Below are 131,960 nucleotides of genomic sequence, written 5' to 3'. Positions count from 1 at the left end.
TTGACAATGACTTTCTTCTAGAGCTGCTGTACAGCCAAAATAATCTTTGTTGCGTTCATTTCCTATTATGACTTTAAAGCTGCTTTGAAACAATCTGTAATGTAAAAAGCGATATATAAATGAAGGTGACTCGACTTGACTTGCATAACCTGCTTTCTGGAATACCCCCCTATAGTGCTCTCTGAACACATACGTTTTGAAAGAGATGATGGTGTAAAAAGAGTTTTACTACAGTAATTTAACTTTTTCTTGTGGAACTCCACTCTTTAAAGCATAAAAGGTAGTTCCTCCACCATGGTACTTAAAAGCAACAATCACAGTCAGCAATCAGTGACTTCTTCTTCTTCTTCTTCTTCTTCGTTACGTTTTATGGCGGGTGGTACCATAGATATCATATAAAGGCTAGATGTCTCGTCCGCGCTGCTGGCCAATGGAGCTCGACATCCGCACACGGCGGCCATCTTAAGACAGGGTGCTCGCTCACTCATAACATGGTGCATGTACTTTTAAATAACCATAACTTGCTCAATTTTCTACCGATTTTCAAACGGTTTGGTTTGTTATAAACGTCAGAGATGTAGCTATTATACTGCATACATATGAATAATTATGTTCAAAATGTTTAAGCATTCAGAATTATAGCCACGTTAATAACGTTTGTAAGAAACCAAACCGTTTGTAAATCCGTCCAGATTTCAGCGAGATAAGAGGATTTGTGTGCGTGCTGCTCACTCACCTTAATTCACAGAGCCCTGTCCTAAGATGGCCGCCGGTGATGCCGGAAGTGACTCCGCCTTAAGACATCTAGCCTTTATATGATATCTATGGGTGGTACCAGCATTATGGTGCATTACCGCCACGGCGCCACCTACTATGTTGGAGTGTGAGCCAGAGTTTCCTACCCTTGAAAAAAGAAAAAAAAATTTATTTATTTATATATATATATATATATATATATATATATATATATATATATTTATATATATATGTATATATATATATATATTCCCTGCTCCCTAAACTCTATTGATCAATCCAGTTTCTTTCTTATAATGGAATAGTTTCCCTACCTCAATATCAAATACATTTTTTAGACTTAATTCTTCCTGTCCAAGCTTTCTGCTTTCCCTCATTAATGTTTCTCGCTCTCGAGAGTATTTTTGACAGTGAAGAATTACATGTTCTACTGATTCCTCTATTTGACAGTGTTCACATAATCCTGAAGGGTGCTTATTTATTAAGTGCAATGTTTTATTAAGTCTAGTACTATGCCCTACCCTCAGCCTTGTCAAGATATTCTCCTCTTTATTGTTTCTTCTAGCTGTCCTTCCCGTGCCCACAACCTTCTGTAGTATATAGAGATGTCGCCCTGTATTTCCTACTGTGAGATGTAAATGACTGCAGTGACATTAATGCAGAGCATGAGTCTGTAAAAAGAATAACTTTTTTAATTTGTAATTCTTCTATCTGCTGTAATGCTGTTACAATTGCCAACATCTCGACTGTATATACGGATAAATGATCTGAAGTCCTTCTTTTAACAGAAACATGTAAGGCAGGAATACTGTAAGCAAAACCTGTTTTCCCTGTATTAGGATCCTTGGATCCATCTGTATATACTTGAACAAATGATTGATATAGTGTTTGTAACCTATCTTCAACCCATACTGCAATATTTCCACAATCTTTTTGTCCCTGCATTTTTTCCAGGAAATATAAGTCAACTGACACTGAAGGAAACAACCAAGGTGGTGTTACTGATAATGGCACTGTCGGAATATATCTTCCTTGCCTTAATCCCATATCTCCCGCTATTTCCTCACATTTCCATGCAAAGCATCCCCGTTTGGCCCTTTCACTCTCCCAACATGGGAGAAGTATATCTTTGTTGTAAGATGTTGATCCTCAGAATGCCCTTGTAGATTTATCCAATACTGATCTAATCAGTGCTGTATAACATTTTTTACTAGCAACCCTACTTGCCCCCCATTCTGACCCTGTTAAGCATCTCATCACATTCAGTATCTTTTTACACTTAGTATTTATCTTACTGATATGTTCATTCCATGTCAACTTTCCATCAAACCACATACCCAAAAACCTAAAGACTTTCACTTGCTCGGTCTTTTGCCCATACATCTTTACCTGAACATCGACCCCTCTCTTTTTAGTGAAGACTACTGTCTTAGTTTTTTCAATTGCAAACTTGAAACCTCATGCAAATGACCATCTTTCCACCACATTAATTGCCTCTTGTATTTTACCCTTAATATGATTGATGTTCCTTCCCCTTTTCCATAAGGCTCCATCATCAGCAAACAATGACTGTCCGATATCCCCCTGAACTTGAGAAAAAACACCATTAATCATGATGGAAAAGAGTATAGGGCTAATGACACTGCCCTGCGGAGTACCATTTTCTACCATATATCTTCCTGATACAGCTGTCCCAATTCTGACTTGTATACTTCTCTCAAACAAGAATTCCTTAATCCAATTATATGTCCTACCAGCTATTCCGATCATTTTTAATTTTATCATTAATCCGTCCTTCCAAACCATATCATATGCCTTTTCTACATCAAAGAACACTGTCAGTACAGATTCTTTATTAACTTGCGCTTTCCTTATCTGTTTCTAAACACATAACAGGATCCAATAAATCCACTCTGATGAGATGATAAAATTCCTCTGCTTTCCATGTAATAAGATAGTCTTTCTGTAATGATCCTTTCCATTATCTTTGCTACATGTGACGTAAGTGCTATTGGCCTATAGTTCATTGGACTTGACGAATCTTTCCCTGGTTTCCTGTTAGGAATAATTACTGCTTCTTTCCACCCAGCTGGCAATTTCCCTAATTCCCATACTTTATTATAAAAACCTAGCAACTTAGTAGATGCTAAAACACCTAAATGGTCTATCATTACATAACAAATATTATCCTTCCCTGGAGATGCTAATCCAGCTCTTGCTATTGCCCTCCTCATTTCTTCCATAGTAATTGGAGCATCCATTGTACTGTTAGTATCAACCCTTCTTTTAAATAAGTCACCATGTGCTGATCTTGTCTTTGCCCTGCCTCTCTTGCCCTCCTCCGTTAAGTTAGATCTATTTTATCCATTTCTATCTCACATATATATTTAAATCTCTCCCATTTTGCACTACTAAATACCCACTTCCCCACTAATTCCCCTTGCTTCTTATTTTTCCCCCCCAAAAACACTACACCATACTGGAAAATGATCACTACCTACCGATGTTTCTTCTGATCGATCCCATTCACATATTCCCGCTAAATTCCTAGAAACTAAAGTTAAATCTAATACCGACATGTTCCCTGTATGCACATCTATTCTAGTCCCTCTTCCATCATTTAAGCAGACCATGTTCCTCTCTTCTAGCAATTCTTCTATTACTTCACCATTTGCATCTGTTCTTACTCCTCCCCATAACGTGCTATGTGCGTTAAAATCCCCACACACCACCACCCATCCAGCCCTGCCATTTGTGTTAGCCGCCCCAACTCTAATTTCCTACAAGGATTATAATAGTTTATAATTACAAACTCTCCCTCATTTGTCCATATCTCTACACTAACATATTCTTGCTCTTTCCCTCTTACACTCACTTCTCTGAATGAAATATCACTCCCAATAAATGTAGCACATCCTCCCCCTACTCCTTCCCCCCATCACACCTAACAGAGGCATATCCGACTAACCTGAAATCTAAATTTGGTCTCAACCATGTTTCCTGTACACAAATTATATCTGGTTTATTGGGAAGATCATCAATGTACTTTTTAAATTCCTGTCCATTAGCCAACAAACTTCTAGCATTCCATTGTAGCAAGAGAACTATTATTAATATTATCCAACCCACGCTTGCTCCTGGCTTGCTTGACTGCTAAGCTTCCTCACCTCCTCCCATGTCAACCCGCTGAAATCTAGGTGATGCCCCACATCACCCATAGCTGCCTTTACGATTATTTGTATTCTCTCTGTTTTGTAGCATTTATCATCCCTGCTATGAAAGTGACTATCTTCTTTAAATCAACCGGCACTTTTGGAATGCGGATCTGGCCCACATGCAGCGTGGAATGACGGCCCTTGGGTGGCCCACTCCTATTTGCCAGATCTGGGCCACAAGCAGGCCATAGCAATGCCACATGTCAGCCAAGAGCAAAGAAATAAACCAGAACTGGACCTTATCTGAGCCACAAAGTCTGTGTATATTACATATAGAGTCATCTCATCCTTAATAAGTCTGTTAACAAGCAGAATCACTGAAGGAAAGAAGAGAACAGAAAAAGAGACGAGCAGAAACACAAGAACTACAACTGACTTCAGACACAGCCTTAGATGAAATCCACTGAAGAGAAAAGAAGACATTAAATCTGTGAAGATCTCAGCAGAGGAGGATTAAACAACTCCACAAACAGCATTACCAGCTTCACTTATTACTAACCAGACTGACTTTATTTCTGTCAGACGTCTACAGAAGTTTTATTGAGAATTAACAGAGGTTTAACTCTAATGTGTTTAATTTAAAGTCACCATAACAGTGATTAGTGTTTCCATTAGTTGGGCTCTTAACTCTTATTATAGCTTTTGTCTTTTCTGGCAGTTGTGACAAAGTGTGTTTGTTAAACACATTTGCAGTAGCAAAGAAAGCTAAAGTGAAACGAGATCAGGTGATGATGGTTACCTGTTGATGGTTTTATAATCATCATGAAATAACCTTTCACTGATGTCTTTGCAATCTAACAATTGTGTTGATCATTAATATTTTCACATCACAAACCCTGTGTTAATGCATAATGAGATCTAGCAATATTATAACAATCGGTTTAAATCTTTAAACAAACATGAAATAATAAAAAAAAGTGACTTACATTGACACACACAGACATCAACAATCAGCGTATGAATCTCAACAATGGTGACAATCACAAATATTCAGATAAACATTAATTCAGAACATCACTGAAAAGCTACTAATTCACAACAAAAACAACAGCAAAAAATAAAAGCAAATATTTAGAATCAAACAAAATTATAGGACAATTCAGCAGCATCATTTATTCATGTTGCAATGCATGCTGGGAGTTTTGTACTATGCTGGTACACAGCATGCATTGCAGCAAGGTACTTTTGATTGTCACCATTGTTGAGATTCATACGCTGATTGTTGATGTTTGTGTTTGTCATCATAGACTGACTTTTTCGTGCTCATGTTTGTTAAAGTCTTCTAACTTATTGTTATTATATTGCTGGATCTCATGCTGCAGTAAGACAGGGTTTGTGATGTGACAATATTAATGGATCAACACAATTGTTAGATTCCAAATACATCAGTGAAACAGGTTATTTCATGATGATTGTAAAACAGTCACCAAGTAACCATCATCACCTGATCTCATTTCACTTTAGCTTTCTTTGCCGCTGTAAATGTGTTTGACAAACACACTGTCAGCCAAAAAACAGCCAAAAAAGACATAAGATATAATAAGAGCTAAGAGCCCAACTAATGGAAACACTAATCACTGTTATGGTGACTTCAAATGAAACACATTAGAGTTAAACCTCTGTTAATTCTCAATAAAACACTTTTGTAGACGTCTGACAGAAATAAAGTCAGTCTGGTTAGTAATAAGTGAAGCTGGTAATGCTGTTTGTGGAGTTGTTTAATCCTCCTCTGCTGAGATCTTCACAGATTTAATGTCTTCTTTTCTCTTCAGTTGATTTCATCTAAGGCTGTGTCTGAAGTCAGTTGTAGTTCTTGTGTTTCTGCTCGACTCTTTATCTGTTCTCTTCTTTCCTTCAGTGATTCTGCTTGTTAACAGACTTATTAAGAATGAGATGACTATATGTAATATACACAGACTTTGTGGCCCAGATAAGGTCCAGTTCTGGTTCATTTCTTTGCTCTTGGCTGACATGTGGCATTGCTATGGCCTGCTTGTGGCCCAGATCTGGCAAACAGGAGCGGTCCGCCCAAGTGCCATCATTCTCTGCTGCATGTGGGCCGAAACAATGTTGCTATGTGGGATTCTTTTTAGTTCTCCTCTTTTTCGACCTCCAACTGCCAAACGTTCCTTTCTCCCAGAATCATCTGTCAGATTTTGTTTAAACGTTTTTCGGCGTGAGATGCCCTGTACCGCAGCTGAACTCGCGCCTTTACTTTTACGGAAGTCCCGAGGAAGCAGAACCTTAAAATAACTTATCATATAAAATCTATATATCATATATTTTGCGTTTTTAGACGTTCAAAACAAACCGCCAGCAATCCAACAGATATCTGAAGTTCCTTCCGTGCCACGTCCTTGTATCTGCATCTTTCAGTCAGCAATCAGTGACTTCACAGGCAGCGTTTTGTAAAGTTCCCTCTTAATTGGTTTCAGACGGGCTTCCAAGGCACCATAACAACATGCTTAATGATCTAGAGCAGTCACTGGTTCACAGTGTTCTTCAACCTTGCTCCTGAAGGGAGCACTGCACGTTTTCTTTGTCTCCCTAATCAAACACACCTGATTCAACTCATCAGCTCATTAACCCATGTGATAATGAGCTGATGAATTGAATCAGGTGTGTTTGATTAGGGAGACAAAGAAAACGTGCAGTGTTGGGGGTCCTTCAGGAGCAGGGTTGAAGAACACTGAAATAGAAGGTTAAGCCTGGACAAAAAATGTTAAATGTAAATAATAAAATGCAACTCCCATTTGATAGAAAAAACAATATTGAGAGAGAACATTGATTATCGAAATCCATAAAAGGAGATAGATCTCTGAGTCTAGATTAAAGACACATCTCGTTAGCCAAGCTTTCATAAAATGCACCTCTTAATAATCTCTGATGAAAATGTTATATGACATTATTTTGTTGCTACTGTATATAGGATGGGCCCCAGATTTGTCTAACACCTCACCACACAAATTTTTTCCTGGACACAGTCACCTGTAGCTGCTCATTGGGGCTCAAAGAGAAATTTCTTGATTTAACCCATAAGAGCCCGGACCAATTTCTCCTTATAGGAAAATTATGGGGCATATAAAAATGGACCACTTATAACATGTTTCTGCAGTTGTTTTTGAAATATAACCCCTCCTTGTGAAAGATCTGTAATGTTACATATATGTGACATTGGGCTTTTATGATACATTTTAAATGTTACATACTGTATGTCACTTTGGGCGTTTATTTCTCAGTTGAAAAAAATATTTTTTCAGTTTTTTCAGTTTTTTTGCTTAATAATAACAGTTTGTTTTCTATTTATTTTATTTTCCACAACATATATCAAAATGATTACTTTTCTGGGAAGATAGCGAAACATAAAGCCATGGAAGGATCTTATCCCCTGCTTGCCGATTTGACGAATCATTGTTGTCAGTGAAAGGTAGACTTGCTAGCAGGGTCTGAAAACGGTTGCTTGACATGTTGTCAGCCACCATGGGACCTTGTGTCATTTTCCTAGTATGCACGATTTCCTGGCATTTGGTGCAGACCCATGCGCAGATGGATACCAATCAGTATTTCCATTTCTTTAACAGTGGTGTTAACATTCTTCTGAGTTCCAGATTTTTGCACACTGTACAAATGAGTTTGTCCCACTAGTCTAGGAGCTCAAGCATTTCTGGTGTTATGAACTTTCTGAAATACTCCAGGGGCGTTAGAAGATTTACTGGAGGTGTACTTGGCCCTTTGAATGTGCACTCATGGATTTCAAAATGTTTCTTTCTCCAAGATTTTTATTTTTATAGGCTGGTTGTATTTTGCTTCCCAGAGTTTATGTTTGGTTGTGCAGCTTCTAAATCTAAATCACTTGATGCTAATGTCTGAATCAGACACACTTGATTCATCTTCCTCCATTGCTGCGTTCCAGTCCAAAATTGTCATGCCCTTCACTCGCAAACTTCCCTCCGTCTCGTTCACTCGGATGTACGTCATTGCGAGTGCTCACTACTGGCGGAAACTGCAATGGGCTGAATTGGAACGTCCAACGTCCCTTGATCACTTGGAATCAGCTGTTTGGAGTTGATTTATTATTTACATTTTTTTTCCCTTTAAGAATTTGTTTAATGCAGCATCCAAATGTTTATAGGTGTGTTTGGGTTGTTTTAAATTAAAAGTATATATTATTAATATATCATAGAGTTGTCTGTTGTGGTGGTGATTAGATGAGATATGTGGTGACGTCACAATCGTCCTGCATTGTGGGATATAGGTGCCTGAATGTACATTTGAAGTAGACTCGCTCCCTGTGTCAAAATCGAGGGAACGAGGATCTGTCCATATAAACTTCCCTCGTCCACTTCACGAAGTGGAACGCACTTCAAAATGGCGGCAGGGATTCCCCCAAGGGGAAGTGCTTAGGGAAGTTCGCAAGTGCGTGTCTAAAAGTGGACTGGAACACAGCACTGGTCTTTCTTGTTAAGGGTGTAATTAGAGTCATCAATGTCTTTTTCCTATGTCACTGTCACATCCCTCATACTCACTGTCATCTCCCTGGATAATTTTCAGCTCATTCTGAACATCAAGTTGTTTCCTGAATCTATTCATGTTATTCTTACTACAAAAAAGTTAAAATAACCTAAAATAGGACCAACATATGATATCAACATCTTGTTTTAGTTACAAGTATGCAAAATAGTTTCAAAATACATTTAATTAACAATGTAATTAATTTTGACATTATTTTTATGTTTACATTTGTTAAAATATGCTTGGAAATGAGCAGCAGAAAATATATAACAATAACATAATTGAATCAGATAAATTAATTGAGCAGCTCATTACCATTTTTCTTAATGTGACATTTACATGAAAATTCCACCTACTGTTAACAGTAGGTGCCATATGTGCCATATGTAGGCTAACAGCCCGATGTGACATATATGTCACCACAATATTTTCACGACTGGTTTTATATCAATTTGTTCAAAAAATGTATTAAAATCAGGTTAAGTGTAATCTAGGATATGTTATTAAAACATTATAATTGTTGCATGGGTTAACAAGATAACAAGGGGGCGTGGCTAATAAGAAAAACCTGGGGAGACTAATCAACATTAAACCTACAAAGAACTGCAAAACATGGAGCAAGACAGGAAATAACATAAAAGTCCAGGAACACAGGTTGGAATCATAACAAACACATTCAAGTGAGCATCAGATATAAAAAAAGGAAAACTAATATTTAGTGACTACATGTGTATTAGAGTAAATGTTGCCTTTCTCTGTCTAATTTTCAGATTTTGGAACAAGCTATTATCCATCAAGTTTAATTACTGTTCATTCAGTTCACGTGCTACATGCCTCACATGTAGACCTACATTTAAGTCCCACACATCTTAAATCCAGACAAACATAACTTGCATAAGAGATAATAAAAAATTATTCTCTACGAAACTTCCAAATCCTGGATCTCTTCGCACAGACAAATCCACATTGCAAAATGAACAGCATACAACATCTGTGGTCTACAGAGAAATCGCTTTAGCTGGTCCTTATGACAAAAGTTGATATTGTTTAAACGGGACCAGCTTTGAAGAAGAAAGACCTCAGTATCTTAGGCCAAGGAACATGGTTGCGGAAATAGTTATTGCTGATGTAGGATCTACTGTGCTGTAAAAGTACAGTAAATAACAGCACAATCTAGGCCAAGAATGTTTGAAAGGAGTGTTATATCCTTCAGCTGCAAGCAACTTTTGGCAGCAGACTCCAAGAGGGGAGAAGTGCTGCACATGCCAGACTTTGAATGATTAACAATCTCATGTCTCCAATAAGACACGTTTAGAGTATTAAGTCATTCAGTTGGCTTGAAGATAATCTAAACTAAAGCCAAAAGGACAAACAAGAAATTCAATGCACTGAGACAAATTTTGGGCTTTGTCTGGGTTAGGACCTTGGAATTTAAAAAAGGGAGTTCAAGAGTACATTTCCACTGCTCAGCAAGAAGTGACAGAGAAAGAAAGCAGTCCATTAATAACAATGAACAACAAAACTATAATTGCAGAGAAAATGCATATAGGTCAAAAACAAAAAATACTGTAAGATAAAGTAGCATTGTGCACTGCATTATTTTTCATAATATTTCATTATTATGACATCTTATTAATTCTGGCCCTTTACAGCCTTGCAAGGCATCATGCCAGACAGAGAAACTCTTCTCTGGAAGACACAAGTCATTTAATTTGAGTGATGTGTTTAGCATTATGGCAGCTGGTGGAGCGTGAGATTAAACAGACTTGTTGGGCAAGTAATTAAAGTGACATTTACTGCTAAATCAGAAACATACTTCTAGCCTAGGATCTTGTTCCTTCCACCTCTGTGTGAGAGCTACAGAACAATTCCCATTTTATTAAAGAGGAAATCTGCTGTCTAGTACGGAAGCCCTGAACTACGGAAGCCCTGAACCGCAACGTAAAAAAAAAAAAAATTACGTAAAAATTTTTTTTTACGAGATTAAAGTCGAAATGTTTCGAGATTAAAGTCGAAATGTTTCGAGATTAAAGTCGAAATGTTTCGAGATTAAAGTCGAAATGTTTCGAGATTAAAGTCGAAATGTTTCGAGATTAAAGTCGAAATCTTTCGAGATTAAAGTCGAAATCTTTCGAGAATAAAGTCTTCCGTAGAAGTTGTGTGTGTGCTTGCCGTTATTTCACATTGCCGCACAGGCATTCATGCGTGTGTGTAAATACATGCGCTTGTGAAGTCGAACTGCCGTCTATAATAGACACCGTACGTTCTGGATACATTTTAAGTGCATCGTTCTGTATCCAATCATTTGGCCGGATCCCGTGATTTCCTCAAATATAATAACCACTGGTGGTTGAGGAAAGATTCCCTGAAATGATTGTAAAGCGCTTTTAAGTGTAGGCCTACAGTAGACATATGAAAGCGCTATATAAATGCCTCATTCATGCATTCATTCATTCATTCATAAAGCTGGATATCTTGATCCAGTCTGACAGTATATTTTATAAAGTCCTATAGCCTATAATGTCATGTTGGTAGACCTGTAGAATATCCCTTTGTTGAAAGCCCAGATAAAAGTAAAAAGCTATTATTTTGTGTAGATCCAGTTTACACACACACACACACACACACACACACACACACACACGCACGCACACGCATGAATGCCTGTGCGGCAATGTGAAATAACGGCAAGCACACACACAACTTCTACGGAAGACTTTAATCTCGAAAGATTTCGACTTTAATTTTGAAAGATTTCGACTTTAATCTCGAAAGATTTCGACTTTAATCTCGAAAGATTTCGACTTTAATCTCGAAACATTTCGACTTTAATCTCGAAACATTTCGACTTTAATCTCGAAACATTTCGACTTTAATCTCGAAATGCTAGCATTTTTTTTTTTTTACGTAATTTTTATTTTTTTTTGGATTTTTTTTTTATTTTTACGTTGCGGTTCAGGGCTTCCGTAGTAGTCAGCAGTGTTGGGAAAGTTCACTTTCTACATGAACTAGTTCAAAGTTCAGTTCACAAATTTTAAAATGAACTAGTTCAGTTCATAGTTCAAACTTCAAAATTTTGAAGTTCACAGTTCCAAAAAGTGAACTAGTTCAGTTCTTTTTTTCCATATGTTGCTGCGAGCTATTATTTTTCAAAATTATTGCCACAGCCCATATAAAACCACAGACAGCAATTATGTTATCAGTTTTAACACTGAAACTATGTGTCAGATTTCATCTTCATATCCAATTTTAAAATCCTTATCCAACCAGGGTTTACATAGCATTGAGGGTAGGGTTGCCAACTAAACAAATGCGGGACAATCGTGCATGGTTCTTTACAGGAAAATGAGGGACACTCAAAATATTTGTAGGCTATAGGCTAGGCCAACATAACAGTAGGCCTATATGTCATTTCAGGTTCGTATGCGTTTAAAAGGTTTTCAGACAACACATTTGTTTTGATTAAAGTCATATTACACACAAACCATAGTTCAAAATAATAGCATTTAAATCTGAAATAGAAAGCTTTTGTAATTATACACTACTTTTAAAGAAATTAAAGAAATGAATAGCCTACTTTTATTCAGCAAGTAGGCTACATTTATAATGTTACGTTTTTTTTTATTTCGGATAAATTTACTTTGAACCTTTTATTCATCAAAGAATTCTGATTTTTTATTTTTTTATTAATAATAATCAGAAATGTTTCTTGGCCAGCAAATCACAGTATATTATTCCCTCAGGACGATTTAATGCTTTCTTGCGTGGCTGGATGTTGGACTCACAATAATCACGTTGTTTGAATTCGTCAAAACTGATTTGCCGAAATCAAAACCCAGTCGGACAGTGTAAGGGATTTGCCGGTAGCGCGAGTCCGGATCAAAGCGACCAGACAGCGGAGGATTCTGTGCGCAAATCAAACAATGATTTGTCCCAAAATAATAATTAATTCTCAATTTAGAGTTTGTTATTCGTATGGTCTGGTGCGCGTGAGTGTGGACTGTGATTGGATGATGACCGATGTCGTGATCAAGTGCCGTGTTGCTATCAGATTCAGTCAGAAATCAGTGGTTAGATCAGCGTCAATAAACGGGACAACGGAGGTTCCGAACGGGACAAATACATTTCTATCGAAATCTTGCACCCTTATGAATGAAGTTAAACTGAGAGAGCGTGCCGTTCACAGCCACCAGAATGAACGAGTTCACAGTAACGTTCATCAGGCAGAAATAGAGTAGCCTACGTTCAGTTCACGTTCGCCCAAAATATGAACGAGTTCATGAACTATCGTTCAATGAACGCGTTCAGGCACAACACTGGTAGTCAGACATTTGGGTGTATTTTAAAACTTCTACAGCCATAAAGTAATAAATTATATAAAGTCTTCTATGACAATGGTTAAGATCTGGCATAAAGGAAACTACATACAAGCAATCTTAAAATAGATGTATGTTGTATCATGTGAAAACTGTCCACTAATAGTTTCTTAGTTTGTCCAGATGGTTTTTCCATGCCACAAAAGCAACAAAATAAAACTATAAATCTGGGAAACAATGGTTAAGTCAGACAAAGATGGAGAGACTCAAGAAGTGATGACAACATGTAGACAACATTTCTGAATGGTTAGTTGATGAATTTATGAAGCTTATGTGTAGTTATCTTCTAGTCATTATTAGGATATTCTGTCTTGATGATATATAAATAGTGTTCAGGGGGCAGGGTTTATGTACATTTTAGGGTTGGTGATGTCACTAACCCGCGGGTTATATTTTTGAAGCAGGGATCATATTTTTCATCTGTTTTGAAATAATAGCAATAAAACAGATGCCTTGCTAGTTTCAAGGAATTTCTGAGGAACTTAGAGTTCCTTAGAATTTCCCCTCATCTTTGAGAAACATCTGCTTGTCATGGCAACCCTCTAAGAATGGATTCATGCAAGACACATCCCAGGTTCAACAATCAATTATATCAATTATAATTATATCATTTGGGTTATTTAACTGAAACAACAACAAACAGGAAATGGCATTTCCAAACAGGAAAGCATGCACTTTCAAAGATAAATGTAAATGTTAAATATTCTTGTTTTAAGAAACAAAAATAGTGGCAAGATGCAATTCACCTTTTAAGCTTCACCTTCAAGTTATATGATTGCATAAGAACTTTTCATATTGGCTTTAATTAATAATACGACTAAACCCATAGACTAAACCACAAACAATATATTCGCATATATGCATAGCTAAACCAAATCTGATCAACCTGCTTGCCTGGTCAATTCTGCATAATATCCCTCATCCTGTTTAGCTTTGTGTGACAGATCTATTGGGATATTTTGCAGAACATAAATCTTGACGCTGGCGAGTCATGTCGATGGTACATACATACCAATCAGCAGTATTTTTTTTATTGTCTACAAAACTTACTCCCATATAAAGATACAGCTGAAGCTGATCACATTCTGTACTTGCATTATGACAGAAGAAAAATCCAAGAATATGCCAGAGGCTATGAGCAAATTTTCCTATAAACAGGAACCCTGCTAGTTTTAAAGAATTTCTGAAGAACGTATACTATTGTATTGAATACAGAGCATGTGAGAAATCACTCCTTGCGCTTGCTAATGTTTAATCTCAAAAAAGTTCAAAGCTGTCTGAAACAGCATGCTATATGGTATGTTAACTATGTGTAGGAGATGTCTGTTCTTAAAGAGCTCATGTTCTGAGTAAAGACAGGTATGCAATTTCTTTCTTTTTTCTTTTTTTTGTGTGTTTTTAGCTTATTTACTTCAACTGCTCATACAGTCAAATTCAGGTGTGCCCAAAATTGTCAATGATGGCTATAAAATACATCTTTACACAATATTTACAATTACTCTAAGTTTTAATATTATGAGCTACTCTGACCCTTTCTGACTTCTTTAAGGGGGACCCGAGAACCTTTTTTTTTTTTAATCAGTCACACAAGTGTTTGACTCTACATTGCTCCAAGATAATTATATTAAATTATAATTATATATGTCACCAGATATTATATTCATTCCTGTGTACATCTGTGTGATTTATATTGGGGTAGCATGTTACATGCAAGACAAGATTTCAAGATGCCATAGGATCATTATACTGACAATGAAGTATTCTTAATAGATTGCTGTTATAGTTTTTCATTGCAAACTCAAATGCAGCTCAAAGCAATGGCACAGTACAGAATGGTAAAACTTTTCTAATACATGGATTACAAGGTACAAAACTCCAATTCTGATGTCATTGGGTCTATAATAAATGTTGATACTATATCATTAAATAATATTGTTTCCTATAAAGTACAATTACAAATGTATTTTAATATTTATTTTCTTGAATTGTTTGGTCAGTTGCATTTTCACAGCTCATAAAATGAAATGTGAATATTAAAAGGTTATAACAGTTGTAGGCTAATGCTCTGTTTTGTGCTCTATAAAAACGAATAAAAAACGTTGATGCATGGGAGATGTTTTGTTCTGTATAGTTTGGAAATATCGTTACACTTGAAATATGATTTAGAACTTCATCTCAGTGTAGAAATGAAATAATGCATGAAAAAAATGAAGATATGGCGGGGGAAGGCGGTTCACTGAGGAGTGGTCGCACATCGATGCACAGATGTGCGCGTGCAGTGGGGTTGTTGTCTCGTGCTGCGACAGATGCACAGTGAGTACACGCGCTTCTTTCTTTTTTGCAGAGGTATTAGGATACATCATTGTGTTGTTAAAACTCTTTGGAAACGTGTTAGGTTATATCAGTGAAAAATTATGTTTAAAAACGTGTCAATGTTTATTTTTCGGGAGTTAGGGTTATAGCCTACTCGTATAAAAAATTACAGTCTTTTCAGCAGTTAGGCTAAATTCTTCTTTGTAAAGGTTACGACCCATAACCAGTTTTATAATCCTTGTCCGTTTTTTTCTTAAAATATGATTTATGACGTGAAAGGCAGCAGACAAGGAAAAAAATAGTCAAAAAAGATGGGAAATGGTAAAAAATAAACTATAATGTAATGAAACATTTAATGTAATGAAACATTTGCGTTCAATTATAGGAGATATACTGGTTCAAATCAAATGTTATGATGAATTGGGGAAAATACTAGGCTACTGGAAATGGTTTAGCTCTGTTGAATGTGGTTAATAAAATTGAAATCACTCTCTCACACACACACACACACACACACACACACACACACACACACACACACACACACACACACACACACACACACACACACACACACACATATTATGTAGATTCTTTTTCTCCATGCTTGCATGAATATGATGTATTTGCTTGTTCAGGAATGCTCTTAAGTAAGATATTCCATTAGGAATTTCCTCAAGTTTCGAAAGCTTGCAATCAGATAGGGGCCTGGTCTGATTTGGAAATTAGGGGGGAAATGAAATGTTGTTGCAGCAGTTCCTGAGGCAAAGGACTGAAGCTCCTCGCATATGAAATATGCTTAAAGGCATGCCGTAAAACCGTATGTAAGAAATGTATTTCAATTAATCATAAAATGGCCCTGATATGTCACTGACTAGACATTAAGAAATCATGTTCATTTCAAATACTTATATCACTGACAACAGTAGTCCGGCCAGGATATTGTCATTTAAAAGTGAAGTTGCAGCCCTCAACTGATGTTGATGTTGTCATGTTGTGTTTTGGCCTTATGCTCCACCCTCCGGCTATCTACCAATCACGAAGTCAGTAGTGTTTTGGCATCCGGGTTCCCAGCTTTGCTCTAGTTACCACAGCTGCAGCTACAAACGTGTCGGATAAAAAATGTCTAACGTTGCGAAACCTAAAAGACCTTGATATGAATTTGAAATACATCGTGACAAAGTCCAAAAAAAATAAATAAAACGTACTGTGTAGGACTCGTCACTTGCCATTGGAAGCTCCTTGTAGCAGCCTACGTTCCTGCTGGATCCTGCAGCCTAACTGGCAACCTCGAGTCAGGGGGGAGGGGGAGGGGATACACTGCTCTACAGTAATTTGAAAGTGATTGCAGTACCAGTTTTGGCCACAATCTTACATACGGTTCCTTTAATTTGTTAGGCTTGTTATTCATCTGAGTGGTGACTAGAATTATTCTAATGAGTAACTAAGGTGTTCAGAGGGGCTTCTAATGTGTCTGTTAGTTAGTTAGTTAATTTGGTGTATGTATGCCAAAAAATTGCTCTTGGGTTCAAGGATTTTGAGAACCCAACATAATTGCACATCTGCAGATTTAGTTAGAGATGATCATATCCATATGCTCTATTCTGTCATCATGCTTGATCTTACAAAAAAAAAAAAAAAACACAGCACCATGGATTGTTTATATGTAACATATGTGGCTGTGTTACATTCACATGGGTCGTTAGTAATTTGAAGAGAATCAAAGCCATATGTTAACCATTTAAGGTGTGTTGTGCATTGCCACATGTGTGTCAGTAATTGAACGTTTGCCTTTGGGGAATACAATCCTGGTCGATGTCCAGATTGCACCATTACCAAGGTAACTGGTTGGATCAGAGTCAGATCTAGTGCATGGAGTTTGCAAGTTTGGTTTTGACATACATTTTTCTTGGTATTCACATGTACCTTCATCCATATTGTTTATATTATACAACTGTAGCGTATTGGCACAATATTCCTGTCTCTCCCTTACTTGTGTGCCAGTGTTTATTTTCCTTGTTCCAGTGGTGGCTTGCATAGTGGTTTTTGATGCCTGATCTAGTGGCATCTCCAAAATAAATGTAGGACTTAAAATCAATCAATAAATAATACGTAATACATTATAACATCATGATGAGGGACTTTCTAACAGTACTTTACAAAAAAAAAACAACCAAACAAATTATAATCTAAAAGAGCTGTCAATGCTTTCAGTTGCTCAGATTAGTGAAATGCTGTAATGGGATGATCTACAGAGTATTTTATCCATTTGATACTGTATGTTGTCCTTGTAATATTTGTGTCAAACATGGCATGACTGCTGAGATCATACGGCAGGAAACAAGCTTGAAATAGATGTGCACTCAAAGATTTGCCTCAATGAAGTGTCCTGCGTGGCCTTTGGCTTTGGTTTTCTCAATTTATCAACTCCTTCTGCACAGTTTAAGTACTTCCATGTGCACATTATTTGATCCCCCTTTCCTGTTAAAACAAATGGGCCTTACAAACTCAATGTTTTTCACTCAATGTATTTGTTCTTGCTTAAGGGTTTAAAACTCAGCATGAAAAGTTTAGATACATTTATTTTTCTTTCTAAATCTTTTTATCAAAACTATTGACTTGGCATAAAACACCCATAAAAAATGTCATTTTCTTTTGATCACTGTGCCATATTTGTTCCTGAACTAGGGTGTGGTTTAGTGTGGTTACCAGAGTTTGTGAATTCGAGCAACTCTATAAGACAAAATGATAAAAGAAGAATTTGGAATCTACTTGCTGCAGACCTTATTTTGCATATTTCATTACAATAAAAGTAAAATAAGTACGTTTATATCTAAGTTAAGTTACTAAAATAATTAAGATAAATTTTTTTTGCTTTGTGATAAAAAAAACAACTTTTTTTTTTATCGAAAAAACGAAATCTGTAGAAAGTGTTCTTAATACTTTATACTTTATCTTTATATAAAATATATACTTTTTATTTATACTTGGTGCTAAGTTCCCTTTCAAGGGAACTCCCGTTGCGTCGAGAAATGACGCTGTGGGAACGCTTTGCGTGATGACGTCTTGAAGCACATGTAAAATCAGTCCAATGGTGTGGCGGAACGTCAGAGGCGGGTGACGTCACGTACCAGGAAGCTATAAAAGCCGGCCCGAAACAGAAAACGAAAGCTTTCTGAGTCTTCAGTTGCGCTCTGTGTTGAAATCTGTCCTTGTTATTTGGTGTTGTCTGTCTCTATATATATATATATTGATTCAGTTATGGCGAGCAAGCAGCAGTATCGAGTGTGTGTCCATCCCTGCCCGCGTTATTTAACGGGAGGTGACACACACACTCTTTGTGTTGTTTGTTTGGGAGAGGAGCATGCCCAGTCAGCACTCGAGGGTGGTGACTGTGAGCATTGCTGTGCGCTTCCATTGCGTACGCTCCGATCCCGTTTGGCTCGGTTCAATCCCGACCACGTTCCCCAGGGCTCGGGTCCCGCCGCGGCTGAGGCTCGGCGGCGATCTCAGACCTGGGGTTCGCAAATGGATCTGTCAGTGGATGTTGAGACGGGCTCTGCCTTATCTCAGCATCAATCTGACAGATCCAGTGCCTCTCATCAGGGTGCGGAAGCACGCGCTGCGGTTTCTTCCCCCCTGATAGAGGCACCAATGCTGCAATTGTCCAGCTCTGAGGAGTTGGATGTTGTGAGTGTTGAAGCTGAGTCTGAGGATTCGCCACCTCAGTCTCACGCGTTTGAGGAACTGCTCGATGTTATTACTAGAGCAGTTGACAGACTTTCCATTGAGTGGCCAGAGGATAGGCAGGACGTTCGCTCAAAAAGCAAGCTTGACGAACGCTTCCTGCCATCTCGTGCGCAGCCCCAGCGCAGGAGTCTTCCGTTTTTCCCCGATCTCCACACCGAGGTGTCGAGATCGTGGGAAAAACCAGTGTCGTACAGAGTATTTTCACCACACACATCCCACTACTCTTCCATTTATAAATATAAAGAGCATGGTTATGGGGAGATGCCGAAGGTGGAAGAGACGCTTGCGAGCTATCTCTCTCCAGCAACGGCATCTTCCCTGAAGACTCCTACACTTCCATCTAAGCCAGTAAAAATAACATCTTCCCTGGTTCATAAATCGTATGCAGCCGCTGGTCAAGCAGCAGCGTGTCTGCATACGATGTCTATTATGCAAGCCTATCAGGCTGAACTGCTGGGTGATTTAGAGGAGGGCGGGGGTATTGGTCCCGACACTGTGGCTGAACTACGCAGAGCCACAGATCTGTCTCTCAGGGCCACCAAGGAGACCGCCAGATCAATTGGGCGGTCTATGGCAGCCCTGGTGGCCACTGAGAGGCATCTGTGGCTCAATCTGAGCGACATTAAAGATAAAGAAAAAAATGTTCTCTTAGATGCTCCGGTCTCCACGGTTGGTCTATTTGGCGATGCAGTTAATAGTGCAGTAGCAAAATCACAGGAAGCTGCCAAACAAGCAGCTGCTCTCCAAAGACTTCTCCCCCGCCGTTCTTTCTATGAGGCTGCTGAGCGGGAGCAGCCTCACTCCTCTAAAAAGAGCGCTGAGCACCGTGCCACTCAGAAACAGAGCGTTTCCTCCCGTGCTCCCCCACAAAAACCTCGGGGACACGGAGGGCGCGCTCAAACCCAGCAGTCTTCGAGGGGTAGAACGGATCTGCGGACCGTTCTTACCGCCAAGAAGGCTGCTGGGAAAAAGTCCTGACGTCCGAGGACCCAGGACAAATGAGGGTAGTCCCCCCCGAAGCAGAGCGGTTAACACCTCATTTTACGGTGCCCGTCTCTCTTCGGTGCCCTCAGGGGACCGTTCTGCCAACCCTGCCGCCTCCGGTGTTACAGGGCGCAGCGGTCTCCGGCGAGCACATATCTCAAGGTCCACCCGGAAACGTAGTGGCCTCGGGATGCCCGCCCCCTCCGAGGAGGGTGCTAGAGCAGTCTGTTCGGTCGTTCCCTGCCGGTTCGCCGTTACAGGGCGTCGAACAGGCTACTCAACAGCAACAAAATCCAGAAACCAGTCTCGAGAGGCTGGTACCTCTAGTAGAATCTTTGACAGCGTGGAAGCTACTGTCAAATGTTTCTCGTTGGGTCCTGCAGACCGTGGAAAAAGGGTATCAGATACAATTCAAGAAACGCCCACCTCGGTTTATGGGGGTCCTGCCCACAGTGGTGGGCCCCGAGCAGGTTCTGGTTATGGAACAGGAAGTAAACACTCTGTTAGAGAAAGGGGCCATAGAATATGTACCTCCCTCCAGCAGGGAAACCGGGTTTTACAGCCGGTACTTCATAGTTCCAAAAAAGGACGGGGGATTGCGTCCCATTTTAGATCTTCGAGTTCTGAACGAGTCAGTCATGCAGCTCAAGTTCAAAATGTTAACATTGAGGCAGATCGTGCCACAGATCAGGTCCGAGGACTGGTTTGTCACGATAGACCTCAAGGACGCATATTTCCATATATCCATCCGTCCGTGTCATTGGAAGTTCCTGAGGTTTGCTTTCGGGGGCAAAGCATACCAATATCGAGTTCTTCCATTCGGCCTAGCTTTATCACCCCGCACTTTCACCAAATGCATGGATGCAGCTCTGGCGCCACTGCGCCTCCAGGGTATTCGCATTATGAACTACATCGACGATTGGTTGATTTTAGCTCATTCGCATCAGATGGCGGTTCAACATCGAGATGTTGTTCTCGCCCACATGAAAGAGTTGGGGTTACGGCTGAACGCCAAGAAGAGTGTGCTTTCTCCACTACAGAGGACCACTTTTCTAGGCGTGGTTTGGGATTCTGTGTCGATGCAGGCGCGCCTGTCACCGCCACGGATAGATTCCATCCTTGCAGCTGTGAAAAGTGTAAAGCTAGGTCAGCTACTCACTGTCAAACAGTTCCAGAGACTGTTGGGTCTCATGGCAGCAGCTTCCAACGTGATACCTTTTGGACTGCTACACATGAGGCCCCTGCAGTGGTGGCTCAGGACCAGGGGGTTTTCCCCGAGGGGCAACCCATTTCGCACAATCAAGGTCACGCGGCGATGCCTACGTGCCTTGGTTATGTGGAAGAAGCCTTGGTTCCTGTCCCAGGGCCCAGTGTTGGGAGCTCCTTGTCGTCGCAAATTGCTAACGACGGATGCTTCCCTCACGGGCTGGGGAGCGATCCTGGAGGGTCGCTCGGCTCAAGGTCTGTGGGAAGACCATCATCGTTCCTGGCATATCAATCGCCTAGAGATGTTAGCTGTCTTCCGGGCTCTGAGGAGCTTTATCACAGATCTCAGGGGGCACCATGTGCTAGTACATACGGACAACACATCGGTAGTCGCCTATATCAACCACCAAGGGGGTTTGCGCTCGCGCCCGTTATCCAACTTGGCACGCCATATCCTCTTGTGGTCCCAGGGGAAGTTACTGTCACTCAGGGCAGCTTACATCCCCGGGGTACAGAATATAGGAGCAGACACTCTGTCGAGGCAGGGGCCGAGGCCCGGGGAATGGAGGCTCCACCCCGAGGTGGTGGAGCTGATATGGAGGGAGTTTGGCCAAGCACAAGTGGATCTGTTTGCGTCTCAAGAGACGTCTCACTGTCCACTTTGGTTCTCCCTCACGCATCCAGCTCCTCTGGGACTGGATGCTATGGTACAGACGTGGCCGAGGCTACGTCTGTACGCCTTTCCCCCAGTTGCTCTGCTCCCGGGAGTTCTGGAAAGAGTTCGCAGGGACCGGGTCCATCTACTTCTTATAGCCCCGCGCTGGCCGGGCAGAGTATGGTTTCCCGATCTTGTGTCCCTCCTCGACGGGCATCCTCTGGAGTTACCCGTCAGGAGGGACCTTCTGTCCCAGGCAGAGGGCTCGATATTTCACCCTCGGCCAGAACTGTGGAACCTGTGGGCTTGGCCTCTGAGGGGGCCCAGCTCATAGAGTCAGGTCTCTCAACCGAGGTTGTTGAGACCATTCTACAGTCCAGAGTTCCCTCCACGAGGAAACTTTATGCCCTGAAGTGGAGAGTATTCACTTCTTGGTGTAGTGACCGTCGGTTGGACCCAGTCCACTGCCCAATTGGTACAGTGCTGGAGTTCCTGCAGGAACGGTTCACTGCAGGTCGGACCCCATCCACTTTAAAGGTCTATGTGGCGGCCATAGGTGCTTACCACATTCCTTTGGGTGGAATGTCTGTGGGGAAAGACCCCTTGGTATCTCGTTTCCTTCGTGGCACTTGGAGGCTGAGGCCTGCAGTTCGCTCTAGGGTGCCACCTTGGGATTTGTCCTTTGTGCTTCAAGGCTTATCCCAGGCCCCCTTTGAGCCCATTGAGGAGGTTCCTGAGAAGTTTCTTACTCTGAAAGCTCTTTTCCTTCTGGCTATTTCTTCTCTCAAGAGAATAGGGGATCTTCAAGCATTGTCGGTGGCTCCGTCATGCTTAGAGTTTGCTCCGGGTATGGTTAAAGCGTTCCTTCATCCGAGACCGGGTTATATCCCCAAGGTCCCCACTAATGTGGTCAGACCTATTGTTCTGCAGGCCTTCTGTCCTCCTCCCTTTCAAAATGCTGACCAGGAGGCTAATAATTTGCTTTGCCCTGTGCGGGCGTTAGACGCTTACGTCCACAGAGCTGCCTTGTGGCGTAAAAGTGATCAATTATTTGTGTGCTTTGGGTCCCCTAACAAAGGGGGCCCGGTGTCTAAGCAAAGGATGAGCAAGTGGGTGGTCGAGGCTATCTCACTTGCTTATGAGGCGGCTGGGCAGCCTTCTCCTTTGGCTGTCCGGTCGCACTCGACGAGGAGTATGGCGGCCTCTAAGGCCCTTATTTCAGGAGTTTCTTTACAGGACGTCTGTGATGCGGCAGGCTGGTCCTCACCGCACACTTTCGTCAGGTTTTACTCTCTGGATCTAGACTCTGCTCCAGGGTCTCATGTTTTGTCTTCCTAGTGCTGCTCTACGGATTTCACACAGGACAGACATTTGTAGCTATGGAGGCGTTGGTATAGACGTTCCCACAGCGTCATTTCTCGACGCAACGGGAGTTCCCTTGAAAGGGAACGCCTCGGTTACGACTGTAACCTCGGTTCCCTGAAGAGGGAACGAGCGTTGCGTCGCCCTGCCATATCTCCTTCATGCCTGTCAGCTCGACTTCAGACTTTTACGAAGCTTTCGTTTTCTGTTTCGGGCCGGCTTTTATAGCTTCCTGGTACGTGACGTCACCCGCCTCTGACGTTCCGCCACACCATTGGACTGATTTTACATGTGCTTCAAGACGTCATCACGCAAAGCGTTCCCACAGCGTCATTTCTCGACGCAACGCTCGTTCCCTCTTCAGGGAACCGAGGTTACAGTCGTAACCGAGGCGTTTTCCAAAAACAGCAGCACATAAAAGCAACTGCACCATCCGGCTCAACTGTGCAGCTCATAAAGGAATTAAAACATGATGCTGAAGGATTATTGAAAGAAGTTGTTTGGCAGGCAAACAAACAACCAAACAACTAAATAAAATACATATACCCCCAGTGTTTTTTTCTAAGACACATTTATAAAAGCTACTTAAATGTCCTAATTAAACTAAAGCATGATCCTGGCTTAATCTAAGCCTTGTCTGTGAAACCAGGCCCTTACATAAAATATGAATCTTTCTTAAAGGGATAGTTCACTTTGAAATAAATTTTTGGTAGATGTTTTAGCTTATCTCAAGGGCATCCAAGATGTAGGTGTCTTTTTTTCCGCAGTAGTTTCAATTTTGATATTTTTAGGTCAAACCGTTCTTGTCTGTCAGTCATATAATGCAGGTCTATGGTCACTGTCTCAAAGAGCATGCACAGAGTCCAAATTAAAACAATTCCCCGTCGTCCAAATTAAACAATTCCCCATCGTAAGTACACGTTGATGGCCTAAGACACGAAACGAGCGGTTTGTGTGAGAAAACGAACAGTATTTATATAGTTTTTACCACTTATACACAGCCATGTCGAAGTGATCTGATCTGACGTGTACGCAGACTGGTGCATAGATATATACACTAGATGTCGCCTTAAAGACATTCGTTCCAATGAACTGCCGTAGACAAGGCGACATCTAGTATTTATATATCTATGCACCAGTCTGCGTACACGTCAGATCAGATCACTCGGACATGTCTGCGTATAAGTCATGGGCGTAGGTTTAGGGGGGGACGCTAGGTACTAGTCCCAATCAATATTTTGAGATGACAAATTTGTCCCCACCAATATTTAGCAAGCTCCTTTGAACTGCTATTTGGATCTTTGCGCTGCTATTTGGATCGATTCCAACGGCCAAAACAACGACAGTACAAGAAACGCCGTAATTTGATTGGCGGCGGTGTATCTGACAGGCTACACGCGCGGGCCGGGACTACTTTTGTGCTTGCACTGGCAGCGAGCGGGTGGTGTGTGTGTGTGTGTGTGTGTGTGTGTGTGTGTGTGTGTGTGTGTGTGTGTGCGCGCGCGCGTCGACGACGCCGACGGTAAGTTACCAGGGCTGTCTCTCTGCCACATACAAAGGCCAGAGTAAAACATTTTAATATTCCGTTTTTTGCCACTTTTTGTACTTTGTAGATAGATCAGCTATGCCACCCAAGAAGAAGAAAGGGGACATACGAAGCTTTTTCATTAAGCAGAGTGTAAGTAGGCAAAATAACTAGCCACACAAATAAACTAGCAGTAGTAGTGACTGACCAGGCTTTCAAATGCAGATTCTACTGTGGAAAATAGTATTGATTGGTGATAGTATGTGTTACCATGTTGTTACAGTTAAACCTAGCAGCAGCAATCTTTCAACTAAGGTTAAGAGTATTGATTAGGCTGTGCAGCACTGATAGACTCATAGAAGTCACGCTATCATGATAGAATGCTACGTTAGCAAGTCACTGAATGTTAATTAGCTGACCTTAACTTAGAATCTTGCAGTCAACATAAACAGTGGATCTGAGACATTTTTCGTTTCTACATTCTATTTATGTCATGCATTTGTGAGTGAGTGTAGCCTAAGAATTTAATATTTAAGAATAGAATATATCAATAGAATTTGATATATAATAGTAGATACAATTTTAGTATTAATGGAATACTGTAATCATGGATAATAATAATAATAATAGATAATAATAATGGATTTGTTGTGTTGAATGCATACTATGATACGTGTGTATTTTATTCATTTGTTCATGTTCATTATTTAATTACATATAGAAAACTCATTCCAGGGGGAGGGGGAGGGGGATGTCCCCACCAAAGCTGAGGCCAAACCTACGCCCTTGGTATAAGTGGTAAAAACTACATAAATACTGTTCGTTTTCTCACACAAACCGCTCGTTTCGTGTCTTAGGCCATCAATGTGTACTTACGATGGGGAATTGTTTAATTTGGACGACGGGGAATTGTTTTAATTTGGACTCTGTGCATGCTCTTTGAGACAGTGACCATAGACCTGCATTATATGACTGACAGACAAGAACGGTTTGACCTAAAAATATCAAAATTGAAACTACTGCGGAAAAAAAGACACCTACATCTTGGATGCACTTGAGGTAAGCTAAAACATACCAAAAATTAATTTCAAAGTGAACTATCCCTTTAATCTCAATGCTCCACTTGCCTAGGTTCCTGGTAAAGGAAGTAATAACGCTGGGAAACAATAGATATAAAAACTTGTCAAGGGCTGTATTTGGAAACACTGGAGGAAATTCTTAATGAAAGACTTTTGTTAGAAAGAATTTATTAAGCAAGTTGCTCTGTTAGAGTGACTGGAACTGATATGGGGACCATGTGTCTCTCATGTGTGATTTTATTATATAGAAGACTGTTTTATTTAGTATGAGAAAAGGAGCAGAATACAGATTAGACGTGATTTCCTTTGAGTTCCTGCTTTGGGATGGCTTGCAGGCACATTTGTGGTTTTGTCTGCACAGGACGTATTGCACAGGGAAGTCTGACATTTATGTGGTTGTTGGGTCTTTTTAGGTTTGAGGTTGTGTTCTTCATGCCATGAAATTATTGCTATTCCTTTCTTCTCACCACATGAAAGAGTTTGGGTCTTGGGCTATGAGAGCTTGATGGTCTAGACATGCCCTTAAGTTGACCTTAAATTCCACAGCTGGTTCTTGAAACATGCTCTGTCAGTCCAACACAAACATTTATTAACAGGAAAAAATAAACACATTTGTTTACCTAGTAGATTATTTAAATTGTGACATTTTTATGTTTTCGGTTCATTTGGGTTGCATTCAAACTGACAGACATTTCATTTCAACACAGTTGTTATGCTTTTCTTCATTTTTAAATTTTTATCTGAATATCTCCATTTGCGCCATGTATTCTATCAGAAGAATTTGGGATTAGTGGATCAAATTTTTTAAAGTAAGTTGACTTCTTCAGGGGACTTCTTGCACAAGTCATCAGGTATTACTGAATTTTTACTGCCATTATTATGCTAAATTTATTGCTGTTTTTTTGTTTTGTTTTTTTGTTAAGGCTTTCGGGACGCACTTAGACGATGGGGAAGACACTGACTTTCCTTTCTGTTTTATTCATTACATCATGTTTCCTACACAGCACTACACAGCAAACAGGTAAACACTTTCCAGAAAATTAATGCTATGATTTACAGAAATATATGAGGCAAACTATGTTGTTATAATTAAATATATAACAAATAGGCTTGTTTATGTCCAAAAGTCCACATGCTATACTAATGCTGCATGTTTTGTGCTTTTAGTGTTTTTTACCGGTTAGAGAATAATTTATGTAATAATTTGTATTATGATTTTTGATCATATTTATTCTACCGTCAAAAGTTTGGGGTCAATAATATTTTTCTTTTTGGATGAAACTAATTATTTTATTCAGCAAGGCTGCAATTAATTTATTAAAAGTGACAGTAAGTTGTTTCATCAATTTTACAAAACAAATTCTATTCAGAATAAATTCTATAAAGAATAAATGCTGTTCTTTGCTGATCAAAAAATCCTAATAAAATGTATCATGGTTCCCAAAAATATTAAGCTGCACAACTGTTTTCAACATTGACAATATATAATATTTAATAATAATATTTCAGAATATTACTGTATTTACAGCATTTTTCATCAAATAAATGCAGTCTTGGTGAGGATAAACTTCTTTCAAAAGCATTAAAATCTTACTGACCCCCAGAATTATATTTGTTGTCATTTATGACCATTATATATGTTTAGATGGTCATGTGTTGTATATTGTACTCTCATTGATAGATTGCCTGGATGAAAAACCGGCATATGACATCGTATTCCTCGTGGATAGTTCTAGCAGCATCGGTACTCGAGACTTCCGGGAGGTTAAGACGTTCATGCACACTTTTGTGGATGGTTTGGATATTGACACAAAAAAAGTACAAGTTGGCCTTGTTCAATTCAACACCGATCCCCACAAAGAGTTTCTGCTGGGGGAATATGCAGACAAAGCAGATCTGATTAAGAAAATAGATAACCTTCCATACCGAACAGGAGGCACGTTTATGGGAAAAGCCATGAATTTCCTAAAGGACAGTTATTTCACGAGTGCAGGTGGAAGCCGTATCAATGAAAAAGTGCCTCAGATTGTTGTGCTGATCACAGATGGAGACTCAGCCGATGATATAAACGCACCTGCCAGAGATCTGCGACAGAAGGGTATTATTATCTTCGCTATTGCTGTTGGTCCCACCAATATGACTGAGCTGAAGGCAATTGCCAACAGCCCACCTGAGCGTTTTGTGGTTAATATCGACAAATACCAAGCACTGCAAGGACTGACGACCACCATGAAAGAGACAGTCTGTATCTTGATGAGGGATCAGGGGAAAGGTAAGTTAAGTTTTGAAGCTCTGTTCATAAAAGTCAACAAGCCTGTTTACACCTGATATCGAAATCTGTCTGGTGATACAATCACTAGTGGTCATGTGAGATCCTTGTATCAATTATATCATATTATAGTATTTATTAATATTTTGAATTTCAGTATTTTTGTTTATTAATTTAGTTTTAGTTTTTTTATATTCCTATATAGCTTTAATTAAAAAATTTTTTTTTAATTTTTTTTGGGTTTTAGTAACTTCAGTATTTCAAACTTAAAGGGGACCTATTATGCCTCCTTTTACAAGATGTAATATAAGTCTTAGGTGTCCCAAGAAGGTGAATGTGAAGTTTCAGCTCAAAATACTACAATGATAATTTATTATACAATGCCCTAAATGCCCCCTTTTTCGGTGGAAGCAAAAACTGTGTATATAATATATTGCAAATGAGCTGCTGCTCCCCGCCCCACTTTCCAGAAGAGGGCTGTACCTTTACAGCTCATGCCTCTGATACTCCGGCAGCAACAACAAAACAGGAGAAACAGCATGGGCCTGTTTCCACAAGACACGTTTTTGCATTCCACTGCGCTGCTTTTACGTTAATTTCCATGTAAACATGCGCTAGACGGACCTTGCGTTTTTTCTTCCCATTCGGGACCATTCACCTGTTTTTTAAAAGTTAAACTTCCTTTAACTTGAGCGCTAAATTTTTAGAACGCCGTTTCCTGCATGAAACACTGTAAAAGTTCATCTAGCTCGTTTACATAGAAAAGCAATAAAAAAGTATTGCAGTGAAATGGAATGATTCTGTGATCGTCGATACAGCCAACAACAGAACATTTAGATTGTCTTTCACATCTTGCATTTCCATTAGCTGCTCTAGCGAGGAGATAAACACATGGCGGACTGTGTACAGCTCACTCATGGGAGGATCTAAGCTAACATTGCAGTTACCAAAAACAAATAGATTTTAATAGATTTAGTTTTTAGTTAACACTGAAAATGTGTCTGCTGTGACCACATGTGACAGATTTGCATGCAGGGAGAGGGTCTCTGATATTATGACTACATACATCAAATGTCTAACTGATATCAGCAGTTCACTTACTGTATGTTGAAAATACACACCCACAAAAGTAAAAAATAAATAATGAAAAATAAGATTTTAAGTTTACATCAAGCATGCCGAAGAATCTTAATTAAGTTTTTTTTTTAAAGCTTTTTTTATTATTATCTGAGCTGTGGCATAGGCTCAGTACATAAAAAGCCCCAAAATAAACTTCTATTGAATTTTTTTTTTATTCCGGTATGATTGATAGGTGAGTGGGCTTTTGCATGTTCTATGCACTAGACTAGACAGACTTGTTTGACTTTTGTGCTCACGTCCCATGTCTGCGACATCTTGTGCATGACCGCAGAGTTCTTAAATGTGTCTTGTGTTTTTAAAAGCATTCTGTGTGAATGGCCCCTTATTGACTTATATCTTTTTCCTGAGGAAATAATTACTGCTGATGATGGTTGATTTGTAATAATTTACTGTGTAATATATTTAATATTCAGGTATTTACTGTATATGTGCAAATACATAAAATAATTGTCCATTCATCATTGTGTTTCTGTTTCAGCTCTTGCCCCAAAGTTTGCTGATGTATTTGTTCTGGTGGATAGTATGGCCCAGGCGGAAACACAGCAGATAAGAGAACTTCTCACCGAACTGGCTGTGCAGCTCAATGTGGGCGATGCATCTTATAAGATCGCTCTGGCTCAGTTTGGCGAGAACGTTGTCAAAGAGTTTCTGTTCAGTGACTACCAAGCCAGGAAAGAAGCCATTGAGTACATAAATCGGTTTGAGCCCAGGCCTAACGGAGAGCGAAAATTAGGAAAAGCCATAGATTATGTTCACACTCACTTTCTTAACACGGCGTCCGGCAGCAGAATTGCTAAAGGCAACAAGCAGTATCTGCTGGTGCTGAGAACAGGGAACTCAAATGACTCCGTTGGGAGGGCCGTAGAAACAATGAAGAATGAGGATGTGACCATAATTGATATCAGATTGGAAGCAAATTTACGCTACCTGTCACCTACTCTACTTAGTTTCCAGATTGACCAGAATATTTTTGATGTTGCTTCAGACATCACAAAAAGGATTCAGGAAAAAGAAACTTTCAATGTCACAGGAGGTTAGTTTGCATTTATTTTAATTATGTATATGCTTAAAGGTGCATTAAGTAAGTTTGGCATAAGAAATAGTGACACATAAGAATAGTTATTTTATTTACTACAGATATATCAGTGACATAGAAGCTGTTTTAGTCTACATAAAGTGGGTCCCCTCATGGTGGCCACCATGTTAAGATCATGACAAGCCATGTTTTGCAGAAAATTTTAAAGGGATAGTTCACCCAAAAATGAAAATTCTGTCATAATTTACTCACCCTCTTGTTCCAAACCTGTATGAATTTCTTTCTTCTGCTGAACACAAAAGATATTTTGAAAAATATGGGTAACCAAACAGTTCAGGGGTCCCACTGACTTCATAGTACGGAGGGGAAAAAATACTATGGAATTCAATGGGGCCCATCAACTGTTTGGTTACTGACATTCTTCAAAATATATTATTTTGTGTTCAGCAGAAGACAGAAACTCCTACAGGTTTGGAACAACTTGAGGGTGAGTAAAGGATAACAGAATAATTTTTGGGTTAACTATTCCTTTAACTTATGTTGCATACCAGTCAATCTGTGGTAACATCTCATAAACGTCATGGGTACTCCAGAGCTGATGGCTGCATCCGCAATCGCAAACTTCCCTTCTATATAGTAATTGAAAAACAGTACTGTATGTGATAAGAGAATGTCCGAATTCACAGTACTCATAAAAGAGTTGGCAAAAAGTACCCAGATGACTAACTACTTCCAGCGAAATTCTGAAATGTGCATATGATGGACACTTTATTATCCCATGATGCCACGGAAGAGAATTTGTGAATGGTAGTGAAGCGACATAACTGATGCTGGGAGGTCACATGATAATGACACCATGGCGGATGTAGTACGGATTTTAAGTACCCATTCAAGAGAGTATGCGATTTTGGACGCAGCCAGTGAAAAGTAATTGAAATCCAATAGTAGCATATTTTCTTAAACTGAAAACCTTGTTTACCGAAAACAGTGCAGTGTACACAGAATACACAGCATTATTAAGAATACTATGGTATTCTGAACATAGCCTTAAAAACGTTATTACTTGGTGCACCTCTGAATTTTCTTCATTACTGTTACATTTTTATCACAATATTTTTCCACCATTTAACATTATATTAATGCATTGTTATTGTCTTCGAACAGACTGCAGATCAGCCCAAGTGGCGGATATTGTGTTTATTGTGGATGAATCGGGTAGTATCACCAGAAGCAACTTTGAACTGATGAAACGCTTCCTCCACCGCACAATTAGCGGTCTAGAGATGAACTCTGACAGTGTGAGGGTGGGATTGATACTTTACAATGACAGGCCCAGTGCTGAATTCTACTTGGACACATTTGTAAACAAGATTGATATTCTGAACTATATTAACATCATACCATACAGAGGTGGAGGAACCGCAACTGGTGCAGCCCTGAAGTTTGCCAAGGACAATCTGTTTACTAAGAACAGGGGCAGCAGGAAAGCTCTTGGTGTTAAGCAGATTGCTGTTGTCGTCACTGATGGCAAGTCACAAGATGATGTCACCGCCACAGCTGCTGAGCTGAGGCGCTCAGGAGTCACTGTTTATGCCCTTGGGGTGAAGGATGCTAGTGTGGACGAACTCAACAAAATTGCATCCTACCCTAAAAGGCAGTTTGTGTTCAATGTGGAAAATTTTCTGATGCTTAGTTCGTTGGAGAAAAGCCTCAGAAAGAGCCTTTGTAAGGTTGTGGTCAATCGAGGTTTTGACAAGAACAATAGATTCCTCCTAAAACAAGGTAAACATAAGTAAGTGTGTGAAAATGAGTTAAATGTGTAATGAGTTAAAAGTTCTTCATGCATATTACTCTTTAACTTCATACATTGCTGAAGCATGACATACCAATGTGTTTGTTTGATGTAAGTGGTTGATGAATTAGTTTAGAGGATGAAAATTTACACTATCCAAAATCATTTTCCAAATCTATGTTATCTGTCTTATTTTGAATGATTCATCCATGCGTATATTACATTTTTTATAAATTAGTGTTTACCTCATATTTTTTAATAAAAATGTCATAACTTGATCTTCCAATGAAGCGCCAGACTTCTCTCTGGTGATGTATGCCAGACTTCTTTATATTTTGTGTATTTTACACCCGTTTTATGGAATGATTAGGGGAGACTCTTGAAAAGGATACCGATAACATTTTTCATAATTTTGTATTTTTTTCAACTTATTTTATTGTATTATTATTTGTAATATTACAATACACTTAACTTTACAGAACTTGTGCTGAATGTTATGCTTTAGTTCAAAAATAAATTTTGAATGTTGCAACAGCCTTTGTCTTCCCCTACTCATAATTCCATGTAATTTAACCCTCACTTTTAGGATGTGTGAACACAGAGGAAGCAGACATTTATTTCCTGTTGGACAACTCTGGCAGCACTCGTGCCGACTTCGAAGATGTGAAGAAATTTATCCTTGGCTTTCTGCAATTATTCAACATTGGACCAGATCGAGTTCGCGTGGGAGTTGCTAAAGCCGACCGTGATCCAACTCTACAATTCAGCCTGACAGAGCACAAAAACAGGGCCTCTTTAGAAGCAGCTGTGAGGGACATCATTCGACCCAGTGGAGGCACAGAGACAGGCAAAGCACTAACTTTTGTGGCCGATCTCTTTAATAGGGCTAAAGCGTCCCGTCCGGCTAAGGTGCAGGAGATTCTCATTGTCATAACTGATAAGGAATCCCAAGATGACGTGAGTGAACCAGTGGCAGAGCTGAGGACTCAAGGTGTTTCAGTTTATGCCATTGGAGTTAAGGATGCCAACCAGGATGAGCTCTTGAAGATGACGACTGATGAAACTAAGAAGTTCTATGTGGCCAACTATGATGCCCTGAATTCCCTCAAAGGCGAAATTGTCACAGATATTTGCTCACAAGAGGGTAAGACTAACCAGTCGTAGATATGCTGCAAAAACATATTTTTTTTAATCTATTTTTGACTGGTTTAAAACAAGCTACATTTTCACAAACATATTAAAAGATTAATTAAAGATACACTACCTTTCAAAAGTTTGAGGTCTTTTTAAAAATAAATAAATAATTTTATTCAACAAGGATGCATTAAATTGATTAAAAGTGACAGTAAAGATATTTGCAAATGTTCCAACTCAACCTGAGCAATTTTCAAGAAACGGCTGAAGACGCATCTTTTTCCGCAACGCTTGATCCATTTATACTAACACTTTCTTTTCTCTTCTATTCTATATCTTTTTTTCTTTTCTTTTTTAAAAATACATATAGGGCCTACTGCATTAGACTAAACTGGGAAGGGTCATGTCACTTACATATTGTTGTTATATTGTTAGTTTAACTGCTTCTATTGTTCTCCTTACTTGTAAGTCACTTTGGATAAAAGCGTCTGCTAAATGATTAAATGTAAATGTACAAAAGATTTCTATTTCAAATAATGCTGTTCTTTTGAACAGAAGAATTCAGTTAAATCAGCTTTTAATTTGCCATCACAGGGATAAATTACATTTTAAAATATATTAAAATAAAATTAGAAATTAGTTTTAAATTAGAAAATGTATTTTAAATTGCAATTATATTTCAGAATAATACTATTTTCATAGTATTTTTGATAAAATAAATGCAGCCTTGCAAGAGATTCCAATTACTGTAAAAACATTTTAAAATCCTACCGACCCCAACATTTTGAATAGTAGTGTATATTCTTTGACAACCAGTCTTATCTCACACAATTTCTATTCTCAATGATTTAATTTTTAATTCTAAGTATGTCATACAGTATATATTTACTGGAAAGCAAGATGAAAAAACTGGTGAAGTAAATAATTTTGTCTTTTTTCTTTTCTACTTTCTTTAGCCTGCAAGAACAGGGTGGCCGATATCATGTTTTTGATTGATGGTTCTTCTAGCATTTACGGCCCAGATTTTACATCAATGAAGACTTTTATTACCAAAGTTGTTAATGGTACTATCATCGGAGAAGATAATGTGCGCATTGGTGTGGTCCAGTTTAGCACTACACCACGGCACCAATTTGGCCTGAATGTGTTCTATAACAAAGATGACGTAGAGGAAGCGATTAACGGCATTACACAGTTAACAGGGGACACATACACAGGAGATGCACTCTTGTTTATTTCAAAGTATTTTGACGCATCCTATGGTGGTCGACCTGATGTCCCACAGTTCCTCATAGTTATCACAGATGGGGAAGCTCATGATGCTGTCGCCTTACCTGCCAAGGCCATCAGAGACAAGGGTGTCACCATCTTCTCAATAGGTGTGGGTAAGAGCATAAACGCCACACAGTTGTGGGAAATCAGTGGAACTCGAGATAAAGTGTACCTGGAGGATGATTTTGCTGCACTTCAGTCCATTGAGAAAAACCTCCAATTCAAGCTCTGCAGCCCTGACACAGGTGAATCATAAAATGTTACTGTATGCCACATTTACCGCACATCCCTGTTGAAAAGAGTTTTGTACGCTGTTTATTCAGGGTTTGGTCAAATTTAGAATTGCTCTCTTTCATTACATGAGTTGGAATGTGCATTCCACAGGAAGTTGAATTAGAATTTTAATTGGATTGAGATGAAGTGGAAATTGCTGATTTATAATTTCAAGAAATGCAACAGGTAATAGTATTTTGGGTTTTCACATTGTTGAATTGAAAGTTCATTAAACGTACATGTTTGTATATAAATTAAGTTTTAAACTTTCAGACAAGACTTTGCCAATCCAATATATTCAAAGTTTATCTTGATGAACCTTCCTTTTCTAGTTGAAAATTATATATTTCTTTTAATTATATGAATTCTAGTTCCTTAAATTCACATTTGAATTGCAGTTCTTCATCACGTTACCCGTTTTCACTCAAATTCAACAATGTTGGTTGACTAAAACTTTTTGCTGTTGAACAACAAAGCTATGACCAGCATCAAGCAAGCACTAGAATAAACCAACTTGGACCAGATTACATGATTTTTTCCTTTTTTCCCTCATTTTTCCATTAGGTTGTCAGAGTGCACAGTTGGCAGATGTGATCTTCTTGGTGCAATGCACCAGACGGATTAATTTTCTAGATTTTGAAAACATTAAAAAGTTTTTAATTTCCGTGGTGAACAGCACACAGATTGGGGACAGTCTAGTTCGCATGGGCATTATTGTCTACTCCGACACTCCGTATCAATTCTCTTTAAACCAGCACACAAGTAAACGTCAGGTACTGGAGGCTATAACATCCTTTCAGTCCCCACCTGCAAACGGCTACACAGCAAAAGCTCTTGGACACTCGCTCGCTTACTTCAGTGAAGCAAATGGTGGGCGCCAGAAGCGAGGCATCCCTCAGATGCTATTCGTGATCACAGACGGTAATGCTAGAGACCGGGAAGACCTCCGTGCACGGGCTGATGAGTTTACAGCCAAACGTATAAATGTGTATGGAATTGGAGTGGCCCGAGCTCAAGATAGTGAGCTGGAGATGATTACCAAGAACAAAGACAAAATCTTCCATGTTAATAATTATCTGGACCTTCAAGATCTGCGGAAGGACATCTCAGGTGTCATCTGCAATGCAAGCAAACCAGGTGAAAGCTTTTTCTTCAGACCTTAAGAACGTGAATGACTTAGTTAGATCTCAGATTTATCAACATGATCAGTATTGGCTCATCTCATTTGATTGTTCTGTCTTGCAGAATGCCAGAACGTGGTCGCTGACGTGGTGTTTCTGATTGATGGATCTGAAAGCATCAGTGAGGAGTCATGGAAAACTATGATTGAATTCTTGCTAAATGTTGTGGACAAGCTCCGTATTGCTCCAGAACTTTTCAGAATCGGTGTAGCCCAGTTCAGCAACTTATATAAGAAAGAGTTCTACTTGAATGAGTATAAAGATGCAGATGGGGTGAAATCAGCAATTCAACAAATCACGCAAATTAAAGAAGGGACATACATTGGAAACGCTCTGCGTAACGTTGTGGAATTCTTCGAGGAAAGCAAAGGGAGTCGCAGACTGAACAACGTACCACAGAATCTCGTACTCATCACTGATGGCGTTTCATCAGACAGCGTGAACGAAGCAGCCGATGATCTCCGACGCCAGCAAATTAATGTTTTTGTGATTGGAATTGGGGCTGTTTCAACGCCACAGCTCAGCTATATTGCCGGGTCACCGGATAGGTTATTCAAAGTGCAGAACTTCAACTACCTTAATCTGACAACAGCAACATTTGTTGATACCCTTTGTTTTCCTGGACCTGTACCCATACAAGCAAGTGAGTAGAGGTGCCAATGTGTGTGATATTAAATTGATAATCTGGAATATCAAGAGAAACATCAAACTAGAATGCACAGTATATTTGTACCATATTGGTTACTAAGCAATTTTTTTTAATTGATCCACAAAATTGTAGTACAATGAAAATAACCTGGAGTATACCTTGAAGAGAAATACCAAACTAGGAATGCACAGTATATTTGTCCCATACAGGTTATAGGTTATGCATGTTTGTGTCTTCAATTTTTACATTTAGATTACCTTTGCTATTATCTTTGCTATTTGCTATATACTTGTAGCATTTAGAATGATTGATAAAAGTTTTTTAGGTTTTAAAGTAGACAAAACAGGATATAGGCTAACTTTATTATCAGCCATTTACAAGCCATGGCATGAAAATTATTATTGGTTTATGAATTTTTGATTAGCATTCAACTTATCCTCCTTATCACACATGAATTCTATTTCTCTTTGTTTAGGTTGTACTGTTGACATTGGCATCGGATTTGATAACTCTCGCACCAGTTCAAGTTCTCGCTCAATCTTTAGAGACCAGAAAAAGCTGCAGGCCTACCTGCCTGAGATCATCCGTTATATTTCAGTTGTGCACAACTTGTGCTGCATCACCCAACCAACCCTCAATAACAACGTAGGCTTCCGATTGGTTGATGCTGATGGAAGGAAGCTGGATGATTTTTCTTTCGAAGAGTACAATGAAGGTGTGGTACAAAAAGTGATGACACTGCAGACTTCCCAATCTCTCAAATTTAATACCCAGCTTCTACGCTCTTTTGAGGAGAAGTTCAGAGCTTCCAATTCTTATGTAAAGGTGAGAACAGCAGTAACCAAATCAACCATATCTAATTGAACAGGCTGTGATTATATAAGGATATAGGCCTATCTGGAATTGAAAGTGTTACGCCATTGATTGATTATGATTGATAGATAGATAGATAGATAGATAGATAGGTAGATAGATAGATAGATAGATAGATAGATAGATAGATAGATAGATAGATAGATAGATAGACCAGCTTGAACCAACAAGGATATTCATATTCAAAAAGTTGGTATTTTCAAGGAAGAAAGTTTTTCTTTGATTTCTCTTCTTAGGTGCTGATCATCTTTACAGATGGGTTGGATGAGCCTGTTGAGGATCTTCTGCTTGCCGTGAGCAACCTCAAGACAAGTGGTACAGTGATTAAACAACTTTTAATTTCTTTAGAAACTCTGTACTTAGAGATTAAAGTTCTCCGTCGCTACGACGGATTTCCGTTAATTGGTACGAGTCTACAACGGATTTCCGTCAATTGCAGGGTTCCCGTCTGTCCTTATGTCTTAAATTCACTTTTCATAATTTTAAGGCCGTAAATATACTTTCATTTCTCAAATAGTGTAATAAATGTCTTAATTTTAGTTTGAATAGGTCTTAAATTAAGGATGAGGTGTAGCTATTCACCCTGTTGAGGGGGGTGTGATCAAAGCCTGGAGTGGATTCGACATGTTGAATCGGCGTCGGGCCGTCGGTGAAAGAGGGAACTCTGATTGGCTGTTCAGCTTAGTGAACGAGTCAGCGCACAAGAATAATAGCAAAATAGCGAGCAAAGTCAAAACGGTACAGATAGAAGGCTGTTCTAATGTTACATCATCTTACAATCGAGCAATCGAACTCGGGTTCGGAACAGGCAATCGAACCAAGTGTGAAAGCGCCAATTATTCTAATATGTTTATTTTTTCATATCATGAACGTCTGATATTTGCTCACTTTTCGGCAAAAGCTCTGTTGGCTTTTATTATTTGAGAAATAAAAACGTGTGTTAAAGTTATGCAAATGGTTATTTATTTGTACTCCATCACAAAGAGTCAAGTCTTGTAAAAGCAGTATATTGACTGCTCTCAAACTGGGTGTGTGACAGGCTGTGGAATGGGGTTTGGCCGAGGAACATTTTTCAGTCAAAAGATTTTTTTTGCTTTAACCAATAGCTTTTCAACAAAAACAATTTCATACTGTGCAGTTACAGTCTGTTAAACTTTTCCAGAAGAGCCTGGTTCAAATCAAAGGCTAATTATGTTTGCTAAAATTCCCTTTGTTACATACACAGGTGTAAAAGCACTGCTGACTGTGGCGCTGGATGGATTCAAAAACACTGTTGACCTGCAGAGACTGGAGTTTGGTCGAGGGATGCGCTACAAGCAGCTTCTCTCTATTGGCATGCAGAATGTGGCCAGTGTCATGCAGAAGGAGATTGTAAGTCAATTTAAATGGCATTAAACCAAATCATTGACCAAAGGATGACACTTTGAGTGAATTAAGTAACGTCAAGTAGAGATTATGCCATATTTTTACTGCTATGAGACATTTTTGGGCCTTATTTGTTACATGAAATATACAGTATTGAAGTACATTAGCTGCCTTGTGGTCTGCCTTAGAGATCAAAACAGTGTTTTGACTGCAGAGTAAATAAATGGCCTCCTGTGGGTGGGCGTGTGAGGCTCTCTAAGAAGAAAGGGAAACAGCTGTGAGTTTTAAAGAGTGCTGAAGAAAGATGTCAGGATGTCAAGTGCCTTTGTTTAACATATCATCAGTCACAGTTTCTCTCTTACTTACAACTTACGCAGGACACAGTTCTCTCAAGGGAGTGCTGTAACGTGTTGTGTAAATGCACTGGTCACGAGGGAGCACGTGGAAATCAGGGTCGTCCAGGGTTGAAGGTGATTAGCTGAAGATCTATAACTGAAGATTTACTGAACAATATTTGAAAATGGAGATAAGTGTTTAATTTGTCTTACTGTACTGCTGATCAGGGGTCACCTGGACTGAATGGGCTTCCTGGTTACCCTGGAGAAGAAGGAGGGCCTGTAAGTTCTTCAATTTATATTTATAATTTTTTCATTGACTTTCATGAGACAAAAAAAGATACTTTCCAATGCCCTTTGAACTGTTGCTGGTGTTTGTGTCCATAAAGTGGGTACACAATTTGTTACACAAAGTGTATGTTTACACTCACTGTAAAAAAAAAGTTGCTGCCTTGAATTTTTAAATACAATCAGCTTGGATGTTTATGTCATTTCAACTTATATTACAATAAACTGACTTGATAAAAATGAAAAATGAGTTGAATCTTGTATAACTTATAAGAAAGTTAAATTGCTTAACTTATTTTGATGAGTTAAAGCAATGTAAAACATATGTTGTCATAACATACGTATGTTATAATTTTTTACAGTTTCAAATAAATGCTGTTCTTTTGAACTTTCTATTCATCGAAGAATCATAATTAAATTTTAAAAAAAATCATGGTTTTAACAAAAATATTAAGCAGCACAACTGTTTGATTGATTTTAAGAAATGTTTCTTGAGCACCAATCAGCATATTATAATTATTTCTGAAGGATCATAACACTGAAGACTGCAGTAATGATGCAGAAAATTCAGCTTTGTCACAGAAATAAATTACTTTTTAAAATATATTAAAATATAGTGTATTTGTGAGAAGTACTATTCATTTAGTATAAAATTATTTTTTAAAGAAAAAATAACTTAGTGCACCTTTAAACTATGTAAATAAATATTGAATATAAAAAAAAAAACCTGATATCCTATGACTTTCATGTGCAATGTATATGTGTTTCAGGGTGAAAGAGGGAGTCGTGGTTTGAATGGAACTCGAGGAAATCAGGGATGCGTGGGAAGAAGAGGCGTAAAGGTAATGCAATGCGTTCTCTTATTGAGACCTTTTAGAGTTTTAAATGTGACTTTTTTTGCTGAAACAATGCAACATTTATCTTTTGCTGTTCATTTCTTCAGGGTGGCAGAGGCTACAGAGGCGACAATGTGAGTACTTTCATAAGGCTATGGACACTGAGGTTTGCATTAACATTTAAGCTTTAAGGGGGAGAGTGAGATAACTTGAAGAGCTATATACATTAAGTGTCTACCTAATTATTACCAGACATCAGTTACTAGCCAGCATCTGTGTTTGGATTACTGTCTTTGATTGTCATCTGGAAAAGGTTTGTTTTAGCCTGTGGTTTTTGCTATTTTTTTGAGGTTGAAAATAAATTGTGTTCCTGTCTTCTTTCTTAGTTGCTTTCATTTGTCTTGTTAATGTAAGTAATGTAACCGCTATTTTCTTTTTAATGACTTGAGTTTCTTTAATCTTCTTACTCAGGGAGATGAGGGAGAAGATGGTTTAAATGGCGTAGATGGTGAACAGGTAAGAAAATGATGGTGCACTTCTAACATCCAGTGAGTAATCAAAGGTCAATACATATATATAATGCAAACAAAAATTAAAATAAGTATTGTGGCGGCAAGCACATCTCACATTTTGTTTGGAAAATGTTAATATTTTGCCTTTATTTTTACATTGTGGAAGTGATGCATTTTTGCTTCATTGTTTGTATTTCTCAGGGTTTAACTGGAGCAGCGGGAAGCCCAGGAGAGCGAGGAGATCATGGAAGCCCAGTAAAATCCGTTACACATATTCTTCCCTAAATGTCTCAAGCCATGATCCAGTCTCTCTTTAGTGCTCTGATTTCATTGATTCACTCATATGTATTGTCTTCATTGTGCCCAAACCACAGGGTCCAAGAGGTATCACAGGAAGCCCTGGAACCCCAGGACAACGAGGCCTAAGAGGAGATCCGGTTAGTAGGCTTTAGCTGCACATAAAAATCTTAATAGATTACTCATTCAGGTGACAAAACACTGTTCATACTGTCTTTGAAGAATTCATTAAAATGGTGAGTTTTCATTTTTATTGATTTCAAATGCAAATCATTCAGTTCAGGTCAGATTGTTCAAATTTGGTTCAAGTATGCATAATTCAGAATTGTTGGCAGCTAACTCTCTTGTTGTTACCAAATTTGACAAAGAATGTCTCTAGTGTCTTAAAGCAAAATAGTGAATCGAATCACAATAGGACATTGATGAGTAATAACAGCCAGGTGTTCAAGATAAGCCACTGATGAATTTTATACAGCAGATGTTCCAGTAGAGTTTGGCTGAATTTTGACCCCTGTTAATCCATTTTATTATAATCAGGGAAGTTCAGGATTGGACAACAACGTCCGGGGTCCTAAAGGTGACAACGGCGGTCCAGGCATACAGGTATGGGACATTATTTACTTTCAGTACAAACTGACACTTAACAGTAACATCTTCAGATTTTTAAGTTTACATGTCTAGAAGTATTGATAGCTGCAACCTGATAAACAGACATCACTGAACAAAGACCTGACTAATTGATAGTGAAGTTGATAGTTGAAGTTGTATTTTACTGCATACCTGTTGTTATCAGTTATATCTATTCCATTGTTCTGGTTAATTTTCTCTATCTATGGGCTCTTTTAACAGGGTGATCCAGGTCCAGATGGTCTTCCAGGCCAAATTGGTGATAATGGCAGACCAGTAAGTTTATACGTTATTATAGTACAGAAGGCAGAAGCATTAACTTAAGAATCCTGTTTTCTATGTTGATATTTCTATCTTTATTTTCAGGGTTCTGGTAGCAGAAGAGGCGTAGCGGGTGCACCGGTACAGTACTGTAGAAATAATAATTAAACAACTTCAGAAGTTATACCAATTGACTTGGTTTGCTTGTGCGTTTAGGGGCCCAGAGGGCTTCCAGGAGAGCCAGGACAACAAGGACTCCCTGGGGCCTCAGGTCCACTGGTAATGTACAAATTATCCTATTTTTAAATCCATCAATAACTACCATTTATTTCCTCAGCTATCAACTTTTTGAGCTTGTGCTACCTATAATTTGAGTCTTTCTGTCTCTGTTCAGGGTGTTTTCGGTCCACCTGGTCCGGTTGGGCAGAAAGGTTTTCTTGGTCTACCTGGACCTCAGGTACATGTAGAAACAGAATGAATTGACCACTTTGTTTGATTATTATTGGTATTAATATCTAATAAACCACATCTGGCCATCAATGGTATTTTGTTGGTATCTTTTACACAGGGATCTCCTGGCTCTCCAGGAAGGCCAGGAATTAAAGGAAGCATTGGCTCCAGGGGACAGAAGGTGAGTGACCTCTTTTAAAACCTCTTCATTTATAAATCTCTGCTTTTTTTAAAGGGATAATTCAGCCAAAAATGAAAATTATCTCATAATTTACTCACCCTTATGCCATCCCTGTTGTGACTTTCTTCTTCAGATAAACACAAACGAAGATTTTTAGGAAATGAATCCATCTCTTGAGTCCATATAATGCCATTGAATGCATGCCGCTCGGCTGACCAAACAGCGTATGACAGTACGAGTTAAAAAAACTAAAAATATTAGTATTTTTATTACACACACCTATTGTTTTGCTTTAGAAGACAAGGATTCATCCACTGGGGTCATATTGATTACCGTCACAATCGCACATTACATGGATTCAAGAGATCGATTATTTTACAAAAAATTCACGATCGTTGTGTAAGGTTTTTCAGGCATCAACCTAGCGGCATCCGTCCACTTGAATTATTTGAAATCTTTCTTTCTGTTTATCTAAACAAAGAATGTCATATAAAGGCCAATTCACATCGCACAGACAAACGCCAAACAAACAAGTTGGCCGTTGGATTAGAATTTTATGCAAAATAACTGTCATGTTCATACTGCCCCAACAGACACCAACAAACACTGATTGAACATGTTCAGTCGGTTGAAAACAAAGCCCGACCAACGCCGACAGGGGTAACACACTGATCCAACAAAACCCAACAAACATGTTTGTTGGCGTTTGTCTGTGTGGTGTGAATTGGCCTAAAGAGATTTTTATTTTTGAGTAAATTTAGTTTCATGCTAAACCTACGCATCATGCTTTTGCATCACAGGGCCAGCCAGGTGATCCTGGAATTAAGGGATCTTTCGGACCTCCAGGCCCCAGAGGACTGCCGGTTACTTCTTTTCTTACTTTTTTAAAAAGCTACTAAAATTCTGCATTGTCAGGCCTGATCCATAATCATTCAGTAAAGCTATTTTGTTCTTAAATGTAACAATTCAACAGTTTGTCTAATAATCAGTTTATTTGACGTTAGACACAAATTAACCAACTGATCGCTGCTTTTAATTATTACTAACAGGGAAAAGATGGTGCAGATGGCTATGGACTCCCCGGACTCAAAGGACAGAAGGTTTATGTAGAATTATACTGCAATAATTTGCTCTCAATTAGCACATTTGGGCTATGTATAATCATAATCATATAAAAAACATATAATCTTTGAGTTTTTAGACATAGCTCTTTTGAAACTTATTTAGCCATTTATCAGGTAAAGAAAACTGCATAAAGTGCATATGTATATATGTTTGTTTATTTATTTATTTGTTACTTTTCTTTAAGGGAGATTCTGGTTTCCCAGGTTATCCTGGACTTCAGGTGACTTCACATCCATAACTTGCCAGTGCAGTAACTATAATGCGGTTGGTTCATAAAATAATGTCTCAATTGTGCAACTATTAATGAGTGAACAATGTTTCTTCTTTGAAAATCAGGGCGAACGGGGCTTTAAAGGAGTAAATGGAGGTGGTGGTCCTAAAGGCAACAGGGGAAGAGGGGTATGTAATAACATTTTACAAGCTTTATTTTCTTACTCATCCTGTGAACCTTAAGCAGACTTAATTAGATGTCTGATAACAGGGCAATGCTGGCAGGGCAGGAACACCTGGAGATCCTGGCAGCGAGGGGGTGACTGGACACAGGGTATGTGAAAATGATTCGCATCATATGATCATGGGAATTTGAAGAGATACAGAATGTCATCTTCTTCACATAGGGCCCAAAAGGACCACGAGGAGATAGACAGATGTCTGTAAGTTTCTGTTTTTCTTTACTACTGCTGTATTCAACATGTAAAAAATGTTATATATACTTGTACCTGGAAAGAAATTGTAGGATTTTGAAAATCAAACTTTAGTTAACACAATGTGCCAAAAATCCAAACATTTAAATGATTATAAAACATACAAAATATTATAATATAATTTAAAATATTAATGTAAAGTAACTGTTTTCTATTTTAATATATATAGATGTGATGTCAAAGTTGAATTTTCTATTTTTTTTTATGTCAAAGTTGATGTCAAAGTTGTAAGATGATCAGTATGTTATTCTAATGTTGATCTAGCTTACTACTAGTCTCATACAGCCAACAAACTAACACATAGAATAACATTATAACTTTCACTCAAATGCAGTTTAGTGTGATAGTGTAGACCATGTGAAACAGCGCTGCGTTACCTCACAAGTTTCATTCGTCTAATAAACTGACCTGTGTGAGTAGTAATTCTGCACTTGCAGGTAGTTCGGTAGAATGAAATATCCTTATTCCTTTATATCCGCGGGACTCGTGTGTGGCGCTGATATCTGTCTCTCATTAGCAATCACGACCTGCTTCATACCACAGTCATGTTAAAAACATCAATGTATTTACTCATTCATAAACATTATTAGATCCCTTTACTTCTCTGCTGGCAAGGTGCTTAATTTTGATGAATTGGAAACAGTCCTTCCCCCCTTCTTTTAAACAGTTGGCCAGAGATGTGTTACAATTCCTGAGTTTGGAAAAAATAAGACTTAATTTAAGGCGCTCCGGGCCTAAGTTCACTGTCATGTGGCGTCCTTTCATAAACCAATTATAACTGTAACTGGAGGAATGGATGCTGTCGTCAGGTTTTGCCTTTGATCTACTGATGTTATTCTTTCTCTTTATTGTTTTCTTTGTATACACGATGTAAAAACACAACGTATGTCTGTATGCATGTTGTGTTGTTGGTTGTGTTGTTATGTGAATATGTATGTTGATTGTTGTTTAAATGAAAATGAAAAAAAAAACTAAACATTATTAGATCCATCAGCATGACGACAAATTCCATAATTCCGCTTATGCGTCATCAACCTATGCCTTTGTTATTGTAAGAGGTTAGCCACCCCTATAGGTGAAAAAATATACATATTGTAACTTTAAATAAGATTTATTATTATTATTATCAGTGTTGAGAAGAGTTGTGCTGCTTGATAAAAAAAATTCTCCAGGATTCTTTGATGAATAGAATTCTGTTCCTTTTCACCAATTTTTTTTTTTATTCTTTAAAAAACTATTACTAGTATTTTTATTTGTTGTATAAATGTAAAGAATGTTTTTAAACATTTATAAATAAAATATAATCTTTTGTAGGACTGTCAACTGATCTCATATGTTCGAGACAACTGTTGTAAGAAATCTTTATCTACGATTCTTTTTTTCTTTCTTAAAATAGATAATAATAGCATTATGATGATGATAATGACATTTTTATGTTTTATTTTATTTAACAGTGTGCTGCAAAAGTAGGTAACATTTTATGTTATAAAGGACACTGAAATGAGAAGCAAAAAATTTGAAATATTTTTCTTTTAAAATAATGTCCATTATTAAAAATGACTTTTCTCTCCCATATGTGTCTCTCTAGATAACATAAAATGCCCTGCCTATCCCACTGATCTTGTGATTGGCATTGACATGTCGGTAGATGTGACTCCTCAAGGCTTTGAACGCATGCGTTCTGTAGTCCTGAGACTCTTGGACAATATCAATGTGGCAGAGAGCAGCTGCCCGACGGGGGCTCGGGTGGCTGTGGTCTCTTACAGCTCCTACACCAAATACATGATCCGCTTCAACGACTATCACCGCAAGAAGCAGCTTATTGATGCAGTGAATAACATCGCCCTGGAACGCACTTCAAGCCAGCGTAACATAGGCGCTGCCATGCGGTTTGTGGGGAGGAACGTCCTGAAGCGTGTGCGAAAGGGTGTCCTGATGAGGAAAGTAGCAATCTTCCTCTCCGCCGGAGAATCTCCGGATTCAACCTCCCTCACCACGGCCATTCTAGAGTACAAAGCCCTGAACATTAAGCTCGGGGTCATCGGACTGAGGAATGTCCCTACTATTAGAAAAGCTTTTCAGGTAAAGTTAAGCACACTTTACTTTTTAATCATTTTTAGGAATAGTTAATGCAAAAATAAACATTCTGTGATCATTTACTCCCCCTCGTGTCTTTACAAACCTTTTTGCCTGCTTTCTTCTGTGGTACACAATGAAATTTTAAAGTCGCTCCTTTCTCTTACTTACCACAGCTGAAGTTAAGTTATTCACTTAAATATACTCTTAAAGTCAAAACCTTTGAGTGAACTTTCCCTTTAATTATTAAATCATCTGTGTGACTAACACTCAAAGTTTGAATACAAAAGTAGACTTATTCATTTGTGGGATGTTTTGTTGTATGCAGGCAGATGAAACCCAAAGTTTTATCTTCACTGTGCTGGGTAGACTGCAAGACCAGAATACTACTCTTAGTAAGATCCAGAGTTGTGTTATCTGCTTTGGTAAGCACCAGTTCTTTCTCTCCCTCCTTCTCACAACCGACATATTCTAATATGCTAATTTGCGTTGTAATGTTTGTAATTGTAATGTTCAAATCTAACCAATTCAAATCTGTGTGCAGTCTGCATTGTGACTGCAAATTTGTGACAGTCTGCATTGTGACTGATAAAACGGGGATAAAATATTTTCCCCGTTATATACCACCTCCACTTCATTTTAATGGGAATTTCTAGGTGTTTGTATGTGTGTGTGTGTGTGTGTGTGTGTGTGTGTGTACAGGTTTATATTGCAATGTGGGGACCAAATGTCCCCAAAAGGAGAGTAAAACCTGAGATCACCTACATTTTTGGGACCACCAAGCGGTTCCCACAAGAGAAATGGATTAATAAACATATGAAATTATGTTTTTATGAAAATGTAAAAATGCACAAAGTTTTCTGTGATTGGTAGGTTTAGGGTTAGGGGATAGAATATACAGTTTGTATAGTATTAAAACCATTACGCCTATGGAGAGTCACCACAAAGATAGCGAAACCGTGTGTGTGTGTGTGTGTGAGAGAGAGAGAGAGAGAGAGAGAGAGTGTGTTCTGCATTGTGGATGTTCTATAGTCTCATGCCTTCATTTGTGCGTACGTGTGTTCTGGATTGTGATGGATTTTTATTATTTTTGTTGATGAATAAAAAATAATTCGTAATTTTTCCCCCTTTCACATTCATTCATTATGGGGGTCAAATTGACCCGCGAGGGAAAGATTTGTTACAATTTTTATTACAATCAGAAAAATAGAAAGCAGTAATTTTTTGTGCATTCCAATTTCAAGTGTGAAACTTTTCAGAAAGCTCTTAGACCCCTCAGATGAACACCTGATTTTTAATTTTTTTTACAGTAAACTCATTTCGGGTCAAAATGACCCAAGGAGATGAGTTGGGTTAAATTAAACTGAGTGTAAATTGAAACTTAAGTCTCAGATTTATCTCCTGAGTGTACAATGTATGAACTGTGTTCAGATTTGCAAAGATTTCAACATTTCTCATCAAATTAAGGTGTGATTAAAGTTATGAGTACTGCACTCTTAAAGGTAGGTGAAAACATGAAATGAATCAAAAATATTTAATGAATGAATGAACATTCAAGGAATAAAGTATGTGTAGAACTTTGTGAATGATGGGCGTTTCAATTCTGTAGAACATCCTATGGAGATCTTTGGCCGTAGTTTCTTTGTGGTCATATCTACACTCTTTTCTCTTCTAAGATCCCTGCAGACCAGCTAGAGAATGTGTGGGCACCAACCTGGAATTTGCTCCTCAGGAGTTGGACATGGACTTGGCGGTGATTGTGGACGGCTCTCGTAGCATCCTGGCCGACGAGTACGACGGTGTGAAGGAGGTGCTTGGTGGTGTGCTAGATCAGATTGTTGTGAGCAGTCGACCCAACGAGGCTGACAGATATGCAAGAGTGGCTGTCTTCCAGCATAGCTCTACGTACAGTGAAGCCCAGTCTGCTGTGAAAGTCATATTTGGCTTCCAACAGTTCCCTGATCGTGATCTAATGAAGAGTAGCATCTACCAGGGTCTAAAGCAAACCGGAGGCTCTTCCAGACTCGCCCTTGCGATGGAATACGCCATAATGCAGGCGATCCTCACAGCTCCAAAGGGTCGCAAGAACAAGATGGTACTGGCCATCATAGGGAAAGAGATGGCATCTCAGGACAGAGCAAAGCTGGAATTTATCTCCAAGGTGGCGAAGTGCGAGGGTGTTGTTCTCTTCACCCTGACGGTGGGTGACCACATCAGCAGTACTCAGGTGGAAGAGCTTGCCAGCTATCCCTTAGAACAGCACATCATTCACCTGGGCCACTTGAAACACGGAGAGCAGGAGTACACACAGCGCTTCATGAGGACGTTCTTCCACATTCTGAGCAGTAAGTGTTCCACATCATTCAATACATATTTGAGGACCTAAGCTTTGCAATAGTTCACCCAATGAACACTGCTCACCCTCATGTCGCTCAGAAAGCATAAAAAAACACCATACAAGTTATTAATATGACCTGTGCACTGTATTCCACCTCTTCTGATGCCGTAAAATAGATTTATGTGAGAAACACATTATATAATATACATATGATACTTTTTGTCCTTTTTTTGAAGCTTGACATCCCTTTTGGAGCTTTTTGTGTTCCAAAACATGACATCATACACTGTCCACTGGGTGAACTGTCCCTTTAAGGATGACTTTGCCATACACGTGTGTGTGTGTGTTAAAGGGTTAGTTCATCCAAAAATGAAAATTCTGTCAGTAATTACTCACCCTCATGTTGTTCCAACCCCGTAAGACCTTCGTTCATCTTCGGAACACAAATTAAGATCTGGCTCACTCCTTCATAGGCTGCAAGGTAATTGATATGCCATCCCAGAAAAGTTAGTAAAGACATCGTTAAAATAGTCCAAGTGACTACAGTGGCTCAACCTTAAGTTTATCAAGCGACGAGAATACATTTTGTGCGCAAAAACAAACAAAACTATTCATTTTCTTCTTTGTGGGCCTCTGAGTGAGTTCACATAGTGTAACAGCACAGCGCTTCTGGGTTGTACATCAGAATGTAGGCTCACTATTGGCCAGCATCACACGCATCACACACATGACCAGCGTCGGCCAATAGTGAGCCTACGTTCTGACGTACAACCCAGAAGCTCTGGGCTGTTATGTCAACAGCTTAGGGCAATGACATGGAAGAGAAGAGATGGTTGAATAAAGTCGTTATTTTTGTGTTTTTTTGCACACAAAAGGTATTTTCGACGCTTGATAAACTTAAGGTTGAGCCACTGTAGGCACTTGGACTATTTTAACGATGTCTTTACTAACTTTTCTGGGCCGACAAGTTTCAATTACAGAGAAGCCTATTTGGAGGAGTGAGCCAGCTCTTAGATTTCATCAAAAATATCTTAATTTGTGTTCCGAAGATGAACGAAAGTCTTACGGGGTTGGAACAACATGAGGGTGAGTAATTACTGACAGAATTTTCCTTTTTGGGTGAACTAACCCTTTAATATAGTTTCTTTGTGAATGCAGAGAATGTGAACTCCTACCCTCATCCATCACTCCAGAGTCAGTGCAGTAGTTTTCAACCAGGTCAGCGTTTCAACTACGAGGCTGCAGAGAGACCAGTAGACAGGTATCAAATGACAAACCCTGCTCTGTCATCATCTAATGTGAAACATCTGTTTGTTTGAAATCATGGCAGTAACATTGAGCATTAACCTCTGTATTTATTTACATATAATAGAGGCTGGTGCTAATTTAATAAGCTGCAGGTTAATAAAATAATAAATACTTTATTTATTTATTTATTTACAATTAATTTATTATATTATGTAACTTACAAAGAAAGGAGGCAGGTGGTTATTTAATAAGATTTTAATAAGATGTGGCTTAATAATTAAACCTGCAATACATTTATCTATATATTTATTTATGTAAATTATAATATATATATATGTGTATATATTATAAAATTTACATAAATAAATATATGAATAAATGTTAAATTAACATGGATCTTTATACACACACACACACACACACACACACACACACACACACACACACACACACACACACACACACACACACACACACACACACATATATATATATATAAGATCCATGTTTATAAAATAAATGTGAAATAAATACATTTATTTATTATTTATGTATAATTATTGTAGAAAGATTGTAATTACATAGAAAAAAGGCAGGTGCCTATTTAATAAGTTAAAGATTTTTGTGTTAAAATATTTTGTGCACAAATGGCTCAACTGTTTGTGAATATCTATTATGTGCCCAGTGTCAAAACAAAAGCTATTTCCTAGGTATCCTTTGCCGTCCGCTGTATACCCAAATGTGGTGGTGGAAGAGGAAATGGAGGAAGAAGACACTGCACAGGAGAAAAGTGAGGACCAGCAGACATCAGGCCATGGAGACTCATTAGTCGAGTCTCCAATTGACCGCACAGACAGTATGTTCTTACTGTACAAATCTCTGCTCACATCACTGTGTCTCTAGTGCTTAAACCTATGCAACAAAAAGGATAACAATTTATCTTTACTGCAAACTTAGGCAGTCTCATTTAAGAGTTACTTATTTAAATGATTTTCCAGCATCATTGTCATGGCTTATTGGTAAAAAAGTATTTTGCTTTCAGGTTTCTGTCACCTGAACAGTGACCGTGGAACTGTCTGTGGTGAATATATGCAGCAGTGGTACTATAAAGAAGAAGTTGATGCATGTTTACTCTTCTGGTACGGGGGCTGTGACGGTAACCGTAACCGTTTTAGTTCAGAAAAGGAATGCCTTCAGACCTGCGGCAAACAAAGTAAGTAACTGCACTGACAGTGTTGGGGAAAGCTAACTTTAAAAGGAATGCGTTACAATTTAGAGTCACTCCTTAAAAAAGTAACTAATTACAGTTACTCTTATTGAAAGTAATGTGTTACGTTACTTTTGCGTTAATTGTTTCTCACCTGAGCTGGGCTTGCTTACTTGTTTTTGGGGTTTTTTCAATAACAAAAAAACAAAAACTATGTTTCTGCTACATGTTTCTGGCAAATGTAAAGGCCCTTTCACACCAAAAGTGAAATGCAAATTCACGCTTGTACAGTAGAGGGCGCCGCTCAAACAAACCTTTCAGCGGTGCTGCCATTGTGGATTCCAGAAGACACAGTAGAAGAAAGTTGAACACTTACTTCAGCAACAAAAAAATTATAAAGAAACAGAAATGTGATGTTTAACTAAAGTCATTTTTGCTTATTAGATGGTTGAATTGGATCATCTAAGGTCAGCTGCAAAGACATTGGTTAATAAAGTGAGATTAAATACATAAAGCATATTTGTATTATTTAACGTATTTAATTATTGCAGGTTCGCATAATATTCAGCGTTTGCATTCACCGTTTTTTATTAATTTTGAGAAACACTGAATCTGTTTTTTGTGTAAGTGAGATGAGTAAATGCCTGCTCACATTTAGTTTAGAACTAACAACCATCATGTTCACTCTGCGCACACAACGCCATCACTCCTGATTTCTCTCAATAGGGTCTCATGAGGTGTCAGTCAACAAATGAGAAAACAAACATGGGTAACTTGCATTATTTACTTGAAAAAGTAGCTCAGATGTTTTGTTGTAAATTGAAAAGAAATGCATTACTTTACTAGTTACTTGAAAATGTAATCTGATTGGATTACTTGCGTTTCTTGAAATGCATTACCCCTAACACTGTGCACTGGTTCATAAATCTTTGTAAAGTGTCATAATTTTTTGTTTAAGCTGGTCTGCCAGCCTGGCAAAATTTCCTTTTAGCTATTATAGTCTTGCTTCTCTTTCAGCATGAATAGCTGAAAAGTTGTCCAAAACCTCTCTAAAACTAGCCAACAGATCAGTCTGATGTGTCTGAGAGACCAACTAAGACCAGCTAACCCGTTTAGGGTAGTTTAAGATTTCAGAAAGGTAGTCCAACCCAAAACTTACACCATTAGTTGCTATTGTACATGCATCAATCCGTGTAAACCGATTGCAATTCCATTTTGTGCCACTAGTGACACTGAAATTACAAACTGAACATTTAAGAAAATAACGATCACATAAGGTACTTTGTCAATATAAAAAAGCTGAAACATTTGTATTATTTATTCCATCTCCAGATATAAAAAAGCTGAAACATTTGTATTATTTATTCCATCTCCAGATCGTGAAATAATCCCGCAGGCAAAAGAGGAAATCGCATTATTTGATGGTGAGAAATTAGTCACTTCTGTTAATGCTTGTTAATCTTTTGCCGATTCTTTAACATTTGGCCCAGTATTACTTTTTTTTTTTTTTTTTTGTAAAGCCAGTAAAAGGATTATGCATCAACTCTTTCCTGATGTTTCCACTCACAGATGCGTGCCTTATGAAACAGGATGTGGGGCCCTGCAGTAACTATGTTTTAAGCTGGTACTATGACATCCAACAGAATGAATGTATACACTTCTGGTTTGGAGGATGTGGAGGAAACAAAAACAACTTTGACACACAGGAAGAGTGTGAAGCCCTTTGTCTCAGGGTCATTTAACCTGGATGACTTTCAAAATTACATTTTTTACACACTTTTACATTTAGCTTTTTTTTTTAAAGCTAAAAAATTTTTTTTTGAAAAAATATACAATTACATTTTTACTACAAAAAAAGCTAAGAATTACCCACCGGCATCCAACACAAAAGCAAATTCGCTTTTTCATTGTACTTTAATACAGTTATACAATATACATCATCAGTTAAGTCATACTGTATGTCAATGTACATAAAGATTGTTAGTGAAGAAGTTCTGTGACAGCACAAAATAATGTGCAAATACATTTTTTTATACTAAATAAAACAAGTCTTTAAAAATTGTGAAAATGTAACCCATCTGTAACTTGTCGTATGTTTGAGTAAAACCAGGTTTTCCAAAATAAAAAAGTAGGGTTGGACTTGATTTTATTCAGTGGGAATCCATGAGTCAATTTAGATTTTTCATGTTCACTTTAAACAAGGCTAAATATGCTGTGCAACAATGTTTTTCAGCAAAAACACCAAGCAAATACACATTTCTTGTCACATTTATTCAGTAATATTACACAGTGATTACAATGCAAGTTTCATTCCATATCTTGCATTCAGGCCTTGAAAGAAAACTAGGTGTTTACATAGCTGTGCAGAAATAACACTATAAGTGTTAACTACTGTGTGAAACAGAAATACTTTTTAGCTATACCATGTCCTGTTTTTTACAGTGTGGCCATATTGTATGACCTTGATATCAGCATGAAGCAGTTGCACAAAAGAACAAAACACAAAGAAAACTGTTCACACACAAACTGCAGGCTTACACTGTTTTATGTTAATATTAAAGTGGATTTGATCCTAAATGACTGAATTATATTAATTGGCATTATATTTCAATTTACATTGCACTTGATTGGACGTCCATTCAAACAATGTCGTCCCATCTTGGCACAGTGTCTTTCTCACTTCCAGACTTTGACAATGCCATCTCTAGAAGAGGTGACTATAAAGCCCTGGGTGGTCTGGAACGTCGCAATATCAGTAATGATGTCATGGTGGCCCACGGGAAGGGATTCTGGGCCACGGCGAGGCGTGTCCTCGGTGGATCCGCTCTTCTGCTTACTGTGGATCTCCTGGTGAGGTTGAAGGGAGGCAGAAGTGAAGATCAGATAAATAGAAGCATGCAGAAACCAAAAATCTGATGGAAATGAGCTTCAAACCTGTACTACTTCTGTTCCTTCTATGATTTTGCGATTGTAGAACACAGAAGGGCAGTGAAGAGAGTCATTAGCACCGCCTGCAACAATGTATGACCTCTCAGGGTAGGCCAAATCCCAAAACCTGTAGATGTCATTTAGAACACTCAAATTCATATATTTCCTTTTTTTTTTTTTCAATATTTTCATATTTACAAATTCAATATTTGTCCATATGCCCTCAGAACCTTTGGATGTCAAACATTTAACTGTATCTGAAAGGCAGCTGTTTATGTATGAAGATACCCTCGAAAACAAATTTAACTGAGCTTTGGAAATATTTTAATGACTATATGGAGGAAGTAATGTCTGGAGTAAAAAAAAAAAAAAAAAATGCAATTTCAATCATAGATGGCCAAAAATACATAAAAAAATACAGCATTTTGCACCCTTGAAGGGCACTTCAGGAAGGGGATACCATTTGTAGGGGCGTTCCAAAAGAAAGTCTTCTGAATCCCTTTTTCCAATATCTTTTAACAAATCAACAGTGACTACGTTTACATGCAGCCAATAACCCGTTCAAAACCGGGATATTAGCAATAACCCGGTCGCGCACGGCCATGTAAACACCGGCAAAAACCCGGATATGCTCATATCCCGGTTTTTAAAAACCCGGATATTATACCTGGGGTACCCCCTTTCTAACCCGAATATTTGGTCATGTAAACGCGTATCGGCATATCCCCATCAAAAGGGACATTGATTTGTGTTCTGCGCATGTTCTATTCGCAAGGAATCTTGGTCTTTTGAGTATAGACGCCGCATACAGAAACCCGCGTGCAGTATACCGGAAGTAAACAAGAAGTAGAGGTAAACATGGCGAGACGCAGCACAGCACCAGACTTTTGGAGCGAGGAGGAAAGCGCAAACAAAGGCGATCGCTATCTGCCCCGAACTATTCATTATCCGCGTGCTGCTGCTGTTGTTGTTGTCTTTGGATACAGGAAAAAGAATCGGAAATGACGCATATTGCGTCTTAAGGAAGTCCGTACGTCCAGACGCTAACCGTGCGTCGCCGTTTACATCGGGATATTGTAAATTCCATGTATACAGGAGTAACTCTCTCTGCTCACGCATGTAAACGCATTATTCCGAATGTTTCAGAAACCCAAATAGTGACCCTAACCCGACCATAACCCGGATATTGGCTGCATGTAAACGTAGTCAGTGATTAGCTTAACTAATTAGGCACACCTGATTCTCATGTCTGATCCAGCTGTAAGTAGGAGAGGGTTGCCATCGGCAGGGCTGCAGTATATCCCATGTACACTGTGAGGAGAGGGCTGTGGAGGACAACAGAGTCCAGAATGATGACAGCTGGTAACTTGGATGAATTTACTCATTATTATTATTTTGTGATGGAGAAGTGACAACATGCAACAACCTGCATCTCTGAAAGCGGAGGTGCAGAGCTGGCCCACAGGGTAAACTTCCTGTCTCCAGTCTCCATATCCCACATGGACACCTCATTGTTACCTTGGACAGCTGTAGAGAATGAGGAAAATCTTTATGAACATACTATATATATAATATATATAGATACAGTACATACTGCATACACACACTACCATTCAAAAGTTTGGGATATTATATATATATATATATATATATATATATATATATATATATAAAAAGTTAAAAACAGTTGTTAGTTTATTGTTATTTTAGTTTTCAAAACTAAAAAGATTTAAAAAATGCCTTTCTTTTGAACCTTCTGTTCATCAAAGCACGTTTTTTACAAACATATTAAGCAGCACAACTGTTTTCAACATTGATAATAATAATAATAAGAAGAAGAAATGTTTCTTGAGCAACAAATCAGCATATTAGAATGAATTCTGAAGGATCATGTGACACTGAATAATGGCTGCTGAAAATTCCGCTTTGCCAGGAATAAATTACATTTTTAAAATGTATTAAAAAAGAAAACTGGTATTTTAAATTGTAATACTATTTCAGAATATTACTGTTTTTATGGTATTTTCAATTATCAAGTAAATGCAAGTAAACTTTTCACCTGCAATGACAGAGGACTGGTAGAGTGGATGCATCAGCAGGCGTCTGATTCGAGCTCGGGCTGGGTGGGAGTGGCTGGAAATCGGTAGCTGAAACCGCATATCCCAGCATGCCATTGTGCCATTACTTGTGCCTATGTAAGTAGGACATAAAATAAATCCAAGCTTGACCGAGCAAATCTAGTTTATCCAATGCTTTCCATAGTCTAGGAATTTCCTGAAAGCCTTCTTCTGTAATTGGGGTTTTGATCAGCACTCATTTCTAATGTACAATGTTTAAAGTGCTATATAAATAAGTTACTTGACTTAATGATGTTTCTGTATAAGCACCACTAAACATAATCTACTGTAAGCTATGCAGCTATCTTACCCACACACAGCCAACACTGGTGCATGTCCACAGCAAAGGAAGTGATGAGGCCCAGACGCAGGTCATGGCGGAGAGTCCAAGCGTTGCTGTTGCTGCGGAGGTCCCATCCCACCAAAAAGCCGTTCACAGTGGCGTAGGCCAGAACCGTCTGCGCCCCCGAGTTAAAGTGATGTACGTCCACCACACAGCCCTCATCCTTTGGATCCAGGAACCTGAAAAAGACTCAGCGGCTCACTGATCTGACTGCATGAGTGACACTGACCTAAGTGTGATGGTCTTGATTTACTTATTTGTATTAATTGTACTATTATATGGCAGCACACAAAGTCAGGAAGTGGAATGGGAGTAAATATGAATGTGACCTGCACACACCTGGTCTGACAGGGCTGGACTTTGGGTGATTTGGGTGGCTTGTTTGCCTCAACTGCAAGAAGCTGGATGGAACCATTATCTGATGCGACAGCAAGGTAATGCGACCCCTGACAAAAGGTCAGTGTTTTTACATGTCCTCCAATCCGAGAATACGTCAGCACAGACCTGAAACAATCACATTTTCAATCTTCCCGGTTCACATAACAGTAAAACAACAACCTAAAAAAATGCATAGATCCAAAAGAGTAAGACATTCAATACCTTGTGGTGGTCGTCTTGCCCTCCATTTTCTGGCTGTCCCAGATCTTTACAGTTCCATCATTGGAGCATGTAGCAAAGATGGAGTGCTCGTCAGACACTCGGATTCGGTTCACAGCAGATTTGTGCTCGTGAAGATGGGCCACTAGAAGACCTTTTGGATGCCACCCTGCAATACAACAGCTACATTTACCAAAGTGCAAAAACTAGAAAAACTTCAAGCAACTAATAATTTAAAGTAGTTCAGTTACAGAAAAGCCATCCTTTTGAAAAGCAGTATCTTTCAAAATATCTTTATGATATTGTTCATACTTCATCATATGAATTGTATATAGCATTAATACTGATTTTGAATGAATGACCTCAATTAGGGAGAAAGCATCACATACATTACCGTTCAAAAGTATGGGGTTGATAATAAAAAAGAAACCCCACATTATGGGGACAAAATGTCCGCACAAAGATGGCAATACTTGAAATCCTTGTGGGGACATTAAGATATTTTACTATTTAAAATATCTTTTTTTTTTCTAAAATGAAATGACTTAACTTAAGGAGCTTTGCATTTGAAATATAAACAAAAAATAAGAAGAGGTCTACAAAAAGGTCAGCTGCTGATTTCAGTACGAGAAATCGTACTGATTTTTCGCAAGCAAAGGCTAGACAGCCACATGATGTGTTAGGGTGGAGACGAGACTGCTGTACCTGGCAGCGGAGGCCTGCTCTCCCACTCTGCGCTCTCCATCATCTGTTTGGCCATGCGCTCTGCGTTGCATTGCTCTCTTTTCTGCTGCACCAGCTGTTGCAGCTCAGCCTTGCACGTAGTGATGCGTCGCTGGTATGTAGACGCTCCGGTTACGGACTGTACCACTTGAATGCTAGGGAGCACTGTGGTTTTCCTGGGCTGCACAGATCCGGCCTCAGGTACCTGCGGTTGAAGAGCAACGGGGAGAGGTTTAAGATAAAGATTTTAGTTCTTTATCACCACTATTGAGGAACAACATGCTAAGTGTATTTAATCTAGAGAAAATCCAGGACATTCCTGCATGTTTGAGTAAACATGATGGAAAATATCAGGTGACTGATATGATTGAAAGGCTTTACAGACTACAGTGTTGCAACACGGACAAATGCACACTAAGATAGGTGTTGATGAAGAAAGGATGACAGGAGAGGGAGAGAGGGCAGAGAAAGAGAAGAGGGGAGGGACGATATCACACTGTCGGCTCAGGGGTCGACCTGGCCTGAGGATGAAACATGAGGGAGGTTAAGAGTCTGTGAGGAACTCTTAGATCGCAGGCGCTCTCCAGCAAGAGTTCCACTGGGTTCCCCACCACCGCTCGGAACTAGAACATTAGGTACCGTCGAGGGAGTCGCCGTCGAGCTGGGAGGGTCCAGAGAACCAAACATGCTCTTCCACTCTTCGTTCAAGTTGGAGTCCTGTTTCGTATGCTTGCGAGCTGTCACAAGAGAAAAAAATTGGACCGGTTTTAAATGTGGTTCTGATAAATTATGCATTTCTGGTTTCTAAAACACTCTGTGCTGCTCAGTTAGCGTCAACATGCGTACCGACACATGAAAAAGAAATCAGGCAATGGATTTAGTCAGCGCAAAGACGCAGTACTTAAAAATAAAGTAGTTTAATATTAGTTCAAAAAGTGAATATTATCATAGAACAGAAGCAAACAATAAAAATTTTACTTCCCAAATACACTTGAACTGAAGAGGACTACACAATATGTTGAGATCATTAACTCAGCAAATAAATCACCAATTTTTCAAACCACCTACAACTTCTCTTATAGCTGCAGTTTTACAAGCCCAGCTTCTGTCCATTTTTTTTTTCTGCACTAGATAAAAAATTGTGTGAGGAATAATAATGCTGGCAATGCAGTAAAATAGTATAGATATAGCTAATAATTATCAACTTTCTAAAGACAGCCATAGTTTGATTTTTTTTTTTTTTTTACTAGGTATAAATAGGTATTTATCCATGAAAAATATATAACTGTTTTTACATTATAGGCAGGGGATCCCTCGCAAAGCTTTGATCATCATATTTGGGGGTCATCGGCATCAAAAAAGTTTCTGCAATAATATTCCCCAACTAATATGGAATCTATGAGAATAAATATTTACATGCACTATTATTCAAAAGTTTAGAGTCAGACAGTAAGATTTAAAAAGCCTTTTTAAAAGCCTCTTATGCTCACCAAAGCTGCATTTATTTGATCAAAAAATACAGTAAAAACTGTAATATTATTATAATTTAAAATATATTTTAACGTAATTTATTCCTGTAATGGCAAATATTAATGATCAGTAGCCATTACTCTAGTCTTCAGTGCCAAATGATCCTTCAGAAATCATTATAATATGCTGATTTAAGTAAACATTTCTTATTATTATCAATGTTGAAAACAGTTATTGTGGAAACCATGAAACCTGTTTTTGTCAGGATTCTTTGATAAATATAAAGTTCAAAAGAACAGTATTTATGGCATTATAAATGTCTTTACTTTTACTTTAGATTAATTGAATGCATCCTTGCTAAATAAAAGAATTGATTTCTTTAGAAAAACCTAAAGTTTTAAATGGTAGTGTATACTGGGAAATGACTGCAACAAAAAGCATCATTAGCCCAAATGTGCTAGAGTGCACAACAAAGTGTATCTATCCACATCATATCTGCCACTTATCATGAATTCTCTGATCTAGCCACACAAAGCCTAGTCAAAGTGTTAGTCAAAGTGAGTGATTATAACTTCAAACAGAGATTAGCTGTTTGAGACCTAAACAATATACCAGAGGCAGAAGGGATGAAGTCTGTAAACAAACGAAAAAATATAATGCATTAATTTTAAATGGTGAACTAACGGCATGAGACGCGTATATATCTTCAATTGAAGTAGCAGTAAAAATGACCGCAGAAAGTTTATCACCCACCTCTCTTGTCTTCAGATTCTTGCTTTGGCTTGATCAGGTCCACCTGTCGGCCAGTGATGCCCAGTGTACCGAGATCAATGACTCCACTGAGGGCTCCATCACTCAGGTGGCTCTGGTCTATGATGTTGGCTTTGGCTTTGTTGGACTTGAGCATGAAGTCTTTCAGAGCCAAGAGCTTGTCCTCCTCAGCTTCCGTCATTCCCTGAAAGAAATCACATGATAACTGCTCAACTTGATTTATACAAGTGACACATGACTTATTGTTCCTAAAACGACCTTTCTATTAACCAGTCATTACTCAGGGATAGTGTTAGGGAAAGGAATGTGGTTATTTCATTGAAATGTTGCTATAAAACTAAAACATAATTATTTATTCATAAAAAAAACAAATCACAAAGAAATTCTACCTACAGTAGCAACATCATATATTTATGTAAATAAATAGATAATTAAAAACTAGAATAGAACTTAAATTTATTTTCCTAACCTGTGAGAGAAGTTTCTTAAGGAGCTGTGCAATTGCAGGATCCTCAGGAATGGGGCATTCTGGGATGGAGCCATTGCGCTTTTTTTGGCGGAGTAACAGGTGTCTGAAGAGGCTTCCGATGTCTTTGGAACGCAGTGCGTAGTCAAAGATGGAGCGACTTACAGGCTCTTTCAGCACACTGAGCAACACAATCTCCTTATCAATCTGTCCAAAGGCAGAAAAATTGTTTAACCAAAATTAAAATTCTGTCATTTACTTGTCATTTCTTCCGTGAAACACAAAAGGTGAATGGTTTAAGAATTTCAGGCCATAATAACTTACATTTTGGTCTGTTTGTCTGTCTTATGAACTATTTTTAGGATAGTCCTCAATTACTTTTATCACTGTATATTAAAAGAATGGTCAGCAGATTCATTTAAAACACACCTTTTGTGTTCATTGTAAACAAGAAGTGTAGCAAATAAGTCACAACTAATATGATACACTAGAGCCGAAGCCCGCACTAATGTAACCTCACCTGTATAATCGGCTGAGTGATAAAGGGGTTGAGATGGGGCATAAGTTTGCAGTAGACATCAGCAATGTTTAAGTGCTGAGCGACAACAGTGATGAAACCCACAGCTCCATAGCGGATCCACAGATTGGGATGACACAAGAAAGGAGCTGTGGGATAGTAACATTTTAAATAATAAATGATATACAATAATTACGAAGCACATTATACAATGGACTATGAATGAAGAGAGTTTTTCTGACCAATATCACTGACGAACTCGTAGATGTGAGGTTTCTGCAGCAGCCCCAGCTGACACATGCAAGTGAGAGCGTTGAGAGCTTTATAAATGACAAACTCCTCAGCGTCACTCAGGCCTTGCTGCAGAAGAGGTTTCAGGATGGAGGAACTCTGCCAGCCCACATATGCTGCAACACCTGCAGAGAGGAGGAGATTTGGTTGCCATGTTGCAAGAGACTGCCTTCATATGAAGCAACTGTGGTGGCAACTTTCCTACTATGCTGTCAAAGAAAGCTCCACGGAGGTGCCAGTCATTCTTGTCGTTGAGGAAGGTGATCATGTGGGAGAGGAGGACATCGTTGGCTTTCTGTCTGCCGAAGAACACGCAGAGGCGCGTGATCCCGTTCTCCATCAACGTCTGTTTGACGATGTTCTCAGGGTCGCTCAGTAAAGTCACCACCTTCTGCTGAACCATCTCATGCAAGGCCTGCAGCTCTTTGGACGATAGATGGATCATATCCACAGCGTTTTAATGATAGCATTCAAATCTTTTCATGCAAACTGGTTATTAATGTTGTTTCAAAACTACCATAAAAGTGAGCTTTAATTGAAGGACCAACATTTACCTGAATCATAGTTTTCATTGGGGTGAAGAGTTTCTTCTGTGTCCTCTCCATTGAGGTCTTGTTCAGAGCTCAAATTATTCTCCTGCACCAGCTCCAGAAAACGCAGTGCTGTCTCAGCCAAATGTGCTATGTTCTCTATAAATATAATATAATAATATAACATACACTGCTGTTCAATAGTTTAGAGTCTGTACGTTTTTTTTAAAAGAAGTCTCTTCTGCTCACCAAGGCTGCATTTATTTGATCAAAAACACAGTAAAACATTAATATTGTGAAATATAAATTAAAATAACTATTTTTCTATTTTAATATATTTTTAAATGTAATTTATTCCGGAGATGGCAAAACTAAATTTGCAGCAGCCATTACTCCAGCCTTAGGTGTCACATGATCCTTCAGAAATCATTATTATAGTGCATTTTTGTCTCAGAATTCTTTGATGAATAGAAAGTTAAAAAGAAAAGCATTTATTTGAAATATAATTTTTTTGTAACATTATAAAAGTCTTTACTGTTACTTTTGTTAAAGTGAACACATCTATGCAGAATAAAAGTATACATTTCTTAAAAAATAACTCTTACTGACCCCAAACTTTTGAACATTAATATAATGTAATATAATATTTAAGTCAATATGAAACCCCTTTCATAATCCATTGTACTTCCGTAACCTTAAGTATTTCCAATTTAATGTTTTTTTCATTTTGTTTTCATTTAAATCAGAAACTTTATGGATCGTGAAAACTATTTACAGTTACACATTTAAAAGGCAGACAATTTAGACAATTTTCTCCAGAGATTTCTAGCACTAGAATACCTGCATAAGCAAGTCTGACAATCGTTGCTTCATCTTGGGCCAAGTGGGCAATCCCAGGTAAAATGTATTCTGGGTAGATATTAACATCATTGCGAGGAACCTCCTTGACCAGCGCCAGCACTTTAGTCAGTGTGCGAACGGCCTCGGCCCTGACGCGCGGCATCGAGTCATTGCAGAAATGCAGCAAGTATGGTGTGATCCTGTCCAGCAGAATCTCCACATTTAGCCGGCCCGCCAGATGAAGGATCAGTTCCAGAGCTGCCAGTTTGGAGTCGCAAAAGCGCAGCGTCTGCAGACAGGATGTGATCACTGACACCAGCACCACCAGCCCTTGCTCCTTGGATGAACTAAGTTCCTGAGATGCCTTCTCCTGCTTTTCAGCCTTCCCAGTCTGCCCGCCACTGCACAGGTTATTGAGGATGTTCTCCAGGTTCTTACGTATCACCAACACCCTTTCGTCAGCAGACTGGAAGGTCTCCTTGGCAAACTGGGCCATGTAGGGCTGAAGGAAGGTGTAGAAGATTTCTGGGAAAGCTTTTCCTCGCTGCTGCTTCAGGTATTCTTCAGCCGTCATGCGCTTTTCCGGTTCTCGCTGCACCATTTGTGCCACCTGCATAAAGTGGATGAAATTATTTAGAGTACTACGTAATATCTAATTAAGAGTACTGACTAGTATTATATTATTTATTAATTATTGTAGAGTCAGTAAGATTTTGTTTGATAGAAATATCACTTTATTCAGAAAGGATGCATTAAACTGATCAAAAGTGACAGTAAAGACTATTTCAAATAAATGCTGTCCTATTCATCAAAGAATCCTGGATTTTTTTTTTTTTATCATGGTTTCCACAAAAATATTAAGCAGCACAACTGCTTTCAGGAGTGATAATAATAAGAAATGTTCTCAAGCACCAAATCAGCATATCAGATTGATTTCTGATGGATCTTGTGACACTGAAGACTGGAGTAATAATGCTGAAAATTCAGCTTAACCATCACAGAAATAAATTGCATTTTAGAATATATTAAAATAGAAAACAGTCATTTTAAGTTGCAATAATATTTCACAATATTACTCTTTTACTGTATTTTTGATCAAATAAATGCAGCCTTGGTGAGCATAAATGCCTTATTTAAAAAACATTTAAAAATAGCAGCTCCAAAATGGTAGTGTGGGCTATAAGTTTGTAGAACCTAAAGGGAAAATGTGAAATAATACAAAATATCTAAAATCTCAAATGAATAGAAATGCTACCAGTTCTCTAATACTGTGATCCTCAATTTTCATCAGCACTTGTTCGGTCTGGAAATGTCCTTTACGGTAAGCCAGCAGTTGTGAGAGGTCGAAGAGCGGGACGCCCTCTGTGAACAATTCTGCAATCACACAACCTAACAAAAGAAAATGAAACAAGAAAGGTCTTTGAAAAATATTTCATATATTATACTGCACCTGCTTTAAGCAAACAGAAAAAATATATAATGGATACCAGCTGAGAAGATGTCCATGGGTTGCTTGAGTTCTCCCCTGGTCCGTTGGCTATTGCTGGAGAGATCCACAAGCGGTGTTGTCTGATCACTTTCGGTGCCAAACATACTGCCATCCACGAATCTCTCCGGAGCAATGTAGCACGTTCTCCTCCTGGACGTGTCGAAGAAGTAGTTGAAATCTGCAGGGTTGTCTTCAGGCAAGTATGTGGGTTTAAAACTAGCAAAGTCTGTGAGAAGCACCCAGTTCCAGCTTGTCACCATAACATTCTCTGTTTTAATGTCACCATGACGCACACCAGATTTATGGGCCTGGTCCACGGCATTGAGGAGCTGGAAGGCAATCCACTTCTTCTCCACGTTGTTGAGAAACGGCCGTGTACTGATACGGTCATACAAGTTATCCCGAACATACTGCCGAAATAGTATGGCTGCTTTCTCAGTAAGTGTGGCTTTTTGAAAAGGCAGACAGTTCTGACAGGAGTGCAGTCTGATTTTCAGCTCCTCCAGTTCTTGCTTGTAGCTGGTCAGGGGCAGAGAGGGGTCCTGGATCGCAAAGACCTTAACCACAACCAATCCTTCTCTATGTTTCGCCCGGGCCACTTTGAAAAAACGCGTACTGCCCAGACTTTTGTCATATTCATAATCATGGATGTCAGAGAAATAACTGTCCACTGAAAGTATCTGCGATGGAGCAATTCCAGCCAGTTGGTTCCCCATCTCACTGGATCAGAGATGGCTGGCCCAAAAGACAAATCTACCTATGATAGATAGATAGATAGATAGATAGATAGATAGATAGATAGATAGATAGATAGATAGATCTGCAGTTTATTACAAAAATCTACTTTCTCTTAAAATGATTACTAATAACGATCTGCAACTAAAGTAAATAAATACATGAAAAGTTTTGTCATAAATTCAGTAACGTTATAATCTTCAGATCCAGTATACAGCCTTTCACATCATAGTGTCATCGGATATTAAATGCTGCATCATATCTGTTAGCAATACTAGCTAGAAAAAATAACTCAAATATTTACATAGTTGTCATTTTCTATCCACATAAACTACCAGTTATAACGAAATATGCCAAATACGTGTGCGTATATAGTGTTTGTTTACAGCACTGATGTACAAATAAACGGTTGTTTACCTGATTGTTTGAGCACCGGCGCGCTGTCAACCGACTGGTTAACTAGAGTTATTACACAAAACCACCTTACACAAAATGACATTCTACATTTTGCCTAAGTTAAAACGAACAATACTAGAAGAAATGTCAAATGATACAAACGATACTTTATACAGATATTTACAAAAAAAAGAGCCGCTTCGTTTGTTATGTCTCAGGAGTGAACTAGAGGTGTGCATCTCCAATGGCTGATCTGAGATCTGATCGTCAGCTCATTAGCGACACGCTATTGGATGATAAGCCAGTCTCGACTGATCTCAGATCAGCAGGCAAACCGGAAACCGGAAGATATCATTCAGGATTTTCGGACTTTAGTTGTAGAGTGATTTCAATGCGTCAGAGGCATTACTGAGTCTGACTTCACTAGGTTATTTGTATGCTTTTGACTTTGTTGCATCACGTATTCTCCATGGTATTCTCCCTCTAAATTTTTTTGTGTTTTTTTTTCCTTTTGACGTTATGGCGGTGCTCAGAGGACTGGCCTTGTTAAATGGAGTTTTAACTCCAAACAAGTGTTTCACACCAGCACGAGTAAGAATTTTATTTAGTTGTGCATGCATTCAATTGTAATTTAGTTTCAAAATCTCATAAGCTGAACTTTTAGTTTTATAAAATATACGTTTTTAAATGGCATTTTAGGGAATTCATATTTAATAGGTTGCACAGTAAAATTAACTCTTTTAATTGTTAATGTACACTGAATGTAAAAATCATGCCTTTCATACATGATTAAGGCTACATTTGAGACATGTTCTATTAATTATAATGTATATTTCCCTAAATGCATAGCTTAAGCAGGAAGTACTTTATACTTTCATTGTCCTTATGACCTTTCACCCAGTTTTTTTTTTTTTTTTTTTTACTAGCTGCTGTCTGAATAAATAAAATGACCCTCTTTGCATCCTTTAACAGTTGTTTGGAAATGGGACAAACACTTTATACCAGAGCAGTCCCCAAGCTAGATTCTTCCCACCTTCTGAAGGTGTTATGCTTCTCCCAGGAACTTTCAAAAACAAAGTGGCTTTTATCACTGGAGGAGGAACAGGACTTGGAAAAGCCATGACCACTGCTCTGTCTTCACTGGGAGCAGAATGCGTGATAGCCAGCAGGTTAGTTACCCCTCTCATAAAATCATCAAAAAAGTATTAAGCAGCACAACTGTTTCCAACATTGATAATAGTAAGAAATGTTTCTTGAGGAGCACATTAGAAGGATTTCTGAAGGATCATGTGACAATGTAGACTGGGGTAATGCCTGCTGAACATTCAGCTTTACATCTTAACAAATTACATCTTAAAATATATTACAACAGAAACCAGTTATTTTAAATTGTAAGATTTCTCACGATCACTGTTTTGTTTTACTGTTATTTTGTCTTCTAGTTCCTAAATAATTGATGACACACCCTGCAAGCAAATCCAAAAGTTAAATCATGTTAAATTTGAGTGATTATTCATGTTCAAATAGTCGTGTTAAGTCTCCTGTTGTCACTTCCAGAAATCTTGATGTTTTGAAGAAAACAGCAGAGGAAATCTCACAACAGACAGAAAACAAGGTACCTCTCACATCCAAGCAAACATTGCCATGTTTTTGGTGAGGAACTTGTTTTCATCCTCCTAGAGTTTGATAAATGTGTTGATGTTTCAGGTCCATGCCGTCCAGTGTAATGTTAGAGACCCTGCTTCAGTTGAAGCTGCTGTTGACCAGCTTGTCAATGATGTCGGCCTGCCTGATGTAGGTTTAGATCTCCATCTTAACAGCAGTGATACAATAGATTCCACACAAAACTCCTTCTGATACGTTGGGATTCTGTTTGCCAGGTGGTGATAAACAATGCAGCTGGAAACTTCATCTCTCCTTCAGAGAAGCTGTCTCCCAATGCCTGGAGAACCATCACCGACATAGTGTTGAACGGCACTGCCTATGTCACGCTAGACATCGGGAAACGCCTCATCAAAGCTGAGAAAGGTGATTATTATTTTTATAGATGTAGCAAAGTAGTTGTAGGGTAATTCAACTTTTAATCATGATAAAGATCTGTTTATATTTAGTATGCCAGTGGTTCCCAACCCTGGCCCTGGAGTAGGCCAAGCACCGCACATTTTTGATGTCTCTCTTATCTGACACATCTAAGGTTCACATCTAAATCTTTACTGACGAGTTTTTGATTAGGGAGACATTTAAGGGTCCGTTTACACGACACCGTTTTCAACTAAAACGGAAAACTTTTTATGCGTTTTGGCTGTTCATTTACATGACAACAGCATTTTGGGGGCCTGAAAATGCAAACTTTAGAAAACAAGATTCAAACTGCAAGTTTTTGAAAACAATACTGTTATCGTCTCTGTGCAAACGCTTAAAACACAAACAAGTTTGTGAAAAAAACGGTGATGTTATAAGCACCACTGGTCTGGCAGGCATAATACAGGCATAATACAGTTTCACTCATATGTTGTCGTCTGTACGTGAAAAATGCAAAAGGAAAAACATTTCCATTTTTAGTACATCGTAACCGTACTCTAAAATGTGTAGTTCTGGGGGAACTCCAGAGCTGTGTTTGAAATCGCCCCCTATACCCTCATTCACTATCCCCTACATTAGTCCACTAATATAGTCCACTTGAAGGAGTGAGTGAATTCGAACACTGAGTGTGTCAGAAGGGCTGCTGCTTTTGTATAGTTTGTGCTTTCTTTTTAATAACCATTTGAAACTTGGCAAACTGGCAGCTCGAGTAGTAATGAAAATATTTATCTGAACTCTGTCATGGTAACTAGCATGTATAAACCTTTATTAAATAATTAAAAAGCAATTTATACCTGCATGATATTACACACATATTGTACACACATTGGACCAGTGGTTTGGAAAATGAATGCATGGATGATTCAGCTGCGGGCGCCATCTTGTGAACGACCCTCACAGTGCATTATGGGTATTCTCTGCCATTGAGTGTCAGTTGTACACTCGTTATTGCGGTGCATTATAGGATTGAATTAGTGAACTCGATAATAACCACTATGGTTTCGGACACCAGTACAAATGGTTGTTCCCTCAAATAAAGCCCTATTTAAGGGAATAGGGGGTGATTTCAGACACAGCCCAGGGCCAGGGTTGAGAACCATTGTAGTATGCAAAGCAGTTACAAACAGTAGAGCATGGTGCTTGATTCCCAGGGAGTGAGTGAGCTGATTAAAATGTGCACCTGAAAGTCTCTTTGGATAAAAGCTTCTGCCAAATGCATAAATGTTAGTTATTGGTTGGCTGGAGGTGGTTGATTTGGAGTGCATAACCACTAGAGGGCAGTAAATGCAAAAATATCCTACAGAGTGCTCAAGTCACTGATAATCTGTACTATTCATTATCATCTGTGATAACTGACAGCATGTCACAGATTCTGTCAATAGAGATAAATAGAAAACCCAGAACATTTCTTAACTTTTAAAAGGTAGTGTAAAAGAGAAAGAAATTAATACTTTTATTCAGCAAGGATGCATTTGGTTCATCAAAATTTAGAGCAAAGACATTAAAAAAGATTTATATTTCAAATTAATGTTGTTCTTTTAAATAAGGGTCATATGGCACTTGTGTAATGGCTGCTGAAAATCCAGCTTTGCCATCACAGGAATAAACTGCATTTTAAAATAGATTAAAATAGAAAAGAGTTATTTTTATTTTGTAATAATAATTGTTATAATATTTCACAATATAACTATTGTATTGAACATTGTACTGTATTTTTTACTCAAATTTTTTATTAAAAATGCAGCCTTGGTGAGCATAAGACTCTGAAAGAAATTGAATTTCTTTCAAAAGCATAAAAAAAATCTTACTGAACACAAACTTTTTATTGTTCTGTAAGTTACATTGTGACCAATTCTTTTATAGTGCGATGAATTGAAATGTGGAAAATTTTACAGCATCACATCTATGTTTGTGACTGACTAAGTTGTCCAGATGATCCACATTTGTCTTCTGCCCGTTGTCTTGATGTTTCTGCAGTAATGATGTTGCCTGTGGCTTCTTCGCACATTCCATGAATAATGCTTTTTGGAAAGTGGCATAAAAAAAGTTGTCAAAGTTGTTTTGCTAATCAAGCTTGTTTTTGTAATGGGCTAATTTATGTGCATTCATGCCGTTTTCTGCTCTCTTTGTTTTCCGTGAAGATAACAGCTTCTGGCTGTGACCAGTAAGCTGCAGCATAATTACTCATGTGTAAATTAAGACATCATTAGTCTTTATGTAGTACATTTATTATATTTTGCAATGATAAGACCTAAGTGTGTGTGTGTGGGTAAGATGACAACTAGCAAGATAAGATAATTCCATTTCATTGCCTCAGTCATATTTGTGTGTTTGTTGTGTGTATTTGTTGAATGAGCTGCTCAGATTCAGACACCCAGCCTCTCACCTGATTATGTTGACCTCTTTCTGCTTCCTCGAACATGGTGATTACAGACTGTTCAATTACTCCATTAACTCCAAGTGCAAAGATATTATGTTGCTGATAACAAGTCTGACCTTCAAGACTCAGTGCGTTCATTGTATTTTCATTTCAATGGTGATTTAAAACAGAGATTAGATTCTTGATGCACGTAGAACTATTTATAAATTGTTTATACTGTTTTATTATCATCTCATGATGTCACAGGTGATCTGCAGCTTATAGATTCATCTCATTTAAAGCACCAGAAACTGATAATCTTGTTGAATTTATAAAGGTGCTGCTTTTCTGGCCATCACCACAATCTACGCTGAGAGTGGCTCAGGATTTGTTGTGCCAAGCGCTGCGGCTAAAGCTGGAGTGGAGAAGCTGTGCACGTATGTACTCCGTTACACTACAGACACGTTTTTAGGTAATTCACCTCCTGGCAGGCCTTTTGAGAATCAGGTCCTCCTGTCAAATGCGTTTCTAATATATTCCTGAAAGGCTGCATATGTTATCATAATGAAGGTGCAGTGGCTGTTTCATTTACATTTTAATTGTAAGATGGGGATCTTGATCCTATCCCCTTAAGGAGTGTTAAATATGCTGGAAATGCAATAGAGAGAGGTGGACACTGGACAGCACATTATATACCTAATGATTTAGATCAGTAGCTTATTAATAATATCATCTCTGCTTAAATGTTTAGTTCAACGACAGGATTTACTTCAAATAAATTTTTTTTTTTTTACTTTTTTTGAAGACTGGAATGAGGAGCTCAATTAAACCAAGCATGTCTTATTTCAGGATGATACTGCATATAACATAAGCACCATGACACTTATGTATATATCATGCTTTTTAAAATTGGTTTACACATCATGAGTGATAAACAGAGATGATCTTGATTCCATAAGAAGTTGTTTGTCTGAATCAATTGCCTTGCATTTAATAATAAAAATAATGTTTGTTTTTTTTCTTTGCATTTGGTATGATTAGTGAGTTCTAAATACTGCAGAATCAAAACATTTTTTTTCAATTTTCTTAAATATATATTAAATATTGTATTATTATTGTTATTATGAATTTTAGGTCTTATTATTCTTTTTTTCTTTTTTTTGAATTTCTTAATCTTACAAATATTGAATTTGTAGTGATTTCAGACACTGCATTAATTGTATACTGGATTTAGACCCTACAAAAATATCTGTTGCTTAATTGCAAAGTGGCCACACACAGTACTTTTAATCAATTACTGATTGTCTGATTTGACAAATTTTGATTGATTTGTGTTACATACATTCTTTACATGAGATCACCAGAGCCTTAAAAGCCATTTGATTGCATTTTCCTTGGCTTGACTTTGAGCCACCATGTTTGCTAGTGCTTACACTAGTGCTGTGTGATAAACCTAATGGAAAAAGGTCCGTCTCAGGGAGATAATTACACTAGAAGCACTAGTGGTCATGTCTGATAGATAGGATGACCAGATGTCCCCAAAAAGTGGGACAAATTTCAAATAATTCAGATAGGGATGCACAATAAATCGGTCATCATATCGGTATCAGCCGAAAATGTTCATTTTTAATGTTATTGTTGTTATCGTCCCAATAAGAAAATTTGGCCGGTATATTAAAGGCAAAAAATTATAGATTTCCTTCAGCTGAGACACTTGAGATGCGCACTGTTTGCCATGATGGTTTTAAATTGCTTCAAATATGATTGAAATCACTTGAAAATACAGTTCAGCAACATGTGCAGCGCAAATCTGTCATATAGGCTACATAAAATGATAATGAGAACATTATAATTGTGTGCTTGGGACATGGCTTTTAACGGTGAGACTTTTGTTTTTGTAATCAGGCTCTCAAAAATTTACAAAAAATTTGTATTTAGATTTATTGGCCAATATTTTGGTTATCGCCTTTCAAATATAAAGAACTATTAGTTATCAGTATCAGTTAAAATTTTCATCCCTAAAATCAGAGCATGTGTAAAGGCTGATTGTGTCTACCTACAGGTCTCTGGCTGCTGAGTGGGGCAGATACGGCATGAGATTTAACGTTATTCAACCAGGACCAATCAAAACCAAGGTAGTGTGCATGTTTTAAGTTCTTCTCTGAAAATGTTGTCCATCCCTTGGTGTGTAGAGTGAATTTGTGAATGAATCTTGCTTTCTGGTCGGATCTTTTCAATGAAAACCAGTCTGAATAATAATAATAATAAGTTGTATTTATATAGCGCCTTTCCAAGGGCTCAAGGACGCTTGAATAATTTGTTCACAAATCAGACTGATTCAGTTCTCTAGTTCAGCTCACTGACTCAGTCCAGTTTGGATTATTTTTTATCTTTCAAGCTTTAGTTTTCCAAACATTATAATAACTCTCCCAGTATCTTTCTGAAGGGTGCATTTAGCAGACTGGATCCCACCGGACAGTTTGAGGATATGATGCTCTCGAGGATACCCGTGGGTCGTCTGGGCACTCCTGGAGAGATCGCCAACCTTGCCACCTACCTCTGCAGCGACTACGCCAGCTGGGTATCAGGAGCGGTGAGTTCCATGACCTTGCGTGAAAAGTGCTTCGCCTCTCTGGGCAAGAGCTCACCTAGAGTCTTCCCCACAGGGCCTCTCCATTTACAGCCAAACGGAGACAAGGGCACAACCTAAACCTCTCTTTCCCTCTGTGATGGGTAGCAGAGGGAATTTTGTGAATAATTAGGGGGGAAAAGTAGTGCTCCAGAGATCAATATGAAATTATATAGTCCGGCGCATTACTGTAATGACTCTACTTATAAAGTTGAGGAGCCCTGACAGGGAAGCTAATATGTTTTTCACAGTGAAAGACAAATTTCCAGCTTTAACAGCTCCTCTGTCCTTAGATCATTCGAATGGATGGTGGTGAATATGTCTCCATGGCTGGCGAGTTCAATGGTCTGAAGGAGGTGATTTTCTTTCTTTTTTTTTTACTCAGTCAATCAGATATTTACAATGGGGAGTTTTCATTACTTTATTTATTATGTTTTCCTTGATTTTATTTGCCAGGTCACAAAGGAGCAATGGGCCATGATGGAATCAATGATCAGAAGCACAAAGGGATCGTAAACCTCTAAAACCACAGTAATTCAGCACTAATGACAGTCCTAATCTCAATCACTGTGTAACAGAGTAATCAATTGAAATATGGTTTGTAGACTGTATAAATTGAGATTTAAGTTGTCTTGGCACATACACATATCCATTCTGTGACACATTTATCACCTTGAGGGCTGTAAGGAATTGTTGTTTGGAGGATTAGAGCCATATTGAATTAAAAATGTGTGCACATTTGACATTTAAGTTTGGCCTGTCTGCCATTTCTGCCTTAAAAATCCATTGTAACAATGGCATTTACATTCTGTTGGCTGTAAACATGTAGGTTACATATTTAGCCTGCATGCTGCCCCAGTGCCCTTGGATAGGATCCAGCATCCCTGCGACTTATACAGAATATTAGTGGTTTGAAGAATAGAATGGATGGATGGATAAAGCCCACAAAGAATGTTTAAAAGAATGCTTAAAGTCAACCTAAACTTGATCAAAAGATTTGAAATCGTACAACTTTCAACCGCCTTATAATATAATGACTAAGTACAAATTAAAGTTTGGTGTACATTACCTTGTTTCATGCATTGAAATTATTTGAGTCAAAAATAGAATAAATTCTGCATTGTTTCTTGCTTTATTCTTGATTAAATACCAATTAGTGGATAAATAACTAAATAACTGAGGGAAATGCATTTCCGAGCTTTAATTGCTTTGTATTTCTAGAGGGTTTTTTTTATCTTTGAAAGTGAGGGTTTTTTTTAAATCAGGTTTCATTAAAATGACCACTGAGGAGTCTCCATATTCATTTTTTATTCATTTTAGTAGTTCCAGATTATATTATATTACTGCTTGTGGTCTTTTTTGATGGGCTCTTGACAGCACAAAAAAACCCTGGTGTGGTACCCTTATGGAAAACTGCATCTTTTCTTGTTGACCTGCCTTTGTTTATAGTAAATTATAATGCTTGTGTAGTACAGATAATCACATATAAATCACTGTTCATTGAATGTTATACCTTTATTTGTATATATATATATATATATATATACAAACTTATATAAAAAACTAATGTTCAAAAGTTTGAGGTCCGCAAGGTTTTTAAAATGTTTTTGTAAGACTCTCATGTTCACCAAGGCTGCATTTATTTATTTAAAGCTTTTCTTTTCAGCATTTTTTAAATCAAATTTATTCCTTTGACAAAGCTGAATTTTCATCAGCAACATTACTCAGTCTTCAGTGTCACATGATCCTTCAGAAATCATTCTAATATGCTGATTTGTGCACAAGAAACATTTCTTCTTATCTCAGTTGAAAACAGTTGTGCTGCTTAAATTCTTCGTGGAAACATACTTTTTGTCAGTATTTGATGATTAGAAAGTTAAACACATCATTTATTTAAAATATAAATATTTTGTAACAATGTAAATGCATTTACTGTCTCTTTAATGCATCCTTGCTAAATTAAAATAATTTATTTAAAGAAACTTGTTGACCCCAAACTTTTGAAAGGTAGTGTAGTTTATTTCATAAATTATATATGTATTTTATAAATAGTATTATACATTATTATTGTGTAATTTAATATATTTGGATTTAATTAATTTATATTTAAGTTTTAGGCCTGAGTGCCCCGGTTCCACAGACAGGGCTTAGATTAAGCCAAGATTAAGCCTTAGTTCAGTTAGGGCATTTAAGTAGCTTTTATAAACGTGCCTTAGAAAAAAAAAAAAAACATTACTGATGTGCATCTCGAGACAAAACAATGGAACTGACATATTTTAAGATATGTATGTCAGTGAAAGTTGCTTTCAGTAAAAACAGCTCAAACATGCATTTTAGTCTAAGACTAGCTTAAACCTTGTCTGTGAAACCGGGGGTATATGTCCTCGAAGTCATCAGTGCTAAATATCAGTTAGCCTCAATGTGGCACTTTCAGGGCAGCCTAAATCACTACTGGCAGGGTGATAAAATAGTTCATAAATTGGCATTGAAATTCTGGTATCAAAACAATTTTCCGGCTACAGCACTGGAGAGAGAAAGGCATTTCTCTCGAATACGATTCATCCTTGGTGTTCCAGTCCAAAGGTGTTTAATCGAAAATTCCAACCATAAAATCTTGATATAGATATGAGAAAATATGTAAATCAAATGTGTTTTCAATATGCAGCTATCCTAGATGATTTACTTCAGCCAAGCTATCAAAGTTCCAACTAAACAAAGGTTTAGATTCTGAGTGTTTCTGTTTGTTCACAATGACAGAAGTTTTATGTCTTGCAGAGTCCGCTTTGGGAAGGTCAACTGTTCAATTATAAGATAAGATCATGATCTGTTTAAACTTTAAATGGAGAGGGGAACTCTACTGAGAATTGTTTTGTGCTTTTGCCAGAACTCCCCAACACCAGCTTTATTTTCATGTACTGTTTCAAACCAGGCATTCAATTTTAGTATGATTTTATTTACTGAACAAACTAACATTTGCATGTTATGAATATGTTGGACCAAACCACACAATGAGCTTCTTGAGATCTTTTTACTCATATTGATCCAAACCTAACTTACTTTCTACTCCGGAACACAAAAGAAAAAAAATAGAAAAATGTTTTAACTGTTTTTGTCCATACGATGAAATTGAATGGGGTCCAAACAACATTGGACCCCATTGACTTTCATTGTATGGGGAAAAACTTTTCCACAGAAGAAAGGCAAACAGGTGAGGCCTTTCATTACTTCAATATTAAGCTGATTTCTAGGGACTGAGGGATGTTCAGTATGACACACAACTGGATACAAGTAGTCATTCAATAAGTTTAATATCTTCTTACACAGTGTCTGTGGTGTTCAGCATAGAGGAGCATGTCATTCTTTACAGTGCAAAATCTAACATTAAAGACAGGTCTGGGGCGATGCATTACGTTCGGCATGTGCTTGCAGTCAAAAATACCCCACTAGCAGGGCCTGCCATCAGCTACAGTATAAACATGCATCGCAAAAGTATATTTTGTAGCCTTTGAGTTTTATATAGATCCCACCAACAGGCCATGTTTCATCAGCATTCCTTGAGGACATTATTGCTTTTGTCTATGATAGTGTTAGATAAATCAATACTTATTATATTTGCAGAATAGGTATTGGTGAATATTTTGGATTTTAAAATCATGATGGGAATTTGGTAGCTTTTTGGGTTTCCTCGTGTTGAGGGAAATGAAGCGTTCATCTATGCAGTGCAGGTTGTATTGTACGTGTGTCATTGTTAAAAAAATCTGTACATTTAGAAACAGTATAGAAACAACAAACTGAAAAGTATGTGCCACTGGTTGCCTGTCTATGTGAAATCCATGTTCAAAATGAAAGAACGTAAGAAGGTTCTAGCTACATTACGCATCACATGTGAGCTGGGGACGGGGTTCTGAGATGGTGCGAGTACAGATGGAGGAGTTCACATCTCCTCTGCGCACAACACCAGCGCTAACTCTGTTCTGTAGAGCTTGCCTCCGTCAGACAGAGCCATGATGGCGCTCTTATACGTCGGGATTTTGTTGACTTCTAGAACCTGTCAAGAGATCAGAAGAGCATGTTCAGTGATTTTATTGTCTGTCAATGTGGCATTAGACATATTCAGTTTTCCTGAGTCTGAGAGGCTTTGTTCAGACATGCAGAACATTATTATTTTTTTATTAAATTAATTTACTTAAAAATTAAAAAGCAGATTGAAAACATTACAACATTTCTGCGCTGAAGACTGGCATAATGGCTAATACATATTCAGCTTTGCCATCAGAGGAATAAATGACATTTTAAAATATATTAATCTAGACATTTTTTTTTTATATATATATCTGTAATAATATTTCAATAATATTTCTGTTTTTACTGTATTTTTAAATAAAATAAATGCCAAAATTAAAAGACTTTCAAAAACATTAAAATGTCTCAATGACCCCAAACTTCTGAACGGTATTGCAGATATGTAATTTAAAAGTATATTCCATGTTCAGACTATTGGCAGCAAATACATTTAAAAATGAATTCACGAGTTATGCACTTGAAATAGAAATCGAAGGGGACAAGAAAAAGTAGTAGACTGCTAAATTTGTCATTTTTAGAGTTATTAGCTTTGAGGTGATCTATATGCTAGTTGACAATATTCACCTTTAAAATTTAGTCTTTCTCTTCCAGGAAAATGGACAAAAAATACTGATGAAATCCTGCACTACACAGATTTGTATCAAATTGGCTATTTATTCAAACTTCCTGTTTTAAAAGGAAATACATTGGCACGGGAAAGAAAAGCGAACTTCATGGCATCTTCAAACCTTGCAGAATGCTTTTCCCCATAGACATCCACCCAGTGCATGTCTATGTGCTATGTCTATTTATTTTGTTACAAACTGAGAGATTGAAATGGTTTTCTTAGAGCTGAACTTATACTGAACCCAAACTATTCCTTTTTTAAATTGATAGTCGTGTATCACAGTAGTTTTCTCCCTTGCATAATGTAAAGTTTCTCTGTCCTGCTCTAAAGTGAATAATTTGTATGCAACCCACGTGCAGCAGCAGCAGATTAGATTTCTTTTACGAGTCTGCTTGAAGAAATTTGTTTGTGCCCATCATGGGCTTCAACTGAGAGCCAGAATACATCAACAGATCTCAGAAAATGAAAGCATGAAACCTCAGATTAGCCTGGTTTTTAGATGCGTACCTTTTTGTTTTTCTCACAAAGGTCTTTGAGGAGGGCGTCAAGCTCATTTTCGTCCATGTAACCGTTCCTGTCCTGCGAGAGGCAGCAAGCATAGTGAACATTAACAAGCACAGATGTGTGACAGCCACTGAGGAAACTCAGCGTCATGCCACTTAACCATCATTTCCTGTATTCTCTATTCAGACATTAGGGATGCCTCATGAAATGTTCTCTAGGGAGAGATTGGAAATCAGGGCATTTAGGATCGGTTTTGCACACAGAGTCAATGCAATGACATGCTGAGTCTTGGGGTGCACATTTGGTGCTCTGAAGAAATAATAGCCAGAGAAAGTGGGCCAGTAACTTCCTTTAGAGGGCTTGTAATATTTAAACCTCCTCCTGAAAAAGGTACTATATGTAATGGCTTTGGTTTAAAGGAAAAGCTCACCCCCAATTTTTTTACTTTTTTTTTTACTTTTTTCAACTTCTTTTTTATTCACCGTCATGTCTTTCCAAATTCTTTTTTTTTATATGATATATTTCATAATGTTTTTAAACACAAAAGTATATATATATATATATATATACACACACTCACCTAAAGGATTATTAGGAACACCATACTAATACTGTGTTTGACCCCCTTTCGCCTTCAGAACTGCCTTAATTCTACGTGGCATTGATTCAACAAGGCGCTGAAAGCATTCTTTAGAAATGTTGGCCCATATTGATAGGATAGCATCTTGCAGTTGATGGAGATTTGTGGGATGCACATCCAGGGCACGAAGCTCCCGTTCCACCACATCCCAAAGATGCTCTATTGGGTTGAGATCTGGTGACTGTGGGGGCCATTTTAGTACAGTGAACTCATTGTCATGTTCAAGAAACCAATTTGAAATGATTCGAGCTTTGTGACATGGTGCATTATCCTGCTGGAAGTAGCCATCAGAGGATGGGTACATGGTGGTCATAAAGGGATGGACATGGTCAGAAACAATGCTCAGGTAGGCCGTGGCATTTAAACGATGCCCAATTGGCACTAAGGGGCCTAAAGTGTGCCAAGAAAACATCCCCCACACCATTACACCACCACCACCAGCCTGCACAGTGGTAACAAGGCATGATGGATCCATGTTCTCATTCTGTTTACGCCAAATTCTGACTCTACCATCTGAATGTCTCAACAGAAATCGAGACTCATCAGACCAGGCAACATTTTTCCAGTCTTCAACTGTCCAATTTTGGTGAGCTCGTGCAAATTGTAGCCTCTTTTTCCTATTTGTAGTGGAGATGAGTGGTACCCGGTGGGGTCTTCTGCTGTTGTAGCCCATCCGCCTCAAGGTTGTGCGTGTTGTGGCTTCACAAATGCTTTGCTGCATACCTCGGTTGTAACGAGTGGTTATTTCAGTCAAAGTTGCTCTTCTATCAGCTTGAATCAGTCGGCCCATTCTCCTCTGACCTCTAGCATCAACAAGGCATTTTCGCCCACAGGACTGCCGCATACTGGATGTTTTTCCCTTTTCACACCATTCTTTGTAAACCCTAGAAATGGTTGTGCGTGAAAATCCCAGTAACTGAGCAGATTGTGAAATACTCAGACCGGCCCGTCTGGCACCAACAACCATGCCACGCTCAAAATTGCTTAAATCACCTTTCTTTCCCATTCTGACATTCAGTTTGGAGTTCAGGAGATTGTCTTGACCAGGACCACACCCCTAAATGCATTGAAGCAACTGCCATGTGATTGGTTGATTAGATAATTGCATTAATGAGAAATTGAACAGGTGTTCCTAATAATCGTTTAGATGAGTGTATATATATATATATTTTTTTTTTTTTTTTACATAGTTCTTATAAGTAAAATAAGTTTATTGCAACCTGGGGCTACAAATATGCTCCAAAGTTTCACATGGACTTATTTGAATATAGTGCACATACTTATGGATTTTCATTAAAAGTGTGTGTGTGTGCGTGTGTACACACATACACCTTTAATAATATATTTTAATAATAATATATCATTGAATTTTATATTTAAAAAATTGTCCTTTCGATTCTTTAAAAATTTCAACTTCTGTGTTGTACTGAAAAAACAAAACCAAAGTTAATGGTAATTTTCATTTTTGAGTGCTTTAACTAATGTATCCATATTGCATCAAAAATAAACATCTTTATGACATTATACCATTTTAGAAGGCATCTAAAAATTAAATGAAGAATAAGTCGGTCAAATAAGTCCATGTATCTCCATAATTTTCATAATGTGGCCTTTAATCATCTCTTAATGAGCTGATGAAAGAACAAGCTAGCCTTTGCATTAAATGCAAACAGTATGTGGCAAAGCCATGTGTCTGCTAAATGCAGACCAGCAGTCGGTGTCTCTGTAATGAAATGCCTCAGAGCTTTGAGCATATGCTGCCACCTCTAATGCCGCATCATTGAGCAGTGTTTTCTAATAGCCCAAAAATGGGTATGTGTGTATTTGAGCCAGTCTCTATGGGAGTTCGCAACTTGAACCTGCCAATCAATAAAGATCAAGGGTGCTGTCATCAGCAGTGAGGAATTTGCCCTATTCAGGGACACAGTAATACATTACAATTGAGCCAGGGCTTCAATGGTGTTAGAGGTGCTATCCAGAAAGAGTACTGTCTTTGCATACTAATGGCTGCTTTCCTCACGCCTTGTACAATAGAAGACACTCTGGCTGATCTACAGTATGCATGCCTGGTAATGCAAAAAATCAGCCAGTATTAAGTTTAGGCTTGAGTTATTTTAAGGCGGCCAGGCACAGAGTAATTTGATGATTACACCATTTAAAAGAATGACTGATCAATGCAAGAGACTTACCTGATCATATAACTCAAAAATCTTGTTGAACTCTTTTCTGGCCATTTTTACCCCCTGAAGAAAAGATTTGTACAGTTTTAGGTGGGTATGGGTAAATCCAGAGCATTTATGGGTTGATTACTAATGCAGATTTACCTGAAATTTTAGTAGAAAGTTTTCCTGGTCTGGTAACAGCCTGTTGTGTGTGTGTGTGTGTGTGTGTGTGTGTGTGTGTGTGTGTGTGTGTGTGTGTGTGTGTGAGAGAGAGAGAGAGAGAGAGAGAGAGGCCATATTTGTATAGCAAAGTTAATAGCAAATTATAATTATTCATAAGAAATTTGCAAGCTCACTAACCGTGCCATTTCTGACAGACATAGTTTCCCATCTTTATTTGAATCAAAAATTTTCAACTGTAAAAAAAAAAAAAAAAAAAAAAATTATTCCCTCAAAATACATATGTAGGGCTATTTGTTGGGCTCTGTAGTTCACTTACCGTAGTCAGTGTGTACTCCTCTAATTTCTTCTCATCATATGGTTTTTTAGCCCTCTGCAGCAGATCTTTCAAAAAGTTCTGAAAAACATTAGATTGGATCATTTATATAAGTTTGGCGTCAATAAAGATTTTTTTCTTTATTAAATTTTATTCAGCAAGGAAGCATTAAATTGATCAAAAGTGACAGTAAACACATTTATAATGTTACAAAACATTTTCTGTTTCAAATACATGTTCTTTTGAACTAATTTACAATTCACAAGCTTTACTGTCAATTTTTAGTTAAACAAATGCAGCCTTGAGCATAAGAGATTCATTTTCTTTGTGGGAGAAATGATTTTGTTAATCAAAGGTATATGCTTTTGTTGAAACCATCAGCAAATTTTCAACTTATTTTCAAAATACTCATGTTCAGCAGCAAAACCCCTGGTAGAAAAACTACAACACTCATTAAAGTGGTTAAATTCACAGTCTTGTAGTTGGTTGGTATATTTCAGGTCTTATAGACCTTATGTAGCTCCGCCCCTTTTCCGCGCAGCGCTTGTTGTCTTTTGTCTTCCAGTTTGTATTTCCACAGCGATCTTACGCATTTATGAATTAACTGCCCGATTTAAAATCTTCCCGGTCTACTGACATATGTTAAGACATCTGCTTTAAACATTACAATGCTCGTGATAACTTTCGTTAACTCTACAATAAGTAAATCCCCTTCACCAGCTAATTACTCTTCGACAGCGATGCCATAGAACGGAAGTTCAAAGACAATATTCTAAAGATGTCTGCGCACTTGTTTCTCTGGCGCATAATGTCTATAACTCTTGAACAGACTTAAAAAAAATTCTTTGTAACTAAGTCTTCTGACAAAAAGTGCACTGTTGCAATACTATGGAATATAACCAATTTTGACGAATCAGCATCAAGGGCCAGAACTATCCATTTTATGTTTTTTATAGTGGTGCTGTTTCCAAAATGCAACATTCATATTTCACAGAGCTCTCAGCATTTCCTCTTCCTACCGGAGGTCCATTAGTGGGTCCAAAAGCGGTCCAGTGTTAACAGATTGCACTCATCAAATCATTGACTGTAAATCTGGCAGATGTTCAAAGAAACCATTCCCCATTTTAATTTAAATGCCAAAATCCTCGGTACTTGCTTTTAACAAGCCCCTTTGAGGGTTGCATATGGTTATTAATGTTGATCTGGAAATTAAATATTTTGTTCCGTTTGTTGTTGTACCCTCCAGTCCACATGCTGGAGAAAGACCTAGATTGACTTTTTTACAAGAGGGAAACTCCAATGTGGGTAATCCCATATTGCTATGACTGACCTCATGAATCGGTCTCTTACATTTCGCCTTCTGAGATGACTTGCATCTTAAGGTCCGTTATATGTTGTTAATAGGTTTACACTTTAAAAGGTTGTCATAACTGATATGAGACAAGATTGTGAAGAGATAATAGGGTGGAATTGTACTTTAAGTATGCTTGTCAGCAAGTTTGTGTGCCAAGTGTCATAATGCTTAACTATCTGCCAAACTTAAAAGATGTTAACCCTCATTTCCAAGTTTGTGTGCCAAGTGTCAAAATGCTTAACTATCTGCCAAACCTAAAAGATATTAACCCTCATATCCATGTTTGAGATCTGAAGGCCAGTTTACTAGCCCAAATAACAAACTTTCAAGCAACTGGTTGATATGATTTTTTTCTAAGCATATGAGCAGATGATAATGAATAGCTGCAATACATTTTACCTATTGTGACTGCAGTGCACTCCTGCTTATTTGGATTTGTTTTATTGTGTTTTTCTACAATGTGTTTTTGCTCACACAGAACCAGAAATGTTACTACTGGATAACAGTCACTTTTTGGTCAAATAGAGGGTTAAAGCTGTAAGGGTGTCCTGGTTAGGTCAGAGCAACATTTATTTTAGGGGGAAAATAATAGTTTCAAGATTACTAGTATTAAATAGCACTGGGGTCTTCACACACAATGAGCATAAAAAGTCAATCTCAGCAGAACATGGTTAAATTCATCAACAGAGATGGTTACTCACTGAGCACATTTCATTTGAATGGTTAAAGTTTGCTTCTCACCTTAAGTTCATCAGCTTCTATGTATCCACTGTGATCAGCATCATAATTTCTCCAAGCCTGGAAGAGAAATTATTAACATGGATGTGTTACAGAAATCTGCAGATTCGGTGTTTACATTTAAATTGCCACTATTTTAAAAGACATATAACATTTACACTACTATTAAAAAGTTGGGGTCAGTAAGTAAGGGATAATGTAGAGCTAGGCGGTTGTTATAGCGAATACAACCCCTTCAGGCTGATCAGGAGCCCAATGCGAGGGGTCCTGATCAGCCTGTCGGGGTTGTATTCACTATAACAACCGCCTCGCTCTACATTATCCCGCTTATTACATGGCTACCTACCAAATAAATCAATAATTTGACACAAAATAATGATTTAAAAAGGAGTTTATTGATTTAAAAACTATTGTATTGCTTCCGCTAAAGAAAATAGTCCGTTCCGTCTCTACGGTTAGAATCCTGCGTGTCCATGGCAACGCTCTGCTTTGCATGGCAACGGTGTGTTATACTTAGCAACGGTCTGTTATCAAGAAATAACAGACCGCATTCTACATTAGAATTCAAGCAAGCCATGTAATAAGATTTTGTAATATATTTGAAAGAAGCCTCTTATATGCTAACCAAAGCTTATAATATAGTTTAAAAAAAAAGTTATATTGTGAAAATGTCACGCTTGGTTGCAGAGAGTCGCACGAATACAAGGAAAAACAAAAACTTTCTTTAATGAGCAGAAACTACAAGAGAACACATATCTAGTAGGAGATAACTATGAAATAACCGACAACCAAATAAAACATTGATGACACGGAACAATGAACCGAATTAACCGTGGGCTTAAATACAAACAGAGAGTAATCAACGGAAAACAGAACAGGTGTGTAAATTAATTAGCAACCAAGGAAACTAATGATGACTATGAACTAAGAGCACAGGAAACAACAGAAAACAAAACCAAAACAGACTATAGCCTACATGTTACAGAAATATTATTACAATTTAATTTAAAACCTAATTCATTTCTGTGATAGTGCTATGATGATTAAGAAATATTTCTTATTATTACCAATATTGACAACAGTTGTGCTGCTTAATATTTTTGTGGAATTTTTTTATAAAAAAATCAAAAGAGCATTTTTATAGAAATATTTTGTAGCTTTATAAATGTATTTACTGCCACTTTTTATCAACTGAATGCATCCTTGCTGAATAAAAATATGAATTCCTTTAAAAAAAAGCCAAAAAAAGCCAAACTTTTGAATGGTAGTGTAGTTTACCGAAATATATTGCTCTGTATATTTAAAAAAAATTATGCTTCAAGACATGCAATGGTATTATCTATTCTATAGTCAGCACAGGTTGTTTAAATTGTGTACATTTTAGAATCACCTCCATAAATTCTGCACAAGACTTCAGCTGTTGTCTGAAAAATAGCAAGAAGTTTTCCTCTGTGGGAAGTATTTGAACCAGCTGTGAAAGACGGAAAGAAAAAGTTCATTTTTGCACTTTCTGATTAATGTAATGTGCATAAATTCCTAGGGAAAGACTAGTTGACAGTGTCATCTATGAAGGAAAAGGAATGTCAGTTTATGAAGTGTCAAAGGCTGCTGGATCTGAGGATATCTGATCAGAGATAACCTCTCCAGAGAGCCGCTGACAGCTGCACTGATTGCAGTAAATCCACACGTTTTCACCGTTTTGAACAGTTTACAGATTTGACAATGTGAACAAACAATTCTGTTTTTACAATTGATGTTTTGATGGTCAAATGTGGCTCACAGTACTTGGATGAAAGCATAATTTAAACGAACAAACATTTTTGTTCTCCGGTAAATCAACACAGAGAAACGTTAAGCTCATGTCGTTTACTGCAATGTCAACAAGCCAAACCTTTAAAAAAAAAATTGGAGCCTAAACATCACAGTCTGTGTCTGCCAAACAATATTGCTGGCGACAGACATTTAAACAGTCACATCTCATTAAATCATTTTAATTAAAAAAAGTATATCATTGTAATACCATAGCATACATTTTTAGTTTCCTTACCTCAATGATACCTATTTTCCCATCAGCATTTTGCTCATATTTCTCTATAAAGGCCTTCATTTTGTCGGTTAGTTCCTGGAAAGAAAATGACAATTCAACAAACAGGCATCCTAAAGAATAATTTCTTTAACTTTCTTGCATTCTAACAAAAACTACAGTTTGCTGCAGACTTCAGTGGTTACAATCAAGCTTCCGGCTGTTACAAACCATTTCTTCTGCCTTCTAAAAGCCATTGATGTGTAAGAACAAATACACACAGACAGATGGGATGTGCAGCTATCTTCAGCCTTCATTGCACAATGCTGATTGTGTTTTCATACTGATTTTGATACAGACGAGCGGAGTTCTCATTCCTCAAAAAAGCCTGCCCATCTTGGCATAGGATGGAGAGCGGCGACTGTGCAAAAATCAGTAAAACTAGATGTACCGCATCGCGGTACAAAATATGACCGCCGCTCAGGCCTGCACTGGCTTTCCACAAAAATAAATGACGTGGAGTAATTTGGCTGTATTGCGTGTTTATGTATATACCTAAAAAAAGTAATAGTATGTGCATGTCTGTCTGTGTGTGTGTGTGTGTGTGTGTGTGTGTGTATGTGTGTGTATTTGTGTATGTGTGTGTCTGTGTGTGTGTGTGTGTGTGTGTGTGTGTGTGTGTGTGTGTGTGTGTGTGTGTGTGTGTGTGTGTCTGTGCGTGTATGTATGTGTGCGTACATGTGTGCGCGTGTGTGTTTGTGTGTGTGTGTGTCTGTGCATGTGGATTTGTATGTGTGTGTATGGGTGTGTGTCTGTGCGTGTGGATGTCAGTGTGTGTGCATGCTTGCGTTTGTTTGTATTCCTGCATGTGTGTGTGTGTGACAGTATCATCCTAAACCAGCAACCCTTCGCTCAACAGCACCATCTACAGGCCGATGAGTGTACAGTCACTAAATGTGCACATAAATGAATTTATTTTATACCCCCCCATGGATGAAATTCTACAAAACTTAGGAGAGGATACCCCCAGAGGTTGTCAAGTTAATCATACACATGAAATATGGTGCAGTTCTGAACATCTCCACTGAAGATAGGGGCGATTAAAGCAGAATAATATTGCATTTTCATTTTTTATGGGAGGGGCGCAAATCACAAATGAGTGATTATGGGCTAGGTTGATGTGCCATAAAAATTTCTTCATCCTCGGTGCCACGGTTCAGGTAGTTATTTAGGAAAAACTGCATTTTTTGGGGTTTGGGGGGGCCCAGCGCGGGGGGGGGGGGGTGGCCCCCGGGGACCAAACGAAATTTTTCCGTAGAAGTCTAGTGGGGCTACATGCCCACCAAATTTCATGTTCCCCGGTGCTTCGGTGTCCCTGGTATCGTTGACGAAAAATTTAAGGGGGCCCCAGCGCGGGGAGGGGGGAGTGGCCCCCGGGGACCAAACGAAATTTTTCCGTAAAAGTCTAGTAGACGAACATACCATAAAAATTTCTTCATCCTCGGTGCCACGGTTCAGGTAGTTATTTAGGAAAAACTGCATTTTTTTGGGTTTGGGGGGGCCCAGCGCGGGGGGGGAGTGGCCCCCGGGGACCAAACGAAATTTTTCCGTAGAAGTCTAGTGGGGCTACATGCCCACCAAATTTCATGTTCCCCGGTGCTTCGGTGTCCCTGGTATCGTTGACGAAAAATTTACGGGGGCCCCAGCGCGGGGGGGGAAGTGGCCCCGGGGACCAAACGAAATTTTTCCGTAAAAGTCTAGTAGACCAACATACCATAAAAATGTCTTCATCCTCGGTGCCACGGTTCAGGTAGTTATTTAGGAAAAACTGCATTTTTTTGGGTTTGGGGGGGCCCAGCGCGGGGGGGGGGACTTTTACGGAAAAATTTCGTTTGGTCCGCGGGGGCCACTTCCCCCCCCGCGGACCAAACGAAATTTTTTCGTAAAAGTCTAGTAGACCAACATACCATAAAAATTTCTTCATCCTCGGTGCCACGGTTCAGGTAGTTATTTAGGAAAAACTGATTTTTTTTGGGTTTGGGGGGGCCCCAGCGCGGGGGGGGAGTGGCCCCCGGGGACCAAACTAAATTTTTCCTTAGAAGTCTAGTGGGGCTACATGCCCACCAAATTTCATGTTCCCCGGTGTTTCGGTGTCCCTGGTATGGTTGACGAAAAATTTACGGGGGCCCCAGCGCGGGGGGGGGGAAGTGGCCCCCGGGGACCAAATGAAATTTTTCCGTAAAAGTCTAGTAGACCAACATACCACAAAAATTTCTTCATCCTCGGTGCCACGGTTCAGGTAGTTATTTAGGAAAAACTGCATTTTTTGGGGTTTGGGGGGGCCCAGCGCGGGGGTGGAGTGGCCCCCGGGGACCAAACGAAATTTTTCCTTAGAAGTCTAGTGGGGCTACATGCCCACCAAATTTCATGTTCCCCGGTGTTTCGGTGTCCCTGGTATCGTTGACGTAAAATTTACGGGGGCCCCAGCGCGGGGGGGGAAGTGGCCCCCGCGGACCAAATGAAATTTTTCCGTAAAAGTCTAGTAGACCAACATACCATAAAAATTTCTTCATCCTCGGTGCCACGGTTCAGGTAGTTATTTAGGAAAAACTGCATTTTTTTGGGTTTGGGGGGGCCCAGCGCGGGAGGGGAGTGGCCCCCGGGGACCAAACGAAATTTTTCCTTAGAAGTCTAGTGGGGCTACATGCCCACCAAATTTCATGTTCCCCGGTGTTTCGGTGTCCCTGGTATCGTTGACGAAAAATGTAAGGGGGCCCCAGCGCGGGGGGGGAAGTGGCCCCCGGGGACCAAACGAAATTTTTCCGTAAAAGTCTAGTAGACCAACATACGATAAAAATTTCTTCATCCTCGGTGCCACGGTTCAGGTAGTTATTTAGGAAAAACTGCATTTTTTTGGGTTTGGGGGGGCCCAGCGCGGGGGGGGAGTGGCCCCCGGGGACCAAACGAAATTTTTCCTTAGAAGTCTAGTGGGGCTACATGCCCACCAAATTTCATGTTCCCCGGTGTTTCGGTGTCCCTGGTATCGTTGACGAAAAATTTAAGGGGGCCCCAGCGCGGGGGGGGAAGTGGCCCCCAGGGACCAAACGAAATTTTTCCGTAAAAGTCTAGTAGACCAACATACCATAAAAATTTCTTCATCCTCGGTGCCACGGTTCAGGTAGTTATTTAGGAAAAACTGCATTTTTGGGGGTTTGGGGGGGCCCAGCGCGGGGGGGGAGTGGCCCCCGGGGACCAAACGAAATTTTTCCTTAGAAGTCTAGTGGGGCTACATGCCCACCAAATTTCATGTTCCCCGGTGCTTCGGTGTCCCTGGTATCGTTGACGAAAAATTCAGTAAGGTGACAAAAAAAAAAAAAAAAAAAAACTTTGACAATCCCTATATGACCGGCTAGCTACGCTAGCGGCGGTCATAATAATGTGAAACACTTCAGTTCATTCACATGATGAGGTCATGCTTTTGATGAAAGTTAGGCCCCGCAGACTCCAGTTTGTTCCATCCTTATGATATGCCAATAAAATGCAACCCACCAAGTTTTCTAAACTTTTGCCTGTTTACCAAGAGTTATATATCTTACTACAGACTCAGTGAGAATCAATAGGATGGCTGAGACAAATGAAAGCATATCCTCAAGCAGGCATTTCTGAAAGGGCATTGCACTGGTGTAATGCAGACTTTTAAATGAAGTGTATACTAAAATACTGGATTAGATATGTGATGTAGGTCTTTAAAAAAAAAAAAAATGTTACTTAAATACATTTGTGTATACAATAGTGGCCAAAACTGATGTCATCTTCAACCTTTATTTAAATATAATTTAAAATTTGTTAGATTTTGTAAGAATATTGCGTAGTTGTGCTTGGAGTCCGTTTTATTTGTGTTAATTCAATGACACATGCCAAATTGTGTGATCATTTCTGACCAGGCTGTCAAAGAAGAAATGAGAGAATCAACAAAATATGAATAATTATGTTGTAGTCAATGTCAATTTGTATAGTAAAATTAAACCCTGTTGTTGTTAATAATTTAGTCAGATAAATACCTTAATCAAGTTTTATTCTTCCCTCATAAGTATATATTGTTTTAATTCAAATTGTTAAAATGTCTTTTAAAGTTTTGAAGTTTATTTGCTTCTATTATAGTGTGAAATTGGCATTTTTTTTTTTGTTATTTGTCAGAAAATATGGCAACTTTTTAATGACATTACACTGGTGACCCATACAGTTGAATATAAACATTAGAATAACTGTTTGTAGATCTCTGCTCATTTATTGGTCTATAATGCAGTTTGTCACTTCTTACCTATACGAGCATTAATCGTATTACTTATAGCAATGCTTTTGTCAGGACCCTTTCTTGCTCTTTACCCATAAGCCTAACATTTCTGAACTGGTGATGGTATCTATAATGGCTACCATAATGATTAATGGAGGTAGACTTGTGAAACTCTCTTCTATATTTAATACGCAGAGGATTCCATGTGATTGACTGAAAAGGCCCATTTATTAATTCCACACCCATCCTGAAATCCTTCTGTTCTCTGGTTTCATTCTGGAGAAGTGATCAACATGTTCATCCAAACATTTCTGCTTCAGCTGATATGACAGTGAGGACAGTGAGGGATGAAATTAAAACATGATTTAAAGAATTGAAAATGAAACGGTTTAGGTCGTCTTCTTTCAGATGATGATAAACAGAGGGAGTTTGCAATTTTAGTAATGATTAGTAGTAATAGTGGAGTAAATTTAACGTGGGGCCTGACATAAACCAGCTGCATCTGACATAGACTGCATCTGCTCTTTTTATTTGCATTAAACAAGATTTACACAAAATTTTATTTATTATAATATCGTAAGTAACAGAGTTAAATCGTTACATATGGTGTGTGAATTAATTTGAGTCTACTAAAAAAAAAATCCCCTACATGTAATCCCAACTCGAGTGGTCTGAACAAGCAGTTTCATATTGAGAAATGTTGATTTGTTCAGTGTTTGTCAGCTCCCAGCATGCATTTATGCATAAATAATGCATTTAGTGATCAAGTATTGTTTTGCTGCTAGCTGTCTTTATGCTGCTGTTGTTGATATTGTTTTTTGTTCATCAGTGTTAGTTATTTGTTGGGTGAGGTCATTTTTTTACTCATTTGATGTTTGCAATTATTGAAGTTTGTGTGTTGACTTGAGGTCCATGTGAGTCTATAAATGCATTTTTAGTAGGCCTTATTCAAAGAGTTTTAGGCGAGCAGACCTGAAGTAACGTGGGCACATGTATAAGATTAAATGACACCTGAACACATGCATTGTCTAGAAATCTGAATAAATTAAATTGTTATATATGCAGAGCCCCATGAGGGACATTTAGGGAGCACAGAAGCACAGCACAATATCATTAGAGGTGTGAAATGACCCAGTGGCTGCTTTTCCTCAGTCCTGTCACAGTCCATCACCTCCTCTTTATGCCTAATAGAGCCGTAACTCAACGACATAGGAATCTCAATAAAGCAAAGCCACTGGACACCACTTCAGGGACAACATGGAGGACAAGTGGCACTGTTTTATACAATGTCAGACCAACTGCAGACCTGTAGGTATATTTGAATTCTCCAATTACAAAATACAGATGGTGGGATTGCTGAAACTCAGTGCTGGTAACTTGAAGGTTGCAGGTTTGCACAAAGTGTCATACTGTAATATACTGGTGGTTCACAAATAGGCCTACATCATCAGGTTCAGCCTTTTTCACCATTCATGGCCATTTAAAATTAGGTGTGTTTTCTGGTGAATTTTGCTGCTAGCAACATGTATTGGTAATATTTTACATTTCCAATTCTTTACTTCCAAGGGTCCTAAGCCACACGAGCAACTGCTATATAGATTAATGTAAATGCTTCCTGCCCAATTAAGGCCCAATCACACCAAGGACGTAATAATAATAATAATAATAACTATAACAATACAACTATAATGATCTGCAAATTCCTCTAAATGTAAAATAAAGTAGCAGAGTCCACACCACAACTATAACGATAACGGCACAGATAAACGATATAACTGGAATCACTTTCAGAATGATTTATTTTCCAGCTGATAAATGATAAAAACAATGACAGCCAATCAGAAGCCACCAGACTTTAAAGGGTAGAGCATTTAAAGTGGCAGATGACAAAACTGCAGTGCAGGCATATAATAAACGTTATTGTCCGTTGGTGTGGACACTAATATAGTTATCATTAGTTACATTTACAGTTACTGTTCTTGGTGTGAACGGGCCTTTATAGTTTATAATCCGATCCCATAAGAAGCGACCCTTGAGATCTTTAGTACAGCACTTAACCCGGGTTGCTTTGGGCGAATTGTCCATAGTGAGTGTAGTTTAACTGCTAAATTGCTACATACTCTGACCTTCATGATAGAAGAACTGGAAACTTCACATTTATTATTATGACATTCATTACAGTCATTCAGTTACAGAGTATTCAGCATCTATTCAGTCATTCTTGGCCCTTATGAATGTAGTTTACTTCGCAATTTTAGCATGTGCGTTTTCCAGACAAGAACAAACCATCATTCGTATACCAGTAATGAGTTTCATCCAAGGTCATTCCACTACATCAAGTCTGCACGCAGTTCCCTCCAATGAGGCTTTGGCTCTTTCATCTTTGTTTTCTACACACTGTGCATTGCTGTTCTTTATAGATAACAGCATAACCAGCAGATTGCAACTACAGAAGTATTGTAAAACAAACGCAAATGAGGATTTATTCTCTATGAAGCAAATGAGGGGAGGAGCCTGCAGCAGATGTGCATGGACACAGATGGGGAGACAGACTGACTCTAACTTGCTGACTGAGACAAACTGGGACAAAGTCTCTGTCCTCTATCAGAGCTTTTAACAGGTCTGATAACAAGCCACTCCATCATATGATACAGCAAAGGAATTCACCATCATTTATTATAAATGCTATACTGGAGACAATGTGTATGCCACTAAAATTGCAATATCTTCTATAAAAAGGTCAGATGGTTCATTTTGATGAACGAAAATGAGATCCATTTAGATGGATTGTGACCATGACCAACACCTCACACCCTCATATAATGCATGGACAGATATTATCTTGCGGGGGGCAGTGGTGCCTGCAGTTATTTTTTAGTGGTAATAAAGTTATTACTTTTATTATCTTGTTATTATATTTATTATCTATTATAAATTTCATTCATTCTTTCATCTTTTCCTTTCATTTGCATACTTATGTTTAATATACAATATGCATTTATTTTAATGAGCATTTTATTATATTTTAAACTTATACATTATACTATTACACATTATTATTATTATTATTATTATTATTTGGGCATCAGAGAACCTAAATTACAGAGACCCGAGATGGGTCCCCCAGGTTGGATGGTCCAAAATTTCAACCACTTCACAGGCAAACAGTACAAACCACTCCGACAATTTTACGCTATAAGCATATTTTATGTAATGCTATGTTTTTGCTAATTCTGAAACTTGATGTGCTCTCTACTATTTTTTTTATTTTCTGGAAAAAATAGCTTTTTCAAACTTCTTCTAGGCTGTTAGTCTAATTTACATGACGTTTTGCTATGTATCATCATATTCTAAAAAGTTGTAAAAAGATTTTTTTTCAAAGCAGTTTAAAGACACAAGCTAGTAAAATATTAGGGTGTGGCCCATATTTACTTCTTGACATATATCTTCTAAATGCCTAGTCCAACATTCATAAACCTGGACTATCCAACACCAGGATAATGCATGTGAATTTCTTTCTACTTATGGCCATAGGGGGAGATGCAACTAAATAACAGTTGTTTGCAAAGGTTTTATGGAGGTAAATTAATGACAAATGTCTTTGAAACAAAAAAAGCCTATTGAGTTGCACTAATAAAAAAAATTATAATAAAAAAAGCATTGCATTAACAGTGCTTGCATTTGAATGCATTGTATTTTCAGGGCTTGCATTTTTGGGGGCTGAAATTCAACATTGTATTTTTTAGCACTGTAAAGCAAGTAACTGCAGGAATATCAGTAGAGTACCAATGCATCTCCATCTGCTGTTAGTCGGCCATACGCTAACTTCCATGCGCTTTAGTCAGGGAAGTTAGCAATCTCTAATCAATCTGATAGCTGCTTGCACATCAAACAAAATGGCCATCAAGAGCAATCCTATTTAAGCATATTAATGTGTGTGTGTGTGTGTGTGTGTGTGTGTGTGTGTGTGTGTGTGTGTGTGTGTGTGTGTGTGTGTGTGTGTGTGTGTACACCGCAAACACACATTCATTATTATATATAGGAAAATGTGAGGACACATTCAATTTAATCATTTTCCAATTTCAGGGGATGTTATATTTGAAGAAGAAGTAGAAAATAAAGCTATGCAAAATACAATCAAGAAAAAAAATGGTTTACATAGGACCCTTATTTAAAGATTTGGCTATTTTTGTCTATATTTTGTCATTTTCTCCAGAAATTACTTTTTTGCTTGGACTCCATTAACTGATGCTGGCAGCTAGCTGTATTTATAGTAATAATAATCATAGTCATTTATTCATACTAAGTGTAATTTATTATTGTTACGGTTGATGTTATTATTATTATTATATTGTGTTATCAACCCTTCTTGGTATGTCACATAAATCCCTGCCTTCTAGCTGATATCACTACGCAGCTGTAGATTAAAAAAACAGTTTGACTTACCAGTCCTGCTTGTTTTCGTGCTTGCTGAAGTTCTTTGATAAAATTCTGCAACTCCTTCCCCTCGATATATCCATTACCTGAGAGCATTTACACCCCAAATCAATGACACAACACAGTTTCAATTCAGATGAGCTTTCATCAGTCTGCCAAAAAGTATATTTCAAAACCATCTGAAATGACTAACGGTATACCCCACAGGTTAATGCATGTCAGATAGGTAAGATAAATTAGACAAAAATAATTACAACCAAACTTTTGGAAACCAGTTGCAAAGCAGGTGGCAAGAATAATCCCTTTTTTTTTTTCTTCCCCAAAAATGTTTCAGTTCATAAAAATCCACAAAATAAGGAAATAAATTACCATCGTTGTCATAATGATGGAATATATCCAGGAACTGAGAAGCTGAGATCTCTACTCCTTGCAGGTACGCGTTTGCCATGTTCTCTCCGTGTATCAGGCGCTGATGCTGTGAGACCGATGCTGTGAGAATGGCTCTCTGATGTCTCCAGTATTTAAGTGAAGTTCCTCCCTCCCCTCCCCTCGGATGATGGCAAACGCCCAGCGCACCTCTGTCTCCGCACACCGCAGGTAGCGCGCAATATAGTGCTGAGCTACACAGATGTGAGACGCATTTCAATCAGGACTTCTTTCAGGCGCGGATGTCAAACAAACCCCAAACCGAGCACACGACACTAATACAACTCAAAATAGGAACTGTGGAGCATCTGGCTACAAAAAAATAATAATTCAAAGATCACAATCTGACATGTATGAAGTGCGCTATTCGCTTACTCTCAGTCTCATCGACTACTTTTGGGAGGGTAAATGTCTTTTAGGCCTATATTTTCTCCAAACATTTATTAGTTTTAACAATGTTTTCGAGCGTAGGTTATAATTCAGGTTACTCAGAGTGTCCAAACAGATAGGCCTAGGGGTTATAGTTTACCCAAAAATGAAAATTCTGTCATTAGGCTAGGCTACTCACCCTTGTGTCGTTCAAAACCTTTAGTTCATCTTCGCCAGAACACCAAATTAAGTAACATGAACTAATGGTGCGTTCAAGTCATGTCGAAAAGTTCGTATTTAGTTGACCGCGCACATGAACGCCACCACAAAGTCGTATACGAATGGGAAGCCCCAATCTTTATGTGTTGGGGCGGGGCGTGTCAGTGAAAAACGTTGGAATACCATATTTATAGGCTATATTTAGCAGATACATTGTCAAGCTTTTTATTTAAAACTAAATAAGCTAATTCCCTGCACATACTATAGCCTAATAGCATGCATTTAGAAGAATAAAGTTAAAAACCTTTCTGTATTTTTGTGTAGGCTATCCTTCTACACCGCCATCTACTTTCTCTTAATTAATTACACAAAAATACAGCAAGGTTCTTAAACTCTAGTTCTAGAAAATGAACAACAAAGAAATGTGCATCAGGTGTGCTTTGCTTTTTTATGTTTTTAATGAATTTATGAAGCCACTGCAAACTTGTTACATTGTTATATTATTATGCCATCATATTCTGTGCAGGCAATTAGCTTAATGCACTGTAAATAGAAAAGCCTGACAATATCACTGCTGAATACTTAAGTATTTTGGTATTCCGCCATGTTTCTCACTGACACGCCCCCAACTCGTAAAGATCGGGACTTAAAGAAAATCCCGAGCTTCCCACTCGGCGTCCATGTGCGTTCAACTTGTAAATACGATCTTTAGGAGATGACTTGAACGCACCATTGAATCCACCATAACCATTTAAGTAGCCTAGGCCTACTTTACCAGAATACCACCATACCACCATAACCATTTAAGTAGCCAGGCCTACTTACCAGAATACGCCAACAGGTGTTGCGCATTTTCTGTTGTAGTCAGTTTCGGGCAATACTAAGAAAAAGCTAGCTACTGTCATTTAGCTATTTGCACATCACAAATATTTCAGTATAGGCTAATCGTTTTGTGGTTTATTTAAAAAAACAACAACAAAAAAAAAACATTTTAGATAACGTTTAACTCAAATAACAATTTTATAACAACAGTTTGCACCCTGACATTTACATTTTACATTTAGGTGTGGTTGATTATGATTCCACTTTTCTAACTTTAGTTAGTGTGTAATGTTTGAGCATAAACAACAGCTGCAACGTTACAATGCTCAAAGTTCAAAGAAAAGGAAGATATTTGCTTTTAAAGAAATCGTTTTTTAAGGACTACAACAAACGGCTGGTAGGGACTACACAACATTCCTCGGGGTTAGTGACATCACCAACCCTTGAATTTACATGAACCCCCGCCCCCGGGAACGCGATTTATAGATTATCATGACATAATATGCTAATCAATGACTAGAAGATAGTAAACTCCACATCAGCTACAGTAGGCCTATATACATTCATCAACTAATCATTCAGAAATGTCCTGTTGCATTCTACATGTTGTCACTTCTTCTCGAGTCTCTCCGTCATTGTCTGACTCCGGTTTGAACATAAAAGGCTAAAAGTATTTTAAAAAGTATTCAGTGTGTGTCTGTGTGGGGTAATTGGAGCTGCAAACACACAAACACATACAGGAGCTATTGAAGCTCCGCCCTCGCTCTGTGACGGGAGCAGCAGCTCATTTGCATTTAAAGGGACAGACACAAAAACTGTTTTTGCTCACCCTCAAAAAGTGACAATTTTAACATGCTATAAAATATCTGTGGGGTATTTTGAGCCAAAACTTCACATACACACTCTGGGGACATCAGAAACTTATTGTACATCTTGTGAAAAGGGCATTATACCACCCCTTTAATAATTTGGCAAATGTTTAACAGTGCTTTAAAAATGACGGAATTCCTTTTAAAGTCTGTCCTCTGAAAGTCAATGTATAATTCTTCTCACACTAATTAATCCTTGTATCCTGTGCCAGTTGGGTCCTTTGAGGATAAAGCTTGCAATTGGATTCCAGAAATCAAGGTGTATAAAGAAAAGTGATCTATAGGTGGAAAAACGAGTCTAGATTTTAGTTCACTGATTTAGTTTGGAAGACTTTGGGGGTTTGGTTTAGTGAGCTAGTGTAGCCCTATGTCTTTTTTTGTGTGTGTGACAGAACTACTTTACATTGGATATTTCTAGAGTACATATTTTGTTCAAAGTTAAACTTGCAATGTGATTGCAGTTCAGTCACATGGCTTTTACAACTGCTTGGCCTTCACAATTCAGTAGCTTTGTGTATGTGCTTTGTGTATGAATTATTCTTAGTGCTGAACTTACGGAATTGATTTTCCTTTTGCCTCTGTGCATTATCCCCTTGTTCGGTTGTCTTGTTGGTTTTCAGATATTTACAGAACATTAATTTGTAAAAATGAGCAATGACCCATGAGATAATTGCTCTCCATATGTTAATCAACGAGGCTCTGCCCAGACAAATGACGGTTGGGTCTCTGGTCCTCTGTAATGGCATCCTGCCTGGCAGGTAGGCAGGCACAGACAGACAGACAGACAGAAAGACAGTTCACCATCGTCACCACACACAGAACTGCCCTGGTAGTCTGGCAGATAAGCTTAAATTAGACTACATGGTGCTAATGATGAATATGTTATCACAGAACTGGTGTTTCCTATACTGTAGGTCCCTAGCTCTCAGAACATTAGTGGTCCACATTCACAACACAGAACCAATGAGTTAATACAGACTCCTGATCAACCTCTCTGTGCCTCTAGAGAAAGAGAAGCAGGACAGGGTGACATATGTTTGTGGTGTTGGTCACTAATTGCTGTATAGACACACAGATGGGTTGGCTGGCAGTTGTAGTGTGAGTCCAGGCCATTATGAAACACTCCTGCAGAGTATTGTTGTGAGGAGCTTACATCACACCTTAGCAAGTAAACAGTGACACCTGCACATGAAAACAACTCATCTACACCTCAGATGCTGAGATATACGCCATATGATACCTGCAATAAGAGTTGGAAACTTATTTTCATGACAGTCAAGCTAAAAAAGAAAGATCTGAAAGAATCTGAAAGAGTCTGAAAGTTGCGGTTGGTGTGTAAATGTATGTTTTTAACCGTTTTTCAGCGAGGGTGGGACAACCTGTCAATCACATGAGATCACAGCAATAGCAAACGACTATGATCCAACAATCCAATCAATTCCCAATGGACAAAATCAAGTCCTGCCCAAACAATTTTCTTGTCCAAGAAGCCGTTTCACACTGCACCACTTCGATAATAAGAAAACGATAAAAACGGTTTCCAAGATGGCACAGCATTGCACAGCCTCTGGTTGTTAAAACAATTCTCAGATTTAAATTCCTGAAGAAATGCAATAAACTTTCACAGGTAAGAATGTGTTGGTTTGTGTTTTTATATTACCTCAATATTACAGTGATTTAAACTATGGTAACTTTTTAATATTGTGTTAGCTAATGCCTTAGTTAATGATAGTTTACTGCATAGTTTTCAACACAGTTTTGTTGTTCGTATAACTTTTTATAATTGGTGTAGAAACTCTCCTCACTAAAAGATGCCTCAGTGTATGTTATTCATGGAAGAACAATTTATCCATTAAGCAGATCACTGTTGAGCAACCAGTGGGAAAAGGGAATCATTTTGTGTTTTATTTTTGTTTGTCTTGATCACTCATATGCCTATTTTAAATGACATTCCTTACTTGCAAATTTGACTTTGTTTTTTCCAAATATAAATGTCTTTATTGAAATCATTGTGATGTGAAAAATGCTTGCATTATTATTTTTCAATAATTTGTATCTCTCTCACAAACTAATTCAGCTTTGCTGCCAAATGAATTGCCAGCTATTCTTAGGAAGTCCGATTACAGCCGGTCTTAGCCTGGACGTCTAACATAAATAAAGTACTTTTTTGTCCCTCAGATAGCAGCAAATTGCCTACTGCGCTATAAATCTGTGACAGGTGTATCAGCAACCACACAGACATTTTGTCCGGGGTATTTTGGAACAGCTTCTAACCATGATGACATTTGGGAAGAAGTAGCAGGTCTGGATTTCTCTGATTATTCCACAATAAGCAGTTTCGTCCTTGCTAATGTATGTGTGAGGCTGTGAGCTTAAATGGTCGAAGTTCAGCCTTATGTTTAGTGAGAGATTTAACAGTCTGAAAAGAGTTTTAGATCCGTCTTTCTAGCAGAACTTTAAAAGATTCAAAGACTGTTAAGAGGGGAGCAATATTTCATGCTGACTCCAAAAAAAACAGGAATGCGAATTTGGGCCCAGTGAACTTTTGGTTTCTGCACTTGACATTCAAGGAAAATCAAAGAAGGTTGTGCCCGCAACATCAACACAATTCAAAACTCCTGATTAAGTAAAAATCCATTTTATTGATAAGAATACTCATTATAAGATGGGGCTAATTAGAAGAATGACTTTTTGACCCTGAAAGTTGCATCTTAGAAGAGCAAAAATGAAAGTAAATTATATGAGTTATTCAAAATAGTTTGCCCCAAGCTACTATTTTTACCGTAACTGACATTATCACATAAATACCTGCACATAAACAACTCATCTACACTTCAGATGTTGGGATGCAGTGTATATGATAGGACATTCAAATTCACCAGTGTTTGTTAACATGGTCACTATGATCTTAAAAGACTAACCAAATAGATAAAGCACTAATTTATAATTTCAATCTGCTAATCTGAACATTTTAGTCATTAATATTTAGATTGATTAATATTTGATAAACATTAGGCGTCTGTCAAAATAGATCAGCAAAATCACTTTGTATGATTTTTTTTTTTTTTACGTTTGGTTCATATTGTTTTGAAAACAAATTAATCTTTGTCCGTAGGCTCACAATAATAGAAAACTCAATGATGCAATAAATGGTTATACGAAAATGCTATATACATAATTAAGTTGTAAACACTTATGAAAACTTTTAGATGACTTCCTGCTTACAGTCTTTTGTATTCAGTTTAACACTTTCAGTGTTGATCTTAATGCTCAATGGAAATTATCCCATTTAACTGTCACTCTGACAGGAGTCATTTTGATGTCAGGAATTCTTTATAAGTTAAATTGACCTTCCTCTCAACATTTACAATGACAAGAAAACCTCAGATATCCTGCAGGACTAGAAAATTATTAATTATCTACAGTATTATGGATTTAAATGTGTGTCAAAGGAGGTAGATGCTTTTTTTACTTGCATGTAGTCTCTGCATACCAGCAGTGGATATTGAGAAAACCAGCTAAATACTGATCAACCGGTGTGTGGTTTGACACTGCGTGTAACAATTATTTGAAATATTGGTCCATAAATCCCACTGGATGTATTAAGTTTGTAGTTCCAAGTAAGTTAGTCAATCTTATCACATGTACAATATATCAAGAGCTATTTGTTACTGTGCTTTTACACTGTTAGAAATAAATCTGTGAATCTCTAAAACACAACACAATGCAATGTGTAATTCAAAATATGGGTAAGACACCTGTTAAAAATTCAATACAGAAAATTCCTTTTTATTAAAGGGTCATTTATAGGTTTGGAATTGGAACAACTCTATGATGAGTAATTGACGACAGACTTTTCTTAACGTGTAGATTAAGAACCGTACCTTGTGAAACAGAATGTTGTTTTTGGCTCATAAACATGGTTTGAAACATGTTCCCATTGAGATGTCAAATAATTCATTTCAACTAAAGGGAGGTTTATTTAAAATGTTTTGTATTTTCATATTGAAAAGTCAGGCAAAGTCAACAAGACAACAATCACAATCTGGAGATCAAATACATCCTCTCCAAAAGCACAGTGAGGTCTCACATTGATTTTTTTTTAAACAACCAGATAAAGGCTAAACATAACATAGCGCCTTTAGATCTATTGCATCCAATCACACGACTTCCACAGCGCCCATGATTGAACTGGTTTGATTGACCCTAGACGGTATTAGAGTAGATGCAGTTGTTGTTGTTGAGGGTCTCCACTTGGTGAGAGCGAGCGATGAAGGTCTTGAGCATGTTCTGGAGCATCTCAGCTCTCATCTTGCTGATCTGCAGCACCTCCTCATGATTCACTTTCTCCTCACGACTGTAGTCAAGAGAAACCTTGTTGGTGATGAGTGATAGGCCAAGGACCCGCAGTCCGCAGTGCTTGGCTACTGTCACCTCAGGAACTGTGCTCATGCCTGTGAGGGTAGCAGGAAGAAAATAGAAATAGAGAGAGACTCTTAATTCAATTTCTGTTGGGGCGCAGTAGGTGATTCATTAATAAAGGAGAACAGGTCTGGGTCTCACTCTCGCATAACACTTAATGAGGACTATTGGGGTCCTGATGTATACACAGGAGGGAGGACGCACACAGGAACCAGTTGTTGACCGGTCTAGCCAGAGGAGCCTACTTAGCACATACCCCACACTGCTGCCGTTTGGTAATCGGAGTCCAATTATCTAAGACGTCATTCAACTCATCAGAGAACCAGGAGTAAGTATAGTTTATGCCAATCATATGGACAAGAGAGTTATTCATATCACTGATTAACATAATCACATTGATTGAAGTGGGCTACTTTGGCCCTTTGGGTGGGCCTAATTTCCATCCGTTAATATGGCAGGTCTGTAATATGGCACATCATTATTAACGAGCTATAATTTTCCTGAAGCACCGATTAAAGGAGAGGCACTACACACAAAAGAAAACAGCAAGTTAAACCACTCAAACTCCTCAGAGAGAGGAAACCCGATGCAGCATCATTTTATTAATTATAAACTATTATTATCCTCTTTATATACTAGTAATTATTCATTTTGAATTAGCTTTCACTTTTACATTATCTGTTTTCTAGCCTGGATGCCAGCCGAACTTAGCCCCTTTGAGGTCGGGAAGTTCGGTCTGGACCAAGCGGCAACCTCCCTATCTCTCTCTTGAAACCAACACGGAAGTGAATTAAACGGCAATTCATCGACTGGCCGCTTGAGGCTGGGTGCAGAAGTGAGTCAAATCTGTATCTCCCCCATGTTAAAATACCCAACTTTACAGCAGAAAAAAAACACGTTTACAGCCTGGTGCAAAAAGTGGCTTTGGTCTATAGCTTATTTTTCCCTTCATGACAACTGTGAGGGGAGTGAATTTTTTTATAACTCATCCGTTTACATTATATTAAGCCTTAAAGTTCTGCATAATTAAGGGACATCAAGCGGTATCTCTGGTCGTAATCAGTCCTTCACTGACCAATAAGCGTTCATTAGCAGAATGCTAGCGTGTTATGGGCAACAACAACTCAACCTGTAAGAAATCGAAAGGACATAAGTACTCGTTCATTCAACTTTCGACCTATAACCCATGTTGAACTTGCAAAACCTACAATCAAATCTGAGATTTCTCAACGGCAATCGGGTGAAAGAGACAAATTTAGCCGTCTAGCTCCATAGACTCCCATTCATTTTGCACTCATGGGCGATCGCCCCCAGTGGAACTCTGGTGGAACTACAACCAAAATTCGGTACAATAGGACTTAATGCTGGGGAGTGGCCAGGCTCTCCGTAGATGGGCTCTGATATAGATCAGTGGTGCAGAGGCATTTTCTTTCCTGGTTCGGTTGAAACACGCCCCATAATCACAGCCCAATGGAGCAGAATCAGACTCATATTCTGACTAGAATCTGAGTATGACGACGTCAGGCTATCTGTTTTCAGTAAGTTTTAGTGATTTCTGTTATTTTTTTGTTAATTTTCATTAGTGTTTAGTTCTAATAAAATATTCTAGAACTAATAAGCATTTGTATTAGTTCTTTTTATATTTATATACATTTATTTTAATATAAGTTTTAGTACTTTAGTACTTTTAGTACTAATTTTTATTTTATTTTAAGTTTAAGATTATCAATTATTATTATTATTATTATTATTATTACAATTATAGAAAATTATTTATTATTAGTTTTAGCTTTAGTTTTAATTTTACAATAACAGCCCTGCTAAACATTGCAGCTTTTTCTGGCCAAGAACCTTCCACTTAAACTGAAAGTGGGTCAGTGCATTTATTTCTATTATTATCTATTGTATCAAGTAATAACTTATTGCAGCTATATGCTAATGGCTGTTTTAATAAGAGTGGAATCATTTTTTTTCCCCATTTTTGATTTATTTACATTTTTAACCATTTTATTTCACTTAATTGATTAACTAAGTACTGTAGTCATGCAATAACTGACTTTTCAGCCCAATGTAATTTATGAGTATGAAAAACCATACATTAAGAAAGGATTGTAAATTATTTTTAAAATATGACCTAATAGATGTTCAGAATTGACACAGATTTTCTGACAGAAAATCAGTATTAAAATCACTGATGAAAAATAAAAATGTCATGTTGTTTTGATGAGTGTGTTTCATATAAAGTGCTCCAATGTTTTTGACAACTTGAGTTGTGCATTTTCCCTGCGGCAGCTCAGAATTTTTTCATACTAGTTTTTGCCAGTTTTCCCCCTTGTGTATTGTGACTGTCCATACCAACAGAGTCGCTCCCCAAGATGTGCAGCATGCGTGCCTCTGCGATGGTCTCAAAGTTGGGTCCACTAACCATACAGTAGACCCCCTCACGCACAAAATTGGAGTAGCCCAGCTCAGTAGTGATGTCCAAAACTAATTTCCTCAGGTCTTTGCTGTAAGCGTCAGACATACAAGGAAACCGGATCCCAAATCTGAGGAAGACAAGAAAGAACATGCACCATCACAATTCTGTAAAATAATAACTCTCACTCTTTCACACTTTACTCTGCCTTTTTCTCTCCCTTATCTGCGTACCGTTCATCATTGGGTCCACACAGTGGGTGCTGTCCAGCAAACCCCGGCAAGTTAATATGGTCCTTAATGACCATAATGTCTCCCACTTTGAAATCCTGACAAAGACCTCCAGATGCGTTTGTTACGATAATTGTCTCCACACCCATCAGCTTGAAGATCCGCACGGGGAACGTGACCTGGAAAAATTCCCCAGAAAACACAAGCTGTTATATAGCTGGATCTATCTGACTTATTATTTTCACTTTTAAATGATTAAATGAATGATACTTAGGCCTGGTTTAACAGAGGATTAGGTCTCTTAGTTCAATTAGGACATTTAAGTAGCTTTTATAAATGTGCCTTAGAAAAAAAACATTACTGGCATGCTTCTTGAGACAAAAAAAATGGACTGCATTCTTAAAATATGTCAGTGCAAGTTGCTTTCAGTTAAAACAACTCAAATGCATTTTAGTCCAGGACTAGGCTTAAGCCTTGTCTGTGAATCCAGGGGTATATGTTGGCCCTACAATGGCCAGGTCCAGACGTTTTTAAAGGAATAAAAATATCATGTGGCAGGTGAGTCTTCAAAATTTGGATAAGAAAATAACTGACAGTACAGAAATAAAGTAAAACAAATAGAAGATTAATATTTGTTTGTATTTTTATATATTGATATGTAATGAAGTTTCGATTTATTTGATCAAATTTATAGGCTATTGGACAAAAAAAAGCCTCTTTTCATTTCAGAAGACCACGTGGGTATGTTCAATGGTACCCCACAGTGCCTAGTAACCACAGTTTTAGGCCGGTATTAAATAAGCTTTAGTAATTCTAAATGGGATAAATATAGGAGTGTAGAGCAGGGAGCCATTAAGGGAGGTGTCAGTGTGAGCAGGAGATGAATAATGAACTTGCGGGCTCAGTACAGCACATCTCAAGAGGGATGTCACAGTCTGTCAGCCTGCTCTCCAGCTGACGAACCAGGGTCGACGTGTGGGGTTTCCGCGAGCAACACGGCCATTACAGATATACACACACGGGCCGCCGAGGTGGACCAGAAAATACGCCTCAGTTTTGGTACCCTTTAAATCAAAGATGACTTCTTTGTGGAACAAACTCTCAGAGATCAAATCGCTTCATATTTGAGTATTTCGCTCTCCTGAGAGAATTGGTCTAGGTGCTGCATTATAGGTTACCCGTCACCCGCAGTTTAATCAATGCGCACTATTATAGAGTAACGAGAATATGTCTATAAGAGAATCTTGTATGTCTTGGCACTGTATCATGAATTGGCATTTATTTCAATTTCAGGGAATTGGATTGGATTGGATTTCAGAATGGATTGCACTCAATGATTGCGTCATAGGCTATTTGCACGCGCTGTCTGTGTCCTTTTAGCACCGGATTCACTGAAGTAGTATGCAAATTAGATCATTTGAATATTAAAAAAATTCTATACGCCTGGTTTCTGTTATATATAGTAAGTCTGCATGTAAATAAATACATGCATGAAACATTGATGTGAATTGAAATTATTTTATGATTTTGCCTGTATAGTTTCTTAAAATTCTGTTAAAAAAATGAGTCAAATACAATTACAAAACAATTCAGCAACAAGACGAACACGGCTGCAACAATATTACACTAATATTTATACAGAAATCCTCTGAGGTCATTGCAACGATATTAATAACTGAGATGCAAGATGGTGTCAATTGCTTTTGTAACAAGAGTGTGAGAGTCTGTGGTGTGAGAGAAATGAAAATCATGCCGGTTCAGTTTACTGTTGAGTGAACTGACATAAAGCATTAATATTAGGAAACATCAGATGTTTTAAACTGCTCAATGACACATATTACGAGGCCACACAATAATGACCTATCAACTCTCTTTTTGTTTCTGAACAACAGAACGCAGAAGTAGGGTAGTGGAATGGAAAAACCCCCAGTACAGTCCAGCATGTGTACAGTTTAGACAAGCCCTCTAAATGCATCTGAACACCATAAAGCTGCTTTACTTGCTGCAGAGAAACAGAGGTCAGTGAAGGGCTAACTAATCTTGACTGTCCAATTACCCTCCAAAAGCACATCTCTCCACAACAATGAGATCACTTAAAGAAGCCATAATAACTGTTTGTTTCCAAGGGCAAACATGAAAGCAAGTTTGCATCATAAACTGTAATGGAAATGAGTTGGGTCCAATTTTAGGATACAGTGAGTTGGCACCGATTTGCACAGTGACTCACAGATATGAGTCAGCTAAAGCAAAATGAACAGTGGACTGAAGGTACAAAACCAGCTGTCACAGTTTGACAAAAGATTTAATAACCAGATTGGTTGAGCTTCTAAATTAATGAAAAAAAAATAAAGACTAAACATTGCTAAGCAAAGAGGACACTGACAACGCACCGACAGAGCAGGTTACTTTTGATATGAAACAAAGTCTCAGCTTTCAAATTCTGTCAATTTTATTACAAAATTCAAACAAATGTGGCATGACAGATCACTGTATCTGTGTTCATCTTTATTACTAGTTATAGCACCAAATAAACATGAATGAACATCAGAAGGTATGCTGAAAAATACAGTAGGCCTACAGCTTAGTAAAATTTATTAGTCTCATGTAGTCATTCAATGAGTGTTTCAACGGCAGAAAGACGTGAATAAAACAGTTTATTGTGAACAATATGTCACGTAAAGCCAATCAATTACCATTTTACATGTTAGTTAGCTAGAAAAATAACTCTAAAGAGGAGCATTTTGGTAAATATATGCACTATATTACATTATTATTATTTTACTCTTATATCGTTAAAAAAATATTAGGCTATAACATTATTATAAAAAACGCATTATATTAATTGTATAAGAATGTGTTGTTAATTTTTAACCTTTAATAATAATGCCACAGCAGACACGTTTCCCTGTATGTTCACAGCATTAGTTGAGAGAGATTTGATTCCTTGAGAAAAATGCCCTACTCTTACTCATATTTAGCCAAAAGAATCAATATTGAATCAAGATCAGAATCGAATCACAAGCTTATGAATCGAATCACCCCTCACCACCCCATCCGTAATTCTCACTCCAGGCTAATCTGAAAAGTTGGCAGCCCTGCCTTACAATACATAATTAGATTCCCAATGCTATGGCAGGTTCTTCCGCTCAATCCTTGTCATTTTTTTAAATAGAAACAGTAAATGAAAAAAAATATGTACCCAGCGCTTCGCCCAAATGTTAGGATGTTGCGCTGGTAATGTCATGGGTGAAAATGTCATCATAAAATACTATAACAGGGACATTTGCCTCACTATTTTTTAACACCTGCCTGATTTGATCTGACATGCGAATTGTTTTCCTGCAACCTATTTAGGACAGATATGCAAATTGGGCTGCAGTGTGTGTTGTTTATGCGCCACAGCCATTAAGACATTAAATACATAATAGTGCTGTGAAAAGCTTGAGTTTGATAATACAGGGGGATGATGGATTTAATGCCCCAACCTCATATTAAGACTAAAAAGCTTTTGGCTGGCTGTAGAGGGCATGGTGGCCATGACAACTGATTGTAATGCATTGTGTCATGCTGTCAGGGCTGCAATTACAGTGACAGTCCCACTCCAGGGCAAGAGGTTGCAGATCCCTTGGTAAATTAGTAAAAAGTGTCTCTCTGGCCCCATGTGCAACAGATCATTTATTCCCCTGCAGACTTTGATGGAGAGAAAGCCAAGAGCTCACACAAATCATGCTGCTTGGTTGAACTCCGGGGTAAATTAACATTTGAAAACGTATAAATTAACAAGGACTTTTAACCGGTGTGAAAATGTATTCGTGATTAATATCAAAATGCTAATGCATTCAGATCCTTTTTAAAGGAACTAAACTGTTTTCCTGTTCACAAAGGACTACAAGAGCAAGCTGAATATTGTCACTGAACTGCTTTGATACGAGAGTGACAAGAGCAGTGAGCAGTTTGTTTCTCCTCCACACCTGCTTTCTCAGCATTCAGCCTCGGTATTCATGCATCTCCTGGTTGGGACAGATAAAGTTAATGACCCATACTGGAGGCAACAGCTCCTCTCTGTTTTAACAAATAGGAGCCGTTTACAATGAGTTTACTTGTCCTTGAGGTGATGCTAAAAGGAACCAAGGCCACTACTTGAAACGCACATCACATTACTTTACACGACATTGATGCCACAGAGTTAACAAAAACGGGATTTGTGATATAGCTTTTTCTTCAAGTAAAGAAACCACTGTGCTTGTAAGTATTATAAATGGATACAGCTAAGAACCGTATCGAAAGGCAAGATGAAGTTAAATCAGTTAAGGGCAGGATAAACAACAAAATGTCTGTGGTAGCACCTGCAATAGAGGCATCAAACTGTGTATTTGAGCTCACCTTGCACAACGAGTAACCCTCGTACAGATGGAACCTTCCTTGCATGAAGACACAGGACTCGCCTTTGATATGACCAAACACCAGGCACCCTTCATGACCAGGAACTATGCATAAAGAGACAAACATATCAGTGAAAAACATGCTTACTTTTGTTTTGTAAAATATAATGTTTATACCATATTAATATTTTCATTTTAAATAAATGAATTATATATGATCACAACACATACTGTAATTGAAGCATTTCACATAACTAAGAACGACAAACTTAAAGGGATAGTTCACTTTGAAATTAATTTTTGGTATGTTTTAGCTTACCTCAAGGGCATCCAAGATGTAGGTGTCTTTTTTTCCGCAGTAGTTTCAATTTTGATATTTTTAGGTCAAACCGTTCTTGTCTGTCAGTCATATAATGCAGGTCGATGGTCACTGTCTCAAAGAGCATGCACAGAGTCCAAATTAAAACAATTCCCCGTCGTCCAAATTAAACAATTCCCCATCGTAAGTACACATTGATGGCCCAAGACACGAAACGAGCGGTTTGTGTGAGAAAACGAACAGTATTTATATCGTTTTTACCTCTTCTACACAGCCATGTCCAAGTGATCTGATCTGACGTGTACGCAGACTGGTGCATAGATATATACACACTAGATGTCGCCTTAAAGACATTCGTTCCAATGAACTGCCGTAGACAAGGCGACATCTAGTGTGTATATATCTATGCACCAGTCTGCGTACACGTCAGATCAGATCACTCGGACATGTCTGTGTATAAGAGGTAAAAACGATATAAATACTGTTCGTTTTCTCACACAAACCGCTCGTTTCGTGTCTTGGGCCATCAATGTGTACTTACGATGGGGAATTGTTTAATTTGGACGACGGGGAATTGTTTTAATTTGGACTCTGTGCATGCTCTTTGAGACAGTGACCATAGACCTGCATTATATGACTGACAGACAAGAACGGTTTGACCTAAAAATATCAAAATTGAAACTACTGCGGAAAAAAAGACACCTACATCTTGGATGCCCTTGAGGTAAGCTAAAACATACCAAAAATTAATTTCAAAGTGAACTATCCCTTTAACGCAGCCATGGCAAGCGCAAAATGGGTTAAGAAATGCTTTTTTGGGTGTTAAATAATGGCTCAAAAAGACTACCGCAAACCTCACGTGGCATGATTTATTTACAGTAAATACTCTCCTCCCATAAACTTTGAAACTGAAAGGGAAACTCCAACAAATGCATATGAAATAAGGTCAGGTGCAAAAACAACTGTCCACACATTTCCATCTCAAATTTTTCACTGCAAGTCTTTAGTAAATCATGTAAGTAGTTTTTGTTTAATGCCAAGTTTGGCATAGTAAAATTGCTCCTTAGTCTGTAAATATTTCCCTGTGAAAAATAAATAAATATGACTCTACCACTGTGTGATGTATGAAGCTTCTTAATAATAAAAATGCAATGTATTGGGCTCTAAAGCTGTCTCTCCCCAGTAAAGAACCTCCTGCTGTAAAGAATTTACTCTTTGCTCTCTCCCAAATATATTACGTCTACCTAAGGGGTTTTTCATCTAATGCAAAACCTCTCTGTAATGTGCAAATAAAAGGTCAGATGCTGCCATTGATAACAGATGTCATCTAATCCTTTTCTATTATATGGCGTTAACTGACTAATGACTTTCCCCAAATCTAAGAGATCCTGCTGGCTTGGCTGTATTTAGAAGTTCACTGATTTGCATTTGCATTTGCAATCTTAAAAAAGTTAATACCTGCTGCTTAGGGATGACTGCTGACGTCATCAAGAATGGCATTAGTGAGACTGATTGTGTATCATTAGTGTACGAACAGGTGGAGCAAACATTGTTTTCTAACGTTATGAGCCAGTAGGAGGCTGCAGTTTGTTTGTGGCTTCAGGAACTAACTTTGACATGTGAACAGGCCGACTAAGCTAAGTGAATGTAAGCTTATGTAAATATAACCTTGAATTTTGGCCGATGAGATGCGTTTGGCCCTAAAACCTGCAGCGTAATGAGGTTCTGCTGGAATAATAGCTCTGTTTTTCCAGGGGCCGATTCCTCTTTTCTTGCACGAGCATTGATGAATGGCTCTTAGAAAAAAAAACTCATTCAGAGAGGGGGCTTATTACACTCACCGTGAAATGTATTTCCTGCAACATTGTAAAAATGAATGAGCAAATCAACGTTTCAGTGCATGCATGCCGCCTGAGTTTTTTTTTAAATCAGATTGTCACAAATTGGCAAAACAGTGAGTGTAATGAGAACAGTTCTGAGATCAATTTAGTAATGCTTAAAAATGACTAATTATCGAAATTAGTTTTAATGAAAAATAAGTGACATATTCAAGAAAAACATATTTTCAAAGTTATACACACACACACACACACACACTGTATAACTTTCAAAATATGTATTATTTTGTATTTTTTTATTATTATATTAATCTGTCTAATATATATATAGACAGATTAATACAATAAAAAAATATACAAAATAATAATATTATGCACTTGAATGCAATATGAATGATAAAGTATAATCATATTAAAATTATAATTGTATAATCACTTCTTAAAATGCATCAAATCACATTTTTACTACCTGTAGCAGTTATTTGTGAGTATATTTTCTATTTTGTCCATATTTTGTCTGATTTTGACTGATTTGATTTTGATTTGACACTTGCTGATTTATATGAATGATGCAATGGGCAATGTGAAGAATTTATTATTTAAAAAATGAGCACAGAGCATCCATAGTTCATTCTCATTATTCAAACTGTCAGTCATTTCTCTGTTAGTCTCCATAAACCAGCGAATTTAAATTATGAAGTGGATTAGACAAAGAATGACAACACAAATGGATTCTAAGACCCTTATTATACTTTCCCTTATTTACAAGGGCTCTTATTCTTCAGCCATCCGTCATACACACACACACACACACACACACACACACACACACACACACACACACACACACACACACACACACACACACACACACACACACACACACACACACACACACACACACACACACACACACACACACACACACACACACACACACACACACACACACACACACACACACACTACAGGTAGTGCAAATATCATTTGATGCATCTGAACACTTCCCAAGATTATTCACCTCACCATATTAATATTTAAACCTGTCAAAGATATCATAACTCCCTGTGGCAGATATTAGGGGCTATTTTTGCTCCAGTCATAATATTTTATTCATAGGCAGTAGTTATTCATTTTGTAGCTCATATTACCAGGAGCTGAGCATAATTTGTTAACCATACAATACAATGAGGGACAGAATGAAAACCTCTGTGCTTTCAGATTCCCTCCAACAACTCCTGTATCTGTCTAGTGGCATTTTATAGACTCAACATGCTGACTGAAATTACCACACTATGTAAATTAACATAAGAACATCCACCGACTTCAGCCTTTGCTTTATTACTGCATATGTCAACTAAAATGTATTGTGTAGCATTGCTATGAGGGTTGTTTCTTTCGAAAGAAAGGAGAAAGAAAGAAATGAATTCAGCTCTGATACACTTCCATGAATCCGGTACCTGTGCTCACTGGGAAATTGGGAATGTCCTCATAGCGGATGATCTGTTTATTTGAGACACTGTCTGCGAGGAGTCCCAGTCCAGAACCGCACACGATAGCTATCTTTGGCCTGTGTCTCGTCCTGCTCAGCAGCCATTCTGTAGTCAGTTTACAGTCATCAAAGGAACAGCAGCTGAGTCGGGAGAAAGAAAGATACATTAGATCCGGTCACATTGATAACTGCTCAAATTGTATCTGATAAGATACAGAGAGAAAATAAACAATCATCTGATTATCATCTAATGCTTACAATGAGAAACATGATAATCTTTCGAAGATCATCAAGACATTTTTATGCAATATCAACATCATATCATGATCAGATATCAATACATCAATACATATCTTTGACATTAAATCCCACCATAATGTAAGAACAATCAAACTTCACAGTATTCAATTTTCATCATTTTTATTATATCCCAAGATTTCCGGAGTCAGATATGGAAATATAATGGCATAGCACACAGGAAATTAACTAATATAAATGAAACCACAGAGACCCTCTTGATAGCTGAAAATATGCTGGGAGCAAAAAAAGCTGAGAATATAAAGTTGGCGTAATGTGGTTAAAGCAGAAAAGGTAAAAAGCTTAGTAGCAATCACAGTGAAAATGCAAACAGTGGACACATTTACAGTTTCTAAAAGCAGTTTTGATGAGTCATAAACACAAATTTACAGCATGCAGTTGTCAAGGTTCTATTTCATTTGCATCTCATTTGAAGATATAATTCTGCATAGTCTCCATATTATGACTCAGCTGTGTTTGGCAGGGCTGATATTTTTTATTGGCCTTACTGATTTGATTAAATGCATAAAGGATCTTACTCTAAGATAACAGCTGTGAATCCAAATTACAACTCTTATCAACTCTTTAAGTAAACAGAAAATGTTTTCAGCAAATATGTTCCTTTAATCATTCTTTGGTATGTATGTATGTATATATCAATGACATAAAACTAAAATTTACCATGAGTTTTCCTTGGTGTGCATGATCTCAGTCACAAGTAGTCACAGGCTGACAGCACCTGGAAAAAGTGTGCACTTGTTCTATGAGAACAGATAAGAAAGATATAGCCTAGAATAACCCCTCAAAGAACTATACGGTCTCGTCTCATTGGCTGCATTAATGGTGAGAGCAGGAAATAATCCTTTCCAAGAAATTATATGACCCTCTCCCCTGAGAAACTTTACTTTCAGACACTAAAATAAATGCAATTTACTCAAAATGCAGACAACCGTGAAAAAAGCTATAGTGTAGAGGCTATAATGCACTGTCTTTTATGTTAGATCTACTGGTAACTATCACTTAGATTATGGGTCTTAAAGGGATAGTTCACCTAAAAATTTTAATCCTGTTGCTCAACCATCCAGTCTTGGCTCTGACTTTCTTCTTCAAAACACACACACACACACACACACACACACAAAAAAACTATCTATGAACTATCTCTTCAAGAGGGAATGTTCTGACTTAAGGAAGCTTAAACAAATATTTTGTTCTGTATAAAGCTGCATTTTACAGTGACATTAGCTTGAGAAAATAATCACTATGAAAACACATTGTCTACCCACACCAGTCTATGCAAGGTAGCATGACTTAGACTACGGTAAATAGCAAACACTTTTACATGTTTGTGCACTTTGCTGAGCTGTATACATTATAGCTTAGAGCTTCGAGGTCCATTATAATTCTCTAAAGCCCTAATACTCTGGCTTGGAAATGGATTGGCAGACTCAGTGTTGGAAAGGTGCGATTCTAAATCTAAATATGCTGATGCATTTACAGCAGTGTCTGAAATATCATTTTTACTCCAAGATATTGAGCTGAATCCAAAGTTAGAAAACTTACTGTAATACAGAAAATAACCTAATCTGAACATTATATGAGAAACCACAATTAGGCAAAATATGTAACTTATTGTTTTCCACTAAATTGCATAAAATTGTGACTTTTATTATTTACTTATTTACATAATTTGTTGAATGAAACAAGCTTAGTATCAGGACTCTTTATTTTGTGCCAGGGGTCCAAGGTAGTTCCTGTCAATGAGTAACATAACCAGATGTTAAATTATATAACAGATAGGCCTATAATACCCTCGCAAAGCAGACTGACCAACAGCGACAGAAAAGTGAATGGATTAATCATTCATTCTACTTTTACTGAGTTCAGATGGTTCAAAGATTTGTCAAGTGCATATTTCCAGCTGAAAAGGAACATAGGGAAACATAGATCATGACTATCTGTACACACATAGGCTAACTATTAACCTAGCTCTGTTAGCATAGGTCAGCTCACTATCAACAGCTCACGTAAAAACTCTACGTTTTTTTGCCATTTCATAACTTTAAAGGGATAGTTCACCCAAAAATGAAAATTGTGTCATCATTTAATCACCTTCAAGTTGTTCCAAACCTGTATGAGATTCTTTGTTCTGTTGAACACAAAATAAAATATTGTAAAGAATGTTGGGTGTTTTTTTGGGAGGTTTTTGAGTGAACTATCCAACTAACTATTTAATTTTGTAAAAGTTTTCAATTCAGTAGGAAGAATGAATGCCTTATCGAATCAGGACATTGATAAGTTAAGTATTATTCTGTATAATAATGTTAACGTTACTCTGTTTATTAGTATTTAGCTTATAGGTCCTTTACATTAGCCTGGAAATCCAGACCTAAATCTAAAAGATTAAAGGTCTGGCGTCGACTAATGAAAATCGCCCAGCTCGAGGGGCGGCACCAAGCATGCATTTGAAAATCTCACTGCACGCAATTGGATAACACTATGACCAATCACAACAATAAACCCCATACGCTTAGCTACCAGCGGAGCTAACTGGTAGATTATACTCTTACCGTATCCGGTCGGCAAAACAGCAAAAACGTCCTTCTTGCAAAGGAACGATTTGAGCGCCGTCTTCTGTTCCTGTTTTAGATAAAAAGCCAAGTCTAACTCGTTCATTTTAGCGTCCGAAGCCGTTTCAAACAACTGGTATTCATCCATAGCCATCTTGCAATGTTTACTAATGACTTCGACGTCACAGCGCTGCGTCATCTGTTTAGCTCGCCTCTGGCCCGCCTATATCAGATAACCCGATGTGATTGGTGCAGCTCAGATCGAGGGGCATATTTAATGAGCATCATTACTCGACACCAGAGTAACTCGCTGAGCAAATTCAACTTGTGCTCTCACGAGAACTCTGGATAACCAGGGTACCTTTACATACAATCTGCAAGCAATCACATCATCATCGCATGGCACAAGCTGATTGGCCTCTGCTGATCCTGCAGTCAAAGTGATTGCTTGCTCAAAATGTAAACAGTCTGGTTCATTGTTTGCTGTAAGCAAGTCCTGCAGTGCGAATTCAGAATTCCTCTGAAACCCTCCACCTGCCTACATCTGCTATGGTATTTATGTATCTACTCTATTTACGCAGCAGCAGCATATCTTACATGCTAACAGCAGCATGCCTGTGCATCTATTAGCAGTAGCAAGTCCATACTTGCTCTGCAGCAGCAATGAAATCAGCGTATTCTTGTGCACCAAATCATTATTTTAGAATTCCGCAGGATCATGTGACATTGGACTGGAGTGATGGCTTCTTTTTTCTGTATGTATCTAACAAGACTCTGTCAGACAGACAGACAAATATATTTGTCAAGTCAATACAATCAAAATCTGACAATCTCCATCTGGACTGCTATTGGACTGGTGTTGTGTTTTGATCAGATTTCATTTGATGAGCCCTGCAGGGAGGACGGGTGAGACTGACCGTGACTGTTTGTCCAGACATACAATCTGCCAGCTGTCTCGCCAACATACAGGTGCTGGCAGAGCTGTGGGGTCCCTTCAGTTAGCAAACAATCTTCCACCGACCCATCAGAAGAGGGGAGCGAGAGGGTGTGGTCAAGGTAAATGAACATTTTAAGAACTGGCAGTGCATGTTACGTATTGCATGTGTGCGTGTTTAATATATGACTTGGCATGGATATCAGACATTGTTCACTCATCACAACATAGCTGGTTAGTTGATGCTGAGCAAGTGAATAACCTGCCAGTTCAGATAAAGATGCAACAATATAAAGACACTCAAACACTACAGACAGACCAACTAAAAGCCACACACACATACACAAAATTATTTGATAAGATTTCAATAATGATGCATGCTATTTAAAAACAGTTTATTACATCACACACTCTCCAGTACAATAAAATCACTTTTGAAAATCACATAATTATGAAACATATTTGCAGTCACAGATTAAGAAAGTCAAGATAACCCAGAAACTTACATTGAAACTTACAAACAAGAAACTTACATTGATCGGGTGATGTAGCACGTATCATACCTTCAACATTGTTGTAGCAGAAGTATGTTCAAAAAGGCTCCCTTCTGTATCATACCTATATCAATTCTATAATGCATCCAGACTGGTTTAATTGCACATAGCTTCACTAACATCAGCTCAATGGACTTAGACCAACCTATAATTAATCATCTCACCTAACTTTATTGAGGTCAAAGGTTAATGATCCATCAAGTCTATATTCGCTGGGTGGCCGTGACTGAAATGTCAAGCCTGAAACCTCTAGACTCTCCTGACTGGTTTGCTCCACAAGCAATTTGTAAGATGACTAGACTAATAATGACATCACTTTACTTAGAGTCAATACCATATTACTTTTGAATCAATATATGATCTTTGTTGAATTCTTCCTTCATCTCTCCTCTGTCAGAAAACATTGCTTATTTAACTGCGGGGAAAAAATTGACTTGTTTCTCTTGGGCAATTTAAATCAATAATATTTCTGCTTCTTACTCACATTGTTCATGGATCTTCTGCCAATAAAGCACTTCAAGGTCACATTGTGCGAGTATGCAAAATCAGATATTACATATCCAGGCCAAGATCTCTGAATAAAAAACAAATACAAGTAAAATATTATATTTCCTTTGTTGTCAACAGATTAATCATCATAGTCCCAATAAGTTTCTGTCCCAACGAACTTGACAAATCAGACTCAATTAGGCTACATTTCAATGGAACAAACTGCTGTGCTGATGCAATCAGGGAAGCACACATCCAGATCTATAAATCTGTGCGTCACATCAGCAATTTCTCAGCTGAGAGGTCAGGACTAATCATGTATTAATAATGATCTTACAGCACAGTCATTGTGAAGCTGTTCGTGATTCTGTCATTGTTTACTCGTTCCAAACTTGAATTACTTACTTTCTTCTGTGGAATGCAAAAGGGGTGTTTACTGTATGTGAATTTGGGCATTTTCTATTAATCAACACATTAATAAATACATGACACCATGTTTTACCTTTACATCGACCTCATAAGTTAGATTGAAAGTAGCATATTTGCTCAAAACGGTCTTATAATTGTTATTAAGAAAATCATAAATCGTGAAAAGCAAGTAGGCTAATGCAAAATAGTAAAAAAAAAAGAAACATGTAGAATAATAGATATAAAATGTCTCAAATATTGCAGTCTATTGCTAAATTCTGCATAGGTGTCTATTTTAAAGCCAGGACTGAGATTTTTGATGCATAGTGAATTTATATGAGAGAAGGCAGCAGATTGTGAATTTGTCATTTCATTTCTGCCTTTAATGGTTATGCACATACAAACACACACACAGAGAAATGTTTGGTAACAGCAAATCCAAACTTCAATCACTGATACAAATTTATACCACTCCAATGCTAGAAATGTCTTGTGTAATGTCACAGAACGGGTTTTACATTATCCCCAAAAATGCTTAATGTTCCTTGAATGGAATTTTCTTCTGGTAAATCAGCTGAGGAAACTGGGAAATTACTTTTTGACAAATCACATGTGAAACACCATTTTCTATTAATCTTTGAATAAATTCAATTGCAAACGAAGGTACGCCTATTATAATTCAGATCTCATTCTCCATACATAGGCTACATGAATACAGCCTGTGTGTGTGTGTGTGTGTGTGTGTGTGTGTGTGTGTGTGTGTGTGTGTGTGTGTGTGATTACTGATTAGCGTACTGTTTGCGTACATAGGTATTAGATAATTTGATAATGCGTCTCATTCCTATCTTTATGTTGCAATAAGTAACGTAAACACGGGCACTGGCAGGGTTTTGGTCCACTAAACATCGCTGGAGTGGCTGTGACGCAATTATCCTGGTCACGTAATAAAACGTCACTGTGTATTTAACAACGGCTTTGCTGTATTTGTCAGAACGGTTATCAACATTGTATTGTAATTTGTTTGTCGTGCTACTTCGTTGTCCAAACTTTCTAAATGTAACTTACCGTCAACATATTCGCTCATCCTCCATTTCTGTTTTCTCCAGACTGAAGAAAACAAGATGACATTTCCGGTAAGTGAACGCTTAGTTTTTACGTTTCAGTGTTAGATTTTTTTTAGAGAAAGAACGCTCCCTTTCGAAAGGGAACCCGCGCTGCGTCAATTACGCTCTGGGGAACGCCTCAGGCGTGACAGCTAGGTGTCTGAAATCATAATCAAATCACGGCAATGAGATCGACCGGCAACAGCCCATGAATCATTAGCGTGCGACCTGTAAGTATAAAAGGGCACCTTGCAAACATGATAATCATCTTTTCCTCTTCAGGGACTGTTCTGTTTGTAAACGCTGAAGGATTACGGTATTTAAAATGTATTTAAAAATGAAACGCACGACGAAGGCTGATTGTTTTCAGAAGTGTGCTGACCTGTGCCCATTGAGATATTTGACGCCCGGTGACATACTTGAACTGTGCGTTTTCTGTCAAAATGGGTGAAGAGCACGCACAGGCGGTTCTCGAGGGAGCCGCCTGTGTAAACTGTGAGCGTTTTTCTTTGATGCTCCGCTCTCGTCTGGCCCTCTTCTCGAGTGAGGAGGGCTCAGCATCTGGACCTCGTGGTTCAGGTCCCGCTCGTGCTGAGGCAGAGTGGCGACTTGCATCATGGGGTTCCCAGAAGGATCTCGCCGAGAGGGGTGTAAACCTCTCAGACGATTCGGCGGCTGACGAGGGTGAGTTGCAGGTGGATGACGAAGACTATTCTCCTACTGTTCCTCTTCAGGACGAGCAGGAGATGGATGATGAGGGTAATAATCAGGTAGATCCTGAACCCTCTCAGCCACTCTGCCCCGTGTACGCTGAGGTGGTGGATGTTATGGGAAGCGCCACTGGCAGGCTGCAGCTGCCGTGGCGGCACTTTAGGGGAGAGACCGCTTACGGCAGGCTTGACGATCGGTTTCTCCCCGGCCATAGACCACCAGCTCAGGTGAGCCTTCCATTTCTTCCAGATCTTCACAGGAGATCGGGAGGGCATGGAAGAACCCATACTGTGCCCTGATCCAAGGACATCAGCAGGCTAGTTTCGCTGATGTTGAGTGGATCGAAGAGGATGGGTACGTGTTGATGCCGCCTATTGACAAGACGTTTGCGAACTATCTCGTGTCTGGGCGGGTGTCGACACTGAGAGCTCCAACCCTGCCATCCAAACCGCTGAAGACCACAGCACGTTTGAATGGCAGAGCATACACGGCAGCGGGTCACCATGGCGGTGTTGCAGGCGTACCAGGCCGACCTGCTGGGGGATCTCGACCAGGGATGTCCCCTGAGGCGGTTGCTGAGCTGCGCCACACCACAGACCTTGCTCTCCGGGCCACTAAACATACTGCTGCCACGATCGGTCAGTCGATGGAGGCGATGGTGGCCACGAAGAGGCATCTGTGGTTAAACCTGGCTGACATCGGGGAGAAAGAGATGGCCTTTCTCCTTGACACGCTGGTTTCGACCTCTGAACTTTTGGTATCTCCGTGGAGGCAGTGGTTGGAAAGTTCAGGGAGGTGAAGGCGCTCTCAGCTGCTTTCAGGACTTGTATACCACTGAGATCCGGATCCACGCCCAGACAGGCTGGAGGGTCTGGCCCTTCATGGTCCGAGGACCGTAGACAGGGCCAGAGAGCCAGTGTCACCTCTCGTGCACCCCCTCCATGGAGGAGCAGGTTGCAGAAGAGGCGTGAGACCCTCACTGAGGGTCACTATGAGTATGCGGACTCCTGAGTCTGGTCAGACGGTCGTATGCCTCTCGCGAGGCCTCCCAGTTAGATCAGCCCTTAGGTCTTCTCAGGGTAGATCTGTGGATCAAGCAGATACCCCATCTCTGAGATCTGGGCAGAGTGGTTAACTGTCAGCTTTGCAGTCCCTCGGGTTGGATGCCTTATCTAAAGTTAAGTGTCCAGAGGCTCTGTCGTCGGACAGACAGGAAGTTGTCCAATGTAAGTGACACCAGGTCAGGCCTTCCTGGTGGCATTTCGGGTGAGTATGTTCCCCTGAATAGTGATTGGCTGGGACTCCTTTGGGTTACCTAGCCACATTCGCTGGAAGGGACCCGTTCTAATTTGAAGCTGTGGTTCCAGGCCCTTGAGCAGGCCCAGGTAGGCCTTTTGGTAAACTATGTTTATGGAGGTTTTCCTGTGAGGCTTATAGTTTGGCTATGATCGTAGGGAATGCTGTCACTGACAGCCCAGTGACCTGAGGGTGAGTGGTTCTAGTGTTTCATTTGAATTAGCTGGTTCTGACAGTTGTCAAGTCAAGTCAAGTTTATTTGTATAGCGCTTTTCACAATACAGATTGTATCAAAGCAGCTTCACAGTATTAAATTAAAATAATACAACAAAGTTTGTTTCAAGAGGAATTTATTGATTGATAAAATTAAATTAAATATCCCCAAAATATCTCCAACTGAGCAAGCCAAAGGCAACAGTGGCAAGGAACCGAAAAACTCCATCAAGTGACCTAATGGTGTCCTAAAACTCCATCAGGTGACCTAATGGAGAAAAAAAAAAACCTTGGGAGAACCCAGGCTCAGTCGGGGGCCAGTTCTCCTCTGGCATTTATGAGATAGAGGCCGGATTGTAGTTTGAACTGTACGATTATATGAATGCCTGGCTGAAGAGATGCGACTTTAATCTAGTTTTAAACTGGGAGAGCGAGTCTGAGCAACGAACAGTATCAGGAAGACTATTCCAGAGTTTTGGAGCCAAATGTGAAAATGCTCTCCCTCCTTTGGTGGTTCTGGATATCCTAGGTATGACCAAAAGCCTTGAATTTAGTGATCTTAAAGAGCGCGATGGATTATAGGGCGATAGAAGATCCGTTAAATAGACTGGAGCTAAGCCGTTTAGGGCTTTATAAGTCAGTAGCAATACCTTGTAATTAATACGGAACTTTATAGGTAACCAATGCAGTGATGATAAAATCGGTGTTATATGATCATATTTTCTTGATCTCGTAAGAACTCTAGCGGCGGCATTTTGGACTAACTGTAGCTTGTTTATTGAGGATGCAGGACAACCAGCTAATAAAGCATTACAGTAATCCAGTCTCGAGATCATGAATGCATGAACTAACTTTTCTGCATCAGAAACTGATAGCATATTACGTAGCTTAGCAATGTTTCTAAGGTGGAAAAAGGCTGTTTTTGTAACATATGAAATATGATTTTCAAAAGACAGGTTGCAATCGAGTATAACACCCAGGTCTTTTACTGTAGAGGATAAAGTAACAGGACATCCTATGATGTTAAAGTTGTATTGTGCGAGGTTTTGTGGGCGTTTTTTTGAACCGATAAGTATTACCTCTGTCTTGTCTGGATTTAATAAAAGAAAATTACGCGTCATCCAATCTTTTATATCTTTAACACACTCTGTCAATTTGTTTCCTTATAATATTTCCAAGTGGCATCATATATATTGAGAATAACAGAGGGTCCAACACAGATCCCTGCGGCACTCCATAGTTTACTGGAGTTATGATCGATTTTTCTCCATTTAAATAGACAAAATGGTAGCGGTCAGATAGGTATGATTTGAACCAGCTTAGTGCTTGTCCTTGAACACCAGTATAATTTTGTAGTCGATCTAAGAGTAATGTATGATCTATAGTATCGAACGCAGCACTAAGATCAAGTAAAACTAGTATTGAGATACAGCCTTGGTCAGAAGCTAAAAGTAAATCATTTGTGATTTTAACGAGCGCAGTTTCAGTGCTATGATGCGGTCTGAATCCAGACTGAAACTTTTCATAGATATCATTTTGTTGCAAGAAAGAGCCCAGTTGAGCGGACACCACTTTTTCTAATATTTTAGACATAAATGGAAGATTTAAAATGGGTCTATAATTTGCTAGATTATTATGATCTAATTGTGTTTTCTAAATGAGTGGTTTTATAACTGCCAGTTTAAATGTTCTTGGAACATGACCTAAAGATAAAGACGAGTTAATAATATTGAGGAGAGGCTCTTCCACTACAGGTAACACTTCTTTCAGTAGTTTAGTTGGTATAGGATCTAATAAACATGTTTTTGTTTTAGATTAAGTGATAAGTTTATTTAACTCTTTTTGTTCTATAGTTGTAAAGCACTGTAATTGTTCTTGCGGGGTGATAATTGAAGCTGAATTATAAGGCGTGATTGAAGATTGAACGTTTACAATTGTGGTTCTGGTGCTTTCTATTTTCTCAGTGAAGAAGTTCATGAAATCATTACTACTGAACTGTAACGGGATATTTTGTTCGGGTGACGTCTGTTTATTTGTTAGTCTAGCCACGGTGTTAAATAAAAACCTTGGATTGTTTTGGTTGTTTTCTATTAGTTTGCGGAGGTGCTCAGCCCTGGCAGCTTTTAGGGCCTTTTTGTAACGTGACATACTGTCTTTCCACGCGATTCTAAAGACCTCTAAATTAGTTTGTTTCCTTTTACGCTCTAAAATACGGGTTTCTCTCTTTAAAACATGCGTAGTATTGTTATACCATGGTGCTTTATTTTTCTCTCTGACCTTTTTAATTTAATAGGTGCAACCACATCCAATGTTCTAGAGAGAATGGTGCTCATAATGCTAGTTAGTTCTTCTAGTTCATCTGTTTGTTTGGGTTCAGGCGGCAGCTGAGACAGATTAGATAAGCAATTTGAGAAATTATCTATGGTGGATGGGAGGATTGTTCTGCCTGGTTGATAACGCGACGCCGCATGACATATTACAGCAGTACGTAATATGCAAGTTACCATGTAGTGATCAGTGACTTCATCACTTTGTGGAATGATATCTATATCGGTTGGATCGGTTCCATGTGATATAATTAAATCGAGTGTATGATTAAGACGATGTGTTGGTCCGGTGACGTTTTGCTTGACCCCAAATGAATTTAATAAATCTGTAAACGCAGCTCCTAACGCATCATTTGGATTATCTACGTGTATGTTAAAATCTCCAACAATTAATGCTTTATCGACATTGACTAATAGGTCTGAGAGAAAATCTGCAAACTCTTTTAGGAAATCAGCGTAAGGCCCTGGCGGTCTATATACGGTAGCCAAGGCTAGAGATAATAGGGATGTTTTTCTAACATCTAACAACAACATTTAGTACAAGTACTTCAAATGAAATAAACTTATAACCCGTTTTCTGAGAAACATTTAGAATATCTCTATAAATGGTTGCAACACCTCCGCCACGACCAATCAGACGGGCTCATGCTTATAACAGTATCCAGGAGGAGTAGACTCATTAATACCGAAATAATCATTTGGTTTAAGCCAGGTTTCAGTAAGGCAAAGTACATCGAAGCTATTATCTGTGACTATTTCATTTACAATAACTGCCTTAGGTGTGAGTGATCTAATGTTTAGAAGACCTAGCTTTAGAAATAGTTTTTGTTTACTAATAGCAACATTTTCTGTTTTAATAACAATTAGATTTTTCCTAGATCCTGCATTAGATTTATTATTTGATCTCACTAAACGAGGAATAGACACGGTTTCTATACAATGTTCTACACTAGTATTTATATCAGTTAAATTGGTGCAGCAGAGACTATGATTTGGACTTTTGGTTACTAGTCAAAGGGTATTTAACATTTTGGAGATGTTATCTGACAAAAGATCCGCTCCGAATCTGCTTGGGTGTAAGCCATCAGCACGGAAAAGCCTAGGACACTCCCACAACAGATTCCAATTATTTACAAAGAGCAGTTTCTGCTCATTGCACCATGACATTAACCATTCATTTAGCGCAAATAATCTGCTGAACTTTTCATGCCCTAGTCGGTACGTGGGAAGCGGTCCTGACTCAATGATCGTTGTTTCAGGCGATGTGCTGCGTACCGTATCGATTCGATTCCTGAAGTCTTTCTTCAGAATCTCCGTCTGGCTCAGCCTGATGTCGTTCACTCCCGCGTGCAGGACCACAGTTCTGACGCGCTCGTCACCGTTCAGGATCTCGGGAACGCGAGCAGCGATTTCAGAAACACGAGCACCAGGAAAGCAGTGACTATGCACCTTACTTTTACCTAACGTAGCGTGTACGTGCCGAACGATGGAATCGCAGATGATCACAGCATCGCGTTCTGTTTCGCGTAGAGGGGAGAAGCGGTTTTGTGTGGATAACTCGAAAACCGGGAGGGTCGGAGAAAGTCTTGGTCTAAACCTGACTCGCGTCTTCCGCTGCGGAACCACCCAGGCTTCGTGGTGGCGTGTTGGAGCCGGAGTGAACGAGACCATGGCCGATGCTGAGGAACGCACGGAGTAGACGCGGTCGGAGTCAGCGGGTTAGTAGCGTTAAACACTGATTTGTGTGCATCGGCGCGTGATGTTTCAAGAGCTAAACACCGGTCTCTCAGCTCGGCCTGTCTCAATAAAAGGTCGTGGATCTGTTTCTCAACAGCTTCCAGCTCAGACTGCAGTGCGTGCAGCTCAAATGTGTCCTCACCTGCACCAAAAGGTAGACTACTTACATCTGATATATTCGCCATGTCACTGCCACTTGGCATGCACTCCCCTTAGCATGGTGGCATGGGTATATAGTTCCCCAAAGCTTCGACGCAGTGCGAGTTCCCTTTCGAAAGGGAAAGTCTCAGGTTACGACTTTAACCTATCTTCCCTGAGAACAGGGAACGAGACACTGCGTCTTTTCGCCATGCCTCGGGGCCTGCCTGCCTAACGGTCCCTTCAGACGATAAGGTGATTATCATGTTTGCAAGGCGCCCTTTTGTACTTCCAGGTCGCACGCTAATGATTCATGGGCTGTCGCCGGTCAATCTGATTGCCGTGATTTGATTGTGAATTCAGACACCTGTCACGCCTGAGGTGTTCCCCAAAGCGCCATTCGACACAGTGTCTCGTTCCCTGTTCTCAGGGAACATAGGTTACAGTTGTAACCTGAGACGTTTCCTATGGAAGCCCATTTCCGCCACATTTTTACTCAACTGTGGCAGAAACGGGCTTCCATACGTTTCAGTGCACTGACAATGAGACGGCTATATTAATTGTGGGTGAAAACAACTTTTTTCTGGTGATGTATGCAGGACACTCACATTCATCTGCTGCACTTTTGAGTGCAACGACGATGTCTCAAATACAAAATACAAATGATTCAAAGAACAGTCGCCATGCACCCTACATTTTTTTTCTCTCTTTCCTTTACACTCAGATGTACATCACAATATGTAAAATTGATCTGTCGCTACTTCCGACTTTAAGAATTGCAAGCAATTTATAGATAATTATAATATCACCCTTCAACTAAGAAAAAATAAAAGATCAGAATATGATATGAAAGCAGTGTATTCAATACTTGCTGGAAACAGTAAGGGTTGGCATTTTCCCATATTAATCTTCACAGGAAGGGAAGTAATATAAAAATGTTGTTTTGAACTTCAGTGTGATGATTTCCTCTGGGTTTTGGTGATGCTGAAAAAGAGAGTCATTACTGTCGCTCATAGATCTTTTTTAGAAGAGCCACTGTTGAACATATGAATGCGATCATTTCCCTTCTTCACACAAGGACATGGGTACTTCACATGGTTAATCAGGCCCACCGACAGGCCGGTTCATAAGGAGTCCAGTCAGTTACCCTCCTTAGTGTATCAGGCTAATACTTCAGAAAGTTAATTATATAGCAAAGTAAAGCATGCTTATTCATTATTCACCGTGGGGGCTTATCATGGTGAAAGGTCAAGAAAAGGAAAATGCTCTTTCTGTTAGTCCACTTATGTCTTTGGAGATTGACAATGTTTGTAGAGTCATACTTTTACATTTGAATAAACAGTACATCAGCACTTTGAAAATAGAGGTTTTAGCTGAATAAGAACATATGCTTCTAGGCAGTTATTGAGCACTGCATGTTTGATCCAATCGATGCATCTCATTCTGAGCTCAACAGGAGGTTTAAAGAGGAAAAGTGAGTGAATCAATCAGACCAGGTGAGAATGGACTGAAAAATAGATCTCTTTGTAATCAGATCAGAAAATACCCACCAGTTTTAATAGTCTTAATATATGTTTTCCCATCATTCTCTTAGTGGCAGATGGTTATGACATGCCTCAGGCATGTGTGTGCCACAGTTGAGCATCTTAAAGGTGAAAGAATGCTCATTGTGGAGATGACAGGGTTAGATTATGAGTGATGACATTTATCTGAGGATGTCATTGGTGGAATGACAGTTCAGTGATGGGAGAATAAATTATCAAGCCCTCTCCATCTCGCTCAGCCTGTTATCTGTCGTTGCCATGTCATGAGAACATGTACTTCCATAATCTCTCTTCGGGGATTCCTTACTATAATTTACCTCCCATTGCCACAGATCTGTGCACGGACATGTTTTTTCTCCCCTCTCAATGGCTCATATGGCTGTTAACCTAGAAAAAAACCCTGAGGCAACATATCAGCAATGATGTGCTCCTGATGTGACCATTATGAGATATGGTCAGGAAGATGTCCAGCTCGAATCATATCAGATGGTCAGATGAGAGGTTACAAATTATGATAAAATGCCTCTTTTTTTTCTGTCACTGGTCTGCTGGTGGAAAATAAAATAAATAGATAATAAAGATAATGGCCTTGCAGTGCTATATTTCACAAAATGATGTCACAAACTCATCGGGGCTAGTTGTCACACAGAATTTTAACTGAAAGTTATAACAGGAAAAGGGTATTTTTCATCTGGTTGGGGAAAATCGTCACATTATATTGACACTTTAAATGATTTACATATTATTAATTACAATAATTGTTTGACAAAAATATAGTTTTACCCATTTTTGGAGGATTTAAAAGCAGAAACGTGAATCTTATGATTTGTAAAATGACTTGAATTAATCCTTCTGTTCAAACTTGTGTTTTATCAAAAATAAACCCACACTGAGAAATATTCACTATAGTAAAAAGTGACAACTAGCATTAATCAATGAGAATTGTCCATTTTCTGACTGAAGCAAAATATTTTTATATTTTACTAGGACTAAACGGTGATTTAGGAAAATGTCTGATCCTCTGGTGAAAAACAAAAGCAAGTAGTTTTGGTCCTTTTCAAAAGGATGTCCATGCAGGCAGCATGTTGTCTTTTTGTGCATTTGACCTGAGAGAAAGCAAGAAGCGTCAGTCCCCTCATGCCTGACAAGTGAAGAAAGGTTAATGGTTGTGTATTTCGGGAATGTGATTCATTCTGTTTCACCTTATCTGAATAAGAGCCCCACGTGGGTTTGCATATCTTTGAATTCATTAGAGCCCATTAGCGACAGAGCTTGTTACAGACTGATCCATCGCTACATTCAGGACGCGGGAGCCTTTTGTTCCTCAAATGCCAAACACTTAACAAGTGAGCACCGCAGTCACTCTTCTTCGGGCAAGGGTCAGGTTTCAAGCGAAAATAAAATGAGACAGAGGTCAGACAAGATCAGAAAGTGAAGAGGGCACTTTCAGGTGTCTGACAGATTTACTAAATGACTGGAGAATATAATTTGGTAAATAGGTGAATTAATTGAACCCCCATACTGCTTGTCATTGCTAGAATATTCCATAGTTGTTGTTTTTTCTTTTAGATTGTTGGAGGATGATAATTCAGGCTAGCTCATGAAATGACGGCATGTTAGCCGCAGTGAAATGGACTCAATGTTTCCCTGTTTGAGAAGTTGTCAACTTTGAGTTTTTATGCATTGCCTGTCTTGGCAATCAGAGCTCTGCTACAGTCAGTAGTCTAAGCCACTCATGCTGACTAACAACATATGGTGCTAATTCTGTCAAACTCGCATTTGCCTATTGTAAATATTTACATTTTACATGAGATTTAAAGAAAAGCCACAGTCAAACTTTTGAATCCCTTCAACTAGGGGTGTGCAATATATATCGTCTACGATGTGTGACGTGTCGTGGAAGTTCTTAATACAAATACAACCTACTAAATCTGACTTCTTCACCACGGACCATTTAAACAACTTCCAGTTGTTAATAACTACAGTATCTTGAGGTAATTCCCTGAATACTTACTATACAATACAATACTTCCCTGAAGTAAGGTGACGGCGTCCGGTCAAGAAGCTACTATCACTATACCTAAATCACACTTGAGCTGTTTCTTTTGTTGTCTTTTGAGCTTAGAATCTTTAGTACTTCTATTACTACCTCAATCACACATAGATGTTCTGTTGTTGTCTTGAGCGTAGAATCTATTTCTCAGCTACGCAGCATATACGTGACAAGTTGCTCTTTGTAGAAATTACGTTGGATTCAAGGCCGGGAGATCACTGGCCACAACAACAAAGTGAGTCTCCTGAATAGAAAGATGCTTGTACATTTAAATCATACAGTATATTTGTTAATGATCTCCGAATGCAACGTAACAGTTAGGAGAGTAAAGATGGAAAGCTCCTAAAGCTTAGTTCCATATAAATTCACGGATAATTTGTTTTGTCGTAAGTGAAAATCAATATTGACCTTGTATTTGAAAAGGATCCTCATATAAGAATCAGTTCATTCGCATTCGGAGATCGACTATTTTTGACTGACAAAATGCCGGCGGACGGAAACAACAACAGCTATAGTGAGTTGTTCAAAATCTTTCTTTTTAGTAAACTCTATGTACACAAACAATGTTCTCAATGCTTGAGTTCATGTGTAGAGCCCCTGGTGATACTTCGAGCAAAGTTTCATGTTGTGTCGAGCCTTCTTAGTGTTTTAAAAATAGCGATTTTGATGCTATCATAGTCGTGATAGCCTAGCACTCCCATTCAAAAGGCAATTTGACCCAAAACGAAAATACGGTCAAACTTAAAAGTGGCGTATCCATTCTAATTATGCTTTTAAACAAAAGTTTGCTTTGGGTAGATTAACTTGGCGAGAGTTACGCTTTAAAATAACTGTCAAGGAATTTATACCTGTATGTTATTACGCTTTAGCCACATTGGACCAGCGGTTTAACTGCGGCGGCGCGGCACCATCTTGGTCCATCGTGGGAATTCATTCTGGGCGCGACTCTCACAGTGCATTATGGGTATTCTCATCGGTTGTACACTCATTATTGCAGTGCATTGTGGGATTGAATGAGTGCACTCTATAACATCAACTATGGTTTCGGACACCACTAAAAATGGCTGTCCGTCCCTCCCAAATAGTGCCCTATTTAAGGGTATAGGGGGTGATTTCAGACAGCCAAATTCTTCGTTCCTGAATGAATCAGCCGTTTAAATTAATCGGTTTAAATCAATTACTCTCTCATTAACAGTGACTTGCTGCCATCTACTGGTGGTTTTAATTTCACATTTAAAGTAGGCTATCTTCTCATTTTTTTAATAATTTCAAATAACAATATTTAGCGTTTTATGTTTAAAACATCAAAAGATTATTTATGCATTTGCAACTGCAGGTTAAATGCATTCATGTCCCCTCTGAGCTGTGTAAAATGCATCTAAATGCCACTTCAGATGCAACTTCTGTGTTTTGCAATTTTTCAAATTGTAAATGCAATTAGCATTTTTCTAAATTAGTCATTTGTTAGATAAAATGTTAGTATTTTTATCATTATTTTCTTAAATGTTTTTCACTATAAATTATATTATCAGCATGCAATTTTGAGTGATACTTTCAAATGAAAAATCTGTATTTTGTCCATCTTTTGCTTTAATAATTTTTTCCATTACAAATTATATTATCAGCATAAAAATCTGTGTGAAAGGTTGAAAATGAAATGAAAATTTATATTTCAGATTTGTTTGTTGTATCCATCTGTTCCTTTTTATGATTTCATTATAAATCAGCAGGAAATCTTTTTGTAAAATTATATTTTAAAAAAATTATATTTAATAGTATGTTTCCCCCATTTTGTTTTAAAGGCAGGCAGGAGCACTCAAACTTTGTATTTTGTGTGAAACCTGATAGTCATCTCCAGCAAAGACTGTCTTGTGCTTCAATAAAAGCAAAAACATCTGACTGTCTGTAAAAAATGAGGTCTTGCCACCTCTCTCTGGACTGGCCAAACGATAGATTAAGTTTACGAGGCTGTCAAATGTACCTGTGATGGTGTGCAGTTTCCCCTTAGTTATACAGTGAGTGGTGGTGAGTTGTGCAGTTGGGAGTGCATTGTTATTCTCATCTCGGTGGTGGTTTACAACCTGGTATGATAATTTCATGCATGATCACACACACACACACACACACACACACACACACACACACACACACACACACACACACACACACACACACACACACACACACACACACACACACGCTCTGATGCTTGGCCATTCCTTTCCACAAGCAGCTGCGGTGTGTACTGCCACATCTGCCATAGGAACAAATAGATAATGTGAAACATACTTTATTTTTCACATTATTACATGATTTTCATTTTTATTTTATTTTTCTCAGATATTATAATAAACGTGTTGGGAAGATCTGCACCATGAAGAACGAGTTAAGTCCATTAAATAAACGGAGATCAGCTGGTCATATAAAGAAAATGTTGATTCACATGATATTCTTTCACCTTTTGTCCCATTACCTTCAAATCAATGGATTGTTTCATTGCTGATGGAAAATTCACAGATATTAAATTAACCCTTGATATAAAGGCTTAACCCAATGAAAGCAACTACCAAAGCACATAAACCTGTCAATATTTGAACTTTATGACTCTTATAAATCTCCTGTACATTTTGCCAACTGCCTCCCCAGCCTTGTTTTTCATGAGTTGCTCATTTCAGAGGGGAAATGGCCTTTACTGTGGTAGGCTATCATATTGCCCCATCATGCCAAGTCCTTTTTTATAGATCATTGAAGACAATCATAGGTTGTAAATCATGTGAGATTATAACAGTTGTTTATCTGCTGCTATCTCTGAATGTATTACTTGCAGGCCCTAGAGCCAAATGAAAGCTGAAAAAACACAAAGAGGGAGGCAACGGAGGGTAAAAACCACTCTAATTATCTTCCTTTCAAGGCATCAGTTATGGCAACTAAGCTTTAGCTTTCACTTGCACCTCTTTGTGCTTGGTGAATAACAGCAAGACAGTAAGTTATATTTCTTAATGCAGCATGTGTTTGCATATATACAGCATAGTTCGAATTACAGGGTTAGGGTTAGGGTTGTCCCCAAAGGGACAGAAATATCAGTTTTGGGGGGGTCAGATAATTTTTCTGATATTGTGAAAAAATATATAATTGCAGTTACAATACAAGTCAACTCCTAGTCCTATTTTCACTGTAGGAATATTTTAATGTAAAGCGATTTCAGACACCCCTATTGTGGACCGTACCATTTTTAACCACCGTGGCTAGAAGCAACGGAGATAGAGAACGACTTCAACTTCTCAAGTAAGTGTCAACGTTGAATGACAAAACGCTAGTTTCATAAAGTATCATTCTTTTCAACATTCCTTATTTGTATATTCAAAAATATTTAAAATAATCTAATTTAATACAGTTATAATTTTTCAATGTAAATTATTAAATTTTATTGGTAACCGCCTTGTGTCTAATTATTTTAATTGAATATATTTATCAAATTTAAGAATTTGAAATGAAAGATGGAGCATACATTTAATAAAATTAGAGGAAAATGCCCTTTATAAAGAAAAAAAAAAGTGTTTTCAAACAGTGATGTAATGAAACATTGACAATTTAAGCTTGAAGGGAGTAAAGCCTCTGTTTAGGCTATTAAGGAAATGTAATTTTGCCAAAAGAAGAACTTTAATTTTAAATAAATGTTCATTTTAAATCAGCCTACTTCAGTTTGATATGTTACCATATTATCATGCTTAACACTAAGAATTTGAATAATTGTAATCAATGTGATGATCAGATGCAGATATCTAAATCAAAGAATATAGGCGGTTTGCGGGTGGATTATTTACTTTTAATAGTGGATTCGGGTGACTCAAAGTGCACCAGATTAATGAATTTATCTTTAAAATGTACAAAATGTTCTTCCGGGGGGGGCATGCCCCTGGACCCCCCTAGAGATACCAAGCTCCACCAACAAAAAAATG

At 38.3% G+C, this 131,960-nt stretch overlaps 5 protein-coding genes across 6 annotated transcripts; 2 read left to right on the top strand and 3 right to left on the bottom strand.

Moving 5' to 3' along the window:
* The first annotated feature begins 15,120 nt into the window (after positions 1–15,120).
* On the top strand, positions 15,121–53,346 carry col6a4a (collagen, type VI, alpha 4a). 2 transcript variants are annotated; one of them, XM_082149290.1, is made up of 41 exons: positions 15,121–15,172; positions 26,657–26,754; positions 27,415–28,005; positions 29,621–30,175; positions 31,343–31,960; positions 32,557–33,114; positions 34,061–34,621; positions 35,214–35,786; positions 35,895–36,473; positions 36,955–37,304; positions 37,589–37,667; positions 38,578–38,723; positions 39,095–39,187; positions 39,281–39,334; positions 40,111–40,182; positions 40,284–40,310; positions 40,648–40,692; positions 40,890–40,943; positions 41,063–41,125; positions 41,523–41,588; positions 41,835–41,888; positions 41,979–42,014; positions 42,090–42,152; positions 42,268–42,330; positions 42,442–42,504; positions 43,305–43,367; positions 43,554–43,604; positions 43,814–43,849; positions 43,966–44,028; positions 44,111–44,173; positions 44,247–44,282; positions 45,648–45,684; positions 45,788–45,799; positions 45,922–46,415; positions 46,738–46,834; positions 48,086–48,754; positions 49,906–50,008; positions 50,706–50,851; positions 51,038–51,208; positions 52,579–52,626; positions 52,772–53,346. In XM_082149290.1, the coding sequence occupies exons 2-41, from the start codon at positions 26,679–26,681 to the stop codon at positions 52,942–52,944; spliced, it is 7,701 nt and encodes a 2,566-aa protein (XP_082005416.1). In that variant the 5' UTR covers positions 15,121–15,172; positions 26,657–26,678; the 3' UTR covers positions 52,945–53,346. The 2 variants fall into 2 exon arrangements, with proteins under 2 accessions (XP_082005416.1, XP_082005417.1); XM_082149291.1 differs by lacking the exon at positions 52,579–52,626.
* A 108-nt stretch (positions 53,347–53,454) lies between these two features.
* Positions 53,455–65,082, bottom strand: pik3r4 (phosphoinositide-3-kinase, regulatory subunit 4). Its single transcript, XM_082149381.1, has 19 exons — positions 64,283–65,082; positions 64,051–64,184; positions 62,796–63,405; positions 61,980–62,114; positions 61,631–61,848; positions 61,377–61,554; positions 61,138–61,283; positions 60,621–60,824; positions 60,134–60,335; positions 58,550–58,647; positions 57,893–58,115; positions 57,191–57,356; positions 56,930–57,094; positions 56,558–56,769; positions 56,190–56,321; positions 55,557–55,657; positions 55,367–55,455; positions 54,137–54,257; positions 53,455–54,049 (listed from the first exon to the last, which is right to left on the bottom strand). The coding sequence occupies exons 1-19, from the start codon at positions 64,998–65,000 to the stop codon at positions 53,879–53,881; spliced, it is 4,023 nt and encodes a 1,340-aa protein (XP_082005507.1). The 5' UTR covers positions 65,001–65,082; the 3' UTR covers positions 53,455–53,878.
* Positions 65,083–65,807: 725 nt separating this feature from the next.
* Positions 65,808–73,553, top strand: decr1 (2,4-dienoyl CoA reductase 1, mitochondrial). The gene is made up of 10 exons (XM_082149360.1): positions 65,808–66,006; positions 66,388–66,584; positions 66,973–67,030; positions 67,123–67,209; positions 67,296–67,443; positions 70,194–70,293; positions 71,919–71,991; positions 72,303–72,449; positions 72,779–72,841; positions 72,942–73,553. The coding sequence occupies exons 1-10, from the start codon at positions 65,935–65,937 to the stop codon at positions 72,999–73,001; spliced, it is 1,005 nt and encodes a 334-aa protein (XP_082005486.1). The 5' UTR covers positions 65,808–65,934; the 3' UTR covers positions 73,002–73,553.
* A 569-nt stretch (positions 73,554–74,122) lies between these two features.
* On the bottom strand, positions 74,123–94,329 carry calb1 (calbindin 1). The gene is made up of 11 exons (XM_082149368.1): positions 94,193–94,329; positions 93,833–93,909; positions 85,117–85,191; positions 84,460–84,540; positions 83,073–83,129; positions 80,981–81,058; positions 80,842–80,897; positions 80,644–80,683; positions 80,509–80,562; positions 77,683–77,754; positions 74,123–76,533 (listed from the first exon to the last, which is right to left on the bottom strand). The coding sequence occupies exons 1-11, from the start codon at positions 94,269–94,271 to the stop codon at positions 76,420–76,422; spliced, it is 783 nt and encodes a 260-aa protein (XP_082005494.1). The 5' UTR covers positions 94,272–94,329; the 3' UTR covers positions 74,123–76,419.
* A 5,972-nt stretch (positions 94,330–100,301) lies between these two features.
* pnp4b (purine nucleoside phosphorylase 4b) lies at positions 100,302–112,823 on the bottom strand. The gene is made up of 6 exons (XM_082149607.1): positions 112,606–112,823; positions 111,596–111,768; positions 107,980–108,083; positions 103,600–103,775; positions 103,306–103,496; positions 100,302–100,982 (listed from the first exon to the last, which is right to left on the bottom strand). The coding sequence occupies exons 1-6, from the start codon at positions 112,626–112,628 to the stop codon at positions 100,735–100,737; spliced, it is 915 nt and encodes a 304-aa protein (XP_082005733.1). The 5' UTR covers positions 112,629–112,823; the 3' UTR covers positions 100,302–100,734.
* Between the last annotated feature and the right edge of the window lie 19,137 nt (positions 112,824–131,960).

The sequence above is a fragment of the Leuciscus leuciscus genome (assembly GCF_965113295.1).
Source record: "Leuciscus leuciscus genome assembly, chromosome: 20".
Classification (NCBI taxonomy): Eukaryota; Metazoa; Chordata; class Actinopteri; order Cypriniformes; family Leuciscidae; genus Leuciscus; species Leuciscus leuciscus.
This window is presented reverse-complemented; position numbering and strand designations above follow the sequence as displayed.

Coding starts and splice junctions, on each gene's coding strand:
- pnp4b (XM_082149607.1), bottom strand. CDS start 112,628: ATGCACACCAAGGAAAACTCATG. Junction 103,497..103,599: donor TGTGGACCCAATGATGAACG/GTACGCAGATAA, acceptor TGTCTTCCTCAG/ATTTGGGATCCGGTTTCCTT. Junction 100,983..103,305: donor CTTGGGGAGCGACTCTGTTG/GTATGGACAGTC, acceptor CTACCCTCACAG/GCATGAGCACAGTTCCTGAG.
- decr1 (XM_082149360.1), top strand. CDS start 65,935: ATGGCGGTGCTCAGAGGACTGGCCTTGTTAAATGGAGTTTTAACTCCA. Junction 66,007..66,387: donor AGTGTTTCACACCAGCACGA/GTAAGAATTTTA, acceptor ATCCTTTAACAG/TTGTTTGGAAATGGGACAAA. Junction 67,031..67,122: donor CACAACAGACAGAAAACAAG/GTACCTCTCACA, acceptor TTGATGTTTCAG/GTCCATGCCGTCCAGTGTAA.
- col6a4a (XM_082149290.1), top strand. CDS start 26,679: ATGGGGAAGACACTGACTTTCCTTTCTGTTTTATTCATTACATCATGT. Junction 31,961..32,556: donor TAGATTCCTCCTAAAACAAG/GTAAACATAAGT, acceptor CCTCACTTTTAG/GATGTGTGAACACAGAGGAA. Junction 42,331..42,441: donor TTGGTCTACCTGGACCTCAG/GTACATGTAGAA, acceptor TCTTTTACACAG/GGATCTCCTGGCTCTCCAGG.
- calb1 (XM_082149368.1), bottom strand. CDS start 94,271: ATGGCAAACGCGTACCTGCAAGGAGTAGAGATCTCAGCTTCTCAGTTC. Junction 81,059..83,072: donor TAGAAGCTGATGAACTTAAG/GTGAGAAGCAAA, acceptor AATGTTTTTCAG/AACTTTTTGAAAGATCTGCT. Junction 80,684..80,841: donor TGTCTGTCAGAAATGGCACG/GTTAGTGAGCTT, acceptor CACACACAACAG/GCTGTTACCAGACCAGGAAA.
- pik3r4 (XM_082149381.1), bottom strand. CDS start 65,000: ATGGGGAACCAACTGGCTGGAATTGCTCCATCGCAGATACTTTCAGTG. Junction 58,648..60,133: donor AGAATCTGAAGACAAGAGAG/GTGGGTGATAAA, acceptor CTCTTGTGACAG/CTCGCAAGCATACGAAACAG. Junction 57,095..57,190: donor GGCAAGACGACCACCACAAG/GTATTGAATGTC, acceptor TGATTGTTTCAG/GTCTGTGCTGACGTATTCTC.